General features: G+C 40.5%; 13 protein-coding genes, 1 non-coding gene and 1 pseudogene across 20 annotated transcripts; 14 read left to right on the top strand and 1 right to left on the bottom strand.

Moving 5' to 3' along the window:
• Positions 1–555, top strand: part of LOC116576927 — a 190,365-nt pseudogene extending 189,810 nt beyond the window's left edge.
• A 6,567-nt stretch (positions 556–7,122) lies between these two features.
• On the top strand, positions 7,123–15,479 carry LOC116577661 (keratin-associated protein 4-6-like). 5 transcript variants are annotated; one of them, XM_032321220.1, is made up of 3 exons: positions 7,123–7,287; positions 7,483–7,647; positions 15,200–15,479. In XM_032321220.1, the coding sequence occupies exons 1-3, from the start codon at positions 7,163–7,165 to the stop codon at positions 15,477–15,479; spliced, it is 570 nt and encodes a 189-aa protein (XP_032177111.1). In that variant the 5' UTR covers positions 7,123–7,162. The 5 variants fall into 5 exon arrangements, with proteins under 5 accessions (XP_032177111.1, XP_032177110.1, XP_032177109.1 ...); XM_032321221.1 differs by lacking the exon at positions 15,200–15,479 and adding an exon at positions 7,693–7,810 and having other exon boundaries at positions 7,163–7,215; positions 7,339–7,647; XM_032321219.1 differs by lacking the exon at positions 15,200–15,479 and having other exon boundaries at positions 7,339–7,810.
• Positions 15,480–26,199: 10,720 nt separating this feature from the next.
• Positions 26,200–26,836, top strand: LOC116577633 (keratin-associated protein 4-7-like). The gene has a single exon (XM_032321162.1). The coding sequence runs from the start codon at positions 26,200–26,202 to the stop codon at positions 26,725–26,727; it is 528 nt and encodes a 175-aa protein (XP_032177053.1). The 3' UTR covers positions 26,728–26,836.
• Positions 26,837–31,679: 4,843 nt separating this feature from the next.
• Positions 31,680–32,367, top strand: LOC116577634 (keratin-associated protein 4-12-like). Its single transcript, XM_032321164.1, has one exon. The coding sequence runs from the start codon at positions 31,680–31,682 to the stop codon at positions 32,175–32,177; it is 498 nt and encodes a 165-aa protein (XP_032177055.1). The 3' UTR covers positions 32,178–32,367.
• Positions 32,368–38,958: 6,591 nt separating this feature from the next.
• Positions 38,959–39,643, top strand: LOC116577632 (keratin-associated protein 4-11-like). Of its 2 annotated transcripts, XM_032321161.1 has the most exons (2): positions 38,959–39,239; positions 39,345–39,643. In XM_032321161.1, the coding sequence occupies exons 1-2, from the start codon at positions 38,959–38,961 to the stop codon at positions 39,592–39,594; spliced, it is 531 nt and encodes a 176-aa protein (XP_032177052.1). In that variant the 3' UTR covers positions 39,595–39,643. The 2 variants fall into 2 exon arrangements, with proteins under 2 accessions (XP_032177052.1, XP_032177051.1); XM_032321160.1 differs by having other exon boundaries at positions 38,959–39,643.
• A 3,131-nt stretch (positions 39,644–42,774) lies between these two features.
• Positions 42,775–42,881, bottom strand: LOC116578666. The gene has a single exon (XR_004281020.1). It is a non-coding gene; the product is annotated as a U6 spliceosomal RNA (small nuclear RNA).
• A 17,648-nt stretch (positions 42,882–60,529) lies between these two features.
• On the top strand, positions 60,530–61,382 carry LOC116577814 (keratin-associated protein 4-8-like). The gene has a single exon (XM_032321538.1). It carries the CDS (start codon positions 60,559–60,561, stop codon positions 61,012–61,014), a length of 456 nt encoding a protein of 151 aa, XP_032177429.1. The 5' UTR covers positions 60,530–60,558; the 3' UTR covers positions 61,015–61,382.
• Positions 61,383–68,040: 6,658 nt separating this feature from the next.
• Positions 68,041–68,544, top strand: LOC116577813 (keratin-associated protein 2-3-like). Of its 2 annotated transcripts, XM_032321536.1 has the most exons (2): positions 68,041–68,297; positions 68,391–68,544. In XM_032321536.1, exons 1-2 carry the CDS (start codon positions 68,041–68,043, stop codon positions 68,533–68,535), a joined length of 402 nt encoding a protein of 133 aa, XP_032177427.1. In that variant the 3' UTR covers positions 68,536–68,544. The 2 variants fall into 2 exon arrangements, with proteins under 2 accessions (XP_032177427.1, XP_032177426.1); XM_032321535.1 differs by having other exon boundaries at positions 68,041–68,544.
• A 5,369-nt stretch (positions 68,545–73,913) lies between these two features.
• LOC116578447 (keratin-associated protein 2-3-like) lies at positions 73,914–74,713 on the top strand. The gene has a single exon (XM_032322781.1). It carries the CDS (start codon positions 73,951–73,953, stop codon positions 74,398–74,400), a length of 450 nt encoding a protein of 149 aa, XP_032178672.1. The 5' UTR covers positions 73,914–73,950; the 3' UTR covers positions 74,401–74,713.
• Positions 74,714–80,349: 5,636 nt separating this feature from the next.
• On the top strand, positions 80,350–81,067 carry LOC116578324 (keratin-associated protein 2-3-like). Its single transcript, XM_032322481.1, has 2 exons — positions 80,350–80,402; positions 80,487–81,067. Exons 1-2 carry the CDS (start codon positions 80,350–80,352, stop codon positions 80,833–80,835), a joined length of 402 nt encoding a protein of 133 aa, XP_032178372.1. The 3' UTR covers positions 80,836–81,067.
• A 6,745-nt stretch (positions 81,068–87,812) lies between these two features.
• LOC116578325 (keratin-associated protein 2-3) lies at positions 87,813–88,504 on the top strand. Its single transcript, XM_032322482.1, has one exon. The coding sequence runs from the start codon at positions 87,854–87,856 to the stop codon at positions 88,253–88,255; it is 402 nt and encodes a 133-aa protein (XP_032178373.1). The 5' UTR covers positions 87,813–87,853; the 3' UTR covers positions 88,256–88,504.
• A 2,667-nt stretch (positions 88,505–91,171) lies between these two features.
• LOC116576926 (keratin-associated protein 1-5-like) lies at positions 91,172–97,166 on the top strand. The gene is made up of 2 exons (XM_032319480.1): positions 91,172–91,628; positions 96,638–97,166. Exons 1-2 carry the CDS (start codon positions 91,172–91,174, stop codon positions 97,162–97,164), a joined length of 984 nt encoding a protein of 327 aa, XP_032175371.1. The 3' UTR covers positions 97,165–97,166.
• A 6,984-nt stretch (positions 97,167–104,150) lies between these two features.
• LOC116578441 (keratin-associated protein 1-3-like) lies at positions 104,151–104,695 on the top strand. The gene has a single exon (XM_032322776.1). The coding sequence runs from the start codon at positions 104,177–104,179 to the stop codon at positions 104,693–104,695; it is 519 nt and encodes a 172-aa protein (XP_032178667.1). The 5' UTR covers positions 104,151–104,176.
• A 2,209-nt stretch (positions 104,696–106,904) lies between these two features.
• LOC116578443 (keratin-associated protein 1-3-like) lies at positions 106,905–123,236 on the top strand. Its single transcript, XM_032322777.1, has 2 exons — positions 106,905–107,964; positions 123,225–123,236. The coding sequence occupies exon 1, from the start codon at positions 106,926–106,928 to the stop codon at positions 107,397–107,399; it is 474 nt and encodes a 157-aa protein (XP_032178668.1). The 5' UTR covers positions 106,905–106,925; the 3' UTR covers positions 107,400–107,964; positions 123,225–123,236.
• Positions 122,013–122,548, top strand: LOC116578444 (keratin-associated protein 3-1). Its single transcript, XM_032322778.1, has one exon. The coding sequence runs from the start codon at positions 122,051–122,053 to the stop codon at positions 122,342–122,344; it is 294 nt and encodes a 97-aa protein (XP_032178669.1). The 5' UTR covers positions 122,013–122,050; the 3' UTR covers positions 122,345–122,548.
• Positions 123,237–129,901: the final 6,665 nt, after the last annotated feature.

The following is a 129,901-nucleotide window of genomic DNA, read 5'->3' as shown; positions in this document are numbered from 1 at the left end:
TCTAGCTGCTGCCGCCCCTCCTGCTGTGGCTCCAGCTGCTGTGGCTCCACCTGCTGCAGGCCCAGCTGCTGCACCTCTAGCTGCTGCCGCCCCACCTGCTGCCAGACCACCTGCTGCAGGACCACCTGCTGCCGTCCCAGCTGCTGTGTGTCCAGCTGCTGCCGCCCCTCCTGCTGTGGCTCCAGCTGCTGTGGCTCCAGCTGCTGCAGGCCCAGCTGCTGCATCTCTAGCTGCTGCCGCCCCTCCTGCTGTGGCTCCAGCTGCTGTGGCACCAGCTGCTGCAGGCCCAGCTGCTGCACCTCTAGCTGCTGCCGCCCCACCTGCTGCCAGACCACCTGCTGCAGGACCACCTGCTGCCGCCCAAGCTGCTGTGTGTCCAGCTGCTGCCGCCCCTCCTGCTGTGGCTCCAGCTGCTGCCGCCCCACCTGCTGCCAGACCACCTGCTGCAGGACCACCTGCTGCCGCCCCAGCTGCTGTGTGTCCAGCTGCTGCCGCCCCAGCTGTTGCTAGACCACCTGCTGCTCCCCAACCTGCTCTAGTGGCTTCTGCTGCTGAGGATCCTGGCCTGCACCCCACTGTCTTTCATCAACCAATCTTCCTCAGCTAGTCCCACTGAGCACGGAATCATGACAGGCCAACTGTCAAACCTCAGTTCCGGCCGCCCTTTCAACCTACGTGGCCTCCAAATGTACTCCCCCACCAACAACACCCTCTTCCCCACCTCCTTCTTACTAGCTCCCTCCCAAGGGAATACGGACCTTGCATGTTCTCTGAAATCTCTCAGCCAGCGTGTCATCCCAAGCACACTCTTCTTTCCTGCCAGGTCTCCTCATACAGAGATGCTCCTATACCTCAAATAAACCTGAACGTCTCCGGGCATACAGATCGAAGGGCCTTGTGTCTCATTATTTTTCCCTCGTGAACTGTTATGCTTAGCAGGTCGGATGCATTTCTGGTGCTCCCTGCAGAAAGGGGAGTCCACCGCAGACGACTTCAGGATTTCCACCTCTATCCCCTCAGCACTCTCCATGCCGACATCGACACTGGTGGTTTATAGCAAGCCCCCGCTGCTCTCTGCTGAGCCCTTTGTCTAGATGAGGGAGGAAATTCTTGGCAGGCCACAGCTAGGGAGAGGAAGTCTCGAGGAGAAGTCCTCAACCAGTGGGCAGCACTTGGTGGATGAAGTGCTCTAGCCCCTTTAGCCCCTATCCCCTCGAGTGGGGGGTGTGAGACCGGGGGCCTCAGCCAGGACTGCACCTCAGCTACCTACAGGGCTTACCTGCTCTGGAAATCATTCTGGATTGGCTTCCATCCCTTCCCTGCATCACTCCTCACGTTCCCTACGGCACTTCTTGAGATCACCTCCCAAACAAACTACTTGCTCTCAGACCTCTGTTGTTGGAGTCTGCTCCGGACATCACCCTAACGCCAGCCTTCCGGAGCTCAGGATCAGGGCCTTCAAAACATCTCCATACAACAGGCTCGGTAACCGTGGTGGCTGGCCACCCCGAGCATGAATCTCCCTGAAGCACTTAATCTTTTCACTATATGCTGTTTCTTCCTACAGTACTTGCACACTTGGTCTTAGACTATTAGTCTCCAATTCCTAAAGTATCATTCTCCGCCCCTGAGGGACAGGACACACTCCCATGAGGAACTCAGACCATCATGTTAGGAGCTGTCTCCCTAGAGGAGGCCTGTTTGAGGGGAACTGTCCCCATCTGTGATGCTTACACCGCACTCAAAAAACCAGAGACTAAAACACGATGTGCAAGGGAGAGCTCTCGGGAGAAATGCGTAAGAAACAGAGGGAGAGGGCACCTGGGTGGCTCAGTTGGCTAAGCAACTGTCTTCGGCTCAGGTCATGGTCCCGGTGTCCCGGGATCGAGTCCCGCATCGGGCTCCCAGCTCCATGGGAAGTCTGCCTCTCCCTCTGAACTTCTCACCTCTCATGTTCTCTCTCTCTCACTGTTTCTCTCTCCAAAAAGTAAATAAAATCATTTAAAAAAAAGAAGAAGAAGAAGAAGAAGAAACGGAAGGAGACATATTAGGGCTCTAAAAGGAACGAATGCAAAATGGGGTTTCCGTCCAATTCCACCCCCACGTTCCGACCCCACAGATGAGGGGTGTGGACTGGGGAAGGGGACTGCTCCTCTTAGAGGCAAGGGGGCTGAGCCTATGTACTCCTCCATCACTTATCACTAGCCGTGGACAGCCCCTGGTGCATAGAAAGAAGGGAGGGGCCAGACGTCCAGCTGTGGTCGACCCCTAGGCTGACACAATTCCCTGCACAGCAGTGTGTGCAAACAGTGTGAGCCATGCGTAGCCCATACTCTGCACTAGCGTGTGGATCAGGGCATTTAAGGCAAAGATGCCCGAATGAATATCCATATCTACCCCTGCCTCTGCTCATGTCTATGGATTGCTCTCATTAACCCCGCTCCATGGGGTCTGCCACCACTTCTAGAAAATCTTACAAGACAGGGAGTTAGAGGGTGGCTCCTCTGTTCCTTTAGCTGACTTGCCCGGGGGATCTGACCTCCAACCCCATCCCTGAGAGTGCTGAGCCCATGATTCCTACGTCCCCTTCAGGCTACACTGCTTGCTCATCGTCGGTTGATCCTGGGAATAGGAATACCAAGAATGCTCCTGTAGATCAGCCCAATGCTAAACATCTTCCTAATGGCTCCCAGAGCTCTCTTCTGATTTCCCGACACTAGAAACCCAGAGGGATAAGGTGCCAGCCAGAGTTTTCATACCAATCACATTTGACCGTGTTCCCCTCAAGCTAGCTTTCCTCCTTTGGAGACACGACCCCTAGATGCACACAGCCTACAATCAGAGGAGAAGGAGGCACAAATTCCCCCAAATGGATCACCGGGATGAAGAAGATGTGGAAACTTCTCCTTGCACTCTAACCTCTAGATCCATGTATTCATACAGGGCCATGAAAGGTTCTGGATATCCTGCAGTCCAGTTCAACACAGATCCCATGTCCAACAGCCTGCCAACATATGAGTATTCCAGATTCCCATGGGGTCAATGGCTACAGATTCTTGGGCAAGGACTAAGGAAATTCTATGATAGACACTTCCTGGGGTCCTCCGCCCAGAAAGACTGGGCTCTCTGTTCATGGGTTAATAGGTCTGAGAACAGCCTGAGGTCTTCAAACTGTGTCAGGGATCATGACCTTCCATTGGGATCAAGGACCTTGGCCTTTGTTCTTTTATTCTTAAGCTCTTTTAAAGACACACACACACACACACCTCTGTGTGTGTGTGTGTGTGTGTGTGTGTGTGTGTTGTATGTGTGTGCACACACACAAAGGTGCACCGTATTTGGCTACCTATATCCTTGTTTGACTGTTCCAGGGGGAGAAAGAGAGACAGAGACAGAGATGGAGAGAGACCAAGCTCAGTCAAGGTGAGGGGCTGATGGAGAAGCAGACTCTCAACTGAGCAGGGAGCCCGAGGCAGGACTCGATCCCAACCCTCCAGGACCATGACCTGAGCCAAAGGCAGAAGCTGAACCGACTGAGCCCCCCAGGAGCCACGTCCACCTCCCCAGCCCCCGGCTGCCTATATCCTATTATGACGGACACCATGCCCGATGATCCATATCGTTAGGCCCCTGAGGGTTTCACATCATTCTGACCCTTGGCATTCCACTCTGGTGGGCCATCACATAATAATACACACATTACTTCCTCAAGTTCAATGCTGCCATCTGGACTCGGCCGTTCAGGGATATTATCCTCCCATTATTCCAAGGGAGCATATTCCTGGTCCCAGCAATCCCAGCACAACCTCTCCCTTCAGAGAATAGGCAGCATTACCTCAGTGACCTGCTGACACCGATACTTGATGACTCCTGGATATCTTAGTAAACAGAGTGCCCCCAGACCTCTCCTAGGGAATCGAGGCCATTTGGACTTTCTGGCTTTAGGACTACATCAGTTTTAGCACTTCTCATTCTCTGCATGGTTCTTTTTTTTTTTTTTTGGATTATTTATTTATTCATTTATTTATTTGTTAGACAGAGAGTGAGACAGAGACAGAGAGACAGAGAGAGATCACAAGTAGGCAGAGAACCAGGCAGAGAGAGAGGGAAGCAGGCTCCCTGCTGAGCAGAGAGCCCAATGCAGGGCTCGATCCCAGGACCCCGAGATCGTGACCTGAGCCCAAGACAGAGGCTTAACTCGCTGAGCCTCCCAGGCGCCCCTTCTCTGCACTTTTTAATTCCTCCTTTCTCACCTGTGTGTGCAGTCGTCCTAGATGAATTTGTTCTGGCTATCCGTTCTTACACAGTATTACTGCAAAATTTAGCAGTTTCAAGTGACACTCATTTATGATCTCGGTTTCTGAGGATCCGATATCTCGGTAGGGACGGCCCACCTAGACCCTCCATTTCACAGGGTTTCCCAGGGCTGCACGCAAGGTGCTGCCTGGCACTGGGGTCTCAGGTGAGGGCCCCACTGGGGAAGAAGACACTTCTCACTTCACTTACATGCTCACTGGCGGGATTCAGTTCCTTGAGGGCCGCTAGCGTGGGGACCTTGCTTCCTTGCTGGATGGTGAATGGAGACCGTGCTCAGTTCTCTGCTGCAAGGATCTCTCCCACATTGTACCAGCTTCAGCAAGGCCAGAGAGAGAGAGAGAGACAGAGACAGAGAGAAAGAAAGGGTTGGCTTTGAGATGAAAGTCACAGTCCTTGGTAACTCAGCCCCTTGATGGTGCCATCTGCCATGGTTTAGAAGCACGTTACTTGACGGGAGGGAAATACAGGAGACCGTGAACACCAAGCGGTGGATAGCCTCTTGAAGGCCTTCTTGGAGTCTGCCTACCAGAACTCCTCCATAATACTGAGTGAAAAAAATCAAATCAGAATTCTCTGTTTAAAAATCAGAAACATATGAAAATCAAACTATGCTGTTTAGGTGTGCATACCTACCTCATTAAACCATAAGGAAAATGAATGAAAACGTTACTTGAAGAATCAGCACGGTAATCATCTGTAGCATCGAAAAAACGACTCTGGTCAACAAAGGACATATCAAGAGCCTTCTTGGTGGCAACAAAGTTCTATTTCGTGACTCAAGCTTTGGCTATACAAATATTTGCTCCATAACTGTTTTGTATCTTATGCTCTTATAGGTCACATGTTTTTCAGTCCTATGCATTTTCCATCAGATGAAAGAATTGTTTAAAAATTTAGGGTGAACAGAAACCCATACTCTATTTAAGATTTAAAATGAAAGCTTACCTTTAGGATTGGATGGCCACCCTACCATGAAATTTAAAGCTATGACTTCAAAGCAGTCTTGGAACGTCACTAGGACGGCACTGACTGAACTAGTGATACATGTGCATCAACATCAGTGATTCTTACAGGCAGAAGCCAAGTCAATGGTGCCCAACCAAAGAGAAATTCTGCAGACTATATGAATAGTATGTACACACACACACACACACACACACACACACACAAGCATGCACACTAGACCTAGATGTAGTGTCTGTTTGATGTTCCAGATCAAAAGAGATCCATGGTAAAAGAAAACCTACTGAAACAGCAATCACCTCGGTGACTGAGAGGATGTTACTAAAGGGCAGGTGGGGCCCGTCCAGTATAATGGAAATGTTCTATCCCGACAGGTGCGGGGATTACACGGATGGGCTTCTGTGTATCAAAATTCACCACTATGGTAGACTACACAAAGGATTTTTTTAACTTCACTCTGTGTCAAGTCCACCAAAATTAGAAAGTCAATCATAAAAGGCAAACAAGAAAGAATGACGACATTATTTCTTTGTGAATAAATCTCTGTCTTAACAAATTGTCATCTTGGCCACTTTGCCTTCAACTTAGTTAAATGACACTACTATGGGCTCTTCTGGATCTTTGCATGGCATGTTGCAGTTGTGTGTGTGTGCGGTGGGGGGGTGCTTCCTATAATCGAAAAGCAGTGGTGAGGAACCTGACAGAGGCACTTGCTCAAAGCACGAACGAACAGAATAGAGGAGTACGTCTCTAAGGATGGTCCCTGGGACTTCAACATCAACGTCATCTGGGTACTTGTCAGAAATGCCAAACCTCAGGCTCCCCATGTAATCAGAACCTGGAGGATGTGTCCCACATATTTAACAGGCCCTTCGGATGACTGCCGCATCCCAACGTTGGACTATCGCTAAGTAGAGCAGGCGAAACAGTAACTGAACAAAGTTACCTGGGCTAACATCCATTCCGATTTCCGGTGGACACCCCCCCACACCCCTACCCACCCCCCACACACAAAATGTGCTGTACCTTTCCCAGGTCTGGGAATAAATTCTGAGGAGAGGCACATTTGTATTTTGCTACATTTCCTTTCCGTTCTGTTGAAGAGTATTCTTAAATACGAACGACTTTCAGAATCTAAAGACCATCCAGAGAAAGGCAACACAAAGATATGTGACCGCAAACTTAACGCTTCCGGAACTACGAATCAGGGCAGTGGCGGGAACCATTCAGATAGTGGCCTGCCACGGCTTTAGGGTAGACAACGTGACCCAAAGACAGAAACACCCCCCAGAAAACCCATTCCCGTGGCAGAGGTCAGCAACGTCACACACACATAGACAGCTGTCCCCTTCCTCATTGCTCAACAGTGACCCATACTACAGGGCCTTTTCCTCCTGTCTCATGCCCCTTCCCACATGCCACCCTATGCACATGGAATTTCCTCCCCACTGACCATTGGAAGAAATGCACAACCAGAGATAGGTTGGCCCCGATCCCATCCTGCTAGGGGATACACGAGGGGAGAGGAAGAATGTAATTGCAAATGCCACCTATCAGGTAACAGCCCTCTGCAGAGGAAGAGGAGAAGACAGTGGTCCAGAAGATGCCAGTGGTGTGAGTCAGGAGGAAAAGCAGACCTGACAGAATTGATCCCATCTAGAAAAGAAAATTTGTGTCCCACGAGCTCAAACCATTACATAGGCAAACACTGCTGTGCCTCTGATAATTACTTAAATAATGGGTAAACAACAACAAGGAAGACGTGTTGACAAATCACCCGGTTTGGGCAGTATATAGAGGCCACGGCACGAGGACAGACACTTCCACACTCAAGACCTTCGCTTTCCTGGAAACCCACCCAGAACCTCCAGCCTCTGACACCATGGTCAACTCCTGTTGTGGCTCCGTCTGCTCTGACCAGGGCTGTGGCGAGGAGTCCTGCTGCCGCCCCAGCTGCTGCCAGACCACCTGCTGCAGGACCACCTGCTGCCGCCCCAGCTGCTGTGTGTCCAGCTGCTGCCAGCCCTCGTGCTGTGGCTCCAGCTGCTGCAGGCCCAGCTGCTGCACCTCTAGCTGCTGCCGCCCCACCTGCTGCCAGACCACCTGCTGCAGGACCACCTGCTGCCGTCCCAGCTGCTGTGTGTCCAGCTGCTGCCGCCCCTCCTGCTGTGGCTCCAGCTGCTGTGGCTCCAGCTGCTGCAGGCCCAGCTGCTGCATCTCTAGCTGCTGCCGCCCCTCCTGCTGTGGCTCCAGCTGCTGTGGCTCCAGCTGCTGCAGGCCCAGCTGCTGCACCTCTAGCTGCTGCCGCCCCACCTGCTGCCAGACCACCTGCTGCAGGACCACCTGCTGCCGCCCAAGCTGCTGTGTGTCCAGCTGCTGCCGCCCCTCCTGCTGCGGTTCCAGCTGCTGCAGGCCCAGCTGCTGTGGCTCCAGCTGCTGCCGCCCCACCTGCCAGACCACCTGCTGCAGGACCACCTGCTGCCGCCCCAGCTGCTGTGTGTCCAGCTGCTGCCGCCCCAGCTGTTGCTAGACCACCTGCTGCTCCCCAACCTGCTCAAGAGGCTTCTGCTGCTGAGGATCCTGGCCGGCACCCCGCTGTCTTTCATCAACCAATCTTCCTCAGCTAGTCCCACTGAGCGCGGAATCGTGACAGGCCAACTGTCAAACCTCAGTTCCGGCTGCCCTTTCAACCTACGTGGCCTCCAAATGTACTCCCCCACCAACAACACCCTCCTCCCCACCTCCTTCTTACTAGCTCCCTCCCAAGGGAATACGGACCTTGCATGTTCTCTGAAATCTCTCAGCCAGCGTGTCATCCCACGCACACTCTTCTTTCCTGCCAGGTCTCCTCATACAGAGATGCTCCTATACCTCAAATAAACCTGAACGTCTCCGGGCATACAGATCAAAGGGCCTTGTGTCTCATTATTTTTCCCTCGTGAACTGTTATGCTTAGCAGGTCGGATGCATTTCTGGTGCCCCCTGCAGAAACGGGAGTCCACCGCAGACGACTTCAGGATTTCCACCTCTATCCCCTCAGCACTCTCCATGCCGACATCGACGCTGGTGGTTTATAGCAAGCCCCCGCTGCTCTCTGCTCAGCCCTTTGTCTAGATGAGGGAGGAAATTCTTGGCAGGCCACAGCTAGGGAGAGGAAGTCTCGAGGAGAAGTCCTCAACCAGTGGGCAGCACTTGGTGGATGAAGTGCTCTAGCCCCTTTAGCCCCTATCCCCTCGAGTGGGGGGTGTGAGACCGGGGGCCTCAGCCAGGACTGCACCTCAGCTACCTACAGGGCTTACCTGCTCTGGAAATCATTCTGGATTGGCTTCCATCCCTTCCCTGCATCACTCCTCACGTTCCCTACGGCACTTCTTGAGATCACCTCCCAAACAAACTACTTGCTCTCAGACCTCTGTTGTTGGAGTCTGCTCCGGACATCACCCTAACGCCAGCCTTCCGGAGCTCAGGATCAGGGCCTTCAAAACATCTCCATACAACAGGCTCGGTAACCGTGGTGGCTGGCCAACCCGAGCATGAATCTCCACTGAAGCACTTAATCTTTTCACTATATGCTGTTTCTTCCTACAGTACTTGCACACTTGGTCTTAGACTATTAGTCTCCAATTCCTAAAGTATCATTCTCCGCCCCTGAGGGACAGGACACTCTCCCATGAGGAACTCAGACCATCATGTTAGGAGCTGTCTCCCTAGAGGAGGCCTGTTTGAGGGGAACTGTCCCCATCTGTGATGCTTACACCGCACTCAAAAAACCAGAGACTAAAACACGATGTGCAAGGGAGAGCTCTCGGGAGAAATGCGTAAGAAACAGAGGGAGAGGGCACCTGGGTGGCTCAGTTGGCTACGCAACTGTCTTCGGCTCAGGTCATGGTCCCGGTGTCCCGGGATCGAGTCCCGCATCGGGCTCCCAGCTCCATGGGAAGTCTGCCTCTCCCTCTGAACTTCTCACCTCTCATGTTCTCTCTCTCTCACTGTTTCTCTCTCCAAAAAGTAAATAAAATCATTTAAAAAGAAGAAGAAGAAGAAGAAGAAACGGAGGGAGACATATTAGGGGTCTAAAAGGAACGAATGCAAAATGGGGTTTCCGTCCAATTCCACCCCCACGTTCCGACCCCACAGATGAGGGGTGTGGACTGGGGAAGGGGACTGCTCCTCTTAGAGGCAAGGGGGCTGAGCCTATGTACTCCTCCATCACTTATCACTAGCCGTGGACAACCCCTGGTGCATAGAAAGAAGGGAGGGGCCAGACGTCCAGCTGTGGTCGACCCCTAGGCTGACACAATTCCCTGCACAGCAGTGTGTGCAAACAGTGTGAGCCATGCGTAGCCCATACTCTGCACTAGCGTGTGGATCAGGGCATTTAAGGCACAATCGCCCGAATGAATATCTATATCTACCCCTGCCTCTGCTCATGTCTATGGATTGCTCTCATTAACCCCGCTCCATGGGGTCTGCCACCACTTCTAGAAAATCTTACAAGACAGGGAGTTAGAGGGTGGCTCCTCTGCTTCTTTAGCTGACTTGCCTGGGGGCTCTGACCTCCAACCCCATCCCTGAGAGTGCTGAGCCCATGATTCCTACGTCCCCTTCAGGCTACACTGCTTGCTCATCGTCGGTTGATCCTGGGAATAGGAATACCAAGAATGCTCCTGTAGATCAGCCCAATGCTAAACATCTTCCTAATGGCTCCCAGAGCTCTCTTCTGTGCTTGATGATTTCCCGACACTAGAATCTCAATGGAATAATGTGCTTGCCAGTGTTTTCAAAGTAATCAGTTTACCATTTTATCCTCAAGCTTGCTTTCTTCTCTCAGAGTCATGACCCCTAAATATACAGAGTGTATAATAATGGAAAAATGAGGCACCAATTCCCATAAATGGAATACTTGGCACTGAGGTGACTTTGAACTCCTATATTCCTTGAATCTGGGTTATTGTATTCTAATGGTGCTATACCAGCATTTTGTAGTTATTTTTCCTGGTCATCTCAGATCTCTTATTCAATTGCATGCAAATGCATGAGTACTCCAGCTTTCCATGTAAGGATTTTCATTTGTAATGTTGTAAGGAAATTTCTAGTATACACACTTGTTGTTCCTCTTTATTCTAGATGACTGGCCTCTGGTTTGCTTGGTCCGTGGGTTCTAGTCTGAGAACTGACTCAGTCTGCATCTGTAAAATGGATCTTGAGTTTCCTTCAGATTCAGTAACCTCATCTTTCGTTCATTTATATCCTAACTCTACAAAGCTTAATATACAGGTATACCTATTACCTACTTAACTGCTTATATCCTATTCTTAAGGACACCATACTCTTTTACCTACAATTTATCCCTGAGGTTCACACCCATTCTGCCCCCCTTTGTCATTCCATGCTTGCTGGCAATCATATCATTATACCCACATTACTTCCTTGAATTAAATGTTGGCAATGGACTCTACTCTTCCGAGATATATCATCTCCATTATTCCTAGGAGGTCAGTTCTCTGATGGTATTCCCTATCACAGACTCTGAATTCAAGGAATAGGAACTATTTACTCATTGATTCTGCTGACTCCCATACTTAATGATTCCTTATTACCTCAGTAAAGAGTGTGCCCCTAAGACCTACTCGGGGTCATATTCAGCCAGTTGGCCTTTCTGGACTTGTGACTATGTGTTTCCACATCTCTGCACCTTTTGAAATCTTCTCCTCAGCTGTATGTGGAGTGTGCTAAGTAAATCTGTGCTGGATATTCATCATTATGTAACATTACCTCAATATTTAGCCACCTAAAATGACATGTATTTATTACCTCACAGTTTCTGTGTATCAGGAATCCTGATGCTGTTCAGATGGGTCTCAGATGGGTATCCTCAACTAGTTAGCTGGCACTAAGGTCTCAAGTGTTGTCTCGACTGGGAAAGAAGTTACTTCTCACATCACTTACACCAGCAGGAATCAGTTCCTGGAAGGCCACTAGAGTGGGGACCTTGCTTCCTTGCTGGCTGGTGAATGGAGACTGTGCTCAGTTTTCTGTCACAAAGATCTCTCCCACATTTTACCTGGCTTCATCAAAGCCAGTAAGAGAGCGAAAAGGGTTGGCTTTGAGATCAAAGGCACAGCCATCTGCTATGGTTTAGAAGCAAGTTACTCGAGCATAGGGAAATACATGAGGCCATGAACATCAAGAGGGGGAAAGCACTGGGCCTTCTTGGAGTCTGTCTCAGAATTTTTGCATAATATTGAAAGAATCAATATTCCTTTATTTAAAATTTGAAAACATGTAAAACTAAACTATATTGTTTAGGGATGTATACCCAAGTGGTAAAATCATGAAGAAAATTAACAAAAAGATAATATAAAAATCTGGTTAGTGATCACCTGTAGGGTGGAAAGATGGAGATATGGTCCAGAAAAAACATATCAAGGGCTATATTGGTGAAGGTAACATTCTATTTTATGACTTGGGCATTAGGTATAGACGGTTTGTGTCAAAATTATTACATTGCACATGTGTATTTTATACACTATGAAGTATATGTGTTTTTCATAAGAGTTTTTATAAATTCAGTGTGAATTGAAGTGCTTGCTCTATTTACAATTTAAGAAAGGAATACTAGATTAAATATTGATTGAACCTATATTTGAGCCTTAAATGATACAGGTTTGTACCACTTGAGTCCATTTATAGGTGGATTTTTTTATATAAATACAGTGCAGTATTCTAAAATTTTTCCTTATGATTTTATTAATAACTTTCTTTTTTCTGGCCTACTTTATTCTTAGAGTACAGTATACAAGACACACAACATAAAAAATATGTTATTTGACTATGTTATTGGTAAACTTGTGGCCAAGAGTTGGATGTCAGTGAACAGAATATATTTGCAAGTGACATATCAGATAGAGGGCTAGTATCCAAAATCTATAAAGAATTTATCAAATTCAACACCCAAAGAACAAATAATCCAACCAAGAAATGGGCAGAGGACGTAAACAGACACTTCTGCAAGAAAGACATCCAGATGGCCAACAGACACATGAAAAAGTGCTCCACATCACTAAGCATCAGCGAAATACAAATCAAAACCACAATGAGATATCACCTCACACCAGTCAGAATGGCTAAAATTAACAAGTCAGGAATGACAGATGCTGGTGAAGATGCGGAGAAAAGGGAACCCTCCTACATTGTTGGTGGGAATGCAAGCTCGTGCAGCCACTCTGGAAACAGCATGTTCCTCAAAAAGCTGAAAATAGAGCTACCCTATGACCCAGCAATTGCACTACTGGGTATTTACCCTAAAGATACAAATACAGTGATCCCAAGGGACACGTGCACCTGAATATTTATAGCAGCAATGTCCACAATAGCCAAACTATGGAAAGAACCTAGTTGTCCATCAATAGATAAATGGATTAAGAAGATGTGATACACACACACACACTGGAATGCTATGCAGCCATCAAAAGAAATGAAATCTTGCCATTTGCAATGACGTGGATGGAACTAGAGGGTTTTATGCTGAGTGAAGTAAGTCAATCAGAGAAAGACAATTATCATATGACCTCTCAAATGACGGATTTTAGAGGCAGGGCGGGGAGCTGTGAGGGGTAGGGAAGGAAAAAATGGAACAAGATGGGATCAGGAGGGAGACAAACCACGAGAGACTCTTAATCTCACAAAACAAACAGGGTTGCTGGGGGAGGGGGTTATGGAGAGGGTGGCTGGGTTATGGACATTGGGGAGGGTATGTGATATGGTGAATGCTGTGAAAGGTGTAAGCCTGGCGATTCACAGACCTGTACCCCTGGGGCAAATAATATATTATATGTTAATAAAAATAATAAATAAATAAATAAAATTTTTAAAAAATTTGAACCATAAAAAAATTAATCTGTGTCTTCGCCAAATTGTCACCTTGGCTAATTCATCTTAGACACCACTCTTTTAGTTAAATTATACTCCTTTGATGTTGCACTCCTTTGATGTGCAAGCATGTGTGTTCATGTGCACACACACACACATGCATGTATGTGATCATCACAGTTATCTGTAAATTCCTGGGGAGCAAATTCTAAATCACATGTATAACCCCAATTACTGGCAACATATGTATCTCAAGATTATCCACTCAACAAATATGCCTTATAAACAAGCAGGAATTTGATAGAGGTACTTCCTCAAAGCTTGAATGAACAGAATAAAGGAATAGGTCTCTAAGGGTCCTTGGGTCCTTCAGCATCAATATCATCTGGGTAAACCTTAGGTTCCACCCTGTAGTTAGAATCTCTGAGAATTATCCCAACCACATTAATAAGCTCTTTGGACGATATGATGCATGTTCAAGTTAGACTATCACTAAATAAAGGATAAGTAGAAATAGTAACTAAATGAAGTTAAATTGACTAAAATTCATACAGAGGTAAGTTCTGAGGAGAGACACATTGTGATTAGCCAACATTTTCTCTGCTCTGTTGAAGAGTATTTTTAATTAAGAATGGGATGAGTTAGAGAGGAGAAGGGAGTTGGGGGAAACTGGAAGGGGAGGTGAACCATGAGAGACTATGGACTCTGAAAAACAATCTGAGGGGTTTGAAGCGGCAGGGAGTGGGAGGTTGGGGGAACCAGGTGGTGGATATTAGAGAGGGCACGGATTGCATGAAGCACTGGGTGTGGTGCAAAAATAATGAATACTGTTATGCTGGAAAATAAATAAATAAATAAATAAATAAATAAATAAATAAATAAATATGAATTCTTTTACTATTAAAAAAAAAGAATGGGATGAGGATGGACTCTGACAAACAATCTGAGGGGTTTGAAGCGGCGAGGGGTGAGAGGTTGGGTGAACCAGGTGGTGGGTATTAGAGAGGGCAAGGATTGCATGGAGCACTGGGTGTGGTGCAAAAACAATGAATTCTGTTATACTGAAAATTAATTAATTAATTAAAAAAAAGAATGGGATGAGGAATAAAAATGAGGCTATACCTTCCAGAAACTAAAGACCAGCTGGAGAAAACAACACAAATATATATGACAGCAAAGTAACAATTCTGAGCAATGGAACATGGTAGTGAAAAGAACCATACAGATAACTGCCTACCATTGTTTTAGAGTAAAGAACACGATCCAAAGTTTGAGACATCCAAGAAAAGCCATTCCAGTGCCAAAGAGATCAGAAATGTCACACCATGTAGAGCTATCTCCTTCTCATTCCTCAAAAATGACCCATAATAGAGGTCTCATGCCACTTCCCACATGCCACGCTATGCACATATTTCCTCCCCACTGATCATTGGAAGAAATGAACGAGCAGAAATATAAGTGCCCTAATCCCATCCTGCAAAGGGATAGGGGATGGAAAGAAATGTGATTGCAAACACTACCTGTCACACAACAGCCCTCTGTGGAGGAAAAGAAGGAGAGAGTGGTCCAAAAGATGCCAGAGGGTGTGAATCAGGAGGAAAAGCAAACCAGATAGAATTGATCACATCTAGAAAAGAAAATTTGTTTCCAGCACATTTAAACAATTAGTCAAACAGTACTGTATCTGATAATTACTCAAATATTGGGTAAACAACAATAAGGAAGACATGTTGACAAATCACCCTGTTTGGGCAGTATATAAGAGGCCACGGCACAAGACTTCCACACTCAAGACCTTGACTTTCCTGGAAACGCACCCAGAACCTCCACCCTCTGACACCATGGTCAACTCCTGCTGTGGCTCCAGCTGCTGCAAGCCCTGCTGCTGCATCTCCAGCTGCTGTCGCCCCTCCTGCTGTGGTTCTAGTTGCTGTGGCTCCAGTTGCTGCCAACCCACCTGCTGCCAGACCACATGCTGCAGAACCACTTGCTGCCGCCCCAGCTGCTGTGTATCCAGCTGCTGCCGCCCCTCCTGCTGTGGTTCCAGCTGCTGCCGCCCCTCCTGCTGCATTTCTAGCTGCTGCCGCCCCTCCTGCTGTGGATCCAGCTGCTGTGGCTCTAGCTGCTGCCGCCCCTCCTGCTGTGGCTCCAGCTGCTGCCGCCCCTCCTGCTGTGGCTCCAGCTGCTGCCGCCCCTCCTGCTGCTGTCCCTCCTGCTGCCTGCGCCCAGTCTGTGGTCAGGTCTCCTGCCACACCACTTGCTATCGCCCTACCTGTGTCATCTCCACCTGCCCCCGCCCCATGTGCTGTGCCTCCTCCTGTTGCTGAGTCTCTCTGCCTAAAATCTTTGTGACATATGGATATCTTCATAAGTCACATAAAATGAATTAGAGCCAACCAGTAGCTATGGAATGGACTCCTTAGCTGCCAACTATTCATCTTCTGATTTGGCATTCAGAGTTCCATTCAGTTCTAGGAAATAACAGATTAAAACAACTGTCAAGTGATTTTTAACCCAGGCCCAAATGCATGTATTTTCAGGCCAGCAATATCTTCATCCTATGTATACACTGATCATGATGCTCTTACATGACATTGTTTTCTTATGTTCTTAATAAACAGCCATTTCTCCTGATACATGCATATGTGCATTTCTGTGTGTGTGTGTGTGTGTGTGTGTGTGTGTGTGTGTGTCTTTACCTATCACTTCATACCAAAGGCTATCTTGCTTCAAATGCAGGAGAATATGTTCAAGAACAGTTACTTACAATGGAATCAAGACTGCACTAGGCATTCGTTGTATGACATGGACAAAATTGCTTAATCTCTCCAAGCCTCAGTTTGCTTTCTCTGAGAAATGGGGACAATACACTATGTTCTTCAAAGATATAAAGACATAATCCAGTAATACAGTTAGCACAGGGTAGGACACGTAATGTAAGCTCTCAACAAATATTCTTTTTGGTTATTTTTCTTGAAACACTACCCTGGACTAGAACACTATCATAGGATAGTACTGTTACTGTCTTTGATAAAACAGCAAAGAAAGTTTACATAATTGTTTCACGATCCTCTCTACCTCAAAATTAAGTTTTAGTATATGTCCCAAATGTCCCTTTTAAAAAAGTATGTTAAAAAATAAATAAATAAATAAATAAAATAAAAAAGTATGTTAGATGACATCATAAAGTCACGTAAATTTCACCTGACTATATTTCGACTTCTAGTAAGTTCCTTTATTGGTTGTGAAAATATCAGGTGTTCTACCTAGCTCAGATACTTTCTCCTCTCCTCTCTAAGCATAAAAACTCTCTTTTAGAATATTAATTATACCTTCTAAATCCAAATTTCTGAAAATCTATGAAGTCCATGGCAACTTTTCCATAAAAATTTAAAAACTTTTCATTAACAGATGCTCAAAATTTTAGAATTTCTAGACCAAAACTCTGTATTTTTTATTAACATATAATGTACTATTTGTTTCAGGGGTACAGGTCTGTGAATCATCAGTCTTACACAATTCACAGCAAAACTCCATATTTTTTGAGTCTCATGAAAATTCTCATGTTCCCGAAGATTCTCATCTTCTTGATGGTTTTTTCCCTCCCACTTTGGGCCTTTATTACCTTGCCTGGTTTTACTTAAAAGAATATTTACAAGATATTTCTTTGAGACTCAGTTTTCTTAGCATGCAGACTCGGGTAAGAATGATCCTCCTTAGGTGAGAAAATGTGTCACGATATATATAACAATATCATGTTTATAGAAAGATAAGGGTGTATACATTTTGGTTCTGAAGTACAGCAAAAACATTTTAAATTCAAATTGTACATATATCAGTTTCATCTATTAGCTGTGTTATATTTCCCAAAAATTTAACAAGCACAATTGAGGGTTATTATCTCTAACATTAAAAGAGAAGTAGTAAGAGACAAACCAGATAGGAGTTTATATAAAATGGGGTTCACTCCAACACAGGTTACATATCACATTCTTTGCATATCATAGAAATGTCTGGTAAACATTTTCAGCTTCAACTTACTCTGGAATGTTCTACAGAATACAGCCCTGTCTATTCACACACCAGAATTAACAAATCTTTTATCCTCCCATATGTTCCTCTTTGATAACTACTAATTATAGGATGCAGGCTCTTGTTTTAATGTTATGCTAAATTAGTAGGCCTGAATCAAAGAGTGTAAGTTTTATACTGCCTTTTCAGCACTTAAGTATAGGAGGCTTAAAAATTCCCGTTTTTATAACAAGAACTGCGTCACAGCAGGAACAAGATAGCAGTCTGAATCTGTGTAATAAAAGGAGTATTTACAAAAGTGTGGACAGAACTTTTAGGGAAAGCAACAAGGAATAACTTAATACCCAGGGCTCATAATAGCAAGGAGCAGTTACCCTATGCCTGAAGACCTATGCAAGGATTTGGGTGAAGTAGTCAAAGGCAGCATGCCAAACTTCTTAGGATTACTACAGAGAGGCACTCAATGTTCAGTAATTTCCATGAGAGAGAGTTGCAGTGCTCTAAAAAAAAATCCAGAAGTAATACCAGAGATACTGCAGCAGAGAAAACCAAGGTAGAAACAGTTATGAATGGGAAAGTGTGGTTGTGGTCCCACCAACTTTACTGAACACACAGCTGTGATGGATTTAAAGTGAATAGAGCATGGACTAAGTCTGTCTTTCATCCAGTTTTATTTGTCTTTGTTAAATATGTACCACTGGAATTGCTCAAGCCCTCATAGGTAGTAAACTCTAAGCATACTGAATTCCAGTTCAGGCTGTTCTGATGAAGGTGATAGCTGAAGGGAGCCTTGTAATCCCCACAAATACTTTTAACAGTCCTGTGTATGGGAAGACAGTTCCTGGAGATTAACAACAGACTCCTGGTGATTAAACAGCTCTTTCCCCCAGTTGCTTCTGTTGTAACTAATATATCAGAACTTTATAGGAGGCACAACAAGCTTAGCCAGACTTATATGCCATTCCAGACTTGCCTACTGCGTTCTTTTCCATGCCAGTTTCAGCTTCTGCCATGTATGGCAGAGAATCAAGTATAGATTTATGGTTTGGCTACACAGATGTTTGTGTTCACTAGCACATTGCCATAATCTAGTGAGGTAGGCTTGGACTTGATAACCATTAATAGCAAGTTAGTACTATATATTGATAATTGTGGCATACATGAGTGAAAAATCATCAATGAATTTGAAAAAGCAAGTCCAGAAATAGACCCAAATACATAAGGAGATTTAGTATATGAAAAGGTGGTATCTTAAATCAGCAGGGGGAAAAATGCATTGCTTAGTAAGTGGTGCTAAGTTATGGTCACATCAGATTTAAAAACATTTAAACCTCACATCTTGGTATCCTGATGGATTAAATATTTGAAAATATAAAACATGAAACTTTGAACAGAAGAAATTATAAAGCAATGTTTATTCAAAGTTATAACTGGAACAGTCTTTCAAAGTATGACACCAACCCAGAAGTCATAAAAGAAGAGATTAATAAATTTGACTATATCAAAAGTAAACAGCTGCATGGCAAAAATGACATAAGCAAAGTCAAAGAAGAAAGACAAACTAGGAAAAATATGTGAAATTCATATTACATAAAATCAATGTATAAAGGCTAACCACAGTAGAAAAACATAAAAACATAAATATAGACAATACAGAAAATCTTCTATGATTTTTCTACATGATTTCTATATTTTTTTCTTATAGAAAAGGAGATACCGTGGCACCTGCGTGGCTCAGTAGGTTAAAGCCTCAGCCTTCAGCTCCGGTCATGATCTCAGGGTCCTGGGATCAAGCACGGCATCGGGCTCTCTGCTCGGCAGGGAGTCTGCTTCTCCCTCTCTCTCTCTCTCTCTCTGCCTGCCTCTCTGCCTACTTGTGATCTCTGTCTAATTAATTAATTAATTAATTTTTTAAAAAAAGAAAAGGAAATACCAATAGCCTTAAACATCTGAAGAGCTGCTCAATCCCACTTACAATAAGGGAAATACAAATGAAAAATCACATAGAGACGGGCACCTGGGTGGCTCAGTCATGTTAAGCATCTGTCTTCAGCTCAGGTCATGATCCGAGGGTCCTGAGATAGAGCCCTGTGTCAGGCTCCCTGCTCCACAGACAGCCTGCTTCTCCCTCTCCTACTCCCACTGCTTGTGTTCCCTCTCTTACTGTCTCTCTCCCTGTCAAATAAATAAATAAAATCTTTTAAAAAAGAAATCACATAGAGTTCTGTGAAGTGTATAAATCTGGTGATTCACAGACCTGTACCCCTGGGGTTAATAATACATTATATGTTAATAACAAGAAATTTTTAAAAAATCACATAGGGAGGGGAGGTGGGTGGGGAATGGGCTAAATTGGTGATGGGTATTTAGGAGGGCACTTGGGATGACCACTGGGTATTATATGTAAGTAATGAATCATTAAATTCTACTCCTGAAACCAGTATTAAACTATATGTTAACTAACTAGAATTTAAATTAAAATTTGAAAAAGAAAAAAAACCTAGAGAAACTTTTTCACCTATCATACTGACCAAGATTAAAGATAAATACACAGGTGTCTATATACATAGATACATATTGCTATGTATGTATTTATGTATTTGTGTATCCTGTGTATCACCGCATTAATAAAATTAGGGAAAGACTAAACATTCACATATTGCTGGTAGATGTGTAAAATGCTATAATCTCTATGGAAGGTGAAGCTGGCATTATCTAACAAATATTATGAACAAATGTATACTCTTTGATCCAGCTACTCTATTTCTGAAGGAATTTATTCTACAGAAAACACTCACACATGTGAAATTATGTATGAACAGGCTTATTCACTGCAGTATCATACATAATCTCAAAAGACTAAAAGCAAAATAAATATCCAGCAGTGGAAAACTGATTTAATAAATTATAATACCTTCATAAATGAAATACAATGCTACCATAACAAAACCAAAAGACAACTGACAGAATGGGAGAAGATATTTGCAAACGACATATCAGATAAAGGGCTAGTATCCAAAACCTACAAAGAGCTTAGCAAACTTAACACCCAAAGAACAAAGAAGCCAATCAAGAAATGGGCAGAGGACATGAACAGACACTTCTGCAAGAAAGACATCCAGATGGCCAACAGACACATGAAAAAGTGCTCCACATCACTAAGCATCAGCGAAATACAAATCAAAACCACAATGAGGTATCACCTCACACCAGTCAGAATGGCTAAAATTAACAAGTCAGGAATGACAGATGCTGGTGAAGATGCGGAGAAAAGGGAACCCTCCTACATTGTTGGTGGGAATGCAAGCTCGTGCAGCCACTCTGGAAACAGCATGTTCCTCAAAAAGCTGAAAATAGAGCTACCCTATGACCCAGCAATTGCACTACTGGGTATTTACCCTAAAGATACAAATACAGTGATCCCAAGGGACACGTGCACCTGAATATTTATAGCAGCAATGTCCACAATAGCCAAACTATGGAAAGAACCTAGATATCCATCAACAGACGAATGGATAAAGAAGATGTGATACACACACACACACACACACACACACACACACACACACACAATGGAATACTATGCAGCCATCAAAAGAAATGAAATCCTGCCATTTGAGACAATGTGGATGGAACTACAGGATATTATGCTTAGCGAAATTAGTCAATCGGAGAAAGACAACTATCATATGATAGTATGATATCCTCCCTGATATGAGGAAGTGGAGATGCAACATGGGAGGGTTGGGGGTAGGAAAAGAATAAATGAAACAAGATGGGATCGGGAGGGAAACAAATCATAAGAGACTCTTAATCTCACAAAACAAACTGAGGGATGCTGGGGAGTGTGGAAGGGGGTAGGGAGAGAGTAGTGGGGTTATGGACATTGAGGAGGGTATGTGCTATGGTGAGTGCTGTGAAGTGTGTAAACCTTGTGATTCACAGACCTGTACCCTGGGGCTAATAATACATTATATTAAAAAAACTAAAATTAAAAAATACATTACAAAAAATACAAAATACAAAAAATACATAAAAAAAATATTTAAAAAGAAAGAAAGAATGGCAAAGTGATCTATATACTACCTGAACGCTTCATGTGAAAAAACAAAGCAGGAAGATCATGACTGATGTACTACCATTTGTATAGATGAAAAAAATGAATAAACATTCTTATTCCTTATGTGTTAAATATCTTCAGAATGAGTAACAAAAAACTGGAAGCTCTGGTTGCCTTCAAGGGGAACCTAGGTGCCTGTGAAGAAAGGTGAGAGGAATACATGTGAAAAAATGATATTCAAGATGTTTAAATTTTAAAATATAAAAGATGCAAAATATAAAAATATTTCACCAGAGACTCGTTCTTTTGGTTTTTACCCTCTACTTCTTCCCTATCCAAGACAATGCTAAGCAACCTTTGAACTTTTCCTACATTCCTTCTAAAGGAGATTTCTTTTCATGTCTTAGCAGTGCTGGTCTTGCCAAAGCTTATATGGATAGAGGGGTGGACACAGAGCTACAACACACAGCCCAGCTCAGTGGTTATGACTAGAGGCCTGATTCAAACAGTGCGAAGACTTGGGGTTGGGGGAAAGTTTTCCATCCTCCAGGGGAAAATGGTAGGCACCACTGTGGCATCAAATCATAATTCAGTTGCCTCGTTTGAGGCAGCTTTCCTGGGTATGCACTTTCCCTACTATCTAAGAGAAGAATTAAATAATCAGCAAGCATGTTTGGGGTATAGAGATAAATTCCAAGGGAACTGTTCAACTATTACATGGTCTCCTTTATTACAATATAAATAACATCATCTGGAAGGGACTACAGATTTTAGTTTGAATTATTTAGAAAAATGCATGATGGTCACAGCTAATTCCAAAAAGAAACAGAAAAATATTATATGAATAGTGAACATCAGGGGGCTCTTAGACCCTTAGGCCCATGAAACAGAATCTGAAATCCCCCAGAATACATGTCCATAGATATTCGCTGACAGTGGGGTTTCAAACGACTCTATGTAAGTTTCATGCTTATTTGTATGTTAATAATGTACAGTGCATTATTAACCTAGGGTAACATGAAGGTAAAGACAATTTCTTTCCCAACTGACTTTTCAGAGGCAGAGTATACAGAGCTTAAAAATGTGGACTCCAGTGCTGGGCTGCCTGGAAACAAATCAGTTTCCTATGTATTGGTTTTAATTCTCCCTGTGCCTCAGTTTCCTCATCTGTAAAGGGGAGATTATAGTGAAGCTTACTGCACTGGGCAGTTAGTACTGGCAAATGCGCTAATCTGTATAAACCACTGCAACAACTGCATAACGTGCTGGGTGTTGTGTTACTGCAGCATCTAGCAAAGTACTCAGCAGGTAATACTCAGAGCCTGGAGAAGGAAGCAAAGAAGGACAAGAATTCCACAATCCACTGTGTTTTCATTTTGTGTAGGCTCCTTAAAAGAACAGGTATAATCAGTGTGTAATTATGCCAAATATCTCTTCCTTATCTCTAAATGGCTTCAGTTCTTTTTTTAGCACATAAATGCTTTCTAATTTATGTATCCCTTAAAACTTCAAATTACTGGCTTTTACGAGGAAAAGGCATGCATTGTATACATGGAGAGTTATAAAATACATAACAAATGGATGGAGTATGTTTTATAAGTTTTATGAAAAACCTTCCTTATACCTCTATCTTCAATTTGGTTCAAGCCTTTCCTTTGAAGTGACTCTATTATGCTCATTATCATCACCGGAGGCTATAAACACTCCGCTCACCGTGCTCCACTTCAACCTTAGCATCTCTCCCCAGAAAGCCAAGTGTATTTTGGCATTTCTAATGGCAAATCAAAAAGTTAAAGTAAACTATATATGGCATGTATATATTGCATTCCTGCCTAATGGCTTTTAATAGACCCACCATTTTTCCTGAAATGTAAGACTCTCTCCCTCACTCTCTCTACACACTCTCTCCCTCATTCTAGCAATCTCAATTTATCTCTCACTACTTCTTAAAGTATACCTTCCAGACACTTCCCTCTCACCATCACAAGCCAGAGTTATGCCCCTTCTCAACTGTTGTTCTTTCTCTTGAACAACAAAAGGTCAATGCATCTTCTCTGATGGCTGAGACAACATCTGTGCTCATTAAACAGAGATCTCCTTTATCAAAATCATCCTATTTCAGGCTCTGGGGATACAAAAATGAGCAAAGCATAGTCCTTGCCCTAATGGAGTTTATATTCTAGAGGGAAACAGAAACATAAATGCATTTCTGGTAGAAAATGATATGATGGAACCTATGTATGTACAAAGAACCACCGAACTGCAATGGAGCAAAGACTTCACTTTGTGTCGTGCCGAGGAAGATACAGGAGGAAGGTGGCATTTGAACTCAATGGGAAAAATAACTAGGAAAACACTGAGCTCACAAGAGACTTTGCAGGAAGAAGGACTATCATGAATGTAACTTGCTCTTTCCTTGAATATTTTATTCCCTAAATACCTGTGGCACTGAAGAATACCTCTTACGAGTGAACCAGATGTGGCCTTGATTATAAAATTCTTTATGGCTGTAATTACTATGTAAGTACATGCAAGAACAAAAATATTTATATTCCTCTTCATGCTTCCAAGAAAATCTTAAAACATAAATGATACCACAAAAACTAACAGATATTTTAGGTTAGAATATTTGAAGATTTTTAAATCCTCAAAATGTTGAAAATAGAACTGCCCTATGACCCAGCAATTGCACTATTGGGTATTTACCCTAAAGATACAAACGTAGTGATCCAAAGGGGCATGTGCACCCGAATGTTTATAGCAGCAATGTCCACAATAGCCAAACTATGGAAAGAACCTAGATGTCCATCAACAGATGAATGGATCAAGAAGATGTGGTATATATACACAATGGAATACTATGCAGCCATCAAAAGAAATGAAATCTTGCCATTTGCGACAACATGGATGGAACTAGAGCGTATCATGCTTAGCGAAATAAGTCAAGCAGAGAAAGACAACTATCATATGATCTCCCTGATATGAGGAAGTGGTGATGCAACATGGGGGCTTAAGTGGGTAGGAGAAGAATCAATGAAACAAGATGGGATTGGGAGGGAGACAAACCATAAGTGACTCTTAATCTCACAAAACAAACTGAGGGTTGCTGGGGGGAGGGGGTTTGGGAGAAGGGGGTGGGATTATGGACATTGGGGAGGGTATGTGCTTTGGTGAGTGCTGTGAAGTGTGTAAACCTGGTGATTCACAGACCTGTACCCCTGGGGATAAAAATATATGTTTATAAAAAATAAAAAATTTAAAAAAAAAATGTCATAAAGTATAACCAGGGTGTATTTTGACATTTCAAAAGACAGATCAAAAACTATCAGCCCAATTATGCTAGCCCAGACCAGAAGACAATTCTGAAAATCAACACAGATCAATCCCAGATGACTCTGTTATTTAAAAATCCTGAGTTGCTGCTAACGGTTTCAAAGTACATCAGAGTGATGAGAAATAACACAGCTTGGAATGTTGTAGGAATTTCATTAACCCAATGACCACCAGAATATACAAAATGAATCATAAGTCTCTTCACTTCTTACCCTCAAAAAGAAGGAGCTAGCTTCCTTTTTTTCTACCATATCTTCTGTGCATTTTTTGATATGATTGTCTGTTTTGTGTGTGTTGAGTTTGAGGAGTTCATTATAGATCCTGGATATCAAACTTTTGTCTGTACTGTCATTTGCAAATATCTTCTCCCATTCCGTGGGTTGCCTCTTTGTTTTCTTGACTGTTTTCTTTTTTTTTTTAATTTTTTATTTTTTATAAACATATATTTTTATCCCCAGGGGTACAGGTCTGTGAATCACCAGGTTTACACACTTCACAGCACTCACCAAAGCACATACCCTCCCCAATGTCCATAATCCCACCCCCTTCTCCCAAACCCCCTCCCCCCAGCAACCCTCAGTTTGTTTTGTGAGATTAAGAGTCACTTATGGTTTGTCTCCCTCCCAATCCCATCTTGTTTCATTGATTCTTCTCCTACCCACTTAAGCCCCCATGTTGCATCACCACTTCCTCATATCAGGGAGATCATATGATAGTTGTCTTTCTCTGCTTGACTTATTTCGCTAAGCATGATACGCTCTAGTTCCATCCATGTTGTCGCAAATGGCAAGATTTCATTTCTTTTGATGGCTGCATAGTATTCCATTGTGTATATATACCACATCTTCTTGATCCATTCATCTGTTGATGGACATCTAGGTTCTTTCCATAGTTTGGCTATTGTGGACATTGCTGCTATAAACATTCGGGTGCACGTGCCCCTTTGGATCACTACGTTTGTATCTTTTTTCTTTGCTGTGCAGAAGCTTTTGATTTTGATGAAGTCCCAAAAGTTCATTTTCACTTTTGTTTCCTTTGTCTTTGGAGACATATCTTGAAAGAAGTTGTTGTGGCTGATATCGAAGAGATTACTGCCTATGTTCTCCTTTACGATTCTGATGGATTCCTGTCTCACATTGAGGTCTTTTATCCATTTTGTCTTTGTGTACAGTGTAAGAGAATGGTCAAGTTTTCTACCAACATTCCATCTATTGAAATATTAATTTTCCACTAAAGATTCTTCTCCATCAGAAGTTCTTCCAAAATCATTGCAATATGAGAAACAGAGAAAAGACAGGGACCTACCTTTGTCACATGATACCCAGAGATTAAAGGCTTGTGACACTGAAAACAAAGGAGTAAATAAGAAGTGATTCACATGAAAACCCTGGGGAACTTGAGAAAAGGGAAATAACTATTTTCTATTCATGGGGAGTTTTTACTAGAAAAATATAATGATCTAATTTACTAACTGCATTTGTAGTCATATAAACAAAATGAAGGAAATTGTCTTTTCATAATCACAGAGGTCCCTCAGCAGGGTATAAAAGGAGCCATGTGGCAAGGACACCTCCAAACTCACTCTCTTGGAAACACACCCACAACTTCCACCATCTGAAACCATGGTTAATTCTTCTTGTGACTCTGTCTGCTCTGGCCAGGGCTGCGGTCACAGCCTCTGCCAGGAGACATGCTGCTGCCCTTCCAGCTGTGGTTCCAGCTGCTGCAGGCCCAGCTGCTGCATCTCTAGCTGCTGCCGCCCCACCTGCTCCCAGACCACCTGCTGCCGCCCTACCTGCTGTGTGTCCAGCTGCTGCCAGCCCTCCTGCTGTGGTTCCAGCTGCTGTGGCTCCAGCTGCTGCCGCCCCTCCTGCTGCATTTCTAGCTGCTGCCGCCCCTCCTGCTGTGGATCCAGCTGCTGTGGCTCTAGCTGCTGCCGCCCCTCCTGCTGCATTTCTAGCTGCTGTCGCCCCTCCTGCTGTGGATCCAGCTGCGGTGGCTCCAGCTGCTGCTGCCCCTCCTGCTGCTGCCCCTCCTGCTGCCTGCGCCCAGTCTGTGGCCAGGTCTCCTGCCACACCACTTGCTATCGCCCCACCTGTGTTATCTCCACCTGCCCCCGCCCCATGTGCTGTGCCTCCTCCTGCTGCTGAGCCCCTTCCCTGAACCCACCCTCTCCCTTCATTGGGTTCATCATAGCAACAGACTCCATACACCATATGGATACCTTGGAGGTGGCCATTCCCAGCAACTATGTGTCTACATCCCAGCCTCAGACCAAACTCTCACCTTTTCCTCAAGTGGGCCCAGAATATGAAATTAGATGATATTCATAGAAAGAAATTACTAGAATTGCCCAAATTCTATTTCTGACCTTTTGATTTCTGGGCACCAAGTAACCCTGCCCCAAACACAGAAATTCCAGCAGAGCCTTCAAGGGCACTGTTGTCATAGCCTCAAATCCAAAAGTCTGTGTCCTTTTATAGGAAGATTTCCATATCTTATTACTACTTTTGAATAAAGCTCCACTTTCTTGGCCTAGAAATACAATGTTCTTGTGTCTGCTGTTTGGCAGTGTCCTCATTTCCTGGGAAATTATAGCCAACATGCCACTCTATCAGGTTTTCTAGTCCCTGTTCTCACCTTCAGGAAAATCTGAACGTGGAGTGTGGCATTAAAAACCAACCAACCAACCAACACAGAAATAACAATATACAGAATGTCCAAAAGCACTGAAGAATCATAAAGATTTTTATGTAAAAAATTCGGAGGCATGGAGGAGCAGAGTTGTATAGCACAGCAAGCCTTTCTTCAATATTTCTGAAAGCCTACTTTGCCCTACAATTCCACTCCTGATAGATGTCTCATCCCTCTGTCTCCCTTCCTTTCCCCATCCCCCTTGTTCTTCCCTTGTCTGGTTTTCTTAGAAAACCAGGGGGTCCTCCTTATGGTCTATCCATCTCCTATGTAATGCAATTTATTACCCTCTCAGCTTCTCTAACTTCATCTCCAACAATTAACAACAAAATAATGATCTTTCAGGAAAATCAACCACCCTGAGTAGTTGGAGGATATCAGAAAATGGAAAGTACTCAAATTTTAATATTTCCCTATCTTAATAACTTTTCTGGGATGTGTACTTATAGCCATGTTTAGGAGCACTTTGTCAACAAATATTATGAGGAGTGTGGGACTGACAAGAAATCAATCAATGCACTAGTTTGGTTCTTAGTAAGCCCAGAATACTCCCAAATCCTTATGGACTCTATCCCAGTTTAAAAAAAAAAAAAGAATTAAAAATAAATTTCTGATAAACTCATGCTAGTGAAAGCAGAAGAAAGATGTAGCAAGCTTTGTACTAAATGCATATTCTGAGAGTTGCAAAGCTAATAAGTAATACAGTGGGACTGAGTCATGATTGTGTTTAACTCCATAAATTAATTTAACTTGCCTGGGGACATTATCTCTCAACTCCACTCAAGTTACAAAATTCCTAATAGATCTGAGATGGTAGATGAAAATTAGTTGCACCATCAGCTGGCTTAAGCATAAAAATTTGGGTTGGTTTTTTTGGTTTGGGGGGTTTTTTGGGTTTTTTTTTTTAGAGGGAGAGGCTCTATCAGTACTTTTTCTTTAACAATAAAGAAAATCTTAAAGAAAAAGAGTGTAAGTGGAAGAATTGGAAAGAAAACAATAACAACAACAAAAAATCCCCACCCTGGATTTAATGGAAAATCCAGAATTTCACACACATGGACTTGGTTTGCATATTAGTTATCTACACTTGTTGTGTAACAAGTTATCCTAAAATCTGGCAGCTTAAAACAACAAACATTTATTATCTCACATATTTTCTGAGGGTTAGCAATCCAAAAGTGCCAGCAAGTCCAATGACCAGGGCTGTATTCCTATGGAGGCAGAAAAATCTACTTCCAGGCTCGCTCACATGGTTGCTGGAAGGAGACCAGTTCCTCACTCACCATGTGGGCTGTTCAGGCACCATGCCATCTGGCTCCCCCCAGAGCAAGTAATCTAAGAAAGTGAGAAAAGTAGCAAGAAAACCCAAGATGGAAGCCACAAGCTTATAATAACCTAATCTTGAGAGTGACATATTCTCAGTACTGCTGAATTCCATTATTTTCCAAATGAATCACCATGTCTAGCTCACACTCAAGGGGAAGGGATCACACAAGGACGTGAGTACCAGCAGTCACCGTAGAGCTTGCCAACTACAGTATGTAAGAGAGGTACTCACAAATCTGAAAACGGGTTTCAATGCTTCGGGCCTGCAGGTGATTTCCTGGGTCATAGGAAATGTCTACAGAGCAGACATCTATGACTTGGGCCATGGGAAAACTGAAGGAAGCGCAAGAGCAAACACAGGCACTGGAAAGGAATAGTCAGAGGGATGCAAGTAATAGAGCAGAGTGTCCAAAAAGGAGTGGGAACTTGAAAAAAAAAAAAAAATCAAAGGACAGAATTCTACATCCAGCTATGACAAAGTAGCTGGTATCAGACTGAACCTCTCAATGAGGATAACTATAAGAACTGGATAAAGTTAAGAGAATAATTGATTTTAAACACTGGGAATTGATCTATGCAAGCAGGATTGAGCGTCCCATAGTCTTAGAAAAAAATTAAATCCTTTACATTGGAAGATAAAGTCACCTTAGGCCTCTCCAGTTTTTCATGTAAAATGTCTGGTATTCAATTAAAAATAGATATGCCAGAGGTTGGGGTACCAGATGGTCGGTATTATAGAGGGCACGGATTGCATGGAGCACTGGGTGTGGTGAAAAAATAATGACTACTGTTATGCTGAAAATAAATAAATTAATAAAAAATAAATAAATAAAAATAAATAAAACCAAGGAAAAGACAATAGAAATATACTCAGAAATGATCCATGTAAACAATCAAAACTAACTTTAAAATAACTATGATTAATATATTTAAAGTAATAGATGAAAAAATGGCAAATTTTATCAGAGAACCAAAATATGTAAAAACAAAAATAAAAACAAAAATGAAAAGTCTAGTGAAAATCCTAGAATTAAAAAATTAAAAACCTGAAACTCAGAACTCAATAAAGGGGTTTAGCAGATTGGACAGAAGAAAGAGCACACTGGAAATACAAAATATCCACACTAAAATATAAAAAAATTACTTGCCTTCCCTCTGACTATTCCTTTCCAGTGCCTGTGTTTGCTCTTGCGCTTCCTTTATTTATTTTCAGCATAACAGAAAAAAGGTTGGAAAAATACAGACAAGAGCATGAGGTACACATGGAACAAAGTGAAAGATCAAATGTACACATAAACTTGAGTCCCAGGAAAAGAGAACAGGAAAGAAGCTATAAACAAAGAGATAGATGATGGGCAATTTAACAAAAGTAATGGAAACATCAAACCATAGATTTAAGAACCTCTTTGAACTCCAATTTATTTATAGTCTTCATAATCTTCAATTATCTAAATTCTTGAGGTTACATTTTCTTTTCTTGAATCGACTATGCTACTCATGGTGGAATACCCTCTTGCATACTTTGTAATATTTTTCCCTCTTGCATACTTTGTAACATTTCTCCTGTGGACATCCAATGCAACCTGTGTGTGGTTTCTTTTCCTTGGGCTTACTGTGTCTTTAATTTCGAGTTTTTCTTTCATAGCAGTTATTTCTGTGTGGTATGATTTTTGCTTTTGTTTCTGACGATTCCAAGAACATTTGGGTGATGCATTTTGACAGGAATACTACATACATGATGTGTCCTTTCAGTGTGTGACTTAGGGAGACACATGTCCATTTGTCTTATTATTAACAATGCTAACATTGATCCCATGGTTAAGCTTTTCTTCTCAAGTTTCTCCACAGTAAAGTTAGCATTTTCCCCTTTGAAATTAATAAATGACCAATGAGGAGATATTTTTTTAAATGTCCAAATATCTTGTCCCCCAACAAACTCACCTATTAGCTGTAGCCTCCATTGATGACATTACCTGAATCAAGTTTTATTATGAGGGGTAAATGGTGATTTTTTTTAAACTCAGTTTTTCCTTCTACATTTATTAGCTGACATTCTACTACCATGGATAACTTCCTCATCTTTCTTTTCATTTCTTTAATTAGTCTCAATATGGACTTGTGGGAGTTTTTTTAATGGGTTAAAATCCATTACTATCGCTATTCATTTTGCTATTCAAGTTGTCCCATAGTGGACCAGTGAGAGTCCCCTCAAAGAAGCTCCAAACATTTTTTAATATTTACAAACAACGAGTTCTTGGTAACGGTTTCAAATTGAACACAGGAAGTAATACCTTGCACATACTTTGAAACAGCCAGAGTCCATTCTCTGATGAGAATTTATGACTCACAGATAGGGTCTATCTTCCTCATAGCCCACAGGTATCTCATAAAGATGAACTTTTTTCTATCCACTACTATAATTCTACCTCTCTCTTTCTTTTTTCTAGCAAATTTTTAAATATTTATTTATTTACTTATTTAAATTTCTTTTCAGTGTTCCAGAATTCATTCTTTATGCACCACACCCAGTGTTCCATGCAATACATGCCCTCCATAAAGCCCACCACCAGGTTCACCCAACCTCCCACCCCCTCTTCCTTCCAAAACCCTCCGTTTGTTTCTAAGAGTCCACAGCCTCTCATGGTTCATCTCCCCCTCCAATTTCCCCCAACTCACTTCTCTACCTCTCTTTTGACATCAAAAAGATGTGAATAATTTGTCCAAACAACATCATGGAGTGATATCCAGATCACAGGTAAACCTCAATGATGGAACCCATGCGATGGGCCCTTTTGACAAACAAGAAAATAGAAAAGACAATTTTGAGAATAACCAGATTGGAAACCTTAACATACCCAGAAAAGGATATCTTATTTTTCCTCATCTGAAAATATTTAACCAGAAAAACACAGTGATTTAATTTAATGACTAATACTTCCTCAGGAAAAGAAAACTAGGAAATGGTCCAGGATAAAAACACAGCAGCTTCAGCAGAGTATAAAAGAGGACAAGCAGCACAGGGATTTTCAAATTCATTAAGCTCACTCTCTTCCTAATACCAGCATCTCCACCCTCTGACATCATGGTCAACTCCTGTTGTGGCTCCGTCTGCTCTGAACAGGGCTGTGGCAAGGAGACCTGTTGCTGCCCCAGCTGCTGCCAGACCACCTGCTGCAGGACCACCTGCTGCCGCCCCACCTGCTGTGTGTCCAGCTGCTGCCAGCCCTCGTGCTGTGGTTCCAGCTGCTGCAGGCCCAGCTGCTGCAGGCCCAGCTGCTGCATTTCCAGCTGCTGTCGCCCCTCCTGCTGTGGCTCCAGCTGCGGTGGCTCCAGCTGCTGTGGCACTAGCTGCTGCCGCCCCTCCTGCTGCATTTCTAGCTGCTGCCGCCCCTCCTGCTGTGGCTCCAGCTGCGGCTCCAGCTGTGGTGGCTCCAGCTGCTGCTGCCCCTCCTGCTGTTGCCCCTCCTGCTGCCTGCGCCCAGTCTGTGGCCAGGTCTCCTGCCACACCACTTGCTATCGCCCCACCTGTGTCATCTCCACCTGCCCCCGCCCCATGTGCTGTGCCTCCTCTTGCTGCTGAGACCTTTCCCTGTGACAACCACCGACTTTGTTTACCTCTGTCCCACATTTGTAGACCCTCCCTTTGTGCTTTTTAAATACATGGAGTGGAAATGATGCTGCTCAACTGAATTGGGCCTTGATTCCATGGAGGAACCAATCACACTGTTGAAGAAGATGGATGTGGCATGGAGCTTGCTTACAGTTGCTTATACAGTAACAAATTTTACCCTTCCACAATTGGTGAAATCATTCTCCTAACTTCCCTTTTCTAGGCTTTTACTGTAACCTGATATATTTTTGTACCAAAATAAAGTTACAATTCCCTGCATTAACAATTCAGTGTGATTACTGCTCCCTTAAGATTTTGTCTTCAGCTCGTAGGCAACTGTATTTGACTTACACCTGCAGCAAACACACATGGTCTTGTCACTTCTCAATAAATAGTTTCCATTATTCACTGCCTGAATCTTTCCTATGTGCCTCCTTATTTCATGGGCAAATCACCTAACACTATGAACCTGTCCTAGGAAAATAAACAAAAAAGTGAAAACTAGAAGTTTGGAAGACTGTAGGTAGATAAAAGCAAAAATAACACAATACATGTTTCATGCATCACACCAGCCACCATAGCTATGCAATCTATTGCTCAGCAGAGTCTACAAATTTGTATTCGGACTTGTACTCAATGACACTGGTGTCACCCATGCAGCAAATTAAATTTTCACTGATTCTGACTCTGTTTATGATAGGGCTTTACTCAAGTCTCATTTTTTTTTTCCTTTTGATAGAGAAGTTTCAGATCCTTATGAATTCAAGGGACAGGCAGTTTGCCTAGATGAGTAAAGCATGCCCTTAATAAGATCAAGTGTTTAGTGGAAACTGGGGCAATGTGTAGACTGCATGACCACATAAGAAGGTATTCCTGAGTTCCTGTCAATTGCTTCCATGGGAAAATGGGGACCCAGTGTTTTCACTGGAAAGTGCGTCTGCTTTCATTGACCCTCCCAAAAGCCAATTTCTTCATTCATTCAAACAAATAGTATTTATTGAGCATTTATTACATGGGAGGCACAGTTAAAAGTACTGTAGTAAATGCAGAGACCAACACACAGAAAGCTCTCTACAGTAATAGAGCAGATATTCTGGTAGAGTTATTTACTTTTTTAGTAAATAGTAAAGTTTTTTCTATACGTTTGTCCACTCAGGTTTCTACACAATATTTTTTCTCTGTGCTTTTACTTGTATGAATAAGACTGAGCTTTGAAGCCCCTCTTCAGATGAAAGTATCTGTGATACATATGGGGACACAGTTCCCAAAGGACGGTTTTACTAATGATGTACCCCACCCTTCAACCATAGAGCCACAGGAAGGTTGCTCAAGTTAGGAGAGGGAGGGAGAGATACATTCACTGATAAAGGAAAGAATGGAGCTAATTCATCAGTTACTCACTTGGGGTGAGAACTAACAGAAGGCTGGGTTCCCATACTGCAAAAAAAAAAAAAAAAAGTAGAGAATATATGTAATAGATATCCCAAAGGGAGAAACAAAGCAATAAAACATACTAAGAATTATAATTCAAATAAAGAACAGTTGTATGTACCTGGAAAAATCAGGCCATGGTGGTAAAAACTGAGACATAATAAATTTATAATATATGATATATTTTATTACGTTGTATTATAGTATGATGATCCAAAACTATTGGATTTCAAAGAAAAAAAAATTTGAATATCTAGGCAAAATATCCATGTCAGTTAAAAGGAAAAGGAAACAAGATTGCATTCATGCATTTTGATGGCAACACTTCACATCAGAAGATAAATAAAGTAACATTCTTAAGACATACAAGGAAAGAAAACATGATCCCAGCATTTTATATCCAGACAAACCAAGTTCCATGCTACAAATAAACTACTGTGAACATGAGAGACCTCAGGGAATAATCCTTCTGTGGAATATTCTAAGGGATTTATTAGTGAATGAGCTTTAAACCAACAAGATCAGTGAAGGTATGGGAGGGATAATCTTCATGAAGACTAGCAGAGGGAGATATATAAATATATTATGGGCTGAATATATATGTGAAATGCATACTTATTATCTGCAGAACTAAGAATGAATAATGAACAGGCAAGAGGCAGTATTAATGTGATGGATACAGATTGACCACATAGATACAGTACAATTTAAAAAAAAAAAAAAGTCCCTTCAACAAATGGTGCTGTGAAAATTGGACTACATATAGAAGAATGAAACTCAACTTTTCTCTCACACCATACACAAAGATAAACTCAAAGTGGATGAAAGATCTCAACATGAGGCAGGAATCTATCAAAATTCTAGAGGAGAACATAGGCAGTAACCTCTTCGACATCAGCCACAGCAACTTCTTTCAAGACACGTCCCCAAAGGCAAAGGAAACAAAAGGGAAAATAAACTTTTGGGACTTCATTAAGATCAAAAGCTTCTGCACAGAAAAGGAAACAGTCAACAAAACAAAGAGGTAATCCACAGAATGGGAGAATATCTTTGCAAATGACAATACAGACAAAGGGATGATATCCAAGATCTATAAAGAACTCCTCAATCTCAACACCTAAAAAACAGATAATCATGTCAAAAAATAGGCAGAAGACATGAACAGACACTTCTCCAAAGAATACATACAAATGGCTAGCAGACACATGAAAAAATGTTCATCATCATCAGCCATCAGAGAGATTCAAATCAAACCCACACTGAGATACAACCTTACTCCAGTTAAAATGGCCAACATTATTGGGACAGGAAACAACAAGTGTTGGAGAGGATGTGGAGAAAGAGGAACCCTCTTATACTGTTGGTGGGAATGCAAGTTAATACAGATACTTTAGAAAACAGTGTGGAGGTTCCTTAAGAAATTAAAAATAGAGCTACCCTATGATCCTGCAATTGCACTACTGGATATTTACCCCAAAGATACAGATGTAGTGAAAAGGCCATCTGTACTCCAATATACATAGCAGCAATGGCCACAATCACTGAACTGTGGAAAGAGCCAAGATGCCCTTCAACAGATGAATGGATAAAGAAGATACGGTCCATATATACAATGGACTATTATGCAGCCATCAGGAAAGATGAATACTCAACTTTTGTATCCACATGGACAGGACTGGAGGAGATTATTTTGAGCGAAATAAGTCAAGCAGAGAAAGTCAATTATCATATGGTTTCACTTACTTGTGGAGCATAAAGAATACCATGGAGGATATTAGGAGAAGGAAAGGAAAAGTGAATTGGGGGAAATCAGAGGGGGAGATGAACTATGAGACACTGTGGACTCAGAAACAAACAGGGTTTTGGAGGTGGGGGGATGGGTGAGCCTGGTGGTGAATATGGAGGAGGGTACATATTGCATGGAGCACTGGGTGTGGTGCATAAACAATGAATCTTGGAACACTTGGGAAAAAATAAAATTAAGATGTAAAAAAAAAAAAAAGGAGGAAAATGAAAGAGAATACATAAGGTAGAAAAATGTTGCTAACTGCCTACCAGTCGTAACAGATCTAATGCTGATGCAGTGGGGAATGAAGACGTAACTAAGTAATTTCAGTAATACTTAAAATAGAGAGTCAAGGGACAGTAGCCAGAAAATTAGTCTGGTAGAGTATTATATACAAATGTTCATTTAAAGGTAACTGTTAGTATAAAATACATACCTTCCTAAATATCAAAAACATACTGAAAAAGAAACAGAGAATAGAGCAGTGAAGGATTAGAGATAGAGAGAGAAAGATGTAGAGATGTAGGTATTTAATACTTATATTACATATGCATAATTCACTATATGTTGTAGGACACTATTCATTATATATTCTATATCACTATTCATTATGACACATATATATATATAAACTACATATATAATAAAAATTACATAACTAAAGTCAAACATATTGATCAACTGATCATACCAATACACATAATAGGCTCAACTCACCTGTGAAAAGAAAAAGATTTTCAGATTGGCTAAAAAATAAAAACACAACACTGCTGTATACAAGAGATACAACTAAAACGATCGGTTTCAGAAGGTTAAAAGTAAAAGAATAAAGACATATCATAGAAAATGCAAATAAAAGAAAGCAGAAGTCACAATTTTGATACCAAACAAGTTAGATTTATACCAAAAAGCATTATAGGACACAAAGTGGGATACTTCATTATGTTAAAGGCTACAATGAAGATATAACAACAAAGCTAAACTTTGAGAAACAGAAGGTGTTACAAGAATTAAAAGACACAGCCAAAATAAAAAACTAACACACTGTTGATGGACATCTAGGTTCTTTCCATACATAGTTTGGCTACTGTAGACATTGCTGCTATAAGATGAATGGATAAAGAAGAGGTGGTGTATATATATATATATACAATGGAATACTATGCAGCCATCAAAAGAAATGAAATCTTGTCATTTGCAACAAGGTGGATGGAACTAGAAGGTATTATGCTTAGCAAAATAAGTCAATAAGAGAAAGACAACTCTCTTAAATGAAACAAGATGGGATTGGGAGGGAGACAAACCATAAGTGACTCTTAATCTCACAAAACAAACTGAGGGTTGCTGGGGGGAGGGGGTTTGGGAGAAGGGGGTGGGATTATGGACATTGGGGAGGGTATGTGCTTTGGTGAGTGCTGTGAAGTGTGTAAACCTGGTGATTCACAGACCTGTACCCCTGGGGATAAAAATATATGTTTATAAAAAATAAAAAAATTAATTTAAAAAAAAATGATATTCAAGATGTTTACATTTTAAAATATAAAAGATGCAAAATTTTTTTAAAAAGGCCACTGAAGATGTGCTCTGTTCCATGCATGATGAAAATACTGTAAGTTTCAAGCATTCACCTCAGATGTCTCCATCCAGCTGGAGACAGACAATCACATTCAGGTTACAGTAGATGTGCAGAATCTGAGTGCTCCACAACGTGATATCAAACATAAAGGAGGAACAGATGAGGTTTAGAAAAGAAGAAGAAATGTCTAAGAAAACATAACGGAGGATGAAGCGCTCTGGGCTGGAACTTAAAGAGAGAATAAGGAATTGTTGATTTTTTAAAAGATTTTATTTATTTATTTGACAGACAAAGATCACAAGCAGGCAGAGAGGCAGGCAGAGAGAGGAAGGGAAGCAGGCTCCCTGCTGAGCAGAGAGTCTGATGCGGGCCTCAATCCCAGGATCCTGGAACCATGACCTGAGCTGAACGCAGAGTCTTTAACCCACTGAGCCACCCAGGTGCCCTGGAATTGCTGATTTGATGTGGGAGAATGCACTTTCTAAGAAGATTTAATAGCAAAATCAAAGGTATACACTTCATAAGACTCAGCAACCTAACACATCTCTATGTGAACTCTTAGAGAATAATGAGTACTTCATGGGTTCTTTAAGAAGAAAAATCAAAAAAGTAATTACAAAGCATTCAGAAGACTATCTGGCACATGGCAAGTACTCATAAACAGTATCTGTAATATCTCATTTCTCACTGTAGGTAAATGAGCCTTAAATACATAATGCTTGTTTTTGACACAAATTATTCAATGCTTGGAATATTTGCCCAAATCTTGTCTTTCAATATATCATAGTTAAGTGCCCATACAAACAGCAAGGCTTATATGTTTATATCTTCTTTAAGCAGAATGACTTGAATTTGAATTATGGAAAGAACACAAGAAAAAGATGCTTTCAATAAAACTTTATTTATAATGCAGAATCTATTACCTATGTTGGACAATCAAAAGAAAGATCAAACCTGCTCACCTTTACCATACTATATGTGAAGATTCCTAAAGGAAAAAGTTCATTTCTGAAAACTGTTCTTTCATCAAAAAGGAATGAGTCAAAGCTGTATCTTGAGGAGGATTCATTACAATGAGTTTAGACACTGTGACACCCTGACTCTCCAATTATCCAGGAAATACAGTCCAGTCCTCCCATTATTTGTAGACAAGTAACCCCAGTGATGAGTCTTTCCTCTTATTTCCTTATCAGTACTCCACCTGACACTACAATGCATTTTTCCACTTTGACCAAAAGAGAGAGAGAGAGACTGAGAGAGAGACTTGGCACTATAAAAGCCATCCTCAAAATATGATCATGGAAAAAGAGGAATTAAATTCTTGATCATATTTTGAGGATTATTATCACAACGACAGTCTCTCTCTTTTGGGGGGAAGGGCAAAGTGGAAAAGTGCTACTGTCAGGTGGGGTGCTGATAAGGAAATAGGAGGAAACTCATCACTAGGTGAAACAGGTGATAGGAATTAAGGAGTGCATTTGTAATGAGCACTGGGTGATGTATGGAACTGCTGAATCACTGTATCATACACCAGAAACTAATGTAACACTGTATGTTAACTATACTTGAATTAAAATAAAATATGACCACTGGAGTCATACACAAAAATGGGACACATGGAAAAAGTCAATAATAGAATATCATATGACAGTTCCAACATATAAGATATAATATACAGAAAAATATGCAAATGTGGTTCAGTGAATCACAATGCTGCAGGAAAAGGGAAATGATGCTTTTCTCAGATATCAGCATATTTAACCTAATAAACATAATTACTAACTTGTAACACTAATTGCTTCCTGGTAGGAAAAACAAGAATGCTCCTTGTGGTAACATCAGCTACTCAGCAGAGTATAAGAGGGGACAGAGGTGAGGAGACTTTCAAACTCAAGAAACCACTCTTGTGGAAACCCACTTATACCCAATTGTGGAACCCCACTCCTCCCACTGATACCATGGTCAACTCCTGTTGTGGATCCGTCTGCTCAAACCAGAGCAGTGGCCAGGAGGCCTGCTGCCACCCCAGCTGCTGCCAGACCACCTGCTGCCGCCCCAGCTGCTGTGTGTCCACCTGCTGCCAGCCCTCCTGCTGTGGTTCCAGCTGCTGTGGCTCCAGCTGCTGCAGGCCCAGCTGCTGCATCTCTAGCTGCTGCCGCCCCACCTGCTGCCAGACCACCTGCTGCAGGACCACCTGCTGCCGCCCCACCTGCTGTGTGTCCAGCTGCTGCCAGCCCTCGTGCTGTGGTTCCAGCTGCTGTGGCTCCAGCTGCTGCAGGCCTAGCTGCTGCATTTCCAGCTGCTGTCGCCCCTCCTGCTGTGGATCCAGCTGCGGTGGCTCCAGCTGCTGTGGCACTAGCTGCTGCCGCCCCTCCTGCTGCATTTCTAGCTGCTGCCGCCCCTCCTGCTGTGGATCCAGCTGCTGTGGATCCAGCTGCTGTGGCTCCAGCTGCTGCCGCCCCTCCTGCTGCTGCCCCTCCTGCTGCCTGCGCCCAGTCTGTGGCCAGGTCTCCTGCCATACCACCTGCTATCGCCCCACCTGTGTCATCTCCACCTGCCCCCGCCCCATGTGCTGTGCCTCCTCTTGCTGTTGAGCTCCCTGCCCTCTAACTACCATCTCTGCTTACCTCTGCCCCCCAGATATAGATTCTTTTTGTGAGGACCCTTTTTGTGCTGACCTTTAGGACACATGCAGTGGGGTTAATGTTGCTCAACTGAGTTTGGTCTCATTATTCTAATGAGCCCATCAGTGTCCCACTGACACTATGAGCATATTCTGGCCTCAGTCCAAATTCTACTAGTGGACCTCTCCCTTTCATCCAAGTGTGAATTTTCTTACAACATACCAACTGTTGTATTGACCAACTCTCCCAAATTCTCCTTAATTTTGAGACACCAACTCATCAAGCTCAAGGGGCTAAAGTTTGATTGCCGTATTTCTACATTACAGATTTTTATAGTCTCTCTTAATTGTCCAGTGGATTCTTTTATAATTCTTAATCCCCTTTCTTATGTTATAACTCTATGCCAAAATAAACCAACACTTTCCTGTACAAAAATTCAGTGTATTAGTACTCTTATTTAAGATTTTCAGTGCAGTCACTGGGTATTATATAAGACTGATGAGTCACTGGCTTCTACCTCTGAAACCAAAAATACATTATATGTTAATTGAATTTGGATTAAAAAATAAAATAAAAAATAAATTTTAAAAAAAGTTTTTAATGCAGTCTGGACAACTATATTTTACCTATACATGTAGGACAGACAACATGGCTTTGTCAATTTTTCAATAGAGGGAAATCCCAATTTAGTCACAGCTTCAGTTTCACTGGCAGTCTATTAAGTTCTTAGATAAAACAGACATTCTTGGGAATTCATGGATAAAAATCAGAGAGAATTTTTTTGGAAAACCTGTAAGAAATTAATGCTCCCTGGGACATCTTTTCCGTACTATGTATCTGTGAAAGCAGTTAATAGTAACTATAAGGAAAATGAAATTGAATGTAGCTGTGAGGAACTGATGATTTGGGGAAAACATAATGAAAGGCTGAGGTTGATAAATCAGATATTAAAGGACAGATGTAAAAGTCAGAGGTTTCACTGGCAGCATAGAAATGGACTCTCTTAAAGATTAAATAAAGCTGAGGACCAAGGCTAGGACTTCGTCAGAGGAGGAGCAGAGCTCCAGAGGTGGTTGTTCATTCAGCCTGGGTAGTTCTGCCATGCCAAGGTCAGGGCCCTAGTTGGGAGAGAAGGAGACCCTGAGATAGGAGACATCTGGAATGAAGCACTTGAAGATCTTGAGTTCCCAAATTTCCCTGAACCCTCTGGGCTTGCAAAAGTGATTGGATTTCCTTGTTGACTTTTAGCATCACCTCCATTCTTGAAGATGATACAGAAGCTTCAGTGTTGAAACACAGGCAATAAAAGCTCCCTTCACTACCTTCTCACACCTCACTTTGTCACAGACCAATAACTATGGCTAAATTACACAACTAACCCAGAGAACGGCTGAATGTGTTAATGGGAGACTGTATCCCACAAGATCTAAAGTCTGCTTGCTGTTGGTGATAATCACCTAGGACCATACTTCATTTAGGCATAGCAAAATCATGATATTGCAATTCTATTGTTGCTCTGCCTGCTATTTATTAGCTGGGATAATTCCATACAGAGAAACTTCCCCACATCAAATTTAGTAATCCACATGTATAGGAAAGGCAAAATAAATGTTTGATTCTTCCCTTTTATTTACCAGTTTGCATACTCCAAGACTGATGTAAGAGTTTGCTGTTTTTTTCTTAATTTTGCATTAATATGAACTCATAGATTTCAATATACTTGATAGTGAATCAGTCCATTCCAGTTCATATCCCTCTATTGATCCTCAAATAAGCAACTTCAAGTTGGCCTCCAAGACCTAGTAATCTTTGAAAATTCCTCTTTTTCATATAACAGGATATTACAGACTTGTTTGTATACTTCATTCCCCAGACTTCCAATCAACAATTTCTCTGAGGCCCGCCAGTTCCTTTCAGGATGAAACAGTATTTGAGACCATAAACTGAAATATGCAGGTGTTCATTACTAGTAAATCACTTTGTTTTAGCTTTTCCAACATTCACAACTAGAAAATATGTATTTAAATGGTAAACCATGTCATGAGTTTCTACTGAGAACTACAGGGCTTTTACTAAACCTCATATATCTTACTTATAACTCTCATTTCTTCTCTGCCAAAAATGTCTCAATTACACCATTGTATTTACTCATTTCTTTATTCTATATTCTATATGTCCTATATATATTCTATATTCTATATGTTTTATATATTCTATATGTTTGTCCAACACTCTCAGAATACATTACCAATACTAACAACAACTAACAACAATATGGATATTGAAAACAAGACTGTTTTTCAGTTGTTTTATTATTTTTGATCTTCGAATAGTTGCTTTTTTTTTTTTTTTAAAGATTTTATTTATTCATTTGACACAGAGAGATCACAAGTAGGCAGAGAGGCAGGCAGAGAGAGAGAGAGGAGGAAGCAGGCTCCCCGCGGAGCAGAGAACCCGATGCGGGACTCGATCCCAGGACCCCGAGATCATGACCCGAGCCGAAGGCAGCGGCTTAACCCACTGAGCCACCCAGGCGCCCGCGAATAGTTGCTTTTTATGCCTGGATATACAGTTACATTCTTTTATTATTGTTGTTGTTTTAATGATTTTGATATTTCAAAAACTTTAATTTTATTTTATAACCATGTAAAATGTTGACATGAGTCCAAAGTCAAACCTACAGAACAAGGTATATCCCAAGAATTTAGCTTTTATCCTCTGTTTCTCCACTCTGATACTTCCATTACTTTTTGTTTTCTTCTCAGTTTTATTAAGGTACAACTGACATACAAAAGTTGCACTTACTTTAACCATATAATTTGATGTTTTGATATATACAGTTGAAATCAACACCACGTCAAGGTAATGAACATCTATCACCGCCTTTATAGTTCCTTCCCATCCCCTACCCCCAGTCAACCACCAATGCACTGTCACTATAAATGTTTCCATTTTCTAGAATTTAATGGAATCCTACTATTGTGTACCCTACCTTGCCTTTTCACTCAGCATAATTATATTGAAATTCATGTTGTCATGTGTATCACTGGTTCTTTTTTTTTCAGCTAATTTTTCTATATTTTCCAAGTTCATGTTTTATTTTAATCCATTCCTCTGTCTCTCCCATGCACGTGTGTGCCATGCTCTCTCAAAAATATGGAACACTTCATGAATTTGTGTGTCATCTTTGCACAGGGGCCATGCTAATCCTCTCTGTATTGTTCCAACTTTAGTATATGTGGGGCCCAAGTGAGCACAAGTGCATTTCTTTTTATGACTGAGAAGACTTCCACAGTATGGACACATGACATTTGTTTATCTGTTCACCTGCTGGTAGACACTTGAGTGGTTCCCAGATTTTTTATATTACAAATAGTCCCCACGAACATTTGTAAATAAGTCTTGGATATATCATTTTAACTTTATTTTTTAAATTTTAATTCCAGTATAGTTAACATGCACTGTTATATTAGTTTCAGGTGTACAATATAGTGATTCAGCAATTCCATACATTACTCAGTGCTCATCAAGGTAAGTGTACTCTTAACCCCCTTCACTTACTTCACCCATCCACCTACCCACCTCCTCTCTGGTAACTATCTGTTCTCTATGGTTAAGAGTAACTTTTTTGGGTTTCCTCTACCCCCCCCCACCTTTGTTCCTATGATTTCTCTCAGGTAAATACTTTGGGGTGGAATGGCTAGGTCATATCATAGGTATATCTTTAACTCTTTAAAAAAATGTCAAACTGTTTTACAAGGGGATTGTGCCATTTTATGTTCTTTCCTTGTATGAAAGTTCCAATGGTTTCATATTATCACCAACACTTCATAGGGTCAGTCTTGTTAATGTCAACCATTCTAGAGTGCATATGGTGTTATCTCATTGTGGTTTTAATGTGAATTTTCCTAATGATTAATGATATTAAACATCTTTACATGGGTTGACTTTCCACCTGTGTATTTGCTTTGATGAAGGTCTCAAATCTGTTGCCCATTTTTGTTGGGTTGCTTCTCTTCTTCTTATTGAGTGGTAAGAATTCTTTATATGTTCTATATACAAATCCTTGTGAGATGTATGTTCTGTTAAGTATTTTCTCCAGGGTGTGGCTTGCCTTTTAATTTCCTAAACAGTATCTTTTTTTAAATTTCTATTTTAACTTCAGGTAGCTAAAATAGTGTTATATTAATTTCTGATGTAAAACCGTGATTCAACAATTCTATACATCACCCTGCACTCACCACAACAAGTGAATTCCTTAATCCCCTTCACCTATTTCACCCATCACCCACCCTCTGGTAACCATCAGTTTGTTTTCTATAGTTAGGAGCCTGATTCTTTTTTATTTTTAATTTTTTAAAATTTTTTTATAAACATATATTTTTTGACCCAGGGGTACAGGTCTGTGAATCTCCAGGTTTACATACTTCACAGCACTCACCATAGCACATACCCTCCCCAATGTCCATAACCCCACCACCCTCTCCCTAAACCCCTCCCCCTGGCCACCCTCAGTTTGTTTTGTGAGATTAAGGGTCTCTTATGGTTTGTCTCCCTCCCGATCCCATCTTCTTTCATTTATTCTTTTCCTACCCCCCAAACCCCCCATGTTGCATCTCCACTTCCTCATATCAGGGAGAGATCATATAATAGTTGTCTTTCTCTGACTGACTTATTTCACTAAGAATAATACCCTCTAGTTCCATCCACATCATTGCAAATGGCAAGATTTCATTTCTTTTGATGGCTGCATAGTATTCCATTGTATATATATACCATATCTTCTTTATCCATTCATCTGTTGATGGACATCTAGGTTCTTTCCATAGTTTGGCTATTGTGGACATTGCTGCTATAAATATTTGGGTGCACGTGCCCCTTCAGACCACTATGTTTGTATCTTTAGGGTAAATACCCAGTAGTGCAATTGTTGGGTCATAGGGAAGCTCTATTTTCAACTTTTTGAGGAACCTCCATGCTGTTTTCCAGAGTGGCTGCACCAGCTTGCATTCCCACCAAGAGTGTAGGAGGGTTCCCCTTTCTCCACATAGGAGTCTGATTCTTAATTGGTTTCTCTCTATATATATTTTTCCCCTTTGCTTATGTGTTTTGCTTCTTAAACTCCACGTATGAGTGAAATAATATGGTATTTGTCTTTCTCTGACTGAATGACTCGCTTAGAATTATACTCTCTAGCTCCATCCATATCATTGCCAATGGCAAGATTTCATTTTTCTCTGCAGCTGAATACTTTTCCACTGGCAAGAGAAACCCATTCTCTTTATTCATCCAACTGTAGGTGGACATTTGGAGACTTGGGCTTCCATCCAAGAGCTACCATCAGTCACGCTGCTATAACACAAGGATGTACGTATCCCTTCAATTTCATGTTTTGGTATTTGGGGAGGGTAGGGAAGATCCAGCAGTGCAATTACTGGATCATATGGTAGTTCTACTTAAGCTTTTTGAGGAAACTACATACTGTTTCCCACAGTAGAAGCACCCCGCCCAATGTCTGCATTCCCACCAATAGCGTGGGAGGATTCCCCTTTCTCCACTTCCTTACCAACACCTGTTGTTTCTTCCGTTGTTGATTGTAGTCATGCTGAAAGGTGTGAGGTGCTATCTCAATATAATTTTGATTTGCATTTCCATGATGGTAAATAATGATGAGCATCTATATGTCATCTTTGGAGAAATGTCTGTTCATGTACTCTGCCCATTATATAATTGGGTTATTTGCTTTGGGTGTTGAGTTTTATAAGTTGTGCATATATTTTGGATACTAATTCTTTATCAAACACATCATTTGCAACTATCATCTCCCATTAAGTTGGCTGCTTTTTAAAAAGTTTTGTTGATGAACATTTTTTCATGTGTCCCATAGCCATTTGTATGTCTTCATTGGAGAAGTGTCTGTTCATGTCTTCTGCCCATTTTTTATATGATTCTCTGTTTTGTGTGTTGAGTTTGAGGAGTTCTTTATAGATCCTGGATACCAACCTTTTGTCTGTACTGTCATTTGCAAATATCTTCTCCCATTCCATGGGTTCCCTCTTTGTTTTGCTGACCAGAAGCTTTTGATTTTGATTAAGTCCCAAAAGTTCATCTTCGCTTTTGTTTCCTTTGCCTTTGGAGACATATCTTGAAAGAAGCTGCTGTGGCTGATATCGAAGAGGTTACTGCCTATGTTCTCCTCTAGGATTCTGATGGATTCCTGTCTCACGTTGAGGTCTTTTACCCATTTTGAGTTTATCTTTGTGTATGGTGTAAAGAATGGTCGAGTTTCATTCTTCTACATTATCTGCCCAGTTTTCCCAGCACCGTTTATTGAAGAGACTGTCTTTTTTCCACTGTATTTTTTTTCCTGCTTTGTCGAAGATTATTTGACCATAGAGTTGAGGGCCCATATCTGGGCTCTCTACTCTGTTCCACTGGTCTGTGTGTCTGTTTTTATACCAGCACCATGCTGTCTTGGTGATCACAGCTTTGTAGTAAAGCTTGAAATCAGGTAACGTGATGCCCCCAGTTTGATTTTTGTTTTTCAACATTTCCTTAGAGATTTGGGGTCTCTTCTGATTCCATACAAATCTTAGGATTATTTGCTCCAGCTCTTTGAAAAATACCGGTGGAATTTTCATCAAGATGGCATTAAAAGTATAGATTGTTGGAGGAGGAGTCAAGATGGCAGAGAAGTAGCAGGCTGAGACTACTTCAGCTAGCCGGAGATCAGCTAGATAGCTTATCTGAAGATTGCAAACACCTGAAAATCCATTGGCAGATCGAAGAGAAGAAGAACAGCAATTCTGGAAACAGAAAAACAACCACTTTCTGAAAGGTAGGACCGGCGGAGAAGTGAATCCAAAGCGACGGGAAGATAGACACCGGGGGGGAGGGGCCGGCTCCCGGCAAGCGGCGGAGCAACGGCGCATAAAATCAGGACTTTTAAAAGTCTGTTCCGCTGAGGGACATCGCTCCAGAGGCTAAACCAGGGCGAAGCCCACGCGGGGTCAGCGTGGTCTCAGGTCCCGCAGGGTCACAGAAGGATCGGGGGTGTCTGAGTGTCGCAGAGTTTGCGGGTATTGGAACGGGAAAGCCGGCTACAGAGACAGAGCTGACAGTAAGCTCACAGCTCGGTGTTACCTTGAACCGGTCGCAGGCTCGGTGAGCTCGGAGCGCGGCCGGAGGTCAGGCAGACGGGAGTAACTGGGCGCTGTTCTCTGAGGGCACACTGAGGAGTGGGGCCCTGGGCTCTCGGCTCCTCCGGGCCGGAGACCAGGAGGCCGCCATTTGTATTCCCGTCCTCCGGAACTCTACGGAAAGCGCTCAGGGAACAAAAGCTCCTGAGCAAACCCCAGCGGATTACTCACCCCGGCCCCGGGTAAGGGCGGTGCAATTCCGCCTGGGGCAAAGACACTTCAGAATCACTACAACAGGCCCCTCCCCCAGAAGATCAACAAGAAATCCAGCCGAGACCAAGTTCACCTACCAAGGAGTGGGGTTTCAATACCAAGGAGAGCAGCAGAATTCCAGAGGAGGAGAAAGCAAAGCACGGAACTCATGGCTTTTTCCCTGTGATTTTTTTTAGTCTTGCAGTTAATTTAATATTTTTCTTTTTCATTTTTTGTTTTTTTTCTCACCTTCTGGTAAATTTTTTTTTAACTTTTACCTTTTTCTTTTTTAACGTTTTTTAACTAGTTTATACAATATATATATGTTTTCTTTTTTATATTTTTCTTATTTGTTTTCTTTTTTTTAATTCTTTTTCTTTTTTTTTTTTTCTTTCTTCCTTTTTGAACCTCTTTTTATCCCCTTTCTCCCCCCTCACGATTTGGGGTCTCTTCTAATTTGGTTAAAGCATATTTTTCTGGGGTTGTTGCCACCCTTTTAGTATTTTACTTGCTCCTTCATATACTCTTATCTGGACAAAATGACAAGATGGAAAAATCCAACACAAAAAAAAGAACAAGAGGCAGTACCGAAGGCTAGGGACCTAATCAATACAGACATTGGTAATATGTCAGATCTAGAGTTCAGAATAATTCTCAAGGTTCTAGCCGGGCTTGAAAAAGGCATGGAAGATATTAGAGAAACCCTCTCGAGAGATATAAAAGCCCTTTCTGGAGAAATAAAAGAACTAAAATCTAACCAAGTTGAAATAAAAAAAGCTATTAATGAGGTGCAATCAAAAATGGAGGCTCTCACTGCTAGGATAAATGAGGCAGAAGAAAGAATTAGTGATATAGAAGACCAAATGACAGAGAATAAAGAAGCTGAGCAAAAGAGGGACAAACAGCTACTGGACCACGAGGGGAGAATTCGAGAGATAAGTGACACCATAAGACTAAACAACATTAGAATAATTGGGATTCCAGAAGAAGAAGAAAGAGAGAGGGGAGCAGAAGGTATACTGGAGAGAATTACTGGGGAGAATTTCCCCAATATGGCAAAGGGAACAAGCATCAAAATTCAGGAGATTCAGAGAACGCCCCTCAAAATCAATCAGAATAGGCCCACACCCCATCACCTAATAGTAAAATTTATAAGTCTCAGTGACAAAGAGAAAATCCTGAAATCAGCCCAGGAAAAGAAGTCTATAACATACAATGGTAAAAATATTAGATTGGCAGCTGACTTATCCACAGAGACCTGGCAGGCCAGAAAGAGCTGGCATGATATTTTCAGAGCACTAAACAAGAAAAACATGCAGCCAAGAATACTATATCCAGCTAGGCTATCATTGAAAATAGAAGGAGAGATTAAAAGCTTCCAGGACAAACAAAAACTGAAAGAATTTGCAAACACCAAACCAGCTCTACAGGAAATCTTGAAAGGGGTCCTCTAAGCAAAGAGAGAGCCTACAAGTGGTAGATCAGAAAGGAACAGAGACCATATACAGTAACTGTCACCTTACAGGCAATACAATGGCACTAAATTCATATCTCTCAATAGTTACCCTGAATGTTAATGGGCTAAATGCCCCTGTCAAAAGACACAGGCTATCAGAATGGATAAAAAAACAAACCCATCTATATGTTGCCTCCAAGAAACTCATTTTAAGCCCGAAGACACCTCCAGATTTAAAGTGAGGGGGTGGAAAAGAATTTACCATGCTAATGGACATCAGAAGAAAGCAGGAGTGGCAATCCTTATATCAGATCAATTAGATTTTAAGCCAAAGACTATAATAAGGGATGAGGAAGGACACTATATCATACTCAAAGGGTCTGTCCAACAAGAAGATTTAACAATTTTAAATATCTATGCCCCCAACGTGGGAGCAGCCAACTATATAAACCAATTAATAACAAAATCAAAGAAACACATCAACAATAATACAATAATAGTAGGGGACTTTAACACTCCTCTCACTGAAATGGACAGATCATCCAAGCAAAAGATCAGCAAGGAAATAAAGGCCTTAAACGACACACTGGACCAGATGGACATCACAGATATATTCAGAACATTTCATCCCAAAGCAACAGAATACACATTCTTCTCTAGTGCACATGGAACATTCTCCAGAATAGATCACATCCTCGGTCCTAAATCAGGACTCAACCGGTATCAAAAGACTGGGATCATTCCCTGCATATTTTCAGACCACAATGCTCTAAAGCTAGAACTCAACCACAAAAGGAAGTTTGAAAAGAACCCAAATACATGGAGACTAAACAGCATCCTTCTAAAGAATGAATGGGTCAACCGGGAAATTAAAGAAGAATTGAAAAAAATCATGGAAACAAATGACAATGAAAATACAACGGTTCAAAATCTGTGGGACACAACAAAGGCAGTCGTGAGAGGAAAATATAGCGGTACAAGCCTTTCCCAAGAAACAAGAAAGGTCTCAGGTACACAACCTAACCCTACACCTAAAGGAGCTGGAGAAAGAACAAGAAAGAAACCCTAAGCCCAGCAGGAGAAGAAAAATCATAAAGATCACAGCAGAAATCAATGAAATAGAAACCAAAAAGACAATAGAGCAAATCAACGAAACTAGGAGCTGGTTCTTTGAAAGAATTAATAAAATTGATAAACCCCTGCCCAGACTTATCAAAAAGAAAAGAGAAAGGACCCAAATAAATAAAATCATGAATGAAAGAGGAGAGATCACAACTAACACCAAAGAAATACAAACTATTATAAGAACATACTATGAGCAACTCTACACCAATAAATTTGACAATCTGGAAGAAATGGATGCATTCCTAGAAACATATAAACTACCACAACTGAACCAGGAAGAAGTAGAAAGCCTGAACAGACCCATAACCAGTAAGGAGATTGAAACAGTCATTAAAAATCTCCAAACAAACAAAAGCCCAGGGCCAGAGAGCTTCCCAGGGGAATTCTACCAAACATTTAAAGAAGAACTAATTCCTATTCTCCTGAAACTGTTCCAAAAAATAGAAATGGAAGGAAAACTTCCAAACTCATTTTATGAGGCCAGCATCACCTTGATCCCAAAACCAGACAAGGATCCCATCAAAAAAGAGAGCTATAGACCAATATCCTTGATGAACACAGATGCGAAAATACTCAACAAAATACTAGCCAATAGGATTCAACAGTACATTAAAAGGATTATTCACCACGACCAAGTGGGATTTATTCCAGGGCTGCAAGGTTGGTTCAACATCCGCAAATCAGTCAATGTGATACAACACATCAATAAAAGAAAGAACAAGAACCATATGATACTCTCAATAGATGCTGAAAAAGCATTTGACAAAGTACAGCATCCCTTCCTGATCAAAACTCTTCAAAGTGTAGGGATAGAGGTGACATACCTCAATATCATCAAAGCCATCTATGAAAAACCCACCGCAAATACCATTCTCAATGGAGAAAAACTGAAAGCTTTTCCGCTAAGGTCAGGAACACGGCAGGGATGTCCATTATCACCACTGCTATTCAACATAGTACTCGAGGTCCTAGCCTCAGCAATCAGACAACAAAAGGAAATTAAAGGCATCCAAATCGGCAAAGAAGAAGTCAAATTATCACTCTTCGCAGATGATATGATACTATATGTGGAAAACCCAAAAGACTCCACTCCAAAACTGCTAGAACTTATACAGGAATTCAGTAAAGTGTCAGGATATAAAATCAATGCACAGAAATCAGTTGCATTTCTCTACACCAACAGCAAGAAAGAAGAAAGAGAAATTAAGGAGTCAATCCCATTTACAATTGCACCCAAAACCATAAGATACCTAGGAATAAACCTAACCAAAGAGGCACAGAATCTATACTCAGAAAACTATAAAGTACTCATGAAAGAAATTGAGGAAGACACAAAAAAATGGAAAAATGTTCCATGCTCCTGGATTGGAAGAATAAATATTGTGAAAATGTCTATGCTACCTAAAGCAATCTACACATATTGTTTTTAAAGATTTTATTTATTTATTTGTCAGGGATAGAGGGAGAGAGAGCAAGCGAGCACAGGCAGACAGAGAGGCAGGCAGAGGCAGAGGGAGAAGCAGGCTCCCTGCCGAGCAAGGAGCCCGATGTGGGACTCGATCCCAGGACGCTGGGATCATGACCTGAGCCGAAGGCAGCCGCTCAACCACCTGAGCCACCCAGGCGTCCCAAGCAATCTACACATTTAATGCAATTCCTATCAATGTACCATCCATCTTTTTCAAAGAAATGGAACAAATAACTCTAAAGTTGATATGGAACCAGAAAAGACCTCGAATAGCCAAAGGGATATTGAAAAAGAAAGCCAACGTTGGTGGCATCACAATTCCGGACTTCAAGCTCTATTACAAAGCTGTCATCATCAAGACAGCATGGTACTGGCACAAAAGCAGACACATAGATCAATGGAACAGAATAGAGAGCCCAGAAATAGGCCCTCAACTCTACAGTCAACTAATCTTCGACAAAGCGGGAAAGAATGTCCAATGGAAAAAAGACAGCCTCTTCAATAAATGGTGCTGGGAAAATTGGACAGCCACATGCAGAAAAATGAAATTGGACCATTTCCTTACACCACACACAAAAATAGACTCAAAATGGATGAAGGACCTCAATGTGCGAAAGGAATCCATCAAAATCCTTGAGGAGAACACAGGCAGCAACCTCTTCGACCTCAGCCACAGCAACATCTTCCTAGGAGCAACGCCAAAGGCAAGGGAAGCAAGGGCAAAAATGAACTATTGGGATTTCATCAAGATCAAAAGCTTTTGCACAGCAAAGGAAACAGTTAACAAAATCAAAAGACAACTGACAGAATGGGAGAAGATATTTGCAAACGACATATCAGATAAAGGACTAGTGTCCAGAATCTATAAAGAACTTAGCAAACTCAACACCCAAAGAACAAATAATCCAATCAAGAAATGGGCAGAGGACATGAACAGACATTTCTGCAAAGAAGACATCCAGATGGCCAACAGACACATGAAAAAGTGCTCCATATCACTCGGCATCAGGGAAATACAAATCAAAACCACAATGAGATATCACCTCACACCAGTCAGAATGGCTAAAATAAACAAGTCAGGAAATGACAGATGCTGGCGAGGATGTGGAGAAAGGGGAACCCTCCTACACTGTTGGTGGGAATGCAAGCTGGTGCAGCCACTCTGGAAAACAGCATGGAGGTTCCTCAAAATGTTGAAAATAGAACTGCCCTATGACCTAGCAATTGCACTATTGGGTATTTACCCTAAAGATACAAACGTAGTGATCCAAAGGGGCACGTGCACCCGAATGTTTATAGCAGCAATGTCCACAATAGCCAAACTATGGAAAGAACCTAGATGTCCATCAACAGATGAATGGATCAAGAAGATGTGGTATATATATAAAATGGAATACTATGCAGCCATCAAAAGAAATGAAATCTTGCCATTTGCGACAACATGGATGGAACTAGAGCGTATCATGCTTAGTGAAATAAGTCAAGCAGAGAAAGACAACTATCATATGATCTCCCTGATATGAGGAAGTGGTGATGCAACATGGGGGCTTAAGTGGGTAGGAGAAGAATAAATAAAACAAGATGGGATTGGGAGGGAGACAAACCATAAGTGACTCTTAATCTCACAAAACAAACTGAGGGTTGCTGGGGGGAGGGGGTTTGGGAGAAGGGGGTGGGAGTATGGACATTGGGAGGGTATGTGCTTTGGTGAGTGCTGTGAAGTGTGTAAACCTGGTGATTCACAGACCTGTACCCCTGGGGATAAAAATATATGTTTATAAAAAATAAGAAATTTAAAAAAAAAGTATAGATTGTTCTAGGCAGCATAGACATTTTAACAATGTTTATTCTTCTAATCCAAGAGCATGGAATGGTCTTCCATCTTTTTGTGTCTTCTTCAGTTTCTTTCATGAGTGTTCTGTAGTTCTTCAAGTACAGAACCTTTACCTCTTTGGTTAGGTTTATTCCCAGGTATCTTATGGTTCTTGGTGCTATAAACATACAAATAGCTATCAGACACATGAAAAAATGTTCATCATCACGAGCCATCAGGGAGATTCAAATTAAAACCACATTGAGATACCACCTTACACCAGTTAGAATGACCAAAATTAGCAAGACAGGAAGCAACATGTGCTGGAGGGGATGTGGAGAAAAGGGAACCCTCTTCCACTGTTGGTGGGAATGCAAGTTGGTGCAGCCACTTGGGAAAACAGTGTGGAGATTCCTCAAGAAATTAAAAATAGAGCTTCCCTATGTCCCTGCCATTGCACTACTGGGTATTTACCCCAAAGATACAGATGTAGTGAAAAGAAGGGCCATCTGTACCCCAATGTTTATAGCAGCAATGGCCACAGTGGCCAAACTGTGGAAAGAACCAAGATGCCCTTCAACGGACAAATGGATAAGGAAGATGTGGTCCATATACACTATGGAGTATTATGCCTCCATCGGAAAGGATAAATACCCAACTTTTGTAGCAACATGGATGGGACTGGAAGAGATTATGCTGAGTGAAATAAGTCAAGCAGAGAGAGTCAATTATCATACAGTTTCACTTATTTGTGGAGCATAACAAATAGCATGGAGGACAAGGGGAGATGGAGAGGGGAAGGGAGTTGAGGGAAATTGGAAGGGGAGGTGAACCATGAGAGACTATGGACTCTGAAACTCAATCTGAGGGTTTTGAAGGGGTGGGGGGTGGGAGGTTGGGGGAACCAGGTGGTGGGTATTGGAGAGGGCACGAATTGCATGGAGCACTGGGTGTGGTGCAAAAACAATGAATATCGTTATGCTGAAAATAAATTTTTAAAAAAAAGTTTTGTTGATCATTTCTTTCACTGTGCATAAGCTTTTATTTTAATGTATTCTCAATAGTTTATTTTTGCTTTTATTTCCTTTGCCTCAGGAGACAAATCTAGAAAAAAGTTGCTACAGCAAATATCGAAGAGGTTACTGCCTAAACAGTATCTTTTGAAAAGTAATTTTTATTTTGATGGAATCTGATGACTTGATTGTTCTGGAATGCAATTAAGTTGATTTAACAGTCTGATCCTTTCAAGACTTGCTTATAAACTGATGGTGGGATTAGAGCAGCCCTTACTCTAGGGAAAAATCTGCCTCACTCCTGAGGCAATACTATTCTAAGTCCTTTAACCAATGACCCATGAATTACAAGATTTTTCACTCTGGCTCACGGGAACATGAGGTGTTTCTGGCCTCTTCTCAGCTCCAAGAATTGTTCTGTGGGTTTTGTTGTTGTTGTTGTTGTTGTTTGTTTTTTGTTTTTTATTTTCAGCATAACAGTATTCATTGTTTTTGCACCACACCCAGTGCTCCATGCAATACGTGCCCTCTCCAATACCCACCACCTGGTTCCCCCAACCTCCCACCCCCCACCCCTTCAAAACCCTCAGATTGAGTTTCAGAGTCCATAGTCTCTCATGGTTCACCTCCCCTTCCAATTTCCCTCAACTCCCTTCCCCTCTCCATCTCCCCTTGTCCTCCATGCTATTTGTTATGCTCCACAAATAAGTGAAACTGTATGATAATTGACTCTCTCTGCTTGACTTATTTCACTCAGCATAATCTCTTCCAGTCCCATCCATGTTGCTACAAAAGTTGGGTATTTATCCTTTCCGATGGAGGCATAATACTCCATAGTGTATATGGACCACATCTTCCTTATCCATTTGTCCGTTGAAGGGCATCTTGGTTCTTTCCACAGTTTGGCCACTGTGGCCATTGCTGCTATAAACATTGGGGTACAGATGGCCCTTCTTTTCACTACATCTGTATCTTTGGGGTAAATACCCAGTAGTGCAATGGCAGGGACATAGGGAAGCTCTATTTTTAATTTCTTGAGGAATCTCCACACTGTTTTCCCAAGTGGCTGCACCAACTTGCATTCCCACCAACAGTGGAAGAGGGTTCCCTTTTCTCCACATCCCCTCCAGCACATGTTGCTTCCTGTCTTGCTAATTTTGGTCATTCTAACTGGTGTAAGGTGGTATCTCAATGTGGTTTTAATTTGAATCTCCCTGATGGCTCGTGATGATGAACATTTTTTCATGTGTCTGATAGCCATTTGTATGTCTTCATTGGAGAAGTGTCTGTTCATACCTTCTGCCCATTTTTTTATATGACTGTCTGTTTTGTGCGTGTTGAGTTTGAGGAGTTCTTTATAGATCCTGGATATCAACCTTCTGTCTGTACTGTCATTTGCAAATATCTTCTCCCATTCTGTGGGTTGCCTCTTTGTTTTGTTGACTGTTTCCTTTGCTGTGCAGAAGCTTTTGATTCATTCCTGGGCTGTAAGGATGGTTCAACATTCGCAAATCAATCAATGTGATAGAACAAATTAATAAGAGAAGAGAGAAGAACCACATGGTCCTCTCAATTGATGCAGAAAAAGCATTTGACAAAATCCAGCATCCGTTCCTGATTAAAACGCTTCAAAGTATAGGGATAGAGGGAACATTCCTGAACTTCATAAAATCTATCTATGAAATACCCACAGCAAATATCATCCTCAAAGCTCACAGCCTTTCCGTTGAAATCAGGAACACGACAAGGATGCCCACTCTCACCACTCTAGTTCAACATAGTATTAGAAATCCTAGCAACAGCAATCAGACAACAAAGAGAAATAAAAGGTATCCAAATTGGCAATGAAGAAGTCAAACTCTCTCTCTTCGCAGATGACATGATTCTTTATATGGAAAACCCCCAAACTACTAGAACTCATACAACAATTCAGCAATGTGGCAGGATACAAAGTCAATGTACAGAAATCAGTGGCTTTCTTATACACTAACAATGAAAATACAGAAAGGGAAACTATAGAATCGATTCCATTCACTATAGCACCAAGAACCATAAGATACCTGGGAATAAACCTAACCAAAGAGGTAAAGGTTCTGTACTTGAAGAACTACAGAACACTCATGAAAGAAACTGAAGAAGACACAAAAAGATGGAAGACCATTCCATGCTCTTGGATCAGAAGAATAAACATTGTTAAAATGTCTATGCTGCCTAGAACAATCTATACTTTTAATGCCATCTTGATCAAAATTCCACCGGTATTTTTCAAAGAGCTGGAGCAAATAATCCTAAGATTTGTATGGAATCTGAAGAGACCCCAAATCTCTAAGGAAATGTTGAAAAACAAAAATCATACTGGGGGCATCACGTTACCTGATTTCAAGCTTTACTACAAAGCTGTGATCACCAAGACAGCATGGTGCTGGCATAAAAACAGACACACAGACTAGTGGAACAGAGTAGAGAGCCCAGATATGGACCCTAAACTCTATGGTCAAATAATCTTTGACAAAGCAGGAAAAAAAATACAGTGGAAAAAAGACAGTCTCTTCAATAAATTGTGCTGGGAAAACTGGACAGCTATATGTAGAAGAATGAAACTCGACCATTCTCTTACACCATACACAAAGATAAACTCAAAATGGATAAAAGACCTCAACGTGAGACAGGAATCCATCAGAATCCTAGAGGAGAACATAGGCAGTAACCTCTTCGATATCAGCCACAGCAGCTTATTTTAAGATATGTCTCCAAAGGCAAAGGAATCAAAAGCGAAGATGAACTTTGGGGACCTCATGAAGATCAAAAGATTCTCTTTGTTTTATATGGGTAGGGTGGGGCAGGGCCGATTTTTTTCTGCCCTTGGGCAGTTTCTTCATGCACATGCACTCGTAAGTACTCAGCTGAAGATGCAGGTGGATCTTCTGCAGACCTCTGGGGTTCTCTGTGCAACTCTTTCCTCTCTGATACCATATCCTGTGAATTGCAGTTGATTTGGTCTCCTTCATGCCAGCTCTGTCTCCTCAAGTCAGGAGGATTACCAGGCTCTACCTGGTTCTCTCTCCCAGAGCTACACCCCCCCTCCAGAAACTCTCTTCAAGAAATAAACTGAGGCAATTCTATGGATCACCTCATTTGTTTCCCTTCTCTAAGGCACCAGTGTTCTGACCTGATAGCCAATGTCTAAAAGCCACAGTTTCATTTATTTTGACTGTTTTTTTAGTTGCTTCAGGCAGAAGTGTAAATCTAGTCCCTAAGACTCCTCAGCAGGAATTGTAAGTCCCTTTTTTATTTTTGTTTTGTTTACTCTGCTCTTTCTCTGTTCTTCCATTGTTTAAAAAATTCATGTAATATATGCAAATAGATTCTCTATATGTGTTCCCTTATTTTTTTTCTACCTGCAGTATTTTTTTTCCAAATTTTCATTTAAATTCTAGTTAGTTAACATGTAGTATAATATTGGTTTCAGGAGTAGAACTTAGTGATTCATCACTTACATAGAACACCCAGGGCTCATCATAACTAGAGTACTCCTTAATCCCCTTCACCCATCCAGCCCATCCCCCACCCACATCCCTCCCTTATTTGTTTAGACACATTGTAGAACATTATGGACACTTTGCTCCATCTGCTTTATCATCTCTTAACAATATACTGGAGATTACTTCATAGTAGCATATAAAGATACTCTTTATTCCTTTTTTACAGCTGAATAGTACTCCATCATGGGGATACAACAGAGCTCATTCACCACTACACTACTGAAGGACACCCAAGTTGTGTCTAGCTCTTGTTATTGTTTTGTTTTTACAAATAGCAGTGCCATGAGTAATCTTGCATAACATCTTTTCATAGTTTTGCCTGAGTACCTTGACAATTTATAGAATAGGGATACTGGAGTCAAAGAATAATGCTTCAAATTACTGTCAAATCTTCATAAGAAAGGTATGAGCATGTCTATTTCCACAGAATCTTACTATTAGAGAATATTGTGAAATTTTGAATTTTTTACAGTCTCACAGGTGAGAAGTGGTATCCTATATAATTTCATTTCCATTCTTATGTATGAGACTAGACATCTTTCTATGATGGAGAATGATCTGAATCTCATTTTCCCATCAGGTTTTTCCTCTTCTCCAGTATAATTTTAGAAGTGCTTTATATATTAACATCATTGGCTCTTTGTCTTTGGTATAAATTGCAGGTATTTTTTTTTTCCATTCAGTCGGTTGTCTTTTTACTTTGTTTCTGGAGATTTTAAACTATATTTTCCTTATTACAAATAATTATCTTTTCACTATCTGAATTTAATTATAAAATGTATGTGTATACAATTGAAAAAATATTAAATTATGAGTCCTCTTTAATGATGAGGTCTCCTGTTACCTCTACTGCTCCATTTTGTAAGTGATCTTGGTTGACTCTCTTTGAAGTGCTATTGATTGCATCTCTATCCTCCTTACTACTCCCATTGCCACCAACCTAGATAGGCATTCATCTCTCATCCTTAGCCTACAGCCACCACCTAAACTTTCCTCCTACTTCCCGTTACTCCCCCACCCCCAGGCAAATAATATTTTAAAAGCCTAGGTGTTCTCTCACACCTTTCTCCCAACTGTGTGATGATACAGTTTCTTTGTATAAATTCAAGAATATCTCTACATTCTCCTCATTTTAGCAGTGGACTATTATTTGTCTTTACTATCCTATACATACCAACCAGACAAGTCATTTACTCCATGAGAAGCCAAAATAAACCCCCATTCAATTATATCCCCATTGTCTGAATGTTTTTCTTTTTTCCATCCATCTAGATTATCTATAGTATGATAAAGGGTGAGTAAATGCCTTATGGTTTCAGTAAATTCCACATTCACTCAACTAACATTCAGAGCAATTGCTAGGCACCCTGTTTATATATATGAATAAGCCAATCTCTGACCTCATGGGGTATATAGAAGGAATAGGGGGGAAAAAAGATATAAACCAGTTACAGTAGAGTGTGATACCCTATATCACAGGTACCTTGGATTAAAAGGAAAAGAAGGATTCATTTTGAGTGTGGTAGATGTCAAGAAAGACATTAGAGATGAGTTGGTGAGTTGGTATCCAGACTAAATATCTGGCCTTTTCTATGTATGAGCAAGAGTTTGTGAATTGACAAGATAGAAAGCATATTTAAACAAATGAAACAGTATGAGAAATGACATGGAATTATTATTCCTCATACCCATTTGAAACTTCTAAGAAAGAACCATCTTCTCTATTGACTATATGATTTCAATCTATCTGAACCTCAATTATTCATGTCTGAAGAATTAAGAAAAATTGTGACCACCTCTTAGAGACCTTACGAAGCATAAACAAGGTAACAATTAAAGACTCAGAAAATTCCTGACACACAATAGGCACTCAAAAATAGTAACTATTAGTATTATCTCATATTTCATAAGTGTACAGATTTAAATACATAATTGTTATTTATCATACTATGTTCTACATGCTTGCCAAACCCCTACATATGTGTCTTGTCTTATTCAATGCCTATAGAACACAGATTAAAGCTTAATCTTTTAGACCTCATTCACATCAAGCAAAATATCTCAAACATAACTTTTTGAGAGACAAAAGCTCAGAATACAAGAAAATATTCAATATGCATATTCTATTGGGTATGTTCATCCATGAAAATAAGAGAAAAAATACTCCTTTATGATGCCCTATTTCTGAAGAACATGTCCATAATAATTTAATAATTTTTAAAAGGACCTATTCATGCCAATGGGTTTTTTTTTTTTAAAGATTTTATTTATTTATTTGACAGAGAGAAATCACAAGTAGATGGAGAGGCAGGCAGAGAGAGAGAGAGAGAGGGAAGCAGGCTCCCTGCCGAGCAGAGAGCCCGATGCGGGACTCGATCCCAGGACCCTGAGATCATGACCTGAGCCGAAGGCAGTGGCTTAACCCACTGAGCCACCCAGGCGCCCCACCAATGGGTTTTTTTACTATTCAATAGCAATGAATCATTGCGTTATGATTTTCAAACTGAATAACTGAGTAAGACAAAACAGATAGGAACTTCATTAAGATCCTTTATACCTTACTGGCCATCCATAAAATCTAAAGGAATCACCATATTCCCTACTGCACACAAGGGACTGCCCCCCCTCCTCCAAGATGGCTCTTTCACCCTATTTTCCTACCAGCATTTTTTATATGACTGGTTGTTAACCTCTTTAACAGCAGATTTAGTCATCATAAAATCCACTCTCAGCATACTATCCTGGAGTTAAATACATAAATGAAGATTTAGTACTTGTGAAATCCAGTGAAACAATGCTATGGGATGGGACTTGTTTGGAAGACACAGTAGGCAAGGGAAGAAATATGGAAGCTGATTTACATGGTTTTAACCAAATCAGATAGCTCACAGTACAACAGGAAAAGGAAATGGAGCCTTTTCTATATATAGGAATGTTTACCAAATAAACATAATTATCTAATTTACTAAAGCTAACTGCTTTTTCTATTAGGATAAACAAGAAGAGTCCTGCACATGGTCATAGTAGCCCTCAGCAGGGTATAAAAGTGACAGAGGGCAGGGAAAGATCACACTTGAGAACTTCATTCTTCTGGAAACCCACCCAGAACCTCTAACCTCTATCACCATGGTCAACTCCTGTTGTGGCTCCGTCTGCTCTGACCAGGGCTGTGGCCAGGAGACCTGCTGCTGCCCCAGCTGTTGCCAGACCACCTGCTGTAGGACCACCTGCTGCCGCCCCACTTGCTGTGTGTCCAGCTGCTGCCAGCCCTCCTGCTGTGGTTCCAGCTGCTGCAGGCCTAGCTGCTGCCGCCCATCCTGCTGTGGATCCAGCTGCGGTGGCTCCAGCTGCTGTGGCACTAGCTGCTGCCGCCCCTCCTGCTGCATTTCTAGCTGCTGCCGCCCCTCCTGCTGTGGATCCAGCTGCGGTGGCTCCAGCTGCTGCCGCCCCTCCTGCTGCTGCCCCTCCTGCTGCCTGCGCCCAGTCTGCGGCCAGGTCTCCTGCCACACCACCTGCTATCGCCCCACCTGTGTCATCTCCACCTGCCCCCGCCCCATGTGCTGTGCCTCCTCTTGCTGCTGAGCCCCCTGCCCTCTGACTACGATCTCTGCTTACCTCTGCCCTACAGATGTAGACCCTTCTCCTTTTGTGCTGAGCATTAGGACAGATAGAGTCTGGTTGACCTCATTCACAGGTTGAGCCTCATGATTCCAATGAACCCAACCCACTGACTCTGTGAGCACATTCTGGTTCATGTTAAGCTCTTCCATTATTATCTTTTCCTTTCAATACTAGTGCCAAATATGGATATTACTTTGTAATCCATCAGCTAAAAAATCATCCCACTCCTCTAAATTTCTCTTTCTTACTTATCACTATGGAGCTCTAAATTATCCTTCTTAACAAAGTAAATATTATCTGTAATACCTATGCAGTACTGACTTGATACCCTCTGACCTGGGATTCAGTTATACACTTAGACTTGGGGGTCCAATTATGTATTTCTAAAAGAGTGAATTTCTTGTGTTTTTTTGCTTCTCTGCTTTCTAATAAACTTTTCTACACATAAAAATTCATCGGCATTGTTCTCTATTGTATTCATGATCATTTTACTCAGTAACTAGGCAACTATATTTTACATGATGATACAGGAAGAACACTCATGTTGAAACCACTTTGAGAATAAGTGCTATTTCAAATATACATAATTTAAGATACTGGAACAAAAGCAGTACATGTGCACATACACATAAGGACAGATTTAATTCATGTCCTTACCTCTTATTTATAAATTTTAATTTTTATTGAGCTATAATTGACATATAACATTATATCCTTCAGGTATACACCATAATAATTTGATATTTGTATACTCTAAGAAACGATTACCACATTAAGTCTAGCTACTATCTGTCACCATACAAAGTTACAAAAATATTTTCCTTGTAATGAAAACTTTAAAATTCTTTCTTTTAGCAACTTTCAGGTATGTGACACAATAATATTGACTACAGTCACCATGCTAACATTACATCCCCATGACTTATTTATTTTATAACTGGAAGTGTACACCTCTTAAGCACCTTCACCCAGTTTCCCCATTCCTTATCCCCACTGCCCCCTGGCAACGGCCAATCTGTTCTCTGCATCTATGAGGTTTTTTTTGTTTGTTCATTTGCTTAGATTCCACATATAAGTGAAATCATACAGTATTAGTCTTTGTCTGACTTATTTCACTTAGCATAATATCCTCAAGATCCATCTATGTTGTTGCAAATGGAAAGATTTTATTCTTTATGGCTGAATAAAATTTCACTGTGTATATAGACCACATATTCTTTATCTATTCATCCATTGATGTACATTTAGGTTGTTTCTGTATCTTGGCTATTGTAAATAATGCTACAGTGAACATAGGGATGCATATTTTTTAATTAATATTTTGCTTTTCTTTGGATGAATACCCAGGAGTGAAATTGCTGAATTATATGGCACTGCTATCTTTAATTTTTTGAGGAACCTCCATATTGTTTCCCAGAATAGCTTCACCAATTTATATCCCTACCAATAATGCACAGGGTCCTCCTTCTTGAAGACATGCTTTGGAATCACACATTAGGATATCCCCCTTCTATTATATCCTCACTAACCAGTAAACCCAATGTAGAAAGAAGGTTATAATGACAAATTTAAACATTAGTAACATATTTTTAAATGAAAAGCTTAGCAAAATTACATGAATAAAAAATGAAAAGTTTAATGAGATTAATTATATAAACAAAGATTAAAAAACTAATGGAAAAATCTGGTAAAACTTGTCAAAGAGAGAGAAAGGGAGAGAAAGAAGATGACTGAAAGATGGACAAATACCATTATGTTTGTAAAGGGGAATAATCAGCTCCCAAAAGAGTAGAAATTTTTTAAAAACATACTAGAACATTACATATAAGTTTATACCAATATATTTGAAAATTATGATTGAATTGACTTGTCTAGAAAAATATAAAGGTAATTCCCGAAGATATACAAAACATAAATAAGCCAATAACCATTAAAGAAACTATACCTATGATGCAAAATCTATCCTCTACATATATTGATACTAAAAAGCCAGACCCATGTTGATTCATTAGTAAGTTTATTAAGCCTTAAAGTTCTCTCCCACTCCAACGAGGAAAAAGAACAGAAGAAAGGAAAATCTTCCCATTTTTAGTAAAACAATAATATTAAAAACATACAAGAACAATGTGATAAAGGAAAATTATAGGCCTATATTATTGAAGATCATAGATGCAAAATTCCCATAAATACTAGTAAATGAAATTTAGCAATATATAAAAAGAATAACATATCATAACCAACCACAGTTTCCTACACATTCAGGAATGCTTCAAAATTAGAAAATATTTAAATAAGCTTGTTGATACTACTACATTAAAGGGGGAAAACTTCAGGATTATATCAATAGCTGTTATATCATTAATATATATTATATTCAATAATATATAAATGTATTATTCAGGGTTCTCCAGAGAAACAGAACCAATAGGAGATAGATAAATAGATATAGACACACGTTCATATACATAAACCAACACACACACACACACACACACACATACACACACACATACACCCACTCTCCCTATATAGATAGATATAAAATAAATCTCTCTCTCTCTCTATATATATATATATAGGTAGATATAGATATAAATATAGGGATTTATTTTAAAGAATTGGCTTATGTGATTACAGAATTTGAGAAGTCCCAAGATCTGCATTCAATAAGCTGGAGACAGAAGAGCTGATGGTATAATTCCAATTCAAAAGCCAGCAGGCTCAAGACCCAAGAAGAACCAATGTCTCAGGAAAAGACTAATGTCAAGGGAGTGAGACAGGAGGAGTTCCTTTTTAATCAAAGTGGGGAGACGTCAGCCTTTTTGTTCTATTCAGACCTTAAGTTGATTGGAAATCTGCTTTATTCAGTCTAATGGTTTGAATATTAATCTTACCAAGAAACACCTTCACAGACATACCCAGAATAATGTTTGTCCAAATGTCTGGGCATCCTATGGCCCAGTTAAGTTGACACATAAAATTGGCCATCACAATAGTCATTTACTATTTAAAATACTCTAAGCAAAACAGGGCTAAAAGAGGACATTTTTATCCTAATGAACGCTATTTATTAAAACTTCATAGCAAACATAATAGTTAACAAATGAAAAGTATTCTACTAAAGTTTAGAATAAGACAAAGATAACTCATATCACTCCCTAGCATTCATTGTTGTATTTGAGATCCTAGCCAATGCAATCCAATTAGAAAAAAGTGTTACCAAAAAAAAAAAAATGTTGGTATTTGTAGACAATACTGTTGTCAACATAGGAAATCCAAGAAAACCCACAAACTTGTGCTGAAGAGTTCAGAGAAGTCAGTATATAGAGTACTGACCAAAATAAATAAATAAATAAATAAAATAAAAATAAAAATACCCAATAACATTTTTATAACTTGTAAGAGTCAGTTAGTAATTCTAATTTAATAGGAAGGAAGATTTCATTAAAAATAGCTACAAATATTATAAAATGCCTCAAAATAAGCCTAAAAAATTGTGCAATGTTTATGAAGAAAAGTTTGAAATATTCTTTGGAAATCTATATGTAAATAAAGAGTTAATATCAGGTTTATTACTGGGAAGATTTAATATCACAAATATGTCAATTCTTCCTAGTTGAATCAATAAATTTAATGCTATTCTGATCAAAGTTCCAATGAGGTTTTTAAACAGAGTATAACGGTTTCTAAATGCATATAGAAAAGAAAAGGTCCAAGATTAGCCAAAGGAATGCTGAAAAGGAAAGTAGAGGAATTTTTCCCCTATCAGAAATATTTCTTCTCCCACCTCACAGGCTGCCTTTTAGTTTTGTCCACTGTTTCCTTGGCTATCCAGGCACTTTTGATTATGATGTAATCCTGATAGATTATTTTTGCTTTATTGCCCTTGCCTCAGGAGACCTATCTAGAAAAAATTTGCTATGGCAAATGTCAAAGACATTCCCGCCTGTGCTGTCCTCTAAGATTTTTTATGGGTTTAGGTTCACACTCATTTTGATTTTTTTTGTGTGTATAGTGTTTCTTTCTTCTGCATGTTGCTCTCCAATTTTCCCAACACCATTTGTTGAAGAAACTGTCTTTCTTGCATTGAATATTCTTTCCTGCTTTGTTGAATATTACTTGACCATACAGTTGTGGGCTCATTTCTGGATTTCCCAGTCTGTTCCATCGACCTATCTGTCTATTTTGTGCCAGTACCACAGTGTTTTGATTACTACATGTTTGCAATATAACTTGAATCTGAAATTTTGATGTCTCCAGCTTTGCTTTTCTTTTTCAAGATTGCTTTGGCTATTTGGGGTCCTCTGTGGTTCCATACAAATTTTGGGATTGTTTGTTCCAGATTTGTAAAAAATGCTACTGGTATTTTGATAGGGATTGCTTTAAATATGTAGATCAGGAAGTCCCTTTTTAAGTCAATGACATTTCCTGGTTGACCAGGAAGAGAAGGAGGAAGATAAATAAAAGTTACTCAAATGAATGGAAATGCAGTGAACATCTAATTTGACTTTCTAAAAGTCTTTATCCAAGCTTTACAACAAAGATTCCCAAAATAATTGATTTGCTGTTCTGACAGATTAGATTATTCTTCATTAATGTTTGCTCTCTTCCCCTTCCTACCCCTTTGGGAGAAGTATCCTCTTCTCCCACTCTCCCACCCTGTGACTTGAACTCCACCATGTGACTTGTTTGGCCAATGAGATGTTAGAGGACATGATCCATGCAAAGACTTAAAAAATATGCAGGACTGCATTGCTCCCATGTGCTTATGCCATCAGAACCAGGGTTTCCAATTAAAATACAGGACACCTCATCAAATTTTAATTTCAGATAAATAACAAATTTTTTTAAATTTTTATTTATTTTTTAAATTTCTTTTCATTGTTCCAGAATTCATTGTTTATGCCCCATACTCAGTGCTCCATGCAATACGTGCCCTCCATAACGAACAAATTTTTAATATAAGTATGCCTCATGCATACTCAGACAAACTTATGCTGAAGATTTATTATGCTAAAGATAATTCCAATTTTAACTTGGCACCTACATTTTTATTTGCTAAATCTGGCAACTCTAATTCAAAAGGAAGTCCCAAACCAACCCACTGTCAGAAGCCAAGACCAGCCTTAATCAGACAAAACACAACTGACCTGCAGATATATGACCAAGAAATAAATACTTGTTATTGTACATTCTGAGAGTTTGTGGTTGCTTGTTATGCATCATAGCTGACTAACTCAACCGGTGGCAACAAGAAACTAGCTTGCATGTAATTCCAGCCACATTATCTCAGAGAATTACTTAGTCTGTACCCGCACATGAAAAAATCAACAAATACTGTAAAGGAGCCAAGAGAGAATCTTGGGATGAAGAGATTTAGAGAATTTAATATAATTCAAAACTATGATATCGTCCATGATATCACTGAAGCCAAAACAAAACTAATCCCCCCATGAAAACAATACCCCTTTAAAAGCTCAAGGTACTAATTTTAGGACATCTGATTGGTGGTTTGCAAGCTCCTGGCCCTTTCTGTCATTTAGTGCTCACAGAAAGTAAGTGGGGTTGATGGAACAGGATGCTTTTTTTTTTTTTCACCTCAAATCCAAAGGAAAAGTACATCTCTACTTCACAAGTAAGAGGCAAATTTATGGAACTCATCACAAAGGGTAGAAATGGGGTGAAGGATAAATTAAAAAACAATAAAAGGAATTAGACAAGCGCATTATCTCACAGTGCCACAATGTGTTACCAAAGGGAACAATCTACACTTAGAACATCTCAGAACAGGCAACCCCCCCACATCTCCAACCACCAGTAAGCCAAGCTCTGTTGATCCCTCCTCAGAGAGAAACCTCTGCACTAGTGCACATATGACCCTGCAAACAAGTCCTAGGGCCCTTTTGGATTATCTCTCATTGGAACAAGACACTTTTTCCTAACTTTTTTCCAGCATCACTTTTAATAATGCTTACTTAAGACTTGAGATAAAAAATGGGGGAATACTTGGGATGTTCTCTCTCCTGTCTGAAGACTATGGTCTACTAACCTGATAAACATAAAACTCATAGTAGAGGCTGCTTACTGAGGAATGAGGAGACCTAGACCCACTGAGTGACTATGGTGAACCCACATGACCTCTCCTTTAAGATGAGGGGATAGAGCTATATGTTGTCTACAGTCCTTTCCCAGAATCTACACATATAACGATTAATCCTGAATAAATTACAAAGGTAAAAACTGCAACAGATCCTTGATGAAAATTTTACAGCCAAGGTAGACTTTGGTCTGGAAGGAGGAGAGGGCATTACAGGTGAATGGGGGAGACAACAACCAGGGCAGAACAGCCCAGGCCCTACGAGGGAAGAGTGACTAAACCAGGGTGGCAGGGGTGCAGGATACAATGTAGTCTCTCCTCACCTGAAAACCACAAATCTGCCCCTCGGTGAGTCATGAAAGGAGACATCCAGGAAGCAGATATCTACCAGCCTGCACAAGAGTGTTGCTATTTAACCTGTTACTGTTAGGACCACAGGTGTAAATATGGCAAGTCACTGTTTGGATGGTAATTATGTGAGTCTTTGAAGTCCAGCAATAAAATGCCGGCTAAAGGAAGAGTGAGTAGATACTATTCTAGTTTAGAAAACACACTCTTTTCTCTTCCATGAGTTAGGAATATTTCAAAGGAAAATTCATCAGAATTGAATCCAATGTCTACATTTGGTAAGAATAAACAATATGGAAAAGAAAGGAATGTTTGTGGTTGTGTGCATAGGTGTGTATAAGGTGAAGATTTAAAAAACATCATTTACTCAATGCTAAATCCTCACTTAACTGGCCAGAAGATTAAGAAATGATCATGTGTCATGGGGGTCAGCAGCAGCAGGCCAGGGTATATAAAGGACCCAGAGCAGGACAAAGACATTCACACCTGACAACACCCAAATCCTCTCATCAGTCCAACCCTAAACAACCCCAGACATTACCATGTCTGGCTCCTGCTGCGGCTCCTGCTGCTCCTCCTCAGGCTGTGGGGGAGGCTGCTGCCAGCCCTGCTGCCAGCCCTGCTGCTGCCGCGACCCCTGCTGCTGCCGCCCCGTGTCCTGCCAGACCACCGTGTGCCGCCCCGTGACCTGTACCTGCCGCTGCACTCGCCCCATCTGTGAGCCCTGCCGCCGCCCAGTCTGCTGTGACCCCTGTGGCCTGCAGGAGGGCTGCTGCCGCCCCATCAGCTGCTGCCCCACATCCTGCACAACCGTGGTCTGCCACTACCCTGTCTGCTGTGACCCCTGTGGTGTGCAGGAGGGCTGCTGCCGCCCCATCAGCTGCTGCCCCACGTCCTGCACGGCCGTGGTCTGCCGCCCCTGCTGCTGGGCCTCCACCTGCTGCCAGCTCATCTCTGTGCAGGCGCCCTGCTGCCGCCCCCCCTGCTGCCAGCCTGCCCCCTGCCGCACCACCTGCAGGACCTCCCCCTGCTGCTGAGATTCCCACTATCCCCACAGAGCAACACACTGGAGCCTAAACACCTATTCTGCATTTTAAGAAAGTAGAAAGAAAAATAGGTATTTTTCATAAGGTGACAATAGTCATTTTTACATCCTACCATTTGGATATACAAGCAGATGTCCACAACAGCAGAAGACACTATGGGTGGTAAATCTCTCTTCAAAACCCCTCAGAGTAGACTCTGCAAACCCATCCTGAACTCTGAGGACTGCTCAAACCCTCCCTGCCATCTTTTGTAAGGCGCTGCTTGCTTGTTTTCAATAAACTAAGTTTTCTTGTAAACTTCCCTGCTCTCTGATTCATTCAGTAGTCCAATGTTTATTAGTGTATGTAGATGATCAGACAAGGAACAGGAAGAAGGAAGACAAAACAAAGAAGGTGAGGAAGACAGGAGAGGAAAGGGAAAGGTGCTAGGAAACCTGGTATGAATCTCGGAAGGTGGTACAGGATGGCTGGGCTAGTCCTCAGACTGCTTACGTGGATAGGAAATCTGTGCACACAGGGTCCTCCAGGGTCTGTCCACTGCCCACATGTCCAGGTTCATGTCTCAACACCCCCCACCAAGTTTCACTGCAAGTAACACTAAACTCACAGTAAGTGGCACATACCATGCAGTTCCGTAGGTCTTTGCTTTTGTCATATTCTTTCATTTATCTGGAATATTTTTTTCCACCTACCCCAGCCCTCCACTTTCTTCACCTACCTAACACTGAGCCATTTCAAAGATTCAGCTCAGCCTTTTGTAACAGCCCTGCCCCAACCCCTCCATCACAGAAATACACCCACACACATGTGCATACACACAGAGAGGTTGGGTTAGGTGCCCCTAACATGCCAATAGCATCCTATGCTTACTTCCCTCCCCATATAGCATCATATTGAGATCATCCATTTCTCTGTCTCCAAAGAAGGGACCACAATTTATTTATTCTTGCTTTCAGTATGGAGCTCAATGTTTAGAATATGGTTGGTACTTGATTTCTATTTGTTGAATCAAACAAAATTAGAAGGTAATTGTCTTCATGACAAGAATTCTAAAAGGCAGATATTCTACTTAAAACAGAATCTCCAGCATCAGTATAACTTAACTTCTCTGACCCTCAGGTTTCCTCTTCTGCCAAATGATAAGGTTAATCCTTACCATTGTAGGTTGCTGGGAAAGTTAAATGACCTTATGCATGTAAAGTGCTTGGCACACAGTATTTACTCAGTACCATCCACTGATATTCCTTGTTGCACATCTGAATATCACTGTATCAAATGGGCTCAAAAGATGTGCTATTTATTACATATTATGTCACTGAGAGTGGGAGAAGATTGAGGGGAAGCCTTTTTGTTTTTTCAAGATAGTCCACATCCACTGGCAGAAACAGATTTCCTAATTTCCTAATAAATTTCCTAATAAAACATATTCCTAAGATTTCCTAAGTATAAGAAAAGAGGGCAAAAAAAATTATCATCAGATTGAGGCCATCTCAAAATGAAAATGCTCTACAAAAGTGGATTGGCTAATCCACAGGAAAGAGCCCCTAGATTACAAGCTGTATGAATAAGTTTATAGCAGCAATAGCAGCAATGGTTGCCAAACTATGGAAAGAACCAAGATGCCCTTCAACGGAAGAATGGATAAGGAAAATGTAGTCCATATACACTATGGAGTATTCTGCCTCCATCAGAAAGGATGAATACCCAACTTTTATAGCAACATGGATGGGACCGGAAGAGATTATGCTGAGTGAAGTAAGTCAAGCACAGAGAGTCAAGTATCATATGGTTTCACTTATTTGTGGAGCATAACAAATAGCATGGAGGACATGGGGAGTTAGAGAGGAGAAGGGAGTTGGGGTAAATTGGAAGGGGAGGTGAATCATGAGAGACTATGGACTCTGAAAAACAATCTGAGGGGTTTGAAGTGGCGGGGGGGTGGTGGGAGGTTGGGGTACCAGGTGGTGGGTATTATAGAGGGCACGGATTGCATGGAGCACTGGGTGTGGTAAAAAAAATAATGAATACTGTTATGCTGAAAATAAATTAATTAATTTTTAAAAAAAAGAATAAGTGTTTAGCATCAGAAGCAAGGGGAGCTGGGGAGAATACATGCATCTGATGGAATTTTCCTTTCACCCTGAAGCGCCCAAAGGAATTAAACAACTCAGACTGTAGTAAACTCTAAAAGATTACTTGGGTTAGTCTTCCCTGGCTTTGGGCAAATGGTATTTATTAGGCAGAAAACTTTTTTTTTTAAGTACGCTCCATACCCAGCATGGAGTCCAACACAGGGCTTGAATTCACAATCTTGAACTCAGACACTTGACTGACCCACCCAGGTGCCCCCAAGCAGGAAAGATATTTATTTGTTAAATTCCAGAAAAAAATCACACCCACCCCCTGATCATCTAGAATTTTTCCATCTAAAACATTCTCTTTTCAATGAATGATATCCATTTCTTTTGTCTTCCATGTTGTACAGATTTCATGACAAACCTGGCATATGAAGAACATTAGGGACAGATGACCTTTCCCCTTCTACAACTGAGGAAATGTGCTGGCAGAGAGACGGGTATCAGCTCTAAGCCACACAACTGCTAGGTGAGGGAGGAAGCATCTGAATCCCTCTTTGTCTTCCCTATCCTCTTCCTGCCCTTTTCTCCCTCACTCTTTCCCATCTCCATCTCTGACTCTGATGATTAGATGGTATTTCAAAGATCATTTTGGAGAACAGGGAATGCATATTCTGTTTTCAGAATTTAAAAACCTTCCTAACATCCAGTGGCCAGTTCCTAACAAATCCCAACTCATGCAACTATGGAGGAGGAGGCATGGTTCACCATCAGAAAAAGTTACCAACACTGCATACTTTTTTTTTTTTTTTTCAATCCAACCACAAAATCTCACAATTTATCACCACCATAGTTAACATTTAATTGTTCCCACTCTGGTGATTATGCTCTTGCAGAACATCTGGAGTTCAAATAATAGGACTAAAAAAGCTCACGTGGTTAAGATGAGGGACAATCTCTTGTCCAACAAGCTTAGGCTTATTTATGTGCTACAGCAAAGGAAATTACGCAACACAGGGGACCAGGGGCATCCCACCCAACAAAGGAAAAGCTTTTTTTTTTTAAAATAGGATTTTTGAAGAACATAGAGTTTACATAAAATTATATGAAATGGTATTTTAATGGGCTCAAAGCAAAACAGAGGTTTGAGCAGAAGTATTAACATCAGGACTGGGTTGTGATGGAACTTAGGTCCTCTTTCCCTGAAAACTACATAGTTAAGATAAATGAGAACTATCGTACCTTAAAACCTCTTATCTGAAACTCTGCCTTTGGGTTGGATATTGAGGCTGCTTCTCTGTGTTAAGGTGACTAAGATCCTGTCCCAGAAATAGTGGGACCTTCCACTCTTAATGATGTGGCTTAAAACTGCAAAGTTTCTGACAGTCTGTGATTTCAGGACACAGAATTTCTTAGTGTTCTGTCCTTTCTGTTAATTAACAAACGCAGTGAGTTTACAGACATCTTCTAATTCCTACTATTTGAATTGCTGTATATATTCTAGGCCAAAATAACAATACTCTAAATCATAAATCAACAAGTTCCCACTTTACTTCACTAGATGGGACAGAAGTTTTGGTAACTATGACTACCTGTTCACTAGTCTGAAATAACTCAGCTGGAAAAAACTAGGGGTCATTCATCACTGTTTACAATCATCAGAAGATCACAGTGTTGTCAACACTTTGCCATTCTTTTATCTGCGTGACTTTAGAGAAATCATTTCACATATCAGGCCCCTCAAGAACTGTGAAGGAATATGATCAGTCACAAACTCAAAGGCCTTCAACGACCAGGACTATGGCAGGCCAACGAATGTATAAAACATGATCTAGCAAACGAAACACTTTGTGGAGACAAATTTGGTCTGAGAGTCATCAGCAAGCCTTTGAGGATATCATCCTTAACCTCCCTTTTAACTATAAATTTATTTTCTACATTTTCACTTTACTTAACTATGATTTAAAAAGACAAAGCTTTTTTAGATATATTTTTTATTAACCTATAATGTAAATCACCAGGTTTACACTATTTGCCCAGGGGTACAGGTCTGTGAATCATCAGGCTTACACATTTCACAGCACTCACCATTTCACATACCCTCCCCAATGCCCAGCCACCCTATCTCTCTCCCCCAATCCTCCAGCAGCCTTCAGTTTGTTTTGTGAGATTAAGAGTCTCTTATGGTTTGAAAAGACAAAGCTATTTTATCAGTCATCAGTACATGTGGCTCCCTTTGTTTTTCCTGAAGCCAATTTCACACTTCATAAGCAATCAAACCCTCAGCCAAGAGACCAAAGTATCTACCACAGAAAGATAATTGGCTCCTTTACAAATATCTTCAATATGTTTTGAAGAACTCAATACAAGTGCTCTTATGGTCACACCTAGAAAGGAAGAGTAATCCCAATTTTAACTCTAAGACTATACTCAAGGAGAGGCATTCAAAATGCACAAAATGCACAAAAAAGTCATCACTTAGTTTGACCTTGTTGCCCCATGAAAAGTCTCCTCCTTTCATTGCTTTATGTGCCTTTGTCTCACCATCCTAAGATTTGTAATCACTGTGTGATGAGAAACTACTTAGAATTTCCTTTTATTCCTTTCCCTCTCCACTCCCAAATAGGATGCTGTTGTTTACACAGAAAGAGTCTCAGTAGTGACTCAGATTTATAGGCAAACTAGAGTCATTCTGGTGACTATTTCCTTAAAAAAAAAGGTGAAGCACTATTCTATTTTCCAGAAACACTGGACCATTCTTCCCATAGCAGAATCAGTACATGTCTCCTTCCATGAGTCATCCTGGTTTTTCAGAAATTCTTACTTCATCTCAATATCAATTAGAAACCAGGTATATGACCTCGTGAACCCTACAGTCTCATACTTAGTCACGGGTGGTGAATAAGACGAACAAGAAGAAAGTAGGATGGTGGCAACATTGGGTTCTACAAACTTTCATCTTGTCATGTGACATGTCAACTTGTCATAAGACATGTCAACTGGTCATGTGACATGGTATGGAAGGATTGGTTATTCCATGAGCAATTTTTTGGATGATATAAATTACCAAGTATTCATTTCAATGAGGAAGAAAGCAGACAGGCAGAAAGGAAAGCATCTTTCCATGATGTTGGAATTGCTGCCTCAGCAATTGAATCCACCAATCTAGAGGTCAATGGGCAACCACAACTCCAGGAAATGACCTATGTCCTGGGGGTCATCAGCAGCTGGCCAGGGTATATAAAGGGCCCAGGAAGGGACAGAAACATTCACACCTGACAACACCCAAATCCTCTCACCAGTCCAACCCTAAACAACCTCAGACATCACCATGTCCGGATCCTGCTGCGGCTCCACCTGCTCCTCCTCGGGCTGTGGGGGAGGCTGCTGCCAGCCCTGCTGCCAGCCTTGCTGCCAGCCCTGCTGTCAGCCCTGCTGCCAGCCTTGCTGCCAGCCCTGCTGCTGCCGCGACCCCTGCTGCTGCCGCCCTGTGTCCTGCCAGACCACCGTGTGCCGCCCCGTGACCTGCACCTGCCGCTGCACGCGCCCCATCTGTGAGCCCTGCCGCCGCCCCATCTGCTGTGACCCCTGTGGCCTGCAGGAGGGCTGCTGCCGCCCCATCAGCTGCTGCCCCACGTCCTGCACGGCCGTGGTCTGCCGCCCCTGCTGCTGGGCCTCCACCTGCTGCCAGCCCATCTCTGTGCAGGCGCCCTGCTGTCGCCCCCCCTGCTGCCAGCCTGCCCCCTGCCGCACCACCTGCAGGACCTCCCCCTGCTGCTGAATAGCCCACTGAGAAACATTCCCAAGTGTTGAGAAACGTAAAAACTTTTCCCAACCCAAGGGATCAAATGAGAGATTCCTTCGCAACCTACATGCTCTTCAACAACTAACTCAACAATAGATGTCTATCCGTTTTCCCACATAATTACCCAGTTAATCTTGCCTCTCTTCTACAATCTTTAGAAACATCCCAACTTTCACCATTTGAATTCCTGGCTTGAAAAAATTAGTGAACAAAGATCAAAGTTCCTCTTGAATGGAGCTCTACCCCACTGACTCATCATCACATCTCTACTATTATAAGATGGGATACTTTTCCAGGATATCATTATATTTATGATGGGGTTTTGCATGGTAAAATAATAAAAAATTTTATCTCTGGGAAGTAAATGGGTTTCTCTTTATTGTTTATTAATTTTCAAAAGCTTATTTTTAGGTTATGGTATGGTATACCTAATCAGAAAAAAAAAAAAAAAAAAAAAAAAAACAAAGAAAGAAGGGTTTTTCAGGGACTTTTTTTTTTTTTAGCTTTAGGAACAATTCAGGTGCAAGATCTGTAATTTTAATAGCAGTTCAAATAATGTAGAACCTCTTGTGTGAGGTACTTTTATAGCTCAAGCCACAGGTTTTGTAGTGATGCTGAGGAAATGGAGAGACTACATGTTTCTCTGATCATGAACTTGACCCATGAGTAATCCCCACACATGTGATAAGGGGGAGGAAGACTAATTTAGAGCTGCATTTATAGCCTGATTTAGAAAACTGTGCAGTGATTAATATAAGTGGTACCTGGGAATCCTGAACCACTGAAGGCCTAGGCTAGAAGAATCACTATCCCATCTGTCCTACAGCTCCCCTCCAGCACTACTATGGCCAATTCTGATTCTAATGGAGTCATTGCTGCTGGAAAAATGAGATAAGAAGCTGGAATCATTCCTTTAGAACTCCACTTTCACCACTCTTGTTCAGCATAGTATTAGAAGTCCTAGCAACAGCAATCAGACAACAAAGAGAAATAAAAGGTATCCAAATTGGCAATGAAGAAGTCAAACTCTCTCCTTTCGCAGATGACGTGATTCTTTATATGGAAAACCCAAAAGACTCCACCCCCAAACTACTAGAACTCATACAGCAATTCAGCAACATGGCAGGATACAAAGTCAATGTGCAGAAATCAGTGGCTTTCTTATACACTAACAGTGAAAATACAGAAAGGGAAATTAGAGAATCGATTCCATTTACTACAGCACCAAGATCCATAAGATACCTGGGAATAAACCTAATCAACGAGGTAAAGGATCTGTACTCGAGGAACTACAGAACACTCATGAAAGAAATTGAAGAAGACACAAATAGATGGAAGACCATTCCATGCTCTTGGATCAGAAGAATAAACATTGTTAAAATGTCTATACTTCCTAGAGCAATATATACTTTTAATGCCATTCCAATCAAAATTCCACTGGTATTCTTCAAAGAGCTGGAGCAAATAATCCTAAGATTCGTATGGAATCAGAAGAGACCCCAAATCACTAAGGAAATTTTGAAAAACAAAAATAAAGCTGGGGGTATCACGTTACCTGATTTCAAGCTTTATTACAAAGCTGTGATCACCAAGGCAGCATGGTACTGGCCTAAAAACAGACACATAGACCAGTGGAACAGAGTAGAGAGCCCAGATATGGACCCTCAACTCTATGGGCAATTAATCTTCGACAAAGCAGGAAAAAATATACAGTGGAAAAAAGACAGTCTCTTCAATAAATGGTGCTGGGAAAACTGGGCAGCTATATGTAGAAGAATGAAACTCGACCATTCTCTTACACTGTACACAAAGATCAACTCAAAATGGATAAAAGACCTCAATGTGAGACAGGAATCCATCAGAATCCTAGAGGAGAATATAGGCAGTAATCTCTTTGATATCAGCCACAGCAACTTCTTTCAAGATATGTCTCCAAAGGCAAAGGAAACAAAAGCGAAAATAAACTTTTGGGACTTCATCAAAATCAAAAGCTTCTGCACAGCAAAGGAAACAGTCAAAAAAACAAAGAGGCAACCCACGGAATGGGAGAAGATATTTGCAAATGACAGTACAGACAAAAGGTTGATATCCAGGATCTATAATGAACTCCTCAAACTCAACCCACACGAAACAGGCAAACATATCAAAAAATGGGCAGAAGATATGAACAGACACTTCTCCAATCAAGACATACAAATGGCTATCAGACACATGAAAAAATGTTCATCATCATTTAGAACTCCAAATGACTTTACCATTAAAACAATCCCCAAGTAGTTGAAGTGGTAAAACATTAATCCACACTGGGCATATCTACCTGTCCAGAGAGATGAGGCAGGCCAGGTAAGCTCTGTGAAGGTCTGGAACTTAAATGACTTTCTTCATTGCTGGATTCCCACTGATCTGTGCCATACTTGGCACACAGGATAAAATCAGAATTTGTTGAAGGAGGGAATGAATAAGTTCTACAGGGTTGCAAGAGAAAAACATCTCTATCCCTCACTGATTCTCTCCTCATGCTGGACATGTACATTCTTCTAATAAAAATAAATAAGCTACCTTATGAAAGAAGTGTTTTTCTTGAAATATGGTAAAAAAAAAAAAAAACTTCTCAACAAGAAGTCCATTGCAGTCAAAACATTTACACGCACAACAGAGTCTTCTCTTTAGTAAGGGTCTATCTACTGGTATATAGAAACTGGACTTGTGAGCCTTTCTACACATTCTTGGACACCATTTAAAAAATTCTCCCCTCTCAGAATTTTCTTTGTTGGCTTCCTACAGAATTCCTTGTCTTACATTAGTTTCTCAGATGTACACAATTCTTTGTGTACTCCCAAGCTTATCATCATTATTGAACTGTGCTTGTTTTCAGAGTAACTCCATGCCATGGTCAACCACAGTGGTTGGTGTGGATCTGGGTAAGCCTGCAAGAGACTATGCAAGCAGAATGATCAGAAAGGAGGCTTGCACCATAGCCTTCAACCACAGATCTACAACAGAATCAGTTGTAAAGCAAAAGATCAGAACCAAGCAAATCCAAAGGCAGAGTCTACAAAGTGGCTGAGGGAAGTGATTTTCCTCAGTCCCAAATGACTGAGAATCACAGCTGGCTCTGGGAGCAGGAGTGTGCTCAGGCATAGTGCATGGGAGATAAGGGAACAAGATACAGGGTGAGACAAAGCAGGCCTGGAGACCACTTTTGGCAGGATCACTACCTGGGTGCTATTATGATGGCAGACTGCAACCTTCATCTAGATGGTGGTGTAGGGGCCAAGGGCAGTCTGCCCCAAAATGGGCCACTTCGGCATAAACATTTTCCTGAGTTAAAAGCAATCAAAACCCAGCAGATTCCGGAAATGTTCTTTACCTCCCCTGCAACTACCTGCCTCTACCAGGAAGAAATCTATTAATAAAGATTTCTCTTTATATAAGACATGTATCTGCTAATAGGGCAAACTTTGTTTTCCAAACATCTCCTCTCACCTTCCAGCTAATGGTCTTTCTCCCCAGACCCCCACCTCTCTCCTTAGCTCATGTAAGTATCATGTTGCCTCAATGTCTTTGGAATTTCCATGGCTGTGTGGATTCCCCATAAGTATGCCATTAAATTTTATTTTCTCCTCTTAATCTGTCACATGTCAATCTGGCTTTTAGTCCAGCTAGAAGAACTTTAAAGGGTAGAGTAAATTATACCTTCTCAACAGTGGCTTTGTTCATAGTGCCTCATAATCACTTCGTTAGGTCCAACTTTGATGCTCCTTAGGGTATGTTTTGGAATTTTTTAAAAGATTTTATTTATTTATTTGACAGAGAAAGAGAGATCACAAGTAAGCAGAGAGGCAGGCAGAGAGAGAGGGGGAAGCAAACTCCTCGCTGAGCAGAGAACTCAATGCAGGAGCTCGATCCCAGGACCCTGAGATTATGACTTGAGCTAAAGGCAGAGATTTAACCCACTGAGCCACCCAGGTGCCCCTGTTTGGGGATTTTTAGAAAGCTATGTGGGAGATAATTCTTTGAATTCCTGAGGACATGGGAAAGACATAAGAATCCTTTCAAATAACTCTAAAAATTAGCCATTTCATAAATACCAACTATTTTAAAGATAAATTAACTGTTAAAATTCATACATAGAACAGATGTTCCTTAATGGCAGAGGAATATGATAACCATATTCCATTCTTCAGCTTACAAATAATGTTCCCACAGATGTTTTTGCAGTAAGTTCTGGCTCCAACCTAGTAGGTGTATGATCTTAGGCAAGTCACTTCTCTACTTCCTTATGTGTAAAATGAGGAATACAATACCTATCTCATAGGATTATTGTGAGAATTAATACATGTATTTGTTTTAGCACAATATTTAGAATATAGTTGTTAGAATTCAATGATACATTATTGTGAAGATTTAAAAAATGCAATTTTCCATGGTTTGGAAAGCTACAACTATGGAAAATAATGAGCCCATATTTAAGACAAATTTAAAAAAAAAAAAAGCCAAAGTCACAGTAACAGAGAATAGAACAGGGATTACCAGAGGCTGAGTTTATATTGTACATTCTGTACATAAGGAACCAGATAAGTGACTTGTCTAAAGTCACACACTCATGACACCCTAGTGTTGGAGCCAATACTGTGGGATGTCGGGGTGAAGAAATAATTAAGAAAAAAAAATGGTAGAGTGGTGGTTGCCAGGGGCCGGGGAGAGAGTTTCAATGGGTAGTTAGTGGGGTTTTTTGTTTTGGTTTGGCTTTTTTTAAGGTTTTGTGTGTGTGTGTGTGTGTGTGTGTGTGTGTGTGTCAGAGAGAGAGCACGCACAAGTACGGGGAGTTGCAGAGGGAGAAGCAGGCTCCCCACCAAGCAAGGAGCATAATATGGGACTTCATCTCGGGCCCTAGGATCATGACCTGAGCTAAAGGTAGCTACTTAACTAACCGAGCCACCCAGATGTCCCAGTGGGGAGTTAGTGTTTAATGGGTACAAAATTCTAGTTCTGAAAGATGAAAAGAGTTCTAGGGGCACCTGGATGGCTCAGTCAGTTGAGCATCTAACTCTTGATTTCAACTCAGTCATGATCTCAGGCTCATGAGATCAGGTCCCACCTCAGTCTCTGCTCTCAGTGTGAAGTCTGCTTGGGGTTCTCTCTCTCCCTCTGCCTGCCCACCCACCACCCTCTCATTAATTAATTTTTAACTAATTATTTAATTACATCTTTTTTTAAGAGCTCTAGAGATGGATGGTGCTAATGGTTCACAGCAGTATGAATATATACCATATCACTAAACTGTACACTTAAAAAGTGTATGTTATATATGTATTTTACCAAAATTTAAAACTTGGGGGAAAAAAAAACCACACTGATGACAAGACGATAAGATGGATTCCTATAGCTCCCAGAAGTACACAGTAAAACTTTTACTGAGATACCATGACTTTTAAAACAGTCCTTTATTATTTTCCTGAACTTGTTTTGTCCAGGAAGCTTAGCAGTGGAAACAGACACTCACAACTTGGGGAATTCACTTCCACTATTAGTAAGAGCATGACAGCTACTCTGTGTCATCAAAACATCAATTGGCAAAACATCACTGAATTATAAAGATAATTGGACACTTTGAAGTTAGGGTCATTAAGTTCATATTTGAACCATAAATAGCAAAATATAATGGGTCTCTATTAAATAAGGAAAGCAAATGGTCTTTCACGAGTACCTGAGCACCTAAAAAAAAAGTGTCTAGGGAACTTGCTAAACTATCAGTGTCATTTCGGAAAAAATAAACACAAACAAGGAAATGATCATGTGTCCTGGGGGTCATCAGCAGCTGGCCAGGGTATATAAAGGGCCAAGAGTAGGACAAAGATATTCACACCTGACAACACCCAAATCCTCTCACCAGTCCAACCCTAACCAACCCCAGATATCACCATGTCCGGATCCTGCTGCGGCTCCACCTGCTCCTCCTCAGGCTGTGGAAGAGGTTGCTGCCAGCCCTGTTGTCAGCCCTGCTGCCAGCCCTGCTGCCAGCCTTGCTGCCAACCCTGCTGCCAGCCCTGCTGCCAACCCTGCTGCCAGCCTTGCTGCCAGCCCTGCTGCTGCCGCGACCCCTGCTGCTGCCGCCCTGTGTCCTGCCAGACCACCGTGTGCCGCCCCGTGACCTGCACCTGCCGCTGCACGCGCCCCATCTGTGAGCCCTGCCGCCGCCCCGTCTGCTGTGACCCCTGCGGTGTGCAGGAAGGCTGCTGCCGCCCCATCAGCTGCTGCCCCACGTCCTGCACGGCCGTGGTCTGCCGCCCCTGCTGCTGGGCCTCCACCTGCTGCCAGCCCATCTCTGTGCAGGCGCCCTGCTGCCGCCCCCCCTGCTGCCAGCCTGCCCCCTGCCGCACCACCTGTAGGACCTCCCCTTGCTGCTGAGCAGTGCATCAATTACTGATGGTCCCCAGTAGAAGATGGGGTCCATCCATCCTGTTCTTCATGACAGAATAGCACGCCTTTTCTGAGAAGTCCGTTTTGCATCTCTTCACCCTAGCTTGGAGTAGGCGCTGAACCCCTTTTTCAGTCTGACTACTCATGAAGAGTACCCTGTCCTCCCAGGAACCCTGTCTAACTCCTCAATCATGTCATCTGTTTCCTAATAAACTTAGTATTTCCAGCATAGAAATCATGGTCTTTGTGATACTTTCTTTTAGTAGGTTCTGTCTGTTTTGTCCACAGACATTCAAAGCAAGATGCAGAATAATCCTCTCAACTTGTTCTCTAAAATAACCCGTCTGGGTAGTTTCCTTATTATCCTTGTAAGTGGAATTTATAAGGCACAGTAACCAAGTGAGAAAGGTGGACAGAGCTAAATCTTCATCACCCAGAGAGAGTCAGATGTGCTCACAATCCAGACATGCCAAACATCTGGGAAATATCCTTGAACAATACCCGGTAAGGAGGCTGCATCTAGGCTGATGAGGGTTCAGTCACTGATCTGATACCTGTTGGCAAGCTTAGAAAACCCAGTGTGTTAGAGGTGGAAAGAACCTCAGGCAACATCTGGTCAAACACATTTGTGAAGCTAGAGAGCAATGACTAATGAAAGATAAAGTAAGTTTCTTATTAATATAATCACTGATGTCCATTAAAGTTCCAGGAGACCATATGCCCCCTGACATTAAGCCCTTAAAAGTCAAACGCTTCCTCTCAGTATGTTCTTCTGCCCAGAGTAACTCTTTGGTCTTTTATAGACAAGAATAACTGTGGTTTCGGATAATTCCTTTCTATGAGTTACAGATCTGGTAGTCATTTTGAGTGTTATTCAGGGTGTCAAGTCTTGTGGGTACTGAATCGACATTGGCTCTCAAGGCTGCTCACCTTTATGCTCAGGAACTGGGCAGTAATGGCATTTTCCAAGTAAAGTAATCAATCACTGTCAGTCTACACATTGTTAAATATCTACTATGAACAAGACACTGAGCCGACCACACTGAGAGAATATGAAAGAATAAAGAGGGCTCTTGCTTCAAAGAAGTTACAATGTATTTAGGGAGATGAAGTATAAATAAGAAAAAAAGTCAAATAGTACATACTGCAAGCAATATAAATATAGAAGAAATGTCAAGTAGTTAAAAATAGTTGAAGATTGTAAACTTACTAGGAAACATGTGCAATCATCTTGTCATTTTTAAGTCAGAAATAAACAAGCTGTAACATAGTCAACTATTCTGTAAGGAAAATGTATTCTGCATGTTTATGTATATTTATGCCTAAAAAATTATCTAAAACATGATGCAACAAAATCTAAGAGTAACTGGGGATAATACTCAGTTTCTTCTTTATAATTTTTATTTACATAATTTTAAAATGAACATATATTTTCCTTTTAATGGAATGTACTGTCTAAAACCTGTATCTATTTTGGGAAAAATATCTGAACCTTCCTCATGATTATGCTCTGCTTTTAAAAACCTACCTATCAGAGTCTAAATGGATGTAAAGCAGATAATTAGCAAATATTTGTACTCAGAAGTATTTTATTATATATAGAAGAGAATATCACTATGGTATATATGATGGACTTTCTGATACCTTTAAACTGATCAAATTATTAAACACTGATTTGCATTTTAACTCTTCGGGATCATCTCAACTGCTTAAATAAGGTGTGTAATTTGATATATCCCAATTAAAATTTGTTTCAATTGTTAGCAGTTTTAAATTACAGGTATAATTATTTTTGTCCATTTGAATAGACAATTGAGAATTAAGAACATAAGGCAATATTTTCCATGTTAAAATTTGATCATACTGTTACTTTAAATGATAGTGTTAAATAAAGTCCTAGCATTAGTAATACAAAATATGTTTGCCCTTCACCACCAGGAATCTGTCTAAATCAGCTTTAAGGCTTTTTTTAATGGAAGTTTTTCTAAGAGCTCACTCTGTGTTGCATGGACTGTGGGGTTCTCAGTACAGTTCAGGCCACTATCCACAATTCTGACACATATTCTTCTTATAGGTTTTACAACAATAACCTAACTCCCCTTTGAGTAACTGGTGTTAAAAACACGGAGCTCTATATCTTCCTTCCAGGCATTTTTATTTTACTTCATTATTACTTCATTTATTTACTTCATTATTAATGAGACTCTCCAATAGATTATCTTATTTAGTGTATATTCTGTGGTAACTGAATAGAGTGGTAACTGAAAGAGTGGGCCATTTGCCATATCAAATATGCTCACCTTTATTCTAAATTCAAAAGCTAGAGGTTATAAAGGCACCCACAGAAAATGACTTTTAAAAACATATTCACTTAATAAACATAAGACAGTTGCTAAGTGCCAGGCACTGTTCTGAGCCAGTGACAAATAATAGCTTATTTACTGTCACAACAACCTGGGTGTGTCCTATTATTAACCTTCATGGCCCAAGGACACGCAGCCAATAAGTGGCCAAGTTTTCAGTGAAGGTTACCTAGTTTTAGGGTGAGCGGCATTAAAAAACGCTCTGTGGCTTGCCACCAATGTCAAATCACAGAGTTCTGTGGCACAAATTACTGAAATTGGACCCATATTTTCTCTGACTGCACATGAAGCTTGAATATGGGCTGGGGATGAGGATCTTAGACTAACACTAGAACTGCTTTCTGAGAGACTCACGGACTTTCTGTGGATCTTTACAAAGGATAAAGAAAAAATCTCTTTGGAATGATTTTGGATCACAAGTGTTCAGAGTAGAGAAATTAGTCTTGTTAACTTAAGGTTTTATGTATCCTTGAAAGGCTCCCTTTACATAAAATGTGATCATGAAAACCCCCCACAATATGAAAAATTGATGAGACAATGTGTATTGAAAAGAGCTAAGCACAGGCAACAAAAACAACAAAAAAAAATCAGTAAGTGGGACTACAAATAACAAATAAAAACAAAAAGCAAAACAAACAAAAAAAACCAATTTGATTGAAAAATGGGCACAGGACCTGAATAGACATTTTCCCAAAGAAGACATACAGAGGCCAACAAGGTGCCCAACATCAGTAATTATCAGGGAAATGCAAATCAAAACCACAATGAGATATCATCATACCTGTTAGGACAACTAGTATAACATGATCTAACAAATGCTAGTGAGGATGTGGAGAAAAAGGAACCTTCCTTGGTGTACTGTTGGTGAGAATATAAACTGGTGAAACTACTATGGAAAATGGTATGGAAAATCCTCAAAAAATTAAAAACAGAACTAACATATGACCCAGGAAATCCCACTTCTGGGTGTATATCTGAAGGAGACAAAATCATGGCCTCAAAGAGGTTCTGTACTCCCATGTTCATTACAGCATTGTTCACAAGAGCTAAGGCATTAAAGCAATCTAAATGTCAAATGATAGATGAATGCATATAGAAAATGAGATATATGTATACACACACATATGGCATATATATGAACAATATATATATGATCTGTGTGTATATTCCAAGTCTTAGAATAACTGTGTTTTTTAAAATATTTTATTTATTTATTTGACAGACAGTGATCACAAGTAGGCAGAGAGGCAGGCAGAGAGAGAGTGAAGCAGGCTCCTTGCTGAGCAGAGAGCCCGATGCGGGGCTCGATTCCAGGACCCTGGGATCACGACCTGAGCCGAAGACAGAGGCTTTAACCCACTGAGCCACCCAGGCGCCCCATGAATAACTGTGTTTTATACATACATAATGAAGTATTACTGAACCATAAAAAAGAAGGAAATCTTGCCATTTGTAACAACATGGATGGACTTTGAGGGCACTACACTAAGTGCAGTAAGTCAGAGAAAGGCAAATAATGTATGATCTCACATGTGGAATCAAAAACAGCGAATTCACAGAAACAGAGAACAGAGAAAATGTGGTTGTCAGGGGGTGAGGAGTAGGAGAAATGGGGAGATTTTGGTCAAATGATATAGATTTTCAGTTACAAGATGAACAACAAGGATCTAATGGACAGCACAGTGACCACAGTTAACAAATCCTAGAGGAGAACAAAAGCAGTAACTTCTTCCACATTGGCCAGAGCAACTTCTTTCAAGACCCGTCTCCAAAGACAAAGGAAACAAAAACGAAAATGAACTTTTGGGAGTTCGTCAAGATCAAAAGTTTCTGTACAACGAAGGAAACAGTCAACAAAACAAAGAGGCAATCCACAGAATGGGAGAAGATATTCGCAAATGACAATACAGACAAAGGGATGATATCCAAGATCTATAAAGAACTCCTCAATCTCAACATCCAAAAAACAGATAATTATGTCAAAAAATGGGCAGAAGACATGAACAGACACTTCTCCAAAGAAGACATACAAATGCCTAGCAGACCCATGAAAAAATGTTCATCATCATTAGCCATCAGGGAAATTCAAATCAAACCCATATTGAGATACCACTTTACACCAGTTAGAATGGCCAACATTAACAGGACAGGAAACAAGTGTTGGAGAGGATGTAGTGTTCCACAGTGTTGGTGGAAATGCAAGTTAATACAGACGTTTTGGAAAACAGTGTGAAGATTCCTTAAGAAATTAAAAATAGAGCTACCCTATGATCTTGCAATTGCACTACTGGGTATTTACCCCAAAGATACAGATGTAGTAAAAAGAAGAGCCATATGTACCCCAATGTTCACAGCAGCAATGGCCATAATCACTGAACTGTGGAAAGAGCCAAGATGCCCTTCAACAGACGAATGGATAAAGAAGATATGGTCCATATATACAACGGACTATTACGCAGCCATCAGAAAAGATGAATACCCAACTTTTGTATCCACATGGATGGTACTGGAGGAGATTATGTTGAGTGAAATAAGTTAAGCAGAGAAAGTCAGTTATCATATGGTTTCACCTACTTGTGGAGCATAAGAATTAACATGGGGGACATTAGGAGAAGGAAAGGAAAAATGAATTGGGAGAAATCGGAGCTGAAGATGCAACATGAGGGACTGTGGACTCTGAGAAACAAACTGAGCATTTTGGAAAGAAGGGGGATGGGGGGATAGGTGAGCCTGGTAGTAGATATTAAGGAGGGCATGTATTGCATGCATGGAGCACTGGGTGTGGTGCATAAACAATGAATCTTGGAACACTGAAAAAATAAAATTTAATTTAAAAAAAAACACAATACTATGCTGTACATTTGAAAGTTACTGTGAGAGTTAAGCTTTAATCTTTTCACCATAAAAACAGTAACAACAAAAACCATAAAAACAATAACAAAAACAAAAATCAATAACAAAATGATAATTATATAGGGTACAGTGAAGGATGTGTTGACCAACTCTATCATGGTAAGCATCTTTCAATATATACATGCATGAAATCACCCCAATGTACACTTTAAGCTTAAAAAATGTTATATATCACTTATATCTCAATAAAGCTGGGAAAAAGAAAAAAAAAAACAAGAAAGAGTAGAATACATGAGTTTTTATCTTGGCCCTGGTTGCTGCTTTGGAAGAAAGTTAAGTGTGTCCATGGACAAGAGAAAGAACATGAAATGTAAGAGAATCAAAGGTCTTCATTGATGAGACCACACTTCATTTATCCCTCTTATGTTTCCCCAAGTATGACTATATGTTCAGTCAGTTTACATTCCTTCTAAAGTTTTAGAATTATGTTTAAAATTTCATTGGGTAGGGGGGCGCCTGGGTGGCTCAGTTGGCTAAGCAACCGCCTTAAGCTCAGGTCACGGTCACGGAGTCCCGGGATCGAGTCCTGCATCAGGCTCCCAGCTCCAAGGGGAGTCTGCTTCTCCCTCTGACCTTCTCACCTCTCATGCTCTCTCTCACATAAATAAATAAAAATCTTTAAAATTTCATTGGGGGATCTTTAGCTCCTGGGGCTTGAGGCACTTTCTTTTGAATGATGGGAATGATCCTAAAGTGACCAAAAGTCCTGTCTGGTGAATAATAAAAGGGGGAAAGCTACAAAGTAATGAGACTTCTACCCCATGTAACTCCCAAGAGCCTCTAACAAAACTTCCCTAAGAAGCAGTGTCATCACAGAACACCTGTGCAGCCTCCTACATGCCTCCTCTGATCAATGTATTATCTATGTCTGCAATTCTGATTAAAAACCTCCATCTTACCACTTAGTCATACAATGCCTATGTCAAGGATATTAAGAAAAAATATTCTTGTTACACAATTCTCTATCATAGATATAAGAAAGCCAAATATTAAAAAAAAGTCACGTCTCAGAAATAAATATCAACATTCTATGGCCAGAAGGACCACAGTCGCTCAAACTTGAACTAGAGAAAAGAAGGGGAAAAAATGAAATGCAACTATGGATATTTTATTTCAATAATTTAACTGACTTACAAAAGTAACCTTCTATCTTTCCCATACAAATTATCTGAACTGCTGTCTTATTCGAGGTATATGCATTCTATTGTATCAAGTGATATGTCAATAAACTTCCAAGGAGTCCAGACCCAAGGACATGTCCAATACCTGTCTGACTCACATGCAAGTTTCTCAGGGCATCTCCTGGGGGTCAAGTCAGGATCCAGTCACTGATCTAGAGACCCCTACATGTTTCTTTTAAAATTTGCAGTTCCTTTAGGGCCATTTTCCCCAACATTCATCAGGTGCTACCTACCCAACATAAAATATTAAGAGCTGTTATTATCTCAAATGACTATGAGTATTTAGATTTTGATGATGAACAGCATGAATAGATCCATATTTAGAAAAGCAACAAGAGTTCTCTAATGAGATCGTGAGTATGTCACAAGCAATGCAATCATTAGTCAAAACAAAATTCTACTTAATTGGCCAAAAGATAAATGGGGTGGGGGGTGTCATCAGCAGCTGGCCAGGGTATATAAAGGGCCCAGAGTAGGACAGAGACATTCACACCTGACAACACCCAAATCCTCTCATCAGTCCAACCCTAACCAACCCCAGACATCACCATGTCCGGCTCCTGCTGTGGCTCCACCTGCTCCTCCTCAGGCTGTGGGGGAGGCTGCTGCCAGCCCTGCTGCCAGCCCTGCTGCTGCCGCGACCCCTGCTGCTGCCGCCCTGTGTCCTGCCAGACCACCGTGTGCCGCCCCGTGACCTGCACCTGCCGCTGCACGCGCCCCATCTGTGAGCCCTGCCGCCGCCCCGTCTGCTGTGACCCCTGTGGCGTGCAGGAGGGCTGCTGCCGCCCCATCAGCTGCTGCCCCACGTCCTGCACGGCCGTGGTCTGCCGCCCCTGCTGCTGGGCCTCCACCTGCTGCCAGCCCATCTCTGTGCAGGCACCCTGCTGCCGCCCTCCCTGCTGCCAGCCTGCTCCCTGCCGCACCACCTGTAGGACCTCCCCCTGCTGCTGAGAAGTGTACTGACCATCTAGAACAAGCAATCAACCTTCTGAAAAAAAAAAAAAAGCCATATTCTCATCTCTACCTACCAAACCTCCTGCCCTGAACCATCAAAATCCAAGCCAACCAGAGGATGAATGGAAATCCAGGCTCATCTCTTAAGACTTGGACTGTTCTCAAGTCTTTGTAACAGTATCAACTCCCTTCTTCCCACTGTAGATCTTGGGTCTTGTGGCATGCTTGTTTTCTAATAAACTTCTCTTCTTTGGCCTAGCAAATTACTTATTCATTCTAATTCTTTTCATTAAATTCAAATAAAAAATGTACTGATTGCCTAACATTGGCAAATCACAGGCTAGATGGTATACAACAGCAATTAAACTTGAGTTAAAAATGTGCCCCTCTTTTAAAAACTTCTAGGGAGAGAAATGAAAGTCATAATAATGCAAGTAAAAATTAGAAAATGAAAAAAAGAGTACAACACACTTTGGTGTCAACAGAGAAATCACTATTGATTGGGGAGAACAAGAAGGACTGAAAAGGGAACTAGCATTGTATATGGGTTAAGATTTTGGCATGCAGATCTAAGGGCAGATGGCATTCTCAACACTGGTAACAGTGTGCACAAATGTATAGAGAGAAGATTGTTCAGAGGATAGTTTGTCTGGGAACACTGGACATAAGTAGAATGATCAGAGAGAAGAGAGCCCAAAGGAATAATGGAAGATAGATTTGGAAAATGTGTGTGCTTTGAATACTAACCAAAGGAGTATGCCCTTAATGCAATAAATTCGAAGGACCTGTTGAAAGCCTTGGGGAAAGAGAATGGCATGACAGGCATTGGGTAACAGGATGATTCTTATGGCAGCTGCTTATCAAAAAAGAACTCCAAAGTCTGGACATACTACGGCTATACAGAAACAAATTAAGAGGCCATTGTACTGGTCCAAGTGATACACAGTAAGAACTGAACTAAGATGATAGCCACAGAATAAAGAAGACACAAAGAATATGGCAGACATAGAAACCCAAGGTATGTTACCTAATATGAATGTGGGAAACAAGAAACAATTAAAAATCAAATGTGTTACTGCGGGTCTAGAGAAAACCCTTCTGGCCAGAAGACACTTAAAAGAATCTGAACATATCCATGCTTATTTACTATGTGATTAAAGTCACTATTCCATAACATTTCTGCTCACTACTGATATTTCTATTCCTGAGCTATTATAAAGTATTTCTTTTTTTAAGTATTTTCTTAATAGGAGACAATTATTAATTTAATAATTTATTGATCCTGGAAAACAGCATGATATAAAATAAAATGAACTGATACAGGAGGGAGAGGTAGGAGTTTTATACCCAGCTCTTCTGTTGTGTGCTGTGTGAATAAAGTAAGTCACTAACCTCTCCAAAATGCAGTCACTCCTGGACTCAGTAGTATACTAACATCAGCTGATGCCAAGAGGAAATTAAAAGTAGTCTGTACCACAACATCAGTGTTAAAACTTAAAACTATGAGAATGGATGATAATATATTTGACTCTTTCCCTTGATTCATCCCTCCTATCAATACTACAATGATTTGTACACTAGAGCAAGATATGAAACAGACTGAATCTTGCTTTCTTTTTTTAAGATTTTATTTATTTGACAAAGATCACAAGTAGGCAGAGAGGCAGGCAGAGAGAGGAGGGGAAGCAGGCTCCCCACTGAGTAGAGATCCCCATGTGGGGCTCCATCCCAGGATCCTGAGATCATGACTTGAGCTAAAGGCAGAGGCTTAACCCACTGAGCCACCCAGGCACCCCTAGAAAGTATTTCTTAAAGGTGGGATTTTCATTTTATGTAACTATACCATGTGTCCTATGAAATGATATTAGGCCAAAGAGCATGACAATTGATTTTATGAGGGGGAATCAATAAAAGAAAAAGCAGGAGTTAGGAGATAATTTTTCTGGATTACAGTGTATATAAGGCAGGGTAGGAAATGAATGATCAAATATCATTCAATAGACATAAGTGCAAAGAGATTAAATATCCTTATACTTAAGAAATAAGTGTAAAGGGATTGATGTTGTGGAATGGACCACTTTTAGTTTTCTCTGAGCTTCAAAAAATTCAAAAAATACCATCTAGATAATCTACATAGCAGTGATTTTTATTACCTTTCATAGAGAAATACAAATTATACTTGAAATTTTGTGTGATACTTTCCTAATTATTGGCTATGAATTTTAACCTTTTAAATTCATGCTAATAAAATATCCACAATAAATTGGAACGGAACCATTTTTGTTCTACAGATCTTCCTCAGTGATATATTCTGATGTCTAAATGTGTGAAGTTCAGGAGAGATCATGGCAATTGGAGAGATCCAGTTTCTGGAAAAATCTATGAATTTCTATGAATGTGAAGTTTATCAGAGTTTTTATCTGGCTGACTGTAGGGACTATAATCTTATTAATCAAAAAATACAAAGACAGTCTTACATAAAAGACAATCAGTTGTTAATAATTTTTCTCTGGAAACTTGAGTCTGGTGAATATGACCCTAAAAATTCACATTATCTTATGAGTGAGAGTCACTTTGTCAGGTGATATGATTGTAAATGCAGAATGGAAGCTGAGACTTGAGGAGAAATTATAGCATTGTTTGGAAATGAAACAACATTTCTACCAAGGACAAAAACATTTAGTGAGCATTAGCTGAGCAATAAGGAAAAACCAATCTGAAATGCATTTAAAATAACTCAATATTTGAACAATCAAAGGACTCTGGAAAAGCTTGTTTAAAGAGTAACAAGGTAAAAATGCTGCCCATCACAAACACAGGAACTAGCCAAGACCTATAAAAGGCCCAAGTGAAATAAGCAGCTCTAACCCAGAAACTCCACCAAGCAAACCAACTCTCAGCCGAGTTCCTGACATGGCCTGCTGCTCCACTAGCTTCTGTGGATTTCCCACCTGCGCCACCAGTGGGAACTGTGGCTCCAGCTGCTGCCAGCCCAGCTGTTGCCAGACCAGCTGCTGCCAGCCTAGCTGCTGCCAGCCAACCTGCTGCCAGACCAGCTGTTGCCAGCCAACCTGCTGCCAGCCCAGCTGCTGCCAGCCCAGCTGCTGTGGGACCAGCTGTGGCACTGGTGGTGGCCAGGAGGGTGGCTGCGGAGCTGTGAGCTGCCGAGTCAGGTGGTGCCGCCCTGACTGCCGCGTGGAGGATACCTGCCTGCCCCCCTGCTGCGTGGTGAGCTGCACGCCCCCAACCTGCTGCCAGCTGCACCATGCCCAGGCCCCCTGCTGCCGCCCATCCTACTGTGGACAGTCCTGCTGCCGCCCAGCCTGCTGCTGCTACTGTTGCCAGCCCAGCTGCTGCCAGCCCACCTGCTGTGAGCCAACCTGCTGAACACCTTCTAAAGGAATCCTGAGAAACTGGCACTTCTAAATGAGCCAATGTAGAGTCCCAACAAACTTCTGAGCTCCAATACTCATAACCCATCTTGCGAACTCTTGTCACATGGCTATATAATTTTCATGAAATGTGAATTTATAATCAAAAACCAAAAATATTTCATAAACCTGGATATGAATAGAAGTCCAGAGGTTAAGAGGAATATGTAAAACTTTACTATAAATATCATCTGAAATAGTTCAACAGCTCATTAGATTTGGGATTTAATAAAATTTTATTCTTCAGTGATAAAGTCATGGTTGGAGCTTTCTTTTCATTGGAATTTTTTATTGCTATCGGGGTACTTGGATTTCTCAAAATCTAACTAACTGTGGTATGGCAGTATGGTTGGTCTTTATTTTTGTCCTTTTATAAAGGTCTTTAAAAGACGGTTTTCCTTTGTTTTAACATTAAGTGGCCCAATATTCTGCAGCCAGAATGTATGATTAAAAGAATCTATCAGTATTTAGAAATTATTTTCCAAGGTCCTCACATGTGCAACTGGTGGGCTAGGTGTTCCAGAAGATCAGCTTTACAAAAAGGAATTTTTATGTCATTTAGCTTCTTGAGGTGTTGCCAAATCTATTCATTTCATTCACATATGACTCTGTGTACAATTCTTTGAATTACCAAGGGTATAAATGGGTAATACATAATCGGAAAGACAATAAACACAAGATTTCAAAATATCAGCATAAAATGTAAAGACATCCCGAGTTCTTGTTCTCACTTTGTAACTACGAATCCATGGATTCTTGAGCAAGACCCTTCGCCTGCCTGAGCACCAGTTCAGAAAGCCTGGAAAATGAAAGAACTGACTTCCATTGCTTACAACATCTCTCCCAGGCATTGGACAGATTATTTCCTAAACAGGCAATGCACTGACAGACTCTTCAGATGCACAACAGGGAAAAAGTGTTCAATGGTCAAATACGTTGCATATATTTTCACCATCTTGAAGGTTTACAAAGCACATTAGAACATTAAAGAAAGCTCTATAACTATTACTCCCAAACTGATTTAGAGAATCTTCCACTCATTTATTACCAATTGACATCCTGTAACACTAGTATTCCTCAAAATATACTTTGGAAAATGATGAAAGGAAATTCCAACTAATGTTTCTATAACATCTATATAGTTGTTTCATGTATTGTTAAGTAGAAAATAAATATTCACTACAGGAATGGATTTAAAGGAGCATGATCTGGCATTCACCATGCCCATTCTTATTCTAATCTCCAGACAGAGTTCTAGAATGAAGCAAGGATAAAATTTAAAAAAAAAAAAAAAAAAAAACACCTACTAAGAACTTCCCTTTTAATGGATAAAATCTTTGATTTTAAAATCAAAGTGGTAAACCAGTGGCTGGAGATAAAGGGGGAAGGGGAGTGATTACTCAAGATTATTAGGGATTCTTCTAAGGTGATGAAAAAGCTTCTAAACTAGAGACAGGAATGGTGGTTGTAAAACATTATGGATGCACTAAACGCCACTCAATTGTACATTTTTTAAAGATTTTATTTATTTATTTGACAGAGATCACAAGTAGACAGAGAGGCAGGCAGAGAGAGGAGGAAGCAGGCTCCCTGCTGAGCAGAGAGCCCAATGTGGGGCTCAATCCCAGAACCCTGGGATCATGACCTAAGCCAAAGGCAGAGGCTTTAATCCATTGAGCCACCCAGGCACCCCTCAACTGTACATTTTAAAATGGTTTAATATATGTTATGTGAATTTCACCTCAACTCAAAAACTAAGTCAAAGGGATGCTGTCTCCACTAGCACGACTTCACCAGAATTAGAAAAAGTCACCCCCTTTAAGTAGACATAGTCTGAAGAATACACAGCTTACTGAGCTTGCGCATCTTTTTGTGAAGAAGATTCTCCAACTTCTGAGGGGACAAAGCCCCCCAACAGGGGAAACCTACATATTCATACACAATGTGTCTAAAACTTGTTCAATATTGTGCCCCTCATATATCACTCTCTTATCTTCCAACAGATTAGGAAGACTTAGGTTTGCTGTACCTTTGATTTAGAAGGCTTCAGATTAGACCCGAAAGAGCCAGGTTGACATTCAGAGAAAAAATCTTATTACCTGATTTAGAATAAAAAGCTGGGGATGTTCAACTCTTTGGTATATAAACCACGTCTTATCACTCAGGAACCTAAGTAAGGCAGAAGCAGCTGAATTAAAGAACTAGTAAAATGGACTTTAAGGAATTGAGAGACACCCCAAAATTTACACTAAAAAACCCAGAACCTTGATCTCTTAAAGAAAAATAACTCAAATATTAGTATCTATAAACAGAAGGCAAATATTCAATAATAAGAGACAAACACATCCTTTCTCCAAATGGTATTATTGGGTCTGGGCCCCGTTGCTTAAATGAAGTAATGAAAACCAAAGAGAATATGCATAGTAATAAAATACTTTTTTAAATGTAAAGTTCCTGGCATTCTTTTCTCAAAGAAGACCACAGATGGGGAATTCCAGCCTTTAAACAAGTCTGAAAAATCTACACAGCGAAACATCACAAAGGACTATAACTTCTTACTCCATTTGTATGAAAACCAATCAAGAAGAAATAGATTTAAGTGATAGAGGAAATAATTTTTATTTTCTTGACTTACTTAGGGAAGATAAGAGAATATTCAGATTAGTCTATGGCAGAAGAACAGAATTCTCAAATTTAAGTGTCATACCTTATGTGATGGATTAATCTTATGTAACAACTTGACTAGCTTAAGGAATCCCCAGATAGCTGGTAGAACATTTTTTCTGTGTGTCTGTGAACGTGTTTACAGAAGGAATTAGTATATGCATCTGTAGAATGAGTAAAGAACCTGGGCTTTCAGCAATGTGGGTGGGTATCATCCAATCCTTTGAGACCCCAAATAGAACAAAAAGGCAGAGAAAGTAACAACTGTTCTGTGGCCTAAGCTGGACATCCATCCTCTCCTGCCCTCAGACTTCAGTGCTCTTGGTGGACTTCTCAGGTTCCCTATTTGTGTGAACCAATCCTTCACAATAAATCTCTTCCTACATATTTTTATATTTATCCTACTGGTTCTGTTTCTCTGGAGAACTCCATCTAAAACACCTAATAATTCTCTGAGGGCAACAAAAGACCAGAAACAGAAAACTGAGTTAAGTTTTGCACCAAGGGAGATGCTATAAACAGTGCCACACCAGAAAAGCCAGAAACGGAGACCTAAAAGACAATACCACTATGTCCAGTGCCCTTACCAGGAAGTATTTCAATTCCTCAAACATCTAAATTTTTGCAAGGGGAGATAAATGTTTTTATTATTTATCATTTGTCAAAATAAAAGATTCTACTGAATTTAAATATGAATGAAGTAGCTCCGGGAGATTGTAATGGTGATAAATCTACATGTTCCAAACATCCAAGGTAAATAAATAAATAAATAAATCAGCTTATCAAAGAATCTGTGTGGTAGATTTGCTTAAGGAGAGGAGGCAAAAAACTCACATATCTTTTAACTCACATTTGATGTGGGATTTGAAAACGTCTTAATTCTGATTTGAGAAGAGTTATGATCTTAACTCAAAGCTGTCATTTCTGGAGAAGCAGAACTAAAACTTGGTATTCTGATTCAAACTCTGTATGTGGTATTTTAACTTCCATTTCCCTACAATATAATCCGTACTCAATGAAAGCCAGGTCACCTTTCATTGTACCTACACAAAAATTTCATCTTCACCCTCATCAGTTGTCTCAAATTATACTAACTTTCAACGAGTTGGACTAGTTCCTAATATGCACAGTAAACTGCAAGCTGCTGATCTAACACACCATAGTGTGTCATGTGCTCCAGTGTTAATACACTGTCATTTTTATGCAGTTAAGGATATTTAAATACAGAAGACATCCTAATACCAAAGTTTAGATGAAGTCTCAAGTCAAATAGATTAACCATTTTAAAAGCACTTGAGATTTTTCTCAAAACGTGATTATGGAGTTAAAAAAAAAAACACCAAAAATTTCCAGAGAAGTCCTAATAAGTAGTGTTATTACTCATCCAAAGCTCTGCCTTTCTTCCCTGGACTCTAAAAAGTTTGAAAGTGAACAAATTTTTACATCTTTCTTTTACCCTTTGATTTTCTCTACAACAATTGCTTATATGGAAAACAGAGTACTAACTGCAGTGGTTGAATAGAATTCAGTCTGGAGTCAGATGATGTAAATTCAAATTTCAAATTCACCACTTGTTGCTGTGAACCTGGGCAAGAGACGTAAATCTGCTTGAGGCTGTTTCCTTACTTGGATGATGGAAGTAGCTATAGGCATGGCTCATATGACTGCAGTAAAAAATTAAATGAACTGATAAATGCAAAGCAGTCAGAACCATTTGCACCAAAGTGCTCCAGAAATTGTGATTAGTAACAATTCATCCACATTCCTCAGTCCCCCAAAATAGCATCCCTTTCTGGCCAGCTGGATCACTTCGCCTCATAGATTGAAGATGAAAAAGATAAAGAGGCAGTAGTTGACATTGGAACCACATTGCTGGGAATTAAACTGTCATGTGAGACCCAAGAGCGCGATTATCAGAGTCAACACTGAGTAATACAACATTCCTTAAAGGTGAGGCATCAATTATTCTTAAGGTAATCACCAAATTTTAACAAATATGGGGCATTTGTGTTATGTACCCAGGGAACGCCAATGACTACTTGACTGTGGTAAAGAATCTTAATTGAAGACCAAATAAAATGAACTTATAAAAGCTTTCAGAAGTTGAACAAATAACTCAGGAATAGGGCAATTATTATTCAGAGACAAATTATTTATACACAAACAAGGAAGAGATTTTGAGAATTATGTAAATCATAGCTAGTCAAGGCTTATAAAAGGCCTGATGTGGAAGTCACCACCAAAACTCAAAAACTTCTCTTAGCAACCCAACTCTCAACCTCAGTCCTGACCATGGCCTGCTGCTCCACTAGCTTCTGTGGATTTCCCACCTGTGCCACCAGTGGGAACTGTGGCTCCAGCTGCTGCCAGCCCAGCTGTTGCCAGACCAGCAGCTGCCAGCCCAGCTGCTGCCAGACCAGCTGCTGCCAGCCAACCTGCTGCCAGACCAGCTGCTGCCAGCCAACCTGCTGCCAGACCAGCGGCTGCCAGCCAACCTGCTGCCAGACCAGCTGCTGCCAGCCCAGCTGCTGTGGGACCAGCTGTGGCACTGGTGGTGGCCAGGAGGGTGGCTGCGGAGCTGTGAGCTGCCGAGTCAGGTGGTGCCGCCCTGACTGCCGCGTGGAGGACACCTGCCTGCCCCCCTGCTGCGTGGTGAGCTGCACACCCCCAACCTGCTGCCAGCTGCACCATGCCCAGGCCCCCTGCTGCCGCCCATCCTACTGTGGACAGTCCTGCTGCCGCCCAGCCTGCTGCTGTTACTGTTGCCAGCCCAGCTGCTGCCAGCCCACCTGCTGTGAGCCCACCTGCTAAAAGCAAGCCTGCTGATTTCTGATTTGAAGTTTCAACCTCCAAATCAATTCATGAACTAATTATCTCTTCTAGCACCCATGGATGGCTAACAAATTCTTGAATTTTTATTTGGTTTTTGTTGTGGGGGATACCAAATATTTGGGCCTCACAGACCTATCTAATTCCATTCAATTCCGGAAAGACCTTGATCACCCCAATGATGCTGCCAAAATACAAACTTAACTCAAGAAATTGCTTCAGCACACATTTGAATCTACTCTGTGACTCAGTGTCACCGATGCCACAGAAGAATCATCTCTCCTATATTTACCTCCTATACTCCACCTTTCTGCAAACTGCACTTTTTATGAAAGAGGAATAATATACCAACGCTTATTAAATTATATCTATTTGGTGCAGCAAACATATCTCTTTCTCTTCATTGAATGTGTTTGTGATACATATTTCATAAAAAGCCACAAAAGATTTTAGTCTACCTTTGCTATACCACAATTATTTCGAGGAAATTTTATCAGATCTAATGGAGGTTAATCCCCAGAGAAAGATAGAGCAAAGGCAGTTATAAAGGGCCTCAGAAGTGGCACAGGCTCTATTTCCATATCCTGACCTCATAAAGTACTTTTATAACCAGAAAGTTACAGAAGCCAGGAACTCTGAATCCAGAGCCAGAATATGATGTATTTTTTTAAGTCTGTTAAAGGAATGCTCTTTCACGCAATCTTCAAACCCTGGGAATATAAGGCTAATATATTACACTCTTCCATTTATACATAGCTTTGCAGAGTAAAGCAAGAAAGCTACAAGTTGCAGAAGGCTCTCTGAGGAAATATGCCTTTAGTTAGATGGAGGATTTAACTTTTCCCATTTCTAAACTGAAAGTGAAGATAATAATGTAACTAATTTGGTTTAAAATTTTCACTTAGAAATACATGTATTTATTATATATACACACACATGTATGCATACATAATACACAACAAATGAAAAAATACATACAGTGAACTTATACATATTTATTTATTTATTTGACAGAGAGGGAGAGCACAAGAAAGGGTAGCAGCAAGCAGAGAGAGGAGAAGCAGGCTCCTAGCCTGATGTAGGCCTCGATCCCAGGACCCGGATCCCGGGATCATGACCTAAGCTCAGGACAGACACTAACCTGGCACACCAGAATGCACACAGATTTAAACACAGCATTACGAAATACTTCATGAATCTGGGTAGTTTTCAGACAAGGATCAAGATTAATTTGTGTTTTCTCGGACTCAGAACTGGAGGGAGCCAGGGCCTCGTGGTCAGTTGAGCAACTGATTCTTGGTTTCAGCTCAGGTTGTGATCTCGGGGTCATGGGACTAAGCTCTAGGCTTAGCTCAGAGTCTACTATGGCCTCTTTCTCCCTCTCCTGTGGCCCCTCCACTCTGCTTCTTCTCTCCCTCTCTCTCTTCCCCTCTTCCCTTCCGCCTCTCCCTCTAAAATAAATAAATCTTTAAAAAAAAAAGAACTGGAGGGAGCTGAAGATAATTCTTTTTCATTAAAAATATTGCTTTGGTTAATGGGGCGCCTGGGTGGCTCAGTCCTTAAGTGGCTGCCTTCACCTCAGGTAATGATCCCAGGGTATGGAGATTGAGCCCCGTATAGGGCTCCCTGCTAGACAGGAAGGCTGCTTCTCCCTCTCCCACTCCCCCTGCTTGTGTTCCCTCTCTCACTGTGTCTCTACTCTGTCAAATGAATAAATAAAATCTTAAAAAAATATATTACTTTGGTGAAGATTACAATACTTAATTCATTAAAGAGTTAATGGAATAGCATGGAGGACATGGGGAGTTAGAGAGGAGAAGGGAATTGGGGGAAATTGGAAGGGGAGGTGAATCATGAGAGACTATGGACTCTGAAAAACAATCTGAGGGGTTTGAAGTGGCGGTGGTGGGTGGGAGGTTGGGGTATCAGGTGGTGGGTATTATAGAGGGCACAGATTGCATGGAGCACTGGGTGTGGTGAAAAAATAATGAATACTGTTATGCTGAAAATAAAAAATAAATTAAAAATAAATAAATAAATATTTAAAAAAAAAGAGTTAGGAAGTCAAGAAATTAGAAAGCATGAATAAAAGATAACATGTAAGCAAAGAATCAGTTTCCCCAACATTTCTTCTAGAGACCTGATCCAACCTAGAAGACACCCTTGAACAACAGAACAAAAATGGAAACATGTTTTGTCCTCTTGTTTCTTTAACTACTGACCACATTCAGGTATCACTACCTAAGAGCTCCTGCTGAGAAAAAAGTATAAAATAAAATGACAGGTGACTTGGGTAAAATGCAAATCTGGCTACTTATCATTACAATACACTGCCAATCATTCATTCCTTCCTTGATTCAACAAGCCTTTACTGAGTGCCTATATTCAAGATCGTGCAGAAGGCACTATGTAGAATACCAAAATGAATCAGACATAGCAGATCATGCCTTAAGGAATGAATGATCTGGAAGAGCAATTATATAATTTTAGCCCTGTAGTGTCTGAGAGATCATCTCATTTTACAGATGAAAAAAAACAATGTTCAGGGGGATTAAGTATTCTGAGGTCACAGAATACACTTGTTGGTAGAACCTGTTTGAGAAGCCTGTTTAGTTCTATTAGCTTAATTTAGTTCTCATAATCACCTAAAGCTGGACTCCTTTAAAATCCCTTTTAGCTTAAAATTCTATGACCTCTTTAATTCAAAAGCACAAACTAAAAGTACTTGTGGATTTGTCAATAGGGGGATGACTGAATAGACTGTGGTATGATCACACTCTGGAATAGTGCATAGCTATTTAAAAGAATAACTAATACATATGGGATAGGCTAAAAAAATAGATAAGCTAGATAAAATGGATAAATTCCTAGGGGCGCCTGGGTGGCTCAGTGGGTTAAGCCGCTGCCTTCGGCTCAGGTCATGATCTGAGGGTCCTGGGATCGAGGCCCGCATCGGGCTCTCTGCTTAGCAGGGAGCCTGCTTCCCTTCCCCTCTCTCTGCCTGCCTCTCTGCCTACTTGTAATCTTTGTCTGTCAAATAAAATAAATAAAATCTTTTAAAAAAATGGATAAATTCCTAGAATCACATAATGTATCAAAACTGAATCATGAAGAAATAGAAAATCTAAACAGATTTAGTGAGGAGATTAAATCAGTAATAAAAAAAACCTCCCAACAAATAAAATCCCAGTACCAGAAGCTTCACTGGTAAACTTCACCAAACGTTTAAAGAATAGTTAAAAATCAATCATCCTCTAACTCTTCTAACAAATTAAAGAGGGAACACTTCCAAACTCACTCTATGAGGCTAGCATTACCCTGATACCAAAGCCAAAGACACTACAGAAGATAAAACTAGAGACCAATATCCCTGATGAATATTGATACAATAGTCCTCAATAAAATACTACCAAACAGAATTCAACAGTACATTGAAAAGATTACACACCACGACCTAATGGGATTTTATCCTAGAATGCAAGAATGGTTCAACAGACAAAAAAAAAATCAATGAATATAATACATCGCATAACAGAATAAAGGGGGGAAAACACATGATTATCTCAATAGATGGAGAAAAAGTGATGAAATTCAACATGCTTTCATAATTAAAAAAAAAACAAACAGAAAACAAAAACACTCAACAAACTAGGAATAGAAGGAAAGTACATAAGCCTGGTAAAAGCCATATATGAAAGCCCACAATAATATCATACACAGTGGTAAAAGACTGAAAGCTTTTCCTCTAAGATTAAGAAAAAGAGAAGGTTGCCCACTTTTATCTATTCTATTTCTTATCACACTGGAAGTCCCAGCTAAAGCAATTAGACAAGAAAAAGAAGTAAACAGCATCCAAATAAGAAAAAAGTAAAACTGTCTCTTCTTGCAGATGACATGATCTATAGAAAACCCCAAAGACTCCACAAGAAAGAAAGAAAGAAAGAAAGAAAGAAAGAAAGAAAGAAAGAAAGAAAGAAGAAAATGTTTAGAACTAATCAACAAATTCAGTAGAGTTGCAAGATATATAAAAAAAAATCAGCTGCATTTCTATATACTAACAACAATCTATCAGAGAAAAATTAAGAGGGCCTGGGTGGCTTAGTTAGTTAAGTGTCAAATTCTTGATTTTGGCTCAGGTCATGATCTCAGGGTCGTGAGACTGAGCCTTACATCAGGCCTCACAATGGGCATGAAGCTAGCCTAAGGTTCTCTCTCACTCCCTCTTCTTCTCCCTGCTGCTCTCCCTCTCATTCTCTTTCTCTAAAAATAATAATAAAGATAAATCAAAAAAAGAAAGAAAATTAAGAAAACAATTCCATTTATAACAGCATCAAAAAAGAATAAAATACTTAGGAGTAAATTTAACCAAGGAGATGAAAGATCTGTATACTGAAAACTAAGAGACATTGTTGAAAGAAATTAAAGAAGGTACAAATAAATGAAAAGGTATTCCATGCTCATGAATTAGGAGAATCAGTACTGTTAAAATGTCATACTACTCAAAGCAATTTACAGATTCACTACAATCCCTATAAAAATTCCAATGGTATTTTTCACAGAAATAGAGAAAAAAATCTGAAAATCTGTATGGAACTACAAAAGACTCTCAATAGCCAAATCAATCTTGAGAAAAAGGCACAAAGCTGGAGACATCATACTTCCTGATTTCCAACTAGATTACAAAGCTACAGTAATCAAAACAGCATGGTACTGGCATAACAGCAGTCCTATAGACAAATGGAATAAAAGAAAGAGCCTAGAGAGAAACCTTTACATATACATTCAAATAATTTTCAACAGGAGTGTCAAGATCATTCACAAGATCCTTGTGAGAAAGGACAGTCTTTTCAACAAATGGTGCTGGGAAAAGTGGATATCCACATGCAAAACAATGAAGGTGGGCTCTTACATCACACCATACACAAAAATTAACAGAAGACAGATTTTAAAACCTAAAGTTAGGAGATAAAACTGTAAAACTCTTAGAAGAAAACACAGGGAGACATGTGTTTTCCATAACACTGGATTTGGCAGTGATTTCTTGGATATGACACCAAAAACATATAGAACAAAAATTAAAAACACAGATATTGAACTATATCAAATTAAAAACTTCTGTGCATCACAGGACCAATGAACAAAATGAAAATTCAATCTAGAGAATGGGACAAAGATTTTCAAATCATATATCTGATAAGAAGCTAATATCGAGAATATATGAAGAAGTCCTACAACTCAACATCAATTAAAAATTGGGCAAAGAACATGAATGGACATTTCTCCAAAAAAGATAAACAGCCAACAAGCACTTGAAAAAAGGTTTCATATCAACAGTCATTATAAAAATGCAAATCAAAACAACAATAACATATAATCATACCCACTAGAATCCCTACACTCAAAAAACCCAAAGAGTGTTGGCAAGGATGTAAAGAAATTCCACTGTTGGTGGAAATGTGCAGCCACTATGGGAAACAGTATGGCAGTTACCCAAAAAACTGAAAACAGAATTACCATGTGATCTAGCAATTCCACTTCTAGGAATATAGCCAAAAGAATTGAGAGTATGAATTTGAAGAGATATCTGTACACCCACATTCATGGTTATATTAATCATAATACCCAAACGGTTGGAAACGGGCCCAAGGTCCATCAGTGAATTAATGGATAAACAAATCATGCTGTATACATACAATGGAATATTATTCAGCCTAAAAAAGGAAGGAAATTCTGATACATTCTAAACATGGATGAATCTTGAGGACAGTATGCTAAGTGAAATAAGCCATTCATTAAAAAGATGTATGTAGGATTCCACTTACTGGAGACACCTAGTTTGGTCAAATTCATCAATACAAAGAGTGAAAAAGTGATTACCAAAGGCCTAGGGAGGACAGAATGGAAAGGTTCTTTAACGGACAATGAGTTTCAGTTTTGGAGGTTAAAAAGAGTTCTAGAGATTGCACACCAATGTGAATGTACTTCACACCAGTGAACAGTACACTTAAATAGTTAAGATGGTAAATTTTATATTATATTATTATAATTAAAACTTTTAAAAAATACATATAGACCCCAACTTTTACTTAACTAGATGAACAATCTTTCTATCTATCTATCTATCTATGCTGGTTTATGTCTGCAAAAGCAGGGGAAAAGGTGTCAACGAATAGGTACCCAACTGTTAATACTTATTATTTCTGAAGTACTAGTTTTGGAAGGGATGGGTGTTTTGGGGAAGAGAGGAAAATATTAAATTTCTTCATATGCCTGTGTACTTGTTTGACTTGTTTAAAACATGTATTCAATACTACCATACATTTTTAATTAGTAGAGTGAGAAAACAATCTACCAGCAAAAGTCATTAAGGATTTCAATTGGAAATGGATAAAGGTAAAATCCATTGGATGGATAAAGGTAAAAATACTGGTTAGAGCTCTTGTATCCTCTAACTTGCACAGACAGATCCTAGAAAGCCATAGTGCTTTTGGATGCTGATTCATTTAGATAGCTCATGTCTTGATGACACTAATGTTAATCATTCCAAATCTGAACAAATTCTATTTATGAAGTCCTGGTCCCAAGTGACCACTTAGGAAGAAAATGCTCAGTTTAGACAAACTCAGCCTAAAGGTTAACAAAGGACAAGTATGACAAAGCAAGCCAGGGTTGGCCCAACTCTAGTCTCTCATGTGATTCGCATAAAGAGGTGTTGCTCTGATTGGCTTCCATAATGATCCAGAGGGCAAAGAAGAAACACAATGAGACTTAATTGAATAATGACCAAAGCAGGTTATTGAAATGCTATTAATAACTTTCTAAACAACTCAGGGATCAGCCAATCAGAGACTTACTTTGCAAGCGGTATTAACGAACAATGTTGAATGTCAAGGAAATATGCAGCTCTAGGAAATATATAAAAGGCCAGCTGTAGAAGGTGCAGCCAAAGCTCAAAAACCTCTTAGCAACCCAACTCTCATCCCAAGTCCTGACCATGGCCTGCTGCTCCACTAGCTTCTGTGGATTTCCCACCTGTGCCACCAGTGGGAACTGTGGCTCCAGCTGCTGCCAGCCCAGCTGTTGCCAGACCAGCTGCTGCCAGCCCAGCTGCTGCCGGACCAGCTGTTGCCAGCCAACCTGCTGCCAGACCAGCTGCTGCCAGCCAACCTGCTGCCAGACCAGCTGCTGCCAGCCAACCTGCTGCCAGACCAGCTGCTGCCAGCCCAGCTGCTGTGGGACCAGCTGTGGCACTGGTGGTGGCCAGGAGGGTGGCTGCGGAGCTGTGAGCTGCCGAGTCAGGTGGTGCCGCCCTGACTGCCGCGTGGAGGATACCTGCCTGCCCCCCTGCTGCGTGGTGAGCTGCACGCCCCCAACCTGCTGCCAGCTGCACCATGCCCAGGCCCCCTGCTGCCGCCCATCCTACTGTGGACAGTCCTGCTGCCGCCCAGCCTGCTGTTGCTACTGCTGCCAGCCCAGCTGCTGCCAGCCCACCTGCTGTGAGCCCACCTGCTAAAGCAAGGCTGCTGATTAAGAAAGAATGAAAGGAGAAGCTAAGCAAACTGCTCTGATCTCTGAAGAAGTGTTCAATTTTACTCTCATGCTTAGTATCATGATGTTTCTAAGCCACTCAGAAATAATGAGTCTTAGACAGGACCCTCTTAGATGTGCTGAACTAGCATGCTAAAAGCATGTATCAGTCAAAGTATCTAGATATCCTGCCTTGCTTGAAAAGGCACCAGGGTGGGGTATTTCTTCATTTCAGTGACATCTCTGGTCTCCTCCCTTTCTCTTGATCCCCACTTATTTTCAGACATTTCTCCTTGAATATCCCCTTAATTTCAAATAAAATGTTAAATGTGTAAAGCAAATTGAGTTATTTTCTTCCTTCTACCTCTAAGTTTGTCCACCCTTAGCTGGAATTCAAGAAGAGTGGATTTGCATTTTGATAATAATCCTAAAGCATAAACAGAAACTCTAAACCAGAAAGATTAAATACTAATTACATTATGCTGAATCCATCAGTTAATAAAATCCTCCATGCATTTAATAATCTTTGTATTTATTCAAATAGCTAAAATGTTCTAACCTATTATGATTAGGTCTAAGCCAGTAAAATCACTTTTGGCTAAAATTTTGAGGTTGCTCAAATCTATAGGACTTCTACCTAGATATATCTCTACTGTTTTAATCTCTTTCCAGTTTATATACTAGATGTTCTCCTTCAGGTGTACCTAACATCTAAAGATTATATTACTTAATATGTACATTTTAAAATATCTACCAGATACTATCTTTTAGATACTCTTTTCCAAGAGCATTTAGGTTTAATTCCTATGTCGTACCTATTATATTCTTACCACTGGTCCCCAAATTGCTCTCTAAGTTTTAACTGCTAATACTCACCTTCATTTAGTGTGAGTTTGTATAAAATGTATCTCTAATCTAAATGACAGTAGAACAAAGAGCCAGGGAGATATCCTGTGAGTTTTACCATCACCAATGGTCAGACACATGCATTACAAATCTCGAGCTCTGTATATTGCATTTTGCAACCCAATTTGAAAGATGTTCTCTTAGGAAATTAACATAAATCTAGAATTAAAAAAATACTTTTACCATTTAATTTTTTAATTCCTCATTAAGTATTTTAGTGCAATATATAAAACACAGTAGGACAAAATATAGAACACTTCATGAAAAATATTTTCCAAGTTATTTACAAGCTCCCAGAATTTACCTCTATCATTTAACTGGTAGCAATAATAGATCAAAAACATTTGACAATGATAGATCAAATGCATTTCAAAGAATATAGTAGATGGCAGTGCCTTCTTCAAAATGCCTTCTCCCAGATGTTTTTCCCTGAGCTTTGGTTCAACTTTTCAATGCAGAAAAATATTTCAGGACTTCCTACTCTCTTTTGACAATAACAAGGACTCCTCCATGAGAGGCACTACAGCTTGAGAGTTCTATTAAATTATTTATAATTGGTACATGTGCCCATGAATCATGTCTTTTACTCCACCCATTCAAAATCAGATTTGGTAAGCATTTATTAAAGATCTACCTGAAGCTAAGCCCTCTGCGAGATATCTTTATATAAACTATGTCACTTGGTTCACAAGAAAAGATTTCTGACCTAGAATATGAATAATATTTACATATTTCAAGTTGATTGAAGCCAAAGGAACTATGATAGTAATTTGATTTAATGTTGGAGTAAATTAGTTGGAAGCTTCTAATTATCTATAACCAAAGGTACTCTTCAATTCAGTGGATGTTCCAAGGTCCTACATTCAACAGAATTCAGTCCATACAGCCAAAGGGAAAAAATAATAGTTAAAACTAAGAGCACAATTATCCTTAGCCTTAAAGATATGGACAGAGTGTCACGTGAAATAACCACCTCTACAAAATGAGGGTGTTGACGTGGACTAAAGTGGAAGAGCTCTTTGAACATGGAAAACCACAAATGTATTCCAAAGAGCAAAGAACCAATATGAGGAGTCCAAATGAAACTATAAAACAAAGTAATTTCTAAACTGCTGCTCATAATAGGTCGTAAGTATTTCAATGTAAGCCAATCAGAGGACCAATGAGGAACAAATTTAAACAAAAACAAGGAAGATATGTTAAGAATTTTATAAATAGAAGCTGGTTCAGTTATATAAAAGGCCTGCCCGACATAGACTTTACCACCAAAACACCTACAAGCAACCCAACTCTCATCCCAAGTCCTGACCATGGCCTGCTGCTCCACTAGCTTCTGTGGATTTCCCACCTGCGCCACCAGTAGGAATTGTGGCTCCAGCTGCTGCCAGCCCAGCTGTTGCCAGACCAGCTGCTGCCAGCCCAGCTGCTGCCAGACCAGCTGCTGCCAGCCAACCTGCTGCCAGCCAACCTGCTGCCAGACCAGCTGCTGCCAGCCCAGCTGCTGTGGGACCAGCTGTGGCACTGGTGGTGGCCAGGAGGGTGGCTGCGGAGCTGTGAGCTGCCGAGTCAGGTGGTGCCGCCCTGACTGCCGCGTGGAGGATACCTGCCTGCCCCCATGCTGCGTGGTGAGCTGCACGCCCCCAACCTGCTGCCAGCTGCACCATGCCCAGGCCCCCTGCTGCCGCCCATCCTACTGTGGACAGTCCTGCTGCCGCCCAGCCTGCTGTTGCTACTGCTGCCAGCCCAGCTGCTGCCAGCCCACCTGCTGTGAGCCCACCTGCTAAAAGAAAGGCTGCTGATTTCCAGTTGCCCAGAATACAGTATCTCTGAATAGCGTATCTCCTCAACCACCCTGGACCATCACAAGTTCTTAGACTTCCACTTGTGTTTTTGTTATGGGGGCTACCAAGTATATGAGTTTTAGCTGATTTCATTCTGTAGTAGATACCCTGACCATCCACTGCAAACACGGGAATGCTGTGAACCTACCAGCTGACTATCAAAATGCTTTAGATATCTATTTCTGATTTTTTTTGCAGGCTTGAAAATTACTGATATACTGTAGAATTAACCCTTGAGAACTACCCACAACTCTAATTCTTCCCTGCTTTATAATCTATTCTTAGCTCTGTTTACCTAGCATTTTTCTAACATCAAAAGCACCAGAATATAGCCAAGTGACTTTTCTCAGTTGTCACCAGAAAGAATGGAAGCTCTTCACCCAACATTCATCCTCTAAGAAGTAGGCTAGACTTTTTCTTAGTTCAACATCTGGTTCCATCCCTTTTTTTGCAAGGGGGAGGGGATCATAATGATCTTGCCTGTTGGCTATTTCAATTACATTTCTCAGTCATCTCTTAATAAATATTATAACTGGGCAAATAAACCATAGTCTGTGCATCTATTTATACATAAAATGGGTTAACTGTGACAATTCATGACTGCCTACTTGAAAGAAATACATTTATTTCTTTTTAAAAGAAACTAAAATCATATATAGTGTATTCATTCATTCATTCATTCATTCTATAAACATTTATTGATTACCACTTCTAAAGCAAGGACTATGGAGATCAGAAAGATGAAAACTTATTTCTTATCCTTGAGGAATTTGCTATCCAGTAAGAAAAAGTATATGTGTGAAAATAGCTACATAGGGCACCTGGGTGGCTCAGTGGGTTAAAGCCTCTGCCTTCTGCTCAGGTCATGATTCCAGAATCCTGGGATCGAGCCCCACATCGGGCTCTCTGCTAGCAGGGAGCCTGCTTCCCCCGCTCTCTCTCTGCCTGCCTCTCTGCCTACTAGTGATCTCTGTCAAAAAAATAAATAAAATCTTTTAAAAAGAAGAAGAAGAAAATAGCTACAAACAATTTAACAAGATAAGCTGTATTTTCTTGAGAGTTGGTAGAAAAAAATCTCCATCTTAGGAAGAGGCTTTTGTGGCAATATGCCTCAAAGGTCCAACTTACAATACGTGCATCACATGTGATGTGCATGCTGGCAAACCCAAAACCCTAAAAGAAGGATGTAAAATAATTACACATGAGACAAAGAGAAGGATTTTTTTTTTTAATACTCCAGAAAGGGAGTGAGAAGAAGAAAGAAGAGAGGAGAGACCCAGTCAAGAGGTCATAAATATTACTCTATGACTCCTCCCCTTAAGTTACCAAACTCACACAATCTTTAGGGTAGGTCAACTTTCCTGTGAATACCAGTGGAAGATCTGAATTTCATGTCTGGGTCGATTCGAAGGGAGTTGGAGACAACTCAGGACCCAGACAGAGCAGGGAGAACTACAATAAAGTAACACCACTGCTGTGGAAAGTAGTACTTTGGTTATGTAGGCTACAGAAACAGGATTTCAAAAGGAAAAGATCACTTTGGGACCAGCAGGGGTTACGTCAGGAGTGGCATCTGGAAAGGCTTCACAAAGGAGGTAATCTTGGGGGCCCATGAAGATCATTCTAAATGGGAGGAAAGAGTAAAAAAAAAAAAAAAAAAAGTTCAAGCTGCACACCATTAGAGTGGCTAAAAATCTAGTGACAACACCAAATGCTGGTGAAATCCTGCTGGAGCAACAAGACTTCTCTCTCACTGCTGGTGGGAATATACAATGGTACAGCCACTTTAGAAGACCGTTGGGCTATTTCTTAACAAGTTAAACATAGGCTTATCATACAATCCAGCAATTGTGTTCTTATGTATTTATCCAAATAAGCTGAAGATTTATCCAATAAGCTGAAATCTTAGAATATAAGAGTAATTATCTACCACTATTTAAACTGATTTAGGTAATGGCTCCAATTGGAGCTTATGTTCCAGATGGAGTGTATTTCATGGAACAAATCAACATAGCCCCAGGCAATTAGAAGTATGCAGCTTTTGACATGAAAATGCCTTTTTCTCCATATCAGTTTGCAAGGACAATCAGAAGTAGTTTGCTTTTAACTGGCCTGGCATGACTAACAGTAACTTTACAAATACTGCCTCAAGGCTGTGTCAACTCTCCTGCTTTCTGTCATAATATACTCAGCAGAGATCTTAATCAACTTGATATTCCCCACAGCATATCAGTCCACTACAGTGACACTACAGATGACATCATGCTAATTGCTTCTGAGGAGCAGGAAGTAGCAAGTACTTTAGATGTCTTAGTAAACACATGTGAACTCCAGGTTGAAGATAAACCCCGCAAAAATTAAGGAGGTTCCCACCTCAGTGAAACTTCTTAGAGTCAAACTGTCTAGAACATGTTGAGATCTCCTTTTTAGGATGAAAGAAAAACTGCTGTCCCTTGAACTGTCTTTGGCTGGGAAAAAACACAACTCTTGGTGGGCTTTTTTGGATTCTGAATTCAATATATACTCTATGTGAGTGTGCTAGTGCAACCCATTTATTGACAACCTGAAAAAGGCCCACTATGTATTCAAGACCTTTCAGAAATGAAGATTTAAATCATTCCCTATCAGGTTAAGAACCTCCACCAACTCAAGTCCTGACTGAGCATAAAGAAAACATAAAATGGATAGAGGAGGAAGAGAGTTACAAGTATCAACTACAGTCTTGTGACCAATTAGAAGGATTATAGAAACTATGTGTATTTTCTTCCTTATTTTTCTTCTCCTTTCTCCTTCCCTTGTTTAGTGCCATATGCTATACCCAGACTAAACTTCAAGTGAACTCAATTTCATTTAATATTCTATCAGTTCTGTGAAACAGACAGTTATCTTGGTTTTGTAAGATGAGCAAATTAAATTTGAAAGAGGTTAAACAAACTGAAGCCAGGATCTCAAGAGACAGGTGTATTCCCGTGTTTATTACAACATTATTCACAATATCTAAGACATGGAAGCAAAGTAAGTATCCAACAATGAATGATGGATAAAGAAAATATGGTATTTATATGCAATGGGATATTACCCAGCTTTAAAAAAGAAGGTAAATTGTATTGTTTCCAACAACATGGATGATTATGTTAACATAAGTAAGCCAGATGCAGAACAAATCCTAGAGGATGCCACTTATATGAGAAACTAAAATAGTCAAACTCATAGAAGCAGAGAAAAGAATGGTGGTTACTGATGTGGAGTGAAAAAGCAAAAAAAAAAAACAAAAAAACAAATTAAATCTCCTTACATTATAGCCCATCAACAAGTATTTGATACAAGCAGAGTGACGTTCTCCAGGAACTCAACTGCTTCACCACTAATACTTTGCTAAAGGCAAAAGACAACTTTTTAGCTTGACATTAGCTAGACCTCCAGGATCCCGTAAAAACCCCTTTGGAAACTTCCTTTATCTCTACCCTGACCCAAGATATATGTTAGCAATCATCCTCCAAGCATATGGTCCACTGATATTCACCCGAAGCATCTCATGACTAAGGTTTTACTAGACAGTAGTAAATGGAGTTTTTCTAACAACTGCTAGTCCCTCAGGGTCCTGGAAACCTTGCTTCCAAGTTCCTTAGAGACTCAGGCTATCACCAAACCCCTCCCAACTTGAAAGTATAAAATCAACCATTCTTCACAACCCCAATACAGCCCACAGGTCCTGTCCCTGTGCTTTAATAAAACTACCCTTTTTGCACCAAAGATGTCTCAAGAATTCTTTCTTGTTTGCTCCTGAACCCCAATATTTCACATCTGTTACCAGAGGTTCAGGAGTGGGGAGAATTGAGAAGGTAATGGTCAAAGGGTACAAAACTTCAGTTATGTAAAATGAGTAAGTCTTAGAGTTCTACTGTGTACCACAGGGTCTATAGTTAACAATACTGCAATGTATACTTCAAAATTTGCTAAAAAGATGTATATTAAGTGTTCTTATCACCAAAAAAAGAGGAAAATGAGAAAAAAAAAGAAGAGGAAACTTTCCAAGTTTATGGCATTGATTATTGGTATTTATTGGTATTTCACTGGTCATATACTTACCTCCAAACCCATCAAGTTATTTACATTAAACTTGGTTTTTTGTATGTCAATCATATCTCAAAGTAGTTTTTTAATGACTAAAGAAAATTAAATAGCTTGCTTATAGTCACACAGCTCACAAAGAAAAACTAAAATATGAACCCAACTCTGACTCCAAAACTCATAATGAGACAATGACATTAAGGAACTGGAAATAAAGAATGGTGTGGGAAGGTTCAGATGATTTATTTTTTATTTTATTTAAAATCAAATAATTGACATACAGCATATTACTAGTTTCAGGGGTAGAGTTTAGTGATTCATCAGTTGCATACAACACCCAGTGCTCTTTACATCACGTGCCCTCCTTAATAATGCCCAACACCCAGTTACCCCATTTCCCCCTACCCACCTCCCCTCCAGCAACCGTCACAATTTGTTTCCTATAGTTAAGAGTCTCTTATGGTTTGTCTCCCTTGCTGATACTGTTGGTTCAGCTGATTTAAAGATGCCTATTTGGGAAGCTCTGGGCTTTCAGAGTAAGCTCTTCTGTGCCAGGTGCTAAGATACTGTCCCAGCTGCATGCCCTCCCTGCTGTTATCAGCCCTGTGATGCTCTGCAAACCACATTGTCGGGCTTTGCCACTAGGGGGTGATAGAGGAAAGCTGCAAAGCTGAAGAGGAAGAAGGCACGCGCTCCTTCCTTTTTGCTTCCTTCTGCTTAATTGGGACTTCCTGAATGCTGACAATTCCCAGGAGTCTCCCCCAGTAATACCTGTTCACTCCAGCAGCCCCAGATCCTTCCCCAAAAAGCACCTAAATCCAGTCTGCGATATTCTCAACACTTGGAAAAACTACCTTACAGCACACCCCACTCAAAGTCACCAGCTAGCCAGTTTTCCTGAAACATCTGATTCTCAGGACAACCCCCTCTCTAAATTTCTAAGTGTTAATTCCCTCCCTTTTCCCTTGAAAGAAACTATCTTTCCCAAGGTTCTCTGTAGTTCCTACATTTGTAACATCTCAGTATCCCCTTTTACCTTTAACCCTTTCCTTTTTTTAAGAGCTTAGTTTTAAAGTCTCCATATACAACTTACTTGATTCAAATAATGGGTGTGGTTCTTGTTTCTTTTTTTTTTTAAGATTTTTATTTATTTATTTGACAGACAGAGATCACAAGTAGGCAAAGAGGCAGGCAGAGAAAGAGGGATAAGCAGGCTTCCCGGTGAGCAGAGAGCCCAATGTGGGGCTCAATCCCAGGACCTGAGCCGACTGAGCCATCCAGGTGCCCCGCGGTTCTTGTTTCTTGAAGGGACCCTTACTGTTACACTCTTACTGCCTTTAAAAATTCAGATTATCTACTGAACCATTTGTTCAGACTTCCCATCTAACTTTGGCTAATCCTGGGAACTAACTATGGAATAAATAAGACTGAGCTTTGGGGCACCTGGGTGGCTTAGTGGGTTAAAGCCTCTACCTTCGGCTCAGGTCATGATCTCATGATCTCAGTGTCCTGGGATGGGCTCTCTGCTCATCAAGGGGCCTGCTTCCTCCTCTCTCTCTGCCTGCCTCTCTGCCAACTTGTGATCTCTATCTGTCAAATAAATAAATAAATAAAAATCTTTTAAAAAAAAAAACTCTGAGCTTTGGCGGTGGCAGCCAGAGAATTACATTATAGGCCTGACAAATTCTGACTGAGGAACAAGAGAGACTACTCAGGACCATTTAGCTCTGTAGTTAAGAAAGCTATACCATGTCTATAAAAACCTTCTATGCAAAGTGGGCTGTGCCATGGAGACCTGACAGCAGGTGGCCCTTTGTTAATTACTGACATCCCCAAAACTATAACAACTATGATAGAAAGCAGGTTTCTCTGCTTTCTATCATAATTGTTCTATTAAACACTAATAGGCAAACTTAGTTTTAAAAGTCCAAGAATACAAAGGGATTTTGAGAAACTGAAGGGAGAAAATGCTGAATCATCACATCAACAGAAGCATGAAAGCTTTAGGTGAGCCTGGGGATTTGAAAGTTAAGTAAAAGTGTTCTCGTGAAATTGAGAGAGACAAATCCAAAGCACCAAATATTTGTTCATATTGGGGCTCTTCATTTTTTTAAATATTTTTCAATACAGTATTTATCTTAGATGGAAGAGACAAACTAAATCTTTTCTCAAAATGATGGGAGGAATCTTGGTTTGAATGGAGCCAGAATAAAGTAAAGATAGTATTCATTTGTTCAAAAGATCAGACCTGTAGGCCTGCAGAAAAGATCCTAGTAGGTTTATAACATTGTGGGATAGAGAAGCAAAGGAACACAGGATTTTCAGAGCCTCTGAGGTGGTAAGCCATGAGAAAGTTTGAGAAGAATCAAGATGACAGAGGTTTATGTAGAGTAACAGCCAGAAGATCTCGAAGCAGGAGAAATTCATGGTTCTACCCTAGAGGGCATCATGGGGAAGGCAGGAGATAATATAATGAATCCTAAAGATAGAATTCAGGAAACTCTGAGTTTAGCATTTTGAAACTTCACCCCAACACTTACTGTTTTATTGAACAGAAGAGGCAAAAACGAGAGAGAAGCAAACAGAGGTTAGGAACAGAAATTCGTGTGGACCAGAGGTTGAAACTAGAAGTAAGCCAAACAAATATCTTGTTATATTGTATTTGAGTATAGACTGTAACTTTGATCACTCTAAAGACCTTTTTAATTGTAGGATGGAACCAAAAAAGGAATCAGAAGACCTAAGATGAAAATCACAAATCTACCCAGTTATATCTTGCCTATCAAATAGGGGTTCTAATATCTCAGTGTCCCTGTATCAAATAAGTTTATTGGGCACCTGTGTGGCTCAGTGGGTTAAGCCCCTGCCTTCAGCTCAGGTCATGGTCTCAGGGTCCTGGAATCGAGGCCCACATTGGGCTCTCTGCTCAGTGGGGAGCCTGCTTTCTCCTCTCTCTCTGCCTGCCTCTCTGCCTACTTGTGACCTCTCTCTCTCTCTGTCAAATAAATAAAATAGTTTTAAAAAATAAGTTTATCAATAGTAATGTGCTTGGCATTTAAAAAAAATAAATAATTTTTTCTCTTCCTCCTCTCCATTCAATTGTACATCTTCAGGAGAACAAAACCCTACTACTAGGAGGTTAACAATACCCAAATACACAAGAGTAGAGGATAAAGTTGAGAAAACTAGGAAGAAGGCTGTCCGGGGTGATGTTTTACTCCATTTAGGTGGTTGCTTCTTCTTTATCCAACTCATCTGCACTCAGAAAAATCAAAACACTCAATACTTGCAGGAATTTTTTCCCACAGATGATGGTCCTCTCCTTTTCACGTACTTCTTCCCAACTGACCAAGAAGCCAAATTTCTACTGATGAATGCTGACCAGCTATGATTTTAAGCTGTCCTAATACATCATAGTTCTCCAGTTAAAATTTCAAACTGGGGACGCCTGGGTGGCTAAGTGGGATGGACCTCTGGCTTCAGCTCAGGTCATGATCTCAGGGTGTTGGAATCAAGCCTTGCATCAGAGAGCCTGCTTTCCTCTCTCTCTCTCTCTCTCTCTCTCTCTCTCTCTCTGCCTGCCTCTCTGCCTACTTGTGATCTCTGTAAAATAAAGTTTTAAAAAATTTTTTTTCAGGAGCACCTGGGTGGCTCAGTGGGTTAAGCCACTGCCTTCAGCTCATGACCTCAAGGCCCTAGGATCGAGCCCCACATCCGGCTCTCTGCTCAGCGAAGAGCCTGCCTCCCCCATCTCTTTGCCTGTGTCTCTGCCTACTTGTAATCTCTGTCAATTAAAAAAATAAAATCTTAAAAAAAAAATTTTTTTCAAACTGAATTTCAATGTGAATTGCATCATTTCCCATAAACCATAGATATTAATGAGGAATTCAGAATGGAAAAAACCATACTCAAGCTGACAGAGCTGTGCTTCAGTCCCTTCTAAATAATAAATCTTACTGAGGGTTTGCAAGAACTACCTCCACAAAATAGCAACATGGCAGAAGGTATTAGAGAAGAAGACACTGCTTCCCAATAGCTTCACAGGGTTCCAGCAAAGCAAGGCGGAGAGCCACTAGGCCTTCCTTTGGAGAGGTGGAGCTCCTACTGGTTGCAAAGTTATAGTGAAGACTGAACAGGCAGAAGACTTTTCAGACATTGAGAGACTGGAAAACTAAACTCCTAGGATTTACCCCAGACCACCTCGTTGTTAAATAGAACACCTGTAAATGATGGAAAAAGAACTCTAGCTCCCCTTCATTTAATTAATAACTACCCTTTATTTAGAACCATTTATTGAGCACTCACTATGTTCCAGACACCGTGTTAAACATTCTTAATGCATTATTTACTTTATTCCTTAAACATTCTAGTGATGTGGTATTTTACAAATGGGGAGATTAATGAAGTAATTTCCCTGCTTTAGAAAAACATGCCAGTGGCTTTCAATGGTCTAACTTCTTTACTTTTGTTCAGACTCCTCAGCCTGTGAGTCAAGACTCTCCATCTAGCTTTTACCTTCCAAGACTCTTTTCCAGACACAGTATAATATTCACTGCTCCCTAATGACAATTGGTTCTTTTCCATATCCGTGCCTTTACTGCAGCTGCTCGCTACAATTGGAATGACCTTCCTATTCTGCTTTGTCTTCAAGTCCTGTGTGCCCAAAGAACTCCAGTAGAAACTAAACCACCTGAAAGTACAACTGTGTCCTGCTCATTCCTAAGTCCCCTCAGTCTCCTACCACAGTGCAAGGCAAATAGCAGGGGCTCAGCAAAGACTTTTCTCCTCAAAAATATAACAGCCAGCAATGGAGAGATTATAGATTAGTATACAGTGATTAAGAACACAGACTCTGGAGTCAGATAGCCAGGGTTCAAATCCCAACTCCACTGTTTACCAGTTGCTGACTTTGAGCAACTTATTTATTCTCGCTATGCTTCAGTTTCCCTCATCTGTAAAACAGAGGATATCTTTAATACCAACCACAAGGGGCTGCTGTAAGAATTAAATTACATAATACATGCAAAGCATAGAACCATATCTGCTACATAGTGAATGCTATATAAGGGTTTGCTGTTATTATATAATCAGCTGCATATTATAGTAAACTAACAACTCAAAATGTATTTTAAAGTCATCATGCCAGTTATTTAAATACATTAACATTTAATTATCTTAATTTTTAAAAATTTCAGCCACTTATAGGAATTCTTTGGAAAAATAGTAGCTATTTAATTTAACCCAGTAATTAGATTTGTCTAACTAATCAATGAGAAACATTTGATTCAAAATAAAATTATTTGATATAACTATTGTTAGCAAATAATTCCAAGGAATAAAAACCCTATGTTTACTATAGAATAATTATGTTTAACTATCTCAATACTAGATTTCACACAGTGAACAGCCAAAAATTTAATTTCCTCAATGCCTGTCATGTATTAGGCATCCAAATTTTATTAAACATCCATTTTCCCAACCAGGTTAATTTTACTTAACACATATAATTTTACCTTCCTTAACTGTGTATAATTTCCTGTTACTACTGCACATTCTACAGCCCACAGTAACACACGAGAATTAACCCTCCAAGAAAAACAGGCAGCACTGCCAGTGAGGAGAAGCTGGGTAAAGCATGCATGTGCCGTGTGGCTGAGTATCACGAAACCTGCTCTGGCATGTTGCAGCAGGACCATACGTGTCCATGGGACACAGGGTGGAAGGGCTCACTCACCCCTCCCTTTAAGCCAGTATCAGCTGTCTTCAAGTCGCAAAACATTATTTCCATTTAAAAGAAATCCAGTTGGCACAGGCTAATAAGCTAGCAAGCCTTGATTCTGTCTTGGCTATAACCACACACTAGAAAATATCTCGAAAAAGCCCCCAAAGTCCACCACTTAACCCAAACCCAGAATCCTCTGCCTGCCTGCTCAGCAAAGAATAAAGTGAACATCATGCAATGAAAAGACTGACGTCCGTAGCCGTCCTGATGCCAGCTATTTGCTCTTCCAAATGATATCATAAAGGAGTTCACCAGAAATTGAACAGATCATGCAATTCAGAAAACAAAGACCAAATGTTTTTACTTACAGGCATTTTTATTAGGATGACAAACTGAAAAGGCTCCTATAGCCTGCTTTTGTGAAGGGATGAAGTGCTCCATCAGGCTTAAAGAAAATTGAGTTGCCGCGAAGTGTGAAATCTCCCCACACTGACATTCCTGCTGACTCGGGAGGTGCTGTCATGGGAGGGTTTTCCCGACAGCACCCAGGAAATCCAGGATGTTGGTAAGGCACACAGAGGCTCACAAAATAACTGTGACTAACACACATAAAAGTGACCTTTCATCCCAGGCCAAGAACTTGGCAGTCAGCACATTCTGCGTCTGGGTGTTGGGGCCTCTTGTGTCTTCAGCCCTGCTCCCTCTCAAGGGCTTCAGGCTGCTTACCTTGCAGGTCCCACACTGACTTCATCATCCACCTCTTCCCACTGCCCCAGATGGCAGCTCTGGGGCTCAGGTCCCCTCTCACCTATGAGTAAATCGGAGATCTAAACATGGTTCTTGGTCTCTCTCTCCACACATCTTCCTGAGGAGCACAACCTACCATCTCTACTTTCAAAATGTCTCTCCAACTCTTCCACCTCTTACCAGTTCCTCCACCACTGGCACCACAGCTCATCCTCTCACCTGGACCATGGATTGTTCTGCCTGTTTTCACTTTGGCCCCGGAGCACCTACCTTTCCCCAGAACATAACACATGCTTTCACCCCCTGCTGCAAAGCACCCAGTGCATTCCCAGTGCCTTCAGAATAAAAGCTAAACTGTGTTGAACCTACAAAAATCCTACATGGCCCAGCATCTGCCTACCTCTGTGAACCTCATGCACTTTCACACTCATCTTTTGCCACACGCACACCAGCCACCTGGCAAGGGCTGTCACTGACTGCCCTGACCTCCAACCACTCTATCACTTCACCCTGTTTCATTTTCTCCTGGCACTTGTCACTTGTCATGGTTACTCCTTCATTTTTTTAATTGTTGTTTTCCCCTACTAGAATGAACACCTTGATAACAAGGACTTTATCTGGTCTGTTAACACCTGTATGCACAGCATCTACCACAGTGCTAGCTGATCTGCTGAATGATTTACCTAATTTAAAAAAATGAATGAACACAATTTACAGTTATGTAAATTTAATTCCAGAAAAATGCTGATTTTTATTAATAAGTATGAGGAACTGCTATTAGACAAGGTGCCATTTACTACCCGTATTACTTTAAATCATTATTTAATATCCTCACTCTTAGTTTTGTCTTCTGGGAAGCAGGTATAGTAACAGTCCTGGTCTTATAGGGTTGTAAGAAATAAGGAAGAAAATGTGCATAAAATACTATGTATTATGCCTGGCATATGGTATATATGTTCAGTAATTGTTACCTATTAGCCGAGGAGAAGATGACCATATTGCAGTCATCTTAAAAACAAGAATATTAGTTTTGGGGGCACCTGGGTGGCTCAGTGGGTTAAAGTCTCTGCCTTCGGCTCAAGTCATAATCCCGGGGTCCTGGGATCAAGCCCCACATTGGGCTCTCTGCTCGTGGGGAGCCTGCTTCCTCCTCTCTCTCTTCTCTGCCTGCCTCTCTGCCTACTTGTGATCTCTGTCTGTCAAATAAATAAATAAAATCTTAAAAAAAAAAAAGAATATTAGTTTTGTTGTGGAAACTGCTAAGCCACCAGTGGTCCCCAGGAAATTGAATAATCTGACGAGAAATCCCAGATATATCCCCTCTTTTGTCTGTAGGACAAAAACCACATCCTCCTCAATACCCCCAAAGGACACCCAAATAGCTTCCCATCTACTGTCCCTGCCTTCAAATTATCTCCTTTCTACCGCTAGCATTTTGGTTAAGAAAACAGGCTTTCAAATCAACTCCCCTTTTTTTTATGGTCTCAAACACTTCAATAACCTGATCCCACCCATTTTACATCAACTTCTCTTAGGGTTGTCTAGTCAGAACAACACTCCCACCCCACCCCCATCCACCAAGAGGAAATCTGTAGAGTGGCTGAGAGTGCACAACCTGGAGCCAAACTGCTTGGCTTCAAACGCCAGCTCCATCATCTACTCACTGACTAGTTACTTAGCCTGTCTACGGCCCAGGATCCTCATCTGGGAAGTGGCAGGGATGGCAACTCTGCCAGGCTCAGCCTGGGGTGAGAACTGTGTAACACATGTTAAGCACCCAGCACAAGGCCTAATACTTAGTAAGTGACGATGTTGCTGAGCCTCTACTCAAAAACTAGTCATCTTTCTAAAAACAAATCCACACATGCCCTATATCTGTTCAAAATCTTTAATTAACCTCTATTGCCAAGAGGACAAAGTTCAAAATCCTGAGTGGAGCCTACTAGAGCAAATTCTTCCTACTGTGGCCCTAGCCCACCTTTCCAACTCCATCTCCCACTGCTCCCCCTCCACAGCCTCCCCGAGTAAAGAAGATCAGGAGTCCATGCTTTGTGCTTCTCCCAGTCAACCCTGTTGCCATCCCATGAACGCTCCATGGCATTTTGTTTCCTTGATTTACTTGCTGAAATTCCCTTCCTATTCCTTCCTACATGCTAAGCTCCTCATCATGCTCCGATACCCACACAATTGTTCTCTTTTCATGAAGCACTTCCTGAATTTTCCACGTAGAGTCAGTGGTACCTCCTTCTAAACTCCTACACCTCACCCAAAACACCTGGATGTACAACCCCGTTGTCATTTACCAGTTTACTTCTCTGTGTCTCTTCTCTACCACTTCAAGGGCAGGCACATATTTGCTTCTTTTTTATGCAATGTCTGAATTGCAATAGGTGTTCGACCAATGAGGGTTTGACTGAACAAGAGATATCTGTGGGAGGAATGTGGATGACAAGCAAAATTCTAGCAGAAAAGTCCAAAACCACAAAATCATTCTAGTAGTGATAAGATGGCTAAAATGAAAAGTTTTCATGTAAAGCAGCTTTTGGATCCATCGTCTTGTTGATTTTGGCTTCTGACATCTTTATGTTGTACAATTTTCTACTTATTTTTTTAAAGCCTGAGCCATTTTATATGCAGATGGGTCAAGAAAACATATTCTTTAAGACTTTCAAAGTGGGGCGCCTGGGTGGCTCAGTGGTTTAAGCCTCTGCCTTCGGCTCAGGTCGTGATCTCAGGGTCCTGGGATCGAGCTCCACATCGGGCTCTCTGCTCAGCGGGGAGCCTGCTTCCCCCTGCCTCTCTGCCTACTTGTGATCTCTCTCTATCAAATAGATAAATAAAAAAAATCTTTAAAAAAAAAAAAGGACTTTCAAAGTAAAATATTTCCTGAAGGTTTACTAGTTTGGTACTTTTCCTATTCCAAAGCAATTCTAAAACATCACAGTAAGTTTTATACCTTTATTTAATTGAATAATATGATCAATAAGGCTTTAGTAGTTTAGATGTGACTTGGAGATCTCCCAAATGTGCTCCATAGAACACTAACTTAAGAAGCTAACTTATGGAAACAAATAAAATGATTCCATGGCCAAGCAAGTTGGGAGAAAAATACATGTTACATCTCTTTATTGGAAAATCACAGAGCACTTTTGCATATTAAAGGCCCTGGAAGGTCCACCAATGAAAAACTCTATTTCCCAAATGTATTTACCAGCAACACATGTTGCTTCAAACATGTGTTCATGGAACTCATTTTATGAAATACTGTTTAGTCTCTAAATGGCCCCATATGACTGTTCTTTGGGTTACGAATAATCCTAGTTCATAACATTGTTGGATGGAGTTTTAAAGGGCATCTGTCACTGTACAGTTTCTGACTCTCACCTGCCTGTCCCTGACAAGTTATCGTTCACGACCCGCATGGAGGGAATAAAAAGCAAAAGATTTTTACAGCTAAGGAGGTGTTTCTTTACACAGAATCAGAATCTCCTTCTCTACAGATCCCAACTGTTCATCTAAATTCAGCTTGTCGGAGCCATGAAGAATAAATCTAAGACCCTTAGCACTTTTTCAAGCAGAAGACCTGGATTATCCCATAGAATCTTTGGTTGCTAGAAGACCAGCAATCAAAAAGCCTACTTATCTCCTTATCTGAAAAACAGACAAAAGAAATGTGGGGATGATTTGCAGATACCTAGCATACCAGGCCATCACTAATGATGTATAATGATTAGAGGTTAATGACTCGGTGCCTTTGAAGATTGAAATGAAGTGTCCTTAAAGTGACAAAGAGCCAACATGAAGAGTCCTAATTTGACAACAAAACAACCTAAACCCTTTTTATAAGGTAAAGAATGTGTCTCAGGTAATAAACACTTAAGTAATTAGATGGTTTTAATGGTGATAGCTATAAACTGAAACACGGAAAAAAAAATCGTGGTAATAGGCTGACGCCCAGGGAGGTGAGTATAAAAGAGCCAAGGCAGAAGAGAGAAGCATTGAGACACCAACAGACTTCTCTTCTCAACCCAACAAAAACCCAACTCCTGACACCATGGCTTGCTGTGTTCCCTGCTGCTGCAGCGTCCCCACCGGCCCCGCCACCACCATCTGCTCCTCTGACAAATGCTGCCGGTGTGGAGTCTGCCTGCCCAGCACCTGCCCTCATGACATCAGCCTCCTCCAGCCTACCTGCTGCGACACCTGCCCCCCACCCTGCTGTGAGCCTGACACCTATGTGCCCACTTGCTGGCTGCTCAATTCTTCCTACCCAACCCCTGGAATGAGTGGGATCAACCTGACCACCTACGTGCAGCCTGGCTGTCAGAGCCCCTGTGAGCCCTGCTAAGCAACCCTATCTCTGCATAGGTCAGGGATGTGGGGCTCATCATCCGACCTTCAACCCCTGCTACCACCTACATCAGGCTAAATCAATCCCAAGTCCCTGGGCCATGTTTTCATGAATTCACTCAACTTCTTCTCTCCTCCTTTGAGTGGAGTTAAAGACCTTCTTTCTGTCTTTTAGGCCATTTCATGGCTCTTTGAGAAATAACTATTTTGACTATTCCTTAATAAACTTTATTCTGGCTTAGCAAATGTTGCTTTGTGATGATTTATTCTCGTGTTTCCTCTCAGGGAAAGTGGAATGCCTACCTAAACCTGAACAGCAATTCATCATATCCAAGATTTATCTCAGCAGAAGGAGAGCATGTATGGTGGAATCATTGAAAAATTAGATACTGGCTCTTTGTCATGGGTTGAAAAGTGAAAAATTCACTAGGTCATCTTGTAAGATCTTTTTACTCAATAGGTATTTTTTGAAGACAACCACTATGCCAAGCCCTATCCTGGAACCTGGAGATTAATATGTTTTTTAAATGTCTTATTCACTGTAATTTCCACTGACCCTGAAATTGATTTTTCTTTCTTCCCTAGGTGACTAAACAAACTGGCCAATTTGTAGAAATAATTTTGATTCCCTTAGTTATAGCCATCAGCAAAATTCCAAGCTCAAAATGCAATGTAATTTGGGGAAGACCAAATACCCATTTCTTCATATATGCTATCTTCTAGAAAAATCAATTCTGAATATTAGCATTTATTGGTTATTCCTTGATCCCTCAAATAAGGCTTGGTTTACATGAGTCAGAATTCTCCTTAGAAGTTTATTAGTCCAAGTGTCATATAATATCATGGTGTTAAAATGAATTAAAAGTATCAGACTGTAGTACAGTATTCTCCAAACACAAGAAACAGGCACACAATTCTGGAAGCAAAAACACACAGTTCCTCTTAGAACAAAACTTTGGTGATGACCATTAATTCATCTCCACAGTTGTCCTGTAAAATTCCAAGTGTGCAAGATTTTTACCAATACCCAAACTGCAATCTCATATATTTTCTTAGACTTGCCTTGGAACTTTGGGCTATGCACTTTCTCTCAGCCTAAGTTCCCTTGTTATCATAGCAGAAATGATACTCTTATCCCTGCTTATGTTTCAGGATTATTGTGAGAATCAAACAACCCAAAGTGTTGACAGCCCCACTCTGGATGGTGAGAGACACTTGCCATTATTGCCACACAAGGATTCCCAGCTTCCTCACCAAAAGGCACACCCTTATTTCTAGAAAAACATTATTTTTCCCATGTACCTTTGTAAAATAATTCATTGCTTCCTTCATGTTTGTTCAAAATACATTTATAAGCATCAGTGAGAATTTTAGGATTAATATACCCATTACCTTTCTTTTTAGTCAAAAGCAAAGCAGTCTGACATTTTCATACATGCTCGTAAGGGATAAATATCTAGACTTTATTTTTAATACTTAAAATAAGTCTGAGTGTCCCAGTACTACCTCTGTGGACCTTTAGGCAATCAAAGACCCTTGGCTCTAGTTAAAAATGCCCCAGATGGAACCCAGGAAAGATGTGGCTCTGTGCTTGAGCTGCCTCTGCGGCCCTGAGCTGGTCACTGGAGTCTGTGCATCTTAAATCAATTAAAAGGGTTGGTTGACCAGAAGCTCTCTAGGACACTTTCAGCTTTAAAATTCTATGGCTCTAGATCGTCCAGAAGCATTTTAAGTAAAAGTATTCCATGCCACTAACCAACTCCACCCCACTTTATCACTTTTGCTATTTCATTCATTATAGCTAACATTTGGTGAATATCTACCAGGAATTCTAATTTATGCTTCATGGGCATTATTTCATTTCTAACAAAAAAACACAGACAGATAACTACCACCATTCTCTTACAGGAGAGAAAACTGAGGCTCCCAAAGTTACACAAATAGTAAGTGCCACGAGGGATCAAACCTAAAACCACCTGGGTCCAAAAACCGCTTCTCTTTCCACTATACCAAAGTACACAGCTCCTTTGCAAACAGCACTATGTTCAAGATAAATAAGATTACACATGGCTCTCTTTATCTAGGAGAAAGTATATGCCACTTAACAATACATTTTCAATTATCCCCCTAAATTATATATCTGGTTGTATATAGTAACTCACTCTTTCTGGGGTGATTATAGTTTAAGACAAAATGAGTATATACAGTGAGTCTAGGAAAAACTGTTTAGGTTCTAAGGTGAAAACAAATCATCTTTTTTTTAAGTCAGACATTAAATAGTGATTAGCAACCTCAGCACAGGAAAAACATGGACTGGGTCATTAAGCCTGCACTGAAATATTGTATGTTTGGCAACTCAAACAAATTTTCGATTTTCTAATGAGTTTCAATAACCCAGTTCAATGCAAAAACAAACTATCTGTAAAGTTAATAATTGTTTATCCATGATAAGAGAACAGAAAACCGTCATATCATTTTTCTTTCAAATTTATCCTGGCCTCCAGACCTTTCTTTCCATCTTCACTGATTCTACCCTAATTTAGGCACAGATCACCAGACCCCTGATCACAGCCTCCTAGTTAACCTTGGTTCAATAATCCCATGCCTCTCCCTTCATCCAAATTATACCTCTGTGAGACCAAGCTTCTATTCCTATTATAAATATTGGCTAAATTGAATTGCTCAAAACTCTAGGATAACTCAAAAAAATTTTTTTATTTTATTTTTTTACTGAATCAAAGCTAAATTCTTCAATGTGGCTTTTAAGACCCCCCAATAACCTGATATAGTCAATTCCAGCGAATCTTACCTGCTACTAATCGTGGGGCAATGTGCAACCTACACTTGTCAGAGCAATGTCCCCTATATGATAGTCAAGAGAGTTGTCTCTGCAACCATACTGTCTTGCTTTTAAATCATATCTCTAATACTTACTAGCTATGTGTCCTTTGGTCATCTCATTTAACTCCTCTCTGCCTCAGGTTCCTCAACTGTCAAATAAGATTAAAAATAGTTTGTAACCTATATAACTAGTATACCACAGAACTGTGCAGGTCATGAAAAACTAGGAAAGACTAAGAAAAGATTGTCCCTGACCAGAGAAGACTAAGGAGATGTGATGACTAAATGTATTTTGGGATCTTAGATTGGATCCTGGAACAGAAAAAAGACAGTAATGAAAAAACTAGTGATATCTGAATAACATCTGAAGTTTAATGAACAGCAATGTACCAATGTTGGTTCCTTAGTTTCAACATATGCACAACGTCATTGTTAAGATACTATCATTAAGGGAAATTGAGTGAGGGGTAGATAGGAATGCTGTACTATCTGCAAACTTTGTGTAAGTCTAAAATTATTCAAGAATAAAGAAGTGATTTTTGAAAAGTATGTATAAATACAGAGAACTGGTGGTTTCCAGAGTGAAGGAGGTAGGGGATGGGCAAAGGGGGTAAAGGGGAGTGGGGGAGACAGGCTTCCAGTTATGTAATGAATAAATTATGGGGATGAAAAGTACAACACAGGGAATACAGTCAATGGTATTGCAATAGTGTTGGATAGTGACAGATGGTGGCCACACTGTGTTGAGCACAGCACAATGTACAGATCTGTCCAATTGCTATGTTGTACACCTGAAACCAATGTAACATTGTGTGTCAGCTATATTGCAATTTAAATACATTTTTTAAAAGTATATACCTCCAAAGAATTTCCAATGGAAAAAAAGACCAGCTCTTCAACAAATGGCGTTGGGAAAATTGGACAGCCACATGCAGAAGAATGAAACTAGAACATTTCCTTACACCACACACAAGAACAGACTCAAAATGGATGAAAGACCTCAATGTGAGACAGGAATCCATCAAAATCCTTGAGGAGAACATAGGCACCAACCTCTTCAACCTCAGCCGCAGCAAGTTTTTCCTAGAAACATCACCAAAGGCAAAGGAAGCAAGGGCAAAAATGAACTATCAAAAGCTTTTGCACAGCAAAGAAATCATCAACAAAATCAAAAGATAACCGACAGAATGGGAGAAGATATTTGCAAATGACCTATCAGATAAAGCATTCGTATCCCAAATCTATAAGGAACTTATCAATCTCAACACCCAAAGAACATGTAATCCAATCAAGAAATGGGCAGAGGACATGAACAGATATTTCTGCAAAGAAGACATTCAGATGGCCAACACACACATGAAAATGTGCTCAACATCACTCAGCATTAGGGAAATACAAATCAAAACCACAGTGAGATACCACTTTACACCAGTCAGCATGGCTAAAATTAACAAGTCAGGAAAGGACAGATGTTGGCAAGGATGCAGAGAAAGGGGAACCCTCCTACACTGTTGGTGAGAATGCAAGCTGGTGCAGCCGCTCCAGAAAATAGTATGGAGGTGCCTCAAAAGTGGAAAATAGACCTACCCTGCAACCCAGTAATTGCATTACTGGGTATTTACCACAAAGATACAAAGGTAGTGATCCAAAGGGCATGTATACCCCCATGTGTATAGCAGTGATGTCCACAATAGCCAAACTATGGAAAGAGCCTAGATGTCCATCAACAGATGAACATATAAAAAGGACGGGATATACATATGTATATAAATACATACACATATATAATGGAATATTATGCAACCATCAAAAAAACGAAATCCTGCCATTTGCCACGATGAGGATAGAACTAGAGGGTATTATGCTAAGCGAAATAAGTCAATCAGAGAAAGACAATTATCACACGATAATTGATATGAAGAATTTGATAAACAAGACTCAATCATAGGGGAAGGGAGGGGAAAATGAAACAAGATGAAACCAAAGGGAGACAAACCATACGAAACTCTTAATCTCAGGAAACAAACTGAGGGTTGCTGGAGGAAAGGAGAGTGGAAGGGATAGGGTGGCAGGGTGATGGACACTGGGGAGGATATTGCTTTGGGGATCCTGTGAATTATGTAAGACTGATGAATCACAGACCTGTACCCCTGAAACAAATAATACATTATATGTTAATAAAAAAAAGTTTTACAAAAAAGTATATACCTTCTAAAACTGTAGTCAAGATTAAGTTAATTAAAACATGTACAGCCTTTTGGGGCGCCTGGGTGGCTCAGTGGGTTAAGCCTCTGCCTTCAGCTCAGGTCATGATCTCAGGGTCCTGGGATCGAGTCCCGCGTCAGGCGAGCGGAGAGCCTGCTTCCTCCTCTCTCTCTCTCTGCCTGCCTCTCTGCCTACTTGTGATCTCTGTCTGTCAAATAAATAAATAAAATCTTTAAAAAAAAATGTACAGCCTTTAGAACACTGTGTACCAACTGTCAACCTCCAGGTTCATCTTTTTATACTCTGTGATGCTTGGGGTGAGGACTCTTAATCTCCTTTGCCTGACTTTCTAGTAGATTCCACCAATGCAGGGCACTAGAAGGAGCCTGTAAGGCCCAAGGAAGAGAAGATCTTATTGCCCCAGCATCCAGTCCTTTATCAGGCAGCCACAGTAGATTCTAGTCTCCAGCTTCTTTCCATGATCCTCCAAAAATAGCATCACTGCACCCCCTCAGAAACACCTATATCAGCAAGGGGGTGACTCCCACCCATGAAGGCCCACATTCTGACCCCACAGGGCCTCTCCCCTGAGCTTCTGAGGCAAGAGCACCAGTGGGGCAGCCCCCGGGGTCTGTGCCCAGCTCTGTAGGGCCACTCTTCCAAGCATCTGGGTTCAGTTGCCCCCAGCCTCTTCTCCCCAGTCCCCGCCCTAAGGCTGGTAGCCTGCTTCTTGTGTTTGTTACCTCAGTTTTCCTTTTTGGTTTTTGCAGTCCTCCATTAACTATTTAACCAATCCCCTAACTTAAAATTCTCTCTGTTGAAATACTTCGTGTGAGGTTTTCCTGACTAAACTTGATACAGAAGTATTTGCATCATAAACGTCAGTTATCATTATTTTCCAACTTTCCTTCCTCAAACATTCCTTCCATGTGTTCCACCCCCAAAACTCCATCCCATGACCCAGGCCCTACGGTTAGGTACTACAGAAACCAGGAAAAATAAGACATAGTCTCTGCTTTGAAGAAGATTACATTCTAGTTAAGAACCAACACGTGTGCAAAAACTGCAGCCAAGTTTTATGGGGAGATAAGGGTTGCAATCAAGGCCCAAGAAGGCCTGGACAGCTCTACCAAGGACAGGGGCAGCACAGGGGCAGAACATGGAAGAAGTCATTGTTTTCCTTGCCCCAAAGACACTTATCTCTTTTCTAAGCATTGTCTAATCAAAACGACTTATTCCAAACCCTGCAGGCATCTCTGATCACTAAGCCCCTCCACTGTATTTCCTCCTGTGGACATTCTCACAGTGCCTATCCGGGAAACTGCACCGAAATGACCTGACAGTGTCACACGCAAGGCTGAATGATTTGCATAAGGAATTCTCATGTCATCTTTATTTAATTCTTGAAGTAAGACTATATATATAGTAGGTATATATTACTATTTTTCCAAATTTGTAGTTGAGAAAACTAAAGCCCAAATAACTTGATCTAGGTCTCACAACATGTAATTTATCATTTGGATTCAAACCTAGCTCCAGCACTCCTCCCATTACCTTGTCTTGTACTTAATTATACATTGTTTGAATCATATGCAAAGGGATATGTAGCCTTTTCCATCAGAGTTGGTACTCTTGGAAGGCAGGCACCATGCCTTCTATTTTTCTCTCTCTCCTACAGTTTTCAGAATGTATTACAGATTGAATAAATATTTGATTTATAATGAATAGATTTGCTTACCAGTGTCCTTTACTGTAGTTATGTACTAGCTTTGGCCATGACATCTTAATATTACCTTGAATTAAAGTGGAAGGACTTTTCTAAAAGTTTGATGGGAGGTGACTACCAGCTTTGGCAGTAGTTTTGAAAAATGAAATAGGCAGGTCAGCAGTTTGGCTTTTCTGAAAAGTTTGGTGTTTTGCAAAGAGAGGAAAGCTCATTTTTCAGACCATATATAATCTTATGGACCTATGTTTTAATATGTTCAGGCTCCTGGTTAAAAATTTAAAAAAAAAATGTCCTTTGAGAGCTTATTTATACATAATTGCATACACAGACAATGTAGTGGATCAGTACAGAAAATCATCTAGCAGGCTCTGAATTTCCCAATGAAGATGATTTTTTTTTTTTAATTTCTGATACTCATTTATTCCCTCAAATCCATGAAAGATAGCAAGGTGAATCTGGCAGGAAAAAAGTCCCAGAGGTTTTGACTTCCCAAATATATCCAGAACACACATTTTAAGAAGGATCATTTCTTACTTTTTAGGGAAATCACTCTTGATTCTTTACACTCAGCAGTGATCCTTTTTAAGAACACATTCTGGTTGGTAAAAAAGAGGAAAGTTAGAAAAGACTGTGACATATTTGCCCGTGATTGAGTAAGTAGAGAACCTACACTGATACCATTTTGAAACAGCAACAGGAAGCATGTTTGAAATGTAGCAACACAACCAAATAAAACTGAAGGAGAGCTCATCCCACAGCTGATAAATAAGAAGTTAGTGAGTT

The sequence above is a fragment of the Mustela erminea genome, chromosome 18 (genome assembly GCF_009829155.1).
Source record: "Mustela erminea isolate mMusErm1 chromosome 18, mMusErm1.Pri, whole genome shotgun sequence".
In the NCBI taxonomy this organism is placed as follows: domain Eukaryota; kingdom Metazoa; phylum Chordata; class Mammalia; order Carnivora; family Mustelidae; genus Mustela; species Mustela erminea.
Note: the sequence above shows the minus strand (reverse complement) of the source record. Positions and strands in the feature narration are given on the sequence as shown.

Excerpts from the sequence above, each read along its gene's own strand:
- LOC116577813 (XM_032321535.1), top strand. The coding sequence starts at position 68,041 with ATGTCTGGCTCCTGCTGCGGCTCCTGCTGCTCCTCCTCAGGCTGTGGG.
- LOC116578441 (XM_032322776.1), top strand. The coding sequence starts at position 104,177 with ATGGCCTGCTGCTCCACTAGCTTCTGTGGATTTCCCACCTGTGCCACC.
- LOC116578447 (XM_032322781.1), top strand. The coding sequence starts at position 73,951 with ATGTCCGGATCCTGCTGCGGCTCCACCTGCTCCTCCTCGGGCTGTGGG.
- LOC116578325 (XM_032322482.1), top strand. The coding sequence starts at position 87,854 with ATGTCCGGCTCCTGCTGTGGCTCCACCTGCTCCTCCTCAGGCTGTGGG.
- LOC116577632 (XM_032321160.1), top strand. The coding sequence starts at position 38,959 with ATGGTCAACTCCTGTTGTGGATCCGTCTGCTCAAACCAGAGCAGTGGC.
- LOC116577814 (XM_032321538.1), top strand. The coding sequence starts at position 60,559 with ATGGTCAACTCCTGTTGTGGCTCCGTCTGCTCTGACCAGGGCTGTGGC.
- LOC116577633 (XM_032321162.1), top strand. The coding sequence starts at position 26,200 with ATGGTTAATTCTTCTTGTGACTCTGTCTGCTCTGGCCAGGGCTGCGGT.
- LOC116578443 (XM_032322777.1), top strand. The coding sequence starts at position 106,926 with ATGGCCTGCTGCTCCACTAGCTTCTGTGGATTTCCCACCTGCGCCACC.
- LOC116577661 (XM_032321217.1), top strand. The coding sequence starts at position 7,163 with ATGGTCAACTCCTGTTGTGGCTCCGTCTGCTCTGACCAGGGCTGTGGC.
- LOC116577634 (XM_032321164.1), top strand. The coding sequence starts at position 31,680 with ATGGTCAACTCCTGTTGTGGCTCCGTCTGCTCTGAACAGGGCTGTGGC.
- LOC116576926 (XM_032319480.1), top strand. The coding sequence starts at position 91,172 with ATGGCCTGCTGCTCCACTAGCTTCTGTGGATTTCCCACCTGCGCCACC. Across the intron at positions 91,629-96,637 it reads CTGCTGCCAGCCCACCTGCT|TCCTGACCATGGCCTGCTGC; the intron begins GTGAGCCAACCT and ends TCTCAACCTCAG.
- LOC116578324 (XM_032322481.1), top strand. The coding sequence starts at position 80,350 with ATGTCCGGATCCTGCTGCGGCTCCACCTGCTCCTCCTCAGGCTGTGGA. Across the intron at positions 80,403-80,486 it reads TCCTCAGGCTGTGGAAGAGG|CTGCTGCCAGCCTTGCTGCC; the intron begins TTGCTGCCAGCC and ends CTGCTGCCAACC.
- LOC116578444 (XM_032322778.1), top strand. The coding sequence starts at position 122,051 with ATGGCTTGCTGTGTTCCCTGCTGCTGCAGCGTCCCCACCGGCCCCGCC.